The sequence below is a fragment of the Girardinichthys multiradiatus genome, chromosome 3 (assembly GCF_021462225.1).
Source record: "Girardinichthys multiradiatus isolate DD_20200921_A chromosome 3, DD_fGirMul_XY1, whole genome shotgun sequence".
NCBI classification, from domain to species: Eukaryota; Metazoa; Chordata; class Actinopteri; order Cyprinodontiformes; family Goodeidae; genus Girardinichthys; species Girardinichthys multiradiatus.
Window position 1 is genome coordinate 37106793 of NC_061796.1, and position 144179 is coordinate 37250971.

At 38.5% G+C, this 144179-nt stretch overlaps 1 protein-coding gene and 1 long non-coding RNA gene across 2 annotated transcripts; both read right to left on the bottom strand.

Moving 5' to 3' along the window:
* Positions 1-12145: 12145 nt before the first annotated feature.
* On the bottom strand, positions 12146-106965 carry grik3 (glutamate ionotropic receptor kainate type subunit 3). The gene is made up of 16 exons (XM_047361820.1): positions 106953-106965; positions 106401-106574; positions 104013-104270; positions 103719-103900; positions 88032-88085; positions 84208-84378; positions 83383-83526; positions 79078-79185; positions 65033-65146; positions 60081-60284; positions 47214-47437; positions 35578-35696; positions 23840-24057; positions 21184-21409; positions 20672-20922; positions 12146-19337 (listed from the first exon to the last, which is right to left on the bottom strand). The coding sequence occupies exons 1-16, from the start codon at positions 106963-106965 to the stop codon at positions 18972-18974; spliced, it is 2826 nt and encodes a 941-aa protein (XP_047217776.1). The 3' UTR covers positions 12146-18971.
* A 21791-nt stretch (positions 106966-128756) lies between these two features.
* LOC124865669 lies at positions 128757-129638 on the bottom strand. Its single transcript, XR_007037645.1, has 3 exons — positions 129287-129638; positions 129127-129164; positions 128757-129025 (listed from the first exon to the last, which is right to left on the bottom strand). It is a non-coding gene; the product is annotated as an uncharacterized LOC124865669 (long non-coding RNA).
* Between the last annotated feature and the right edge of the window lie 14541 nt (positions 129639-144179).

Here is a 144179-nt window from a genome sequence, read left to right on the forward strand (position 1 = left end):
AGCTGTTGCCATGGCCAATTATTAAAATATGTTCTTCCAGTACTCAGCATGCAAGGGTATGCCCGTTGTAGTCTAGTCAAAATATTCATGTTAAAAACACACTGCTGCAGTCTTGACTTTGTAAATTGTAGCACTTTTGTAGTTAAGTTGAGTCTTAGTGTGCTTGAATTGGCTGTTTCCCACGATGATGGAGTAAAACTTAAGGATACAGCTTGATAAAGAATAGTAAATCAGGTGTTGGTGAACTTCATCGCCCACTGGAACTGAGTATAGTCTGGTGCTGGGCCAGCATCAATCAGGCTTGCTGTTGGCTGTTGGCAATGGAATAAAACACATCAAACACAGTCAGTATATTCTCAGGCAAACATGAACAGAGGGGGTTAATGTTTGATGAGGTGAGAGAGCTACCTTATCCTTAAAATCTTATGAACCAGTTTAGTGACCGAATCTATCCAAGGCTGCATAGATCACTTTTTGTTTGGTTGTGCTGCATAGATGGAAAGCACCTCAATGTGAGATTTTAAAACGTAATGAAGTCCTAACAAATGATTAGTCTGTACCTTCCCAGATCAGAAAAACAAGGAGAGTGTAAAACATTTAACCTGAGTAAATACCTAATGTAAGTTTGAAATAATGTTTTTATTTATTTATTTATTAATGGAAAAAGAAAGCTAACCAATAACAAACCAACATAGCCATTTGTTAAAAAGTAATCGCCCCCTAACTTACTGAATGATTGTACCACCCTTGTCAGCAACAACTGCCAATAAGCCTTAATTGGCAAGCATAAGTGTGCTTAAGCTTAAGGTGGCCAGATCTTCTCCCTCAGGATTTGCTGGGAGAAGCAAAATTCATGGTTCAATTAATTAAAGAAAATCAGCCAGGTCTTAAAGCAGCACATCAGCCCCAAATCATTACACTTGTTGGTATGATGTTATTTTTCTAAAAGGTTTCAGGTTTTCTCCATTTGGCTTCTACTGTGTTTGTTGGAGTCGCACAGCCTTAGAAATAGTATAGTTTAATCTGCTTCATGTTTTCAGGCAATGATACCAGTTAAAATATGATTTTACAAGGGGGCGATTCATTTTTACATAGGGATAGGTTGGTTAGGATCACATTTTTAATAATATCCATTTTGTATTTATTATGGATACATTTATCAATCTAATATCGAAAAGGGTTCGATTATCAGTAAAATTTAAGTGTCATAAAAAACAAAAAATGAGGAAACCTGTTACAGATCAAATATTTTTCACAGCGTGTTTAAATAAAAACAATAGACTTTATATAACATAGATTTTATTTTGTTTGTTTTTTTCATTGCATGCAGAATCAGCCCAATATATTTCAGGCTTTGTTTTGTCACCTTCATTTAACTTATTAAGAAACATTTATTATTTTATGTCATGCCTGGGCTATAACAGTTGGAATGAAGGGCAAATGAGAAGATGAAGCAATAACTATCTTTTACTCACATTATGACCATAACCACTTTTGATCGAAAATCCAGCATTCAATAAAGGCTTAGCCTTGAAGAAAAAAAATATATATTTGCAAGGGGTTTCAGCATGTCAGAAAATGCTTGAGAAAATCACTGAATTGTCCATATTCTCACTATTACAATGATAAAATCCTTTAAAATTTAGTATATATTTTAGCAAATTAAAGGAAAGCTGCACAGTTAAACTGGAAACCCATGACCTGCAAGCCCTCAGGCAACACTGTACCGTAATTTCACTAGCAATCAAGGCAATAGTATTAAAGTTATTAAGGCTCCGAATTTCTAAAGTCAGGTTCTGCTGAGATATCAGCAGTGAGGGCTATACCAGAGTCAATTGAAGTCTGTGTGACCTCAGTTTGGATGGAGGAGAAGGAAGTTATAATGTGAAAATTCAGCTAAGAGCTAATCAAAGTGAAAAAAGCCCTGTCGATGTGTAATTGTGCAGAATTAATCCTTTGGAATAACTAAAGATTGACATAGAATAACTTTTCGTAGATGCTCACTAACGTGCTAAAAACCATTAAAAAAGTCAGGTTGTTTTATTTATTTACTTATTTATTCTTTTCTGCATTTGTCTCACTTCCTGACTGCTTGAAACCTTAAACATTAGACACAGAACTGAATAGCTAATAGCACTGGGGTGAAAGCATCAGTCTGTTTTTAGGAGCTTTTCATCACTGGCAGTGATGCAAAGCTGTCTGTTTCATCAAGAACAGACCGTATTTTTCTGTGTGGACCTAATAAGATACTAGAGTCTTTCAAAGGAATCCAAGCCTTTGATAACTAGAAAATATCCAGTATTTTTGAAAGTGACTCCAGTGAACCATTCATGCAGGTAGTGCTTCATCTCAAAAGTAGTGAGTTTTTGGTTGCATTGTTTGGTTTGATAAGCCTTGTTCTAATAGAAAACACACAATTCCTAAATATCTTGAAACCCACAAATATTATAAGGAAGGATAAAATATAAATGTACATCCTAATTTTATTTGAATGTTCAGCAAGATAAAAACAAAAAAAAACTTGATTGTAAAAAACTGTAATTTATTTGTCATTCCATATAAAGTCTTGTGAATAAATAAGGAAAACTCCACATTTATTCTGACTTAAAATGGTTAAATCTACACACAAGTGCTGAATAGAGTCAAAGGGGAAATCGTTATTCTCTTGAGATGCTGTGGAGCGAACTGAAACTTGTACATGCAAGAAATGCAACATATATCTCAAACATTAATGTGGGGAGTTTTGCGAACTTTCTTCCGACCAATATAAAAGACTACAAGATCTGTCTCATTGAGGTTATTTCAAAGGGGTTTAGATGTCCTAACTGTTTCATCAGCTTAAATACTTTTCAATCCTGTAGAGACTCACAATAAGAAACACAAAATGCGATTAGTGAAGTTACACAGTGGATGTTTATTTGTTTGGCGCTCAGACCCCAGAGGAAGACATGAATGCTGATAATGAATGAACTGAACGTCTTAGGATTAGAATTAGAATTGTCTTCCCCCGGATCTGGTACTGGTGATGGAGAGGAGGCCTGATGGTAATGGAACTGAGAATCCAATGGAGGCGATGGGGTGGAGGAGGGTCGAAGCTCGACTGACAGCTGAGAGATCCATGAATGGGAGACTTTAAATGTGGAGCCTTGAAGGACCATTGGCTGAGGATTATTGCAGACTTGAAGCTGATTGGTTGGCGTGGAGACGCACGGAGAAACCATTGGGTGAAGCTGGAGGAGGGTGAGTCTCCCAGATTGAATTTTCGTCTTCACTCCATTTTTTAAATATTTTTGTTTAATGAGTAAAACAAGGTTATTTTTTGTTTAGAATAATTAGTTCATTTAGATTTTTTTCATCAATAAAAAAAAATAAGATTAGGCATAAATATGTAAACCTTTCTTAGTAAACGTGGCAAGGGTGCAACACATGCCTCTTGGCACCCAACCACGGGAGGACTTGCCTAAAAAATCAGCATGACTCTTCAGCCAGCAATGTCTGTTCTTGGTCCTGCTTTCACTCTCCATGGCAACTGACTGTTATACAGGCAGACGGGTGGTGGTAGTCACACCAGTTTCATGAATGCTTTGGCCTTTAGCTTACATATAGCTGTGCAATACAAGTCACTTCAGTTTCTAGTTTGAACACATTTTATTTTGCCCTCCATAAAAAAGGTTCAGTCAGATCCAGCTCTTAACATCAAACAAAAATTCCAATATAGGTTTTACCACAGCAGTCAGCTAGAATACTGTATATTCAGGAATGTTGCAGGGTTGCATCTTCCCCAAGACGAAGAAGATAATTCAGCTATGGAAATGTGCAACACCACCAAATTCAACATGTAATGTTACTTTGTAGAGTTAGGCAGATCAAAGTCATCTTGATTCATTGCTCTCTCTCATGGGCCTTCACTGAAAGCACCAGTGAGATATCCTTAAACCTGTATTAGTCATCTTTAAGCTGCTATATTCCATCTCCTTGCTCTTTCCCCTCCAGAATCCCTGCGTCCTAAGTCAGTTCAGCCAGCTTTTGCGCTCGTCTCCTCAATAAGTTGTCTATACATTATTCAGGGAAATAGTACTAATATGCATCAAAAAACGAAAAATTACTCCTGCAATTCAAAATAAGGTAAATGTTTCGCTTTCACAAAAAAGGCTGCTGAAACGTGCTTGCAGCTTTTCTGAAAATAGGAAAAAAAACATTATAAGCAAAGTTTTATTTGAGTGTGTGTTTCACTGGGTCAGTGTAATTAGCAGTGTAGAGCAGTTTTAGTTCCTACTTTGCCTTTATATTGGCATCAGACTGCATTGCCTCTCATTTGTTCTTTGTTGGCCCAGTTTAATTGTAGACAGGATCCTTATACATTATTCTGTCTTTTCGCTCTCCTGCTGTTTTTAATCTATGAGATCTGAGATGCTGGCAAAACACTTATTTTTCAACATTGATAGTATATGTTTATTGCTTCATATACATTCTTATATATTTCCTAATTGTATGCATACTGTAAGCTACAGAGTGTGATTCATTTACATTTGACTCACCTCCAAGTGAAATGAGTGATTTATGTAAATAGAGAGCTGTGCTGGCCACTCTCTGTACAAAGTCAAGTCAAACTGCGAAAGCATAGTACCTTCTTAACAAACACTAAATGTCCAAGAGTGTTATTTTATGTGCACAGGGGAAAATTGCGTTTAATCACGATTTATATTTATATTCATGAAAAGCCTCTATTCCAGTCGTTATCAGGGTCAAAGATAGCAAAAAGAAAGAGCAAGTCACTAAGGCATTTCATAGGCAATGTCTCTATCAGGCTATTTCACCTACACTCAAATGGATAATTTAACATGATGGCACAGAGATAAAGCTCTGATACCAGCAGTGTGACTGATTTTCTATAAAAAGAGATTAAAGCTGGCAAAACACAGCAGATTCCTCATATTATAACACAGTGGTATAATGTCTCTGTACAAATGTGACAAATGAAATTCAGAAATAATTAAGGAAGTTAGATTATGCATAGGTTTCACCATTTTAACAAAGTACCACAGTGTATTGTTAATAAAAAAAGCATCACGTATCTGTAATTGTATCAATAGAATGGAAAGCACATTCAGTCTAGACAAGGCTTTCAAAAAATATTTACACTTCTTGAACTCTGTCACCTTAGTTCTGATTATAACCAAAAATATATTGTATGTGACAGACCAACACAAAGTAGTGCATAATTGTGCAAAAAAGAAAAGCATGACATGCATATGTGCTCATACCCCCTAAATAAAATCCACCTGTGTGTAATTTCACTTCAGTGTGAATACAGCTGTTCTGTGAAGGCATCAAAGGTTTGCTATAGAACACTAGTGAACAAACAGCATAGTATGGATCAAGGAGTACAGCAGACAAGTCAAGGATAAAGTGGTGAAATTTAAAGGAGGAACAGATTTTAAAACAATACTCCAAGCTTTGAAAATCACACAGAGCACTTTAAAATTCATAATTGGAAAATGGAGGAAATATGGGGCAAGCATGAACCTAAGACATGGCCCTCTACTTCCACTGACAGGTCAAGCACACAAAGAATGAACCAGATGCCTACAGCAAGTGGTAGTGCTGAAGCTCAGGGGGGAGAATTTGTCCACAGCGAGGGTATTAGTTATGCACTCCACAAATGTAATGATCAAAATAGGTGAATTGTTGAAAGATAGCCAGTAGAAGTACCTTTGTACCACAAGCTCTGTAGGATACAGAGCAAACATATGGAAGAAGGTGCTCTGGTCAGAGGATACGAAAATTTAATTTTTTTGGACTTCATGCAAAAACAATGTATGTAGTGCAAAACTAAAAAGACTCAACCCTCCATCCCCACCAGGTGCCTTGGTGGTAGCATGAAATAGAGCTCAATGAATTTATACGCAGTTTTCTGTAGCTGTGCATGTGTGTCTGTTCCTGTAGACAGTCACACAAACAATGTCATTAACACTGTAATGAAGGGATGTTCCTTCAATGAACAATCACTAGCCAGAAATATCTTGAATATATTGTACATATATGGAACAATAATAATTTATAACGGACTGGCATTTTTACCTACATTTCCCTATTTCATTTTGTTTTGCTCCTTTGTTGTAAAGAAATATGTTTTTATTTCTACAAACCAATTTCCATTCAAAAACATATTATGTACTTTCTGGAGGGATATTATTTTTCTGATGATGACATTGGCTATAATAATGTTCATCATACACCAGCCCTCCTATCAAGCCATTTCTCTAGTGCAGCCTCAACTGAGATGAATCTCTCACGCAGTGGGTCCACTGAGATGGGCATGGCATTGTCAGGCAGTCATTCACCCCCAAATGGGTTGATGATGCACAGCCATCGGCATCTAACGAATCGCTCCAGATTGAGGAGCTGAATATCATCCAGCGACGTCCCTGTCAAGGTCATCAAAAAGAAAACTTGTCTGGACATGTGCCATCAGTGAAAGCAAACTGGCAACAGCTCAAATGAGCAACAAGCTGAGGCAGTTCCCATTATGGCAAAGAAGCTTGGGGAGAGCTCCGGCTGCAAAAACTCTGTGCAGCAGTTTTGTAAATTATAGTCATGCCCTTTAGAATTTTACATATGTAAGACCTAAAACACTGAGAATCTAACATGTCTATCAATCTAGAATCTCAGTAGGTTAATTTAAATAAAATAAAAAGTTTCTCAGAATATTGTAAATGTTATGTAATGGCATACATAATAATGGGGAAGTCTGCTGACTTGGTCTCAGCAGACAGTCAATGACAACTTCCGCCATAGTAGTGGAAAAAAAAATCTATTGTTCCATGTATTATGATACAGACAAAAATGTTTTTGAATTGATTAACACATGTAAATCTTTGATTATCTTTTAATTTAATTTAATTTAAAATATAATTTTTATGGAACACAAAAGGTGAAACTCAGAAGCCTGTTAGTGCAGTACCTAGAAAGTTTATGGTGAACACATGGCAAAGTCAAATTTATTGTATCCTGCACCCCCTGCATCAAAGGGAAAATAACTTTGAAAAGACTGGTTGTACTGCCACTGTCGGTTAGAGGACTGTTGAGCTAGCAATGCAAAATCTTGCCCACCTGACTTGAAAAAGGTAAAGCTAATTACACAGTTCACATCAGCTTTTACCACAAAGGAGTTACAACCATCAAGAGTCATTGAAAAACATGGATTTTGCACTATGGAGCACTGTTTGAATATATCAAGGATATTACACTGAATGTTGATTCCAAACACTACCACAACATCAAACAGTTAAGGGGTCACAAGCAGTTAAGATAGCTTTTAACATGTGATGCATGGACAGCCATTGCCATGGAATCTTACGTCAGTGTAACCGGTATTTTCAGATGTATGTGTCAAGAGTGTTGTGTGCATCAAACGTGAGCAGTGAATGAGAGTTGCACCGGTCTGAAAAGTGTATGAATGAGTTCTAGCAGAATGTAGCAGAGGAAAAGCAGATTGCTAAGAAGGATTTAGTGTGAGTTACAGATGAAGTGAAAGATATTGGACTAATTATTTACCTCTGAATAAGGTGATACTTTTTTTTATTTGAGAGGCAGTGCCCATTCAAGAGTTTGGTCAGATTCTCAAGACTTAGACTACAATTGGAGTCAGCGCTTGAAGAGCCACCACACATTTAGGACAGGCATATTCCTTGTTTTAAGCCACTACTACACCAGAAAAAATGTCAAAAAGGCTCATATCAAAGCTAAGGACAAAAAAAAACAAAAAAAACTGGACTGTTGCTCAGTGGTCAAATGTTGTTTTCAGATCTTAGTAAATGTACCTTTTCATTCAGAAAGCGAGGTCCCAGAATCTAGAGAAACAATGGAGAGGCACATAATTGAAGTTGCCAGTATGAAGATTCCCCAGTCAGTGAAGACCTGGGAACCCATGGCATCTGATGGTGCTGGTCTATCATATTTTATGAAGTTCAAAGTCAGAGCAGCCGGGAAATGTGTTACTTGATGTTTTCCTAAGCTTATACGCTTTATGAAGATGCTAATTTTCCTGTTTAATGAACATGGTATCACTGTGCTTGGTTGACCACTGAACTCGCCTGAACTGGAGAAAATCCACAAATTAACTGGTAGAACCAATGAAATTCCACACAAAAAGGCTTACTACAATAGCGAACAACCATATAAAGATACAGAAGCAAAAAAATAAATATTAAGCTTTTGACTCCACCACCTCTAAACATGTTTTACCTTTCTCACAACAATATGTTTGCTTGTAGTTTTTAGATGTTGCATGACCCACATTCCTTTTGAGTTTTAGGTCATAAATGTTTAGACATTTTTTCTTTGCTTTCAGTGGTATAACCCATAACTCCGCGTTCCATCTCCATCAACGTTTACCTCTGTTCTGTTCTGTTCGATTCTGAAGTAAAGCATAATTATGGATTGGAAGGAAAATTGTACATGGTTTTCAAAATGATTTAGAAATAAATATCTGAAAGTGTGCTATGCATTTGCATTAACCCCCTTAAATACATACTTTGTATAATAACCTTGTGCTGCAAGTCTTCTGAGTTAGCTTTCTGCCACTTTTGAACCTCTAAAGAGAGTCTCTCTAAATTGCCATTAGGTGTGAATGAGTGTGTGCATGGTTGTTTGTTCTGTATGTCTCTGTGTTGCCCTGTGATGGATGGAGGGTACACCCTTTAGACTGCTAAAGATAGGCACCAGCTCACCCATGACCCACTATGGAAGAAGCAGTATAGAAGATGAATGAATGAATGTTTTGGAGGTGTGGGGGCGCTAAGCTAGAGTGTGGGCTGTATCGAAACCAGAAGAAGGGGCTTGTCCACCACTTTCCCTGATACTTTTGTTGATCTATTATTAAGAAGTATTATGTACTTGGTATTAAGAACTATTGTGTAACGGCGATGTATTGGCGACCTGTCAAGAGTGTATCCTCCCTCTCGCCCATAGACTGCTGGAGATAGGCACCAGCTCACCCACGACCCACTATGGAAGAAGCAGTATAGAAGATGAATGAATTAATGTTTTTTTTTTTTTTTTTTTTTATTAATGAACCTACAGCATTTTAGTCATTTTGGGTGTGAAAAGTGCTCTAAAAAATAAAGGTTGATAAAGCTAGTCTCAAGTCTTTTGCAGCCTCTGACAGGTTTCCTACCAGAATTACTTTAACCCCATCCACATTCCAATCAGCTCTGACTAACTTCCCTGTCCATGCTAAAGAAAAGAATCCCTACAGCATGATTCTAACACCACAGGTTTTCACAATGGGGATAGTGTTTTGAGGGTTATGTGTGCCATTAGCTATCTGTCACACAAAGCATTTTGCTTGTAGAAAGTTCAACATGAATGCCTTCTTTTGCTATCCATAGATATGAAATATTTGCACTTTTTCTTCGCCATCTTCTGCAAATCCCTAGTATATTTTTATTTCATTCAAGAAATTGTATTAAATGTTTGTACACAAAAAAATGGATGCGTGAATATATGATTTTTTTAGATTATCCATGTAAACTGAAAATTCTTATATAATCTTATCAAAATGAAAAATGGACATCACTCTAAATGTGTAAATGTACTGCAAGCTTCTGGTGAATCTGTAGTTTTTGGAATATAGTAAATTTTACTTCTGTTTAGGTTAAACATCTAATCAAAAGCTAATAATTTTGTCAACTATTCAATTGTATTTAATGTTTATTAAACCTGTTTTAATCATTATTGTTATCAACTCATTGTTCTTAAACGTCTGTAGCTGTCACATCTTACTAGCTTTCTTTCTATTCTAACCACATATTTTCTTGTTTTGCCCCAGTGCACCTGATCCTGCCAGCCCGACGTCTTTTCCCATCTCTCTCTTCATTTGGCTGGCTCCCATCTTTCCTCAGTCTGCTTCTTTCTCTTTTACATACTCCAGATGCGCTCCTGCTGGCCCCAGTCTGTCCAAGGGGATTAATTGATAGTGAGAGATAATAAATCTCCCCATTAGGCGAAAGGCCCCTGCCCATCGCTCATTATCCGCCCGCTGCTCCTCAATGCCGTGGCCTGTGGTTCCCTGGCTTTTTTAACATGCCCATCTGCCACTGCAATGCCAGCAAGGTTAATCTCTCCCTATCGCACTTGGATCCCTTACGTTCAGGCTCTGGCACATCCATGAATGAACACCGAATAAGGTGTGTTTAGCCTCTGTCCCTTAAATTTATAATTTTCTATCTTTGTATTTGAGAAACAAACCACAATACAGATGTTTCAAATGAAATCCTTACTTCAGTTTACCTTCAATGCAATTATTTTCTATGCATAACGAGGATAAACACATACAGTACATAGTCACTGGTAATGATAAACAGATATCTGAACATCTTGAAGCAGAAGCAACAGTGTTTCAAAGCTGCAAGATCAAATGGCACAAGGATAACTTTTGATTCCCATTTTGGATTTGCAATACATCATCCTCTATTTTTTTCTGTTTTACTCTTGTTCTCTTTTCAGTACAGTTTGATTTATTTATATAGCGCCAATTTAAAATAAATGTCTCCAGGCGCTTCAGATGACAACACTGACGATGGTTTCAGTATCGGGGCTTCAGTATTTGTAGGTAATGAAGCAGCATAATAACTTTAAAACAGTCCCTTCATGGTTTAGTGGGGTAAGTCTGGGGGAGCTGGGTTTCATTCCTGGTTGCGTCAGGAAGGGCATCCAGTGTAAAAACTCTGCTAAGTCTGTGTGCAAGTCGTACTGACTTGCTGTGGTGACACCTGTATAAGGGAGCAGACGAAAAGACTCCTTCTTGATAAGTTTAAGACACAAAAATTTGCTTAATACCTTAGATGGACTTCATGAGAGATAAATTACATATAAAATCAGCAAATCTTTGACAAAGTTTGCCATGTGTCAGAAACTGACTGGATATAGCAAAGAAGCTGTTCTTTGCTGTTGTATTTTATAGAATTGATATTTAGTTTTCTGATTCATAAAAACCTTAAGATGCCACAGATTGCAACCTTGATCAGGGCATTTTAAACTAATTGGTATGAGAGTACCTGAGTAAAATCAACTCTTGATAATGGGTATTTTTTTATTTTTTATATGGGCCTAGTGCATCAAAGCCTGGTGGGTGGCAGGAATCAAAAACAAAAGAAAAAATTAGTTATGCCCTGATTAAGTTCAAGGCAGTTCAAAATGTTTGCTGGTAGAGTACACCACTAAATTCAGCTTCTGATCAGTGGCAATTTTAGATATTGACAATTTGGCTCACTGCCTTATGGCCTTATGGCTGCATGAACATTTAAAATAAGCAACAAAAATTGTCAAACCCTTTATGACTTTCTCATTTGCAGGAAGACATGACTGTCAATAGGGAACTGTGTTATGCAAAGTATACTGTAAAAATGTTTATGCATATAACCTGGGGTGCAAATGACACTAAAGTTGCTATCCAACTATAACTGAATTGCAGTTTCATTTTTGATGTTTACTTAAAAGGCTATTTCACAACTTCTCAGGGAATCTGGACTGCATTTGATAATATTCAAAATCAAAATTATCTAGACTGATTAAACTTGAAATAGATAAATCAACAATGAACAGAGACTTTTCAAACACTGTTTAGGATTTATGAAACGTTTGAACTATACTGAAAAAAAAAGATTTTAATGCTGTTTTCGAAAAGCTTGGACAACACAATATACAGACACGTCAGACCACATCTTAATTATTCTACTATGATTATGTACTCATAAATAATGTAAAAAACATTTTTTGTTTGTTTTTCTGTTTTTCCACAGACACAACTTTGTTTTGGAGGTGTGGGGGCACTAAGCTAGATTGTGGGCTGTATCGAAACCAGAAGAAGGGGCTTGTTCACCACTTCCCCTGATACTTTTGTTGATCTATTATTAAGAAGTATTATGTACTTGGTAATAGAGACTGTTTTGGCTGCTGCAATTTCCTGTTCATCTGTGTAATATAATCTGCTCTGACAGTTGCTGGGGTAACAGCTGTAACTGCAATACTAGATTCATAAATACAAACACTTCACATTTACCGTATGACGACTATAATATTGGTAATTACCCTATTAAAGTTAGTTTTTTCAGTGCATAACAACAATCAATAGATGAACAGGTAGGTTGTACTTTTTTTATTTAAAACTTCATTTGACCCATACAGCAAACTGTACAATTAAAGTATTCACAGTGTTAAAAAGAAAATATTTCAGTAGGTTTTATATAGTACTTTGCTGATACCCTCCAGTGTAAGATGCTCTTTTTACACATATAGTTACAATGAAAACAAATACAACTGTCCCATTTTTTTTCAATTATTTTTCTAGATTTTCTTAGCAAAATCCTACAAAAAACTATATTCATAGAAAGTCTTAATGTTCACAAAGAAACCCTGGTTGGCACCAACATATTTCTTATATATTTGGGAGGATTTTTGCCAAATGATAAAAGCTTTAGGGCTAAAAAAAGCAAGTGAAAATAAAAAAAAAGCCTGAAAAATAAAAGCTTATATCACACACAGGTAACAGAACAGCGTTTATGTAGATTACATTTTCTGTTACTTTTTTCTCATGTTTCTTACAGTTTTGTGTAAAATGACATTATTCACATTAATTTATATTTTGTAACCAAATGGTCTAAACCATCAATTAGGACCCCTGTGGTAATCTCAACAAATTCTGATTGTGATAATACCCTCAGTTGTTGTCATACATTAGAAAAATGTTGTATAGTGAGTCTCAAGTATTTGAATCACCTGCAAGTGAAGTTACAGTACACATCAGTGTGACGGTACAATTTTATAACCACAGATCAGCAGCAATTATACCTCAGATCAGCTTGTTATTGGGAGTTTATATAGAATTAAGGTCTACTGACACAAAATACGTCCTCTAAACTCTTAGGGGAGCACAATATCTCCTCTTCATGTTCACCATATAGAAATATATTAGCCATCATAAAAGACCATTTACATACAATGTCTTATCTAGATAAAAAAATCCAATATATCATTTTATAATTAATTTCTATTAAATAAACAGAGTTTGGGGGCAGTGGATTTGGGAAAAAGTGGAGATGTGGGGTAAAGTGGCCTGATGAAAGAAATAGCATCTAGAACATATCTGTGAACAGAATGAATATATAACAGTATAAATTTAGTAAAATACATTTTCTCCTGCCAATCTTATCTACATACACTACTTAGCAGAAGAAAATTGATAAACATTTATACAACGAGTCTCTACCAAACCAATGCTAAGTTTTACAGATTAGAGTTTCCTTGAATCATAGATCGATATTTTTTGTTTTTTTGTCTCTGTGTATTGACAATGTAAAACCTCACAGAGGTTCAATGTTCTCTCTGCTTCAGCATAATAGTAGCGTACACACTCCTCTAATATGTTTAGTCTTGCAGAAGATACATACTTATAGGCATTACAGTCAACAAAAACACAGAACTTAGTGTCTGTCCTTTCTCTAACTAGCACGCTGTCTTTCATTGTGCTCCATTTTGGATTTAAACAGACCAATTATGTAGTCTGACATCAGCTTCGAAAGTCTTTCCTTTTACTTTTAAAATTAAGCATCTTGATGTGTTTTAATATTGCAATATATATATAGATATGTATATATATCTCTATATATCTATATATAGAGATATATATATACACAACTCTGTTGTCACAATCAACTACAGAGCAGTTCAGAATTTAGTTAATATAGCCTGATTATAAATGCAATTAAAATTAAAAACTTTACTATTCCCTTTGTATATTCACCTTATTCCCAGTATTGATTGTGGGTGCAACTTCCAGGAAGATAGCAGAAGTTGCAGTAAGGTTTGTGTTACTAGCAGGTCATATAACAAGTCTTATTTCTGATGCAACTGGTTTTCAATAAGTTAAATTTCTTCTTTGTTGTCTTTTTCCATTATCACACACTTCTTGGTAACTGTGACAGACATATGTTTAATTTATCTTGTTAAGTTGTTGTTAAGTTGTTTCTAGCCTTACCTCAAATTGGATGGGGCTGACCTGTTCCCTCAATAATGTTGTGTTGAACATGAACCCAAAGGGAAAGGGGAATGTTCCTGAGGAACAACTGAGGAACAAAGACAAAAGTGACAAAATAATCTACAGCTGCTCTCATCCCTTCCAATCTGGGTATACTGCCTTGTTGGAAAACATATTGTACTTGGGTGTAAATCTAGCTAAATGTAGGAGATTTTGTGAAACATTAGTTCAAGTTACATCTTTAAAGTGTGTGTGTTGCTTTTGATATGCTACTATTCTGAATGGTACATGTGTGTTTGGATCAAGGGTGTGGATCAGCTGAACACATGGTAATGAAATTTCCATGCTTTATGGGTGTCCCTAAGTGGCCATATATATGATCATTAGCCAAATTCTGGAGAAAGTACGTCAAGTCATCAGGTCACTTTCCAGAGTGTGTATGCTGTAGTGTCAAATGTGCAGTAAGTGGGTGCTGGAGCGCTATTTTCTTATGCCATTGTGTCCTGATTCGCAGTGTATTGATTTGAAATGATTAAGAAAAACCTGGTATGTTTGTTAATTTCATATGAAAACGATCATCTCATATAAACAGTCAATACTTTTTCAGTTCTATAGTCTGACTATATCCCTGACTATGTTCTCAAACAGAAACAGAAAAGCGCCACTTAAAATAGACACAAACACAATTAATGTACCTTCAAACGATTTAAAAGCATAGAGAATGCCATATTACAATGAAATATGATTTTATTTTCAGCTTTTGTATTATTGCATTGCTACTCGATGACCCTTTTCCCACCAGACACTAGCAGCCTGCTCTGGGTATTTCTTCTGACGATGATAATAACGACCCAGCTTGGTGATGTGTGGTTTTAAGGCTTTGACATGGCTCTATGTCCATTTTGAGGTACATAGGCCCTATGTCCATCAAAATAAAAAGGTGCTTTGTGACAGTGTAGGTAGAGCATGCCTCTCCCAATTTTTTACTCTCCCTACTTTTCTTTGTGGTAAAGAAGTAAGTAAAGGTCACTTGTGCCTCAACATCCATTAAAAAAAACACAACTAATTTTATTACTGTTTAAGTAATTGTAAGCTTCTGAATTTTTGAAAATGTTCATAGCCTCTCCTTCATAACACCTTCTTTTCTTTTTGTTTTCCCAAAGCTACAAAGATTATCCTCCTCGTCCGATGGTGTGGAAAATGTAAGAATTTGTCACCAGAAATGTAAGAAATTGGTACGCTCTACTATAAAATTTCTAACACCCGTGCACAGTGCATGCACAGTGTGTGCACACTGCGTGCATAGTCCCGCCGCTCACAGTATGCCCAACTCTGTGGGAGTCTTAAGGTGGATAAGCAAAAATTCTGATCTAATGTTCTCTGTCCAGAAAATGCTGGTCATGTTTTCTTGCCCATTGTTTGGCATATTTGTGAGTGCTGTTGAGGGAATGCCACTTGTACAGTAAAAGTGCTTTTAGTGAACAGTTTGACTAAAAAGCTTTACATAAGTACAGTGCATGTACCATTTAAATGGCCAATATTTCTATGAGCAACCTCTTGTTAACTGTACAAAACATTTAGTTTGTAATTTATAAGTTTGTAATTTTTTAAGCGTCCAAACTTCCAAAATGTTTAATTTGTGCAATAAAATTTAGAATCAGTCCCACATAGGATAGAGCATTTTAACCTGCAATTACAAAAAGGTTTCAATGTCATTTAAGGAAAAATGTCAAAGTAAACACAAGTCTTGCTCAAGAAGCCATCATGTTATGGAACATTGTGGGAGGTGAGTTTCTACCGGAGGGCATAAGTTTGTCAAGGATTTCAATGTAAATTTTAAAGTTGTTTGCTAAAAAATGATTAATATAATATTAGGCTTTTAAATTTAATCAAAACTGAGATGCCTGGTGAAGACTGGAGCAACATTCCAGAAAAGAAACCAAAAACAGTGTTCTTAGTGCAGTTTGGACAAGGTGACACTGAAACTGTGGCTCAAGAGGCTGCAAATGGATCAAATTGCTCCTATCTAGGCGTTGTACCTTTTAGATTATTGTGCCCACTGCAACATAACAGCCAGTAAAATAAATCACTCCAAAAGCACATTTTTTTCTGAAGAAAAATGCTGTTCAAGAACTGAAAGAGATCATTCAATATAATTTGGTTTTTGTGCTGACTTGTCATTTGATGAAAGGATGGGAGAACAATGGCATTAAAGGACTATGTTCCAAAAATGCCCCTCGGTTTACATTAGTATCGGTGGTTACATAATAAGGACATAATGCCAGGACTAGGCATGGGCCAGTTACTAGAATCAAGGAATACACCAAGTCAAAAAAAGTTACAGTTGAACCATTCAGTTTGTCCCTATTACCATTCCTACCATTTAATGTCCAGACAGTGCTGAAGTGACCAGTGTTTTTTTTTTTTCGTTTACTCTATAAAACACCGCCGCTCCTGAAATCTGTTTCTGGGCACGGCCAAAAGATGTTCCCTACTTGTTTTTCTTTCTTATAGGAAAGCTGCTTGGAAATATTATTGGTTTGAAAAAACATGGACAGACATTTTGTGTAAAATAAGAAGCACCGCTGATCACTCATGTTAAGGTAACTAGCTTCTAGCAGCATATATGTTCAGCAGCCAACTGCCAGCTGGCAACAAGTGCCAGTAGTCTGGATAATTAACCAGATATCAGATTGTGATACTTGTTTTACTCCGTAAAGAGAAGAATGGACAAAAGATGCATTAAATAAATCCAATAAATCACAACACTATGGCCATTTGCTTCATAATGTGTTGGCCCTTCTTTTGCTGCCAAAACATGCCTGAACAGTTGAGTAAAGGTAGATCTCTAAAGGTCTGCTATGGTAAGTGGTACCAAGATGTTAGCAGCAGATCACTTAGGTCCTGTAAGTTTAGCTTTAATGTCTTCATAGATCAGACTTGTTTGCCCCGCGCATCCCACGGATGCTCAATTAAAATGAGATCTGTGAAATTTGGAAGGCAATTTAACACACCTTTCTGAAGCATTTTTCTGCTTTGTGACATGTAACATTATCCTGAATAAGGCCAATGCTTAGATTACTGGTACATGCCAAATAAATATTGACGGCCTCTGCTGGCTTGCCTTACTGCTGTATTGCATTCTGGTGCCATGTGTTCATCAACGGGCCATCCATGTGACGTAAAAAAAACATGATTTATCGGACCATAACACCTTCTTCGACTATTCTGTAGTCCAGATCTGAGGGAGTGGACAGGCGTCAGCATGGGCACCCTAAGTGATCTGTAGTTATGCAATGCCTTACTCAACAATCCCTGATGCACTGTGTATTCCATATACTTTCTTTCAGAACCAGTATTAACGTCTTTACCATTTTGAACTACAGCACCTCATCTATTGCATTGGACGACACGGGCTAGTCTTTGCTCCCTATGTGCATCATTGAGCATTGACCGCCCTTGACTGCGTTCATTACTTTTTCTTCCTTGGGCAATTAAGATTGATTCTGAACAGGGCCAAGAGCTCCAGTTTTGCAGATGCTGTGGTCCATATTGTCTAGTCATTACAACTTGGCCCTTCTTATACAAACTCATACACAAAATAATACACTTACCCATTTCCCTGCTCGCAATACATCAACTTTGACAATGAAATATATATTTACTGTCAAATACATCCCACCCACTAACAGTTGCCATGATGAAGACATAATCAGTTTTCTTCCCTTTACCGGTCAATGGTCATAATGTTATGTCTTATTGGTGTACATAAGAAGCACATACAAATTAGTACCCAATTTCACAAGTGATAATCATAGTTTTTGTTTTAGTCTACAGACCAAAATCAAAACAAGTAAATAAATACTGTAGATCATCTTATTATCTAATAATCAATATATTATTTTAGTATAAAATGTACATGTTGCTATTTAGTTATTTAAGTAACATCAATAAGATAATATTATCAGTTTTAGTTTTAGATTTTTGTGTAAGTATTGTGATTCAGTGGTGTTTTTTTATTTTATTTAAGGTCATATCATTGGAACACAATGGCGACCCATCCCTAGCCATAACCAAAGAAATACAGTTAGATTTGGATGCATGTTACTGCAAATAAACCGGAGAACGATTCTTTCAAAGTCCCATTCAGCCCCTCCAATTTGATTTTTAATAAACACCTTCTTACCAAACCACGCTGGCCCTTACTGTTCTGAATATAATTCTGTTGAATGGTCTTTGGCAATCAACATGTTCTCTGATAACAATCAAATTATGTACAAATGAACTTAAAACAAAATGAACCTTTTATATAAAAAAAAAAAAAACATTTCAAACATTGTGTCAAGTCTATGTTAGAATCTTATATTTTTAATTTACAGCTGATGTGTCCGCAATCCACTCTGCATGTGTGAGTATGGTTGCTTTTAATGGTATCATTAGGTACACATCACAGCTACATCAGATGTAAATTTACTGCTTCACATCTTGCTGTAGGTTCTACCAGTCACAGTGGTGCCAACATTAAATGACACAGACACCCAGCTGAACCTGTACATATTTGAGGTAACACTTTCTGCTGCCAAAGGTCATTCAGGTTTGTGGAAATCAACAGGATTAACAGGAGAACTTGACATATAACCGTGATTTATAACAAAACTCCTTTGTCCTTCTGGAATTGTGTCAAAGTCATTTATTGCCATTTTTGAAAAAGCCTTTCTTCATTTAATGGGTATTTTTTTACATACATTTTTTAATCTTTTAAGTGACTCAGGATCCACTGATTATTGTGTGTTCTCTTGTGGTACATATGTAAACATCAGACTTGAACTGATTAATATTTGGGTGTACCGTTTCCTTTAGCGGGTCGTTTTTTTGGCCCCTCTCACAACCTTTCCAAGTATTTTTTTTGTAGTTTTGATTACAGTGGTGTCTGTCATACCTGCGTGGCTGATGCTGCCAATTTGAGTTGCCCATGTTTTGTTAGTGTTCCCATCTCACTGTGGTTAATGATATATCTGGTGATCCCGTCCATGCCATTGTCCCTGGGTTCCGGCACTGCCCCTGAAATGTTGCTCACGAGGTTCTTGCCCTGAGGGGAACACATTGTCATGGGAACACAGGAGTCATCCCAGTGCTGCAGCTCATATTGTCCTTTCCTGGGAGTCGTCGGTCGTTGTAGGCGTGCATGTTGATCACTGCATCCGTCTTCACCATGACTGGGGGTTGGGGCTTGTGCTTCACCCGTCTCTCGCAGGTGAACGACAGTCTGATCTCGTCCACCATGGCACTGCACAAAGACCTCTGGGCAAAAAGGGAGGATCCGGGGAGGGGCACACGGAGCAGAGGGGAAAGGGACGGGGGGTAAATGGCTTAGCTTTAAATTGTTCTGACAGCAGAGGGTGTCAACAGTCTAATGAGCAGAAAATGTATGTATGCATGTACAGCACTTATGTTGCCTTAATAGTGGTGCATGCATATGTGCCTGGCTGTCATTAATGTTACACTGCAACATCACCGCCGCATATGGTATGCACATAGCTCATTAATACTGCTGCGTCAGATATGCTGAACAAGTATAATACATGAGAATGCATGCAAACACTCAAATCGAGACTCAAAATGTGTGATTTATACCATAAAGGGCTGATGCTTCTCTGCTCTCTCCAATGACTAATAATGGATTAAATCTCTGTCTTCCAATTTGTAGTTATGCCAGTTAAAATGAGTAAATTTTGTGGTATGACCAAGTACTCCAAGGGATTAGTCAAAAAATGGCATGCAAATCCCTTTATAAAATATTTCAACCAAAAGCTTTGAATAGAGCACAACTTTGATGGTGTGCGGAAAAAGATTCATAACAAAATAGCTATGGTTGCTAGCTTCTGCAAAAGTCCAAGTGCATTTTCAGAAATGAAAACGTAATAAAGTTAATTTATTTTTGCAAGTTTTTTTAAATTTTGAATCCTAAACTTTTGTATCAGTTTTCAGTCTTCTTTGATAGGGGTCAGTCAGCATCCCTCATATTCGTTTTGACAAACAGGGATGGGGTATAATATGTAACACTGAATATTTAGTGTATAATGTTTAATTTTTTTGTAGTTGGGTTGTTAGATCTGTTTCCCTTGCATAAAGTACGTGCTGTGCTGTCAAAAACAGCTTTCTTTTGGCAACAATAAAGTATAGTTTAACGACCACTTTACTTTGAAAACATTGTTGGACACTATAATATTGTAAGGACATCTACATCACAGAGCCATCTTCAGGTGACCCCACAGATTTTCTCTCAGATTTAGTTCCAGACTCTGGCTAATTCATTCAGACTCTGTCTAGTTCATTCCAAAACTTTAATTTTCTACCTTTGAAGCCATTCATTTGTTTACTTTGATGTAAGCTTACTGTGATGAAAAGTAACATCCCTTTTCATCTTCAGTTTTCTAGCAGACACTGGAAGGTTTCAGGTTGAAACTGACTCATATTTGGAAATGTTTATGATTTAATCCACCTTGACAAAATCCCAGTTCCATCTGAAGAAAGGTAGCCCAAGAGCCCTACCTTTTGACCAGCATTCTAAGCCATAGTGTAAGAATCAATTAATGAAAACTCTTTGAATTCGTGATCTATGGAGACATATACCTGTTCACGTTCAGCGGTCTTCCTCAGCTTGTAGATAAATTCAGCAATTGCCACAAAGACAGACAGCACCAGGCCAGATGCCAGCACAATGAATATACCACCCAGGTTTTGGATCCCCATGGGGCCTGTCTCGCGACGCTCCTCATCCAAACAGCTGCTTCCACTCCACCACTTCTCCTTCAGAATGTAGAGAAGCCCGTCTTCCAAGATGCTGAGGATTGCTATGCTGATTTTGTCCCTGTATGGAGAGCCTGCAAGTAACATAAGGCCCATTTAACTTTGGATGGAACGCCAGCTGGAATCTGTGATAATAAGGTTCATAAACATGTTGTGGCACACGGTCTGACTAGTAGCTACATTTTTTTTTTTTTATGTTGGGTTGCTGCTGTATCTAAAAGCAATTCCTTGCCCTCATCTTTCAGGGAAAAAATGCATAACTTATGAAAAGGGCTTGAATTTTTCATAACACTATAGCTCTGGAATGTAGATTTGAGGCTAGTCTTAAGTCTTACCGAGGGGAGTGCCAATGCCGTAGCCTTTGCTGTCAATAATCCCTCCCACTTGTGTAAGGTTACAGTTTCTCCTAGTGATATAATCAATGGTGGTGGACTCTGTAATGAGTGCATAGTCAGACTTCAGCACCCTCTGAACCCCGTCTTCCACAGACTTCACCAGTGACGTTCTTGGCCTGCTGCTCATGAAGGCCCACATCTTCTCAAATGTAGAAACCTTTGATTTCTGAAAGGAAAATAAAAGTTATAAACAATTTACATCTGAACTATATTTTAACATCCTTCAATGCTGGAGGCAAAGAAAAAGTAACTGGAAAAGCACACAATGTTTTTATCACTATAAAGATTTTGAACTCAAACAAGACAACTTTTAAAATGAAATAGCCAAAGGTGCTTCAGGTGGGAAAACTGACAACCCTGAAATGGCTTGCTCTTCAGTAGCTGACATCACACCAATGGAGGTTTTATGAATGTAAAAAAAACTACACAGATGGTATATATGTAATTACGCTACAGCTCTTAGTGGTTTATTTAGTTAAAAACCAAATAAATTTAAATGATTACTCCTTCAGATCTCCATTATCACAGGATTAAAGGACGATGAAATGAAGCTTTACACACATTTATTCTCATAAATGTTACTGAAGCAGCAATAATAGAATGGCGTTCCATTAGTCTTGCATCAGTCTATGAGGTATTTCATGGAATTTTCTGTGAGGTCACATTTATGCCATGTCTAATCCAAGATAATTACTGTCTAATAACTATAAGCCATTTCAAATTGTGTGAGATGCTATTATAAGAACTCTACTCTATGTGTTAAATCCAGTAGCAGCCCAGTTCTAACTATCTTAGACCGGATATTTTAAATACGTTACTTTTTTAACAAACTATAACTCCCACTTTGGAAGAATGTGAGGTTTATATTATATTATTTTATTATTACATTATATTTTTATAAAAAAAAAAGACAGCATAGCAATACTAATGATATTATTGTGGGTTGACTCTTCCTTCATCACTAACATTATTACACATCCAGGAATTTAAAACAATAATCAAAAAGTACAAATCTTTTCTTAGATTGTCTTTGATATTTTCTCGTATTTGTGAAAATTTATTTGGTTATCCCTCCTAGAGTTAAGAATTTTTTGAGGTACCTAAAAGGTTGGGATTAGATATGCACCAGGAAACTGGCTGGTGACCAGAATCCGATTTTTATCTTGTAAAGCCCTAGCCTGGGACCAGCTAGTTTAAAAACTCAAAAATATGATAATTTTTCTAATGACTGAATGCATCATTCATAGGCTCTACCTTGCCACACTGACACCAACATTCTTTGGAAAGTTATCCAGGTTTAATGTCAGTTAGATGTTTAAAATATGATGTTTTCTACTAGATGTTGAGATGTGTCTCCATTTAATTTAGCCTGAAAGAGACCAAGGCTTTCAGCTTACAACAGGAAGACTGAAGTACAACAAAGTTGCTCTATTTTATCCTTTGGAGATTTTGAACTTTGAACGTTGTCATCAGACATGCTGCACTTGCACATGTTACAAATTTGAGAGTTACAACAATGTAAGGATCGACATTTTGTCTGGAATGCAAACAGAGAATGCTTCAGAAATACTAGCAGTATCAACAATGCTAATCCCTAATAAAATATGCAAAAGAAAGTTAAACATTTAACTTTTGTAAACAGTTTTTTTTTTAAATAGTAAACCCTGTTTTACAGGAACCTATTTCACACACTGATTGTTACATAAAATAAGTAATGACCCTTCCTGAAAGGAAGGCTTAAAAAGTATTTGGAATTCTGTTATTTTGTCTTTCTATTTTATAGTTTTTCAACAGAATCTGAATAAGCCAAAACCAGGATGGGCAAATCAAAGCTTTTCAAAAACTGAAGTACAGAAGTCAGCCACAACATTTCTATCAGTAGCACTATTTTTTTCATAGGAGTTATACTCAAGAGTTTTTAAAAAAGTACCAGGAGTTTGTTTGTTCCATCATTGTCTCCATTGGCTCGGTTTTTGAGCTGGAGCAATAAGACAAAAGATATTTTTAAATTTTCTAATCTGCGTTTAGGACAGAAGCCATTAGCATACACCTGCAAAGCCTTTCTGCACATCCGGGTTTCACCAGTATTTATCAGGCTTTTCTTCCTCGTTGAATTAGCATCAGTAAGCCTTTCTGTTGGGGCAGGGGCTGGCAGGAGGGCACTTGAGCCATGTGTAATTAGCCACCTGTTCCTCTTATTAATTACTAAAAAGTATTAAAGACCAGGAATAATCTACCGACCTTTTCTTACACATCTATTCAAAAACCACAGACTGTTTACTTATCCGTTACCAAGACTCTTTGACTTTAGAGCAGAAAATAATGACTTTTATATATTTTTTATGTAATATGAAGAATTAAAAATACTCCAAAGGTAACATTTTAAACATTGAATATGACCCATGACCTGTTTTAACTCTTCGGCATTACTGGAGTCTTTGCAGATGTGCATTAAATATAATGTGCACTTACTTATGCTGGCTTTTGCACTGTGCAAAATTCAGATTCTCTGAGTGCACAGTGCAAAAGCCAGCATAAGTAATTTTACATTTGATATTACTTGCTACGGCTACTCTGTATAGCTTTTGTTCTGTACCTTGAAGAAAGCCATGGTTGCTCCATCTCTGACCACACCATACTCAATCTTGGTCTGCTTGGCGATGTCGTCAGCTGAATCCACTGGTGAGTCCATCCTCTCCACAGTGAGAAAAGCTGCTAAATTAGCTGTATAGGAAGATATGATGATGAGTGTGAAGAACCACCAGATTCCACCTATTATTCTGGTTGACAGTGCTTTGGGCATCAGTTCCGAGCCTGTGTGCAACACAATGAGAGAGAAAAAGAGGAACATACTGTAAACAAGTTAAACGAACCAAGTAACATGGCTGCTTGCATTTTTGTTAATTAGCTTGGAAATGCTTCTGGCAATGCCACTGCTTCTTGTTAAGGTGCTGTCAGTTGGTAAATGGAAATTAAAGCCAGCAGGGCAACTTTGCCAAAGTGCGAGCTAAGAGAAATTTATAATCAAAGCGACATTTATTTTCTATGTTTTAACAGTATTATATAAACAAAATATTCTTCTTAGTTTGTGTATGATGTTACAAATATTAACAAAATGTGTTCAGATAATTGTGAGCCATACACAAAAGCCTACAAAGAACAAACAAATCACTATATCCATAATGATTTTTTTAGAGGTGTATCCTGATAAATTATTTATTTCAGTAAATACAGTATTTCAGTAATTTGATTTAAAAAAGCGATGCTCACATTAAATTTATTTAAAAAGATTGGCATATTTAAGGGTTTGTTCTTATAATTTTGATGAGTTTGGCTTGCAGTAATTGAAACCTAAAATTCAGTTTGTCAGAAAATCAAAGGATTACACAATGTTAATCATGTTATGGTCATTTTATGGTCTAAACAATTATGGGGAAGATTGCTGACTCGATAAATATCCAGAGGACATTTACTGACCCATCCCTAAGAAAGGTAAGCCACAAATAGTCAGTGCTAAAGATGCTAGCTGCTTGCAGAGTGCTGTTCATAAACATATTAACAGAAAATTGGGTGGAAGGAAAAGTGTGGGAAAAAAGGGTTTACAAAGCAGTGCCTTTTGAACCAGCACACACACACACGTTTCTGGAACATGCCACATTCCTCATGTTGAGCCACTCCAGAACCAAAAACATAAACATCTTACCTAGGCAACGGAGACAACTAAATCTGAACTGTTGCTCCCTGGTCCAAAGTCCTCTTTTCAGATTAAATTCAATTTTGCATTTAATTAGGAAATCAAGGTCCCACAGTGGAAAATTTTCCACAGGCGGCGGTGAGCCATGCCATCTGCTGGTGTTGGTCTCACTGGGTTTTTTCAAGTCCAAAGTCAGCGCAGCTGACCTATAAAGGTCAGAGATTATTTTATCATTTCATTTCTTAATGCCATAGTTTTGTATTTGCTTAAATATGCATTTTGACCTTGCTTTCTATTTAAAGTGATACTTGTTTTTTATTTATTTGTATTTTGCATTTTTGATGTATACAGTGTTTTAATTTGTCTTAATTCTATTGCTTTGTTTTCCTTTGAAGCACTTCGAATTACTGTGTGTATAAATTGTGGTGTATAAACTCTGCTTGGGTGTTGAAAAAATGAAGATTAGAGACAATGGATCATAGATTCCAGGGGAGCTGAAGACCACTATTAAAGCAACCTGGGGCTTTCTTAACATCTCATCAGAGCAACAGGCTGAATGCCTCCATGCCATGCTACACTAATGCAGCAATTCATGCGAAAGGAACCCCAACCAAGTATTGAGTGCATAATTTTTACAATACATGGAGATACTTTTCAGTAGGCCAACAGCACTATAACTTTTTTTTTTTTAATCCTAGGTAATATTTAATTTGAATGATTTTCATTAGCTATAAGCCATAATCATCAAAACAAATGCTGGAAACATATAATCACGTGGGTGATGAATCTATTTAATAACTGAATAATACTTTTAAATTTGATTTACTGAAATAAATAACGTTTCAGTTATATTTTAATTAGTTGAGATGCAAACTATAAACTGTTTCTCTACCCATATCATATATATATATATATATATATATATATATATATATATATATATATATATATATATTCATATATCAACGGATCTACACATTACTGGCATTTTAGAACAATCATAGCCTGCATAAAGAAAGACGAAATAAAAGGCAAAAAAAAGTTAAAGAAGACTTAATATGTTGACAGAACACCTCAGCATGTGCCTTGAATTTGAGTCGGCCTCTGCTGAGCAATATCATGTTTACAATGGCTCACTGACTGGTGTTAAAGGTACTTTATATCTCATCTTTGACAACCTTTAAAATACCCTTGTGCTTTGTGCACTCTGTTACTTTACTGAGAAGATTTATGAGGGCAATTCTGAAGAGTAACAAGCCCACAGAAGGCGGAGAGCCTGGTCAGCTCTTTAACCTCTTCCACCAAATTTGATTGGATTTGTCCTTTGTGGTTTGACAAAGACTCTACATGGTTACAAACAAGGGAAGATAGAAGCCTCCCTTAATTCACTATGACTTCAGAGGCGAGATCCAGATACATTCTCTGGTCACACTAAAAATGAAGTGAGGCCACGGGTAACTCAATTGAATTCCACACTATAAAGCCCTGTTGTCAATTGAGAGCAATGCATCAGAACACTCCAATAAATACATGAAGCAGATCAGTCATATAGTGCCAGCAATAAAATGGTGGCAAGATGTAGTAAGATCCTGTTCTTAGAAGAAGGGCGTATTGTTTGTAAACCAAGTCAATGTACATGTTCTCATGCAGAAAACCGTTCACACTATTAGCTGTCAAAACATTATCTGTCTCACTAGCTGATGAACTTTGATGAGATTAGCATGAATGATTTTGAAGTTAAATTCATGTTAGCTTCATTTCCTAAATTTACCTACATTCAGACCTGAAATCACGTTGTTCTCTTTTCACAAAAAAGATTGGAGATGTTACTACTTTTATTCCATTTTTTGTATGTTGCAAATGTTGTTCATATGTGCTATCAGAGTATACAAAGGGGTCAAGCTTTTCAGGTATTATGTGGTACCACTCTTAGTGCAGACACATTTTTATCTGTATTGGGTGTTAGTATGGTGACCCTCTTGCAGCATTTCTTTTTCAGTAGGGATGGTCATTGCTGCTTGAAGAACAATCCACACCATTTTTCCTTTTCCACAAAATAACTCTTCATGTCCCTGTTGTCAGTAGACCACATGTCCCTGTTGTCCACTGACAACATGTCCTTTCGACTCTCGCAGCCCCCCGCGCCTGCTTTAAAACAGCAACTATTGTCCCTGGGCCTAAGACCCCAGCACCATAACCCTTAGAGGAGTACCGGCCAATTGCACCAGTGTTTATGAAATGTTTTGAGAGACTGCTTCTGGAATACATCAAAGCCTGTGTTCCCCCCAGATGTGGATCAACAGCAGTTTCCCTACAAAGTGAACTTACTTCATACAGCCCTAACTCATTTTGAAAGGCCAAATTCCTATGTAAGAATGCTGTGGATGTCAACTCAGCTTTTAACTCCATCAACCCCGACAAGATGGTGAAGACTCGGGGTCCCTGTGAATAGGAGCTCGATTGTGCTGGTGGATCAGGGATTATTTAACCTACAGACCCCACCATGTCCAAATTGGCTCCTTTACCTCTCCCACAGTCACACTCAGCACAGGTACACCCCAAGGCTGTGTGCTCAGCCCTGTCCTTTACTCCCTGTATCCATGATTGCAAGGCTACCCACAACACTAAGGCTTTGTTTAAATAGGCAGATGATACAACTGCTGTGGGCCTCATCAGTAACAATGAAGAGGAAGCCTGTATGGAAGAGGTTGGCAGCATTGTGCAGGGAGAACAACCTCATCCTGAATACCATGAAGGCAAAGGAGATTATCCTCAACTTTAGGAAAAGGAGGACAATCCATCCAGAGCTGAGCATATATCCATATATATATGGTATAAGTGGAGAGGGTCGGCAGCATAAATTTATTTGCGTGTCAACATCTTGGACAATGTTACTTGAAGCCTCAGTACCAAACAACTGATAAAAAAGGCCCAGCACAAACTCTTTTTTTGGGGGGGAACTTGAGAAGGTTTGGACTGCCCAATGAGCTGCTGACCAAATTCTACCGATGTACAAAAAAGTCTATACTGACATGCTGCTGCACAGTGGTAGTCTAATTGCACAACAGCAGAGAAGAAGATCCTGCAGAGGGTTACCAAAACAGCACAGTGCATCATCAAATCCCCTTTGCCCATGATTGAAAACATCTACGTATTCAGCCCGCCTGCTCAAGTGGGCAAAGAGCATACTCTAAGAGCCTTTGCAACCAAGACAATGTAACTTCTCCACCCTTCCATTGGAAGAATGAGGGTACACTAGGGGATGTACCAACTGATTTAGAAATAGCTTCTTCCCTTGGGTTGTGGACAGTCTGCTAAATAACCCCTCTGAAGTGGAGCACATGGGACAGCCAGGCAAAAGGTCCAAAGGGACTGTTAAAGACTGTAATGATGACTGGACACACAAATACCAAAACATATACAGGTCCTTCTCAAAATATTAGCATATTGTGATAAAGTTCATTATTTTCCATAATGTCATGATGAAAATTTAACATTCATATATTTTAGATTCATTGCACACTAACTGAAATATTTCAGGTCTTTTATTGTCTTAATACGGATGATTGTGGCATACAGCTCATGAAAACCCAAAATTCCTATCTCACAAAATTAGCATATTTCATCCGACCAATAAAAGAAAAGTGTTTTTAATACAAAAAACGTCAACCTTCAAATAATCATGTACAGTTATGCACTCAATACTTGGTCAGGAATCCTTTGGCAGAAATGACTGCTTCAATGCGGCGTGGCATGGAGGCAATCAGCCTGTGGCACTGCTGAGGTCTTATGGAGGCCCAGGATGCTTCGATAGCGGCCTTTAGCTCATCCAGAGTGTTGGGTCTTGAGTCTCTCAACGTTCTCTTCACAATATCCCACAGATTCTCTATGGGGTTCAGGTCAGGAGAGTTGGCAGGCCAATTGAGCACAGTGATACCATGGTCAGTAAACCATTTACCAGTGGTTTTGGCACTGTGAGCAGGTGCCAAGTCGTGCTGAAAAATAAAATCTTCATCTCCATAAAGCTTTTCAGCAGATGGAAGCATGAAGTGCTCCAAAATCTCCTGATAGCTAGCTGCACTGACCCTGCCCTTGATAAAACACAGTGGACCAACACCAGCAGCTGACACGGCACCCCAGACCATCACTGACTGTGGGTACTTGACACTGGACTTCTGGCATTTTGGCATTTCCTTCTCCCCAGTCTTCCTCCAGACTCTGGCACCTTGATTTCCGAATGACATGCAGAATTTGCTTTCATCCAAAAAAAGTACTTTGGACCACTGAGCAACAGTCCAGTGCTGCTTCTCTGTAGCCCAGGTCAGGCGCTTCTGCCGCTGTTTCTGGTTCAAAAGTGGCTTGACCTGGGGAATGCGGCACCTGTAGCCCATTTCCTGCACACGCCTGTGCACGGTGGCTCTGGATGTTTCTACTCCAGACTCAGTCCACTGCTTCCGCAGGTCCCCCAAGGTCTGGAATCGGCCCTTCTCCACAATCTTCCTCAGGGTGTTGTCACCTCTTCTCGTTGTGCAGCGTTTTCTGCCACACTTTTTCCTTCCCACAGATTTCCCACTGAGGTGCCTTGATACAGCACTCTGAGAACAGCCTATTCGTTCAGAAATTTCTTTCTGTGTCTTACCCTCTTGCTTGAGGGTGTCAATAGTGGCCTTCTGGACAGCAGTCAGGTCGGCAGTCTTACCCATGGATTGGGGTTTTGAGTGATGAACCAGGCTGGGAGTTTTGAATGCCTCAGGAATCTTTTGCAGGTGTTTAGAGTTAACTCGTTGATTCAGATGATTAGGTTCATAGCTCGTTTAGAGACCCTTTTAATGATATGCTAATTTTGTGAGATAGGAATTTTGGATTTTCATGAGCTGTATGCCAAAATCATCCGTATTAAGACAATAAAAGACCTAAAATATTTCAGTTAGTGTGCAATGAATCTAAAATATATGAATGTTAAATTTTCATCATTACATTATGGAAAATAATGAACTTTATCACAATATGCTAATATTTTGAGAAGGACCTGTACATTCTTATATTTTTCCTTTTTTTTATTTTTATTTGCTAATTTTAACTGTAAAGTTTATATCTTCAAGCCACTTTTGCACTGTGTTTTGTTGTCTGACATACTGCTGCCAAATAAATTTCATTGTATTGCCTTATGTTATCGTTAAAACACCTGCTCAGATCAGACAGACAAGGATCACTTATTGAAATTTTTCTGTCTCTTATCTAAAAAAAACATTATTTGATGTTTTATTATTGGCTATCTAAAGTTACATTCCACTTAGGTTGTCTGAAGTCCGTATTGGATTAACTGTACTGCACCTCGATGGTGAATACTCCCCTGAAAGCAGTCACTACCGCGGACATGTCAGTATCTCTCATTAACTGACTTTAACGATGTCACCTGATTTTAAATTCAAAGGGGGGAATCACCAAGATATCCAAAAGACCTGAGACCAAGCCACCTGCCAGTCTGCAAGTGACCTCTGGGTAGATAGAAACTCTCTGCCAAAGCATAGATTGAGGCAGAGGAACCTTGTGAACTGAAATTTAAGTTGGTTCTGAGAAAGTAAACAGCTGCAACTGACTCACAGTAGGCTCTCTTTTGATTTTCAATTATGTCTGTCCTGAAGCTTTGAATTATTCAAGTTTTTACTTCCCCACTCAAATTAACGTTAGGTGTGAGAAGGCTTGTTTAAAACTCCTGCAAAACCAGTAAACTTTCAAGAAAAGTTACATTTTTCTTTCATCTGCATATACAATATTTCTAATATTCATTTTCTTATTCAAAAAACAATCCCTTTCAAGTTTAGTCGTAGTTGTAGAGTAAAGGAATTTTTAGCAGTGTTTTAATAAATAATGTATTTACTGTATCTTCAGAAATTGGATAAGTCTAAGTGATAATAAAGTAGTATACACGGAAGCCACGAGCTGCAGAGGGGGTTGTTGTTGATGATTCTGTCTTTACATTGTTTGTGGTTAAGTGTGTTTTCATGGCGATTGTGTGTCTTACTTGATTATTTTTTTTGTTTTGTTTGTTTGTTTCTAAGTCAATGTCGTATGTTTGCTCACTGAGCAAAATTGCCTTATTGGGACAATAACGTATCTATTCTATTCCAAATTAGCCGCCTTGTTTATTTGTTTGTGTTTTTTCATTTACCTAATTAAATCAGCAGTAAATAGACTTTATTGTGATTGATAATAAAATGAATTATTGATTACATTATTACCAGTTCCTAGTGTTTTTTTCTGATTCCTGTTGTTTTGTTTTTATTGACACTGAATAAAGCTTAATAAAGATTATATATAAATATTCAGAAATTTTCTTTTTACTTTAGGGGTTGGATTTGTTCAACTGGGAGGAAATAATTAATTGTCCAGACTGATAGATTATGAAACTGATTGTGACACTGACGCATGTATGTACATTAATATCATCTATAATACTGTAGCTTATCAACACTTTTCACCGTCTAATGATCTAAGCCAGATGCCTCAGAGGTCAGAGAAATCCATTCCAATCTCTATAAATAAGCTTTATTATTTTTCTTCTTTTACTCTGTCTTGTAGAAATGCTGCAGTGAGGGCTGCACGGTGGCACAGTTGGTAGCACTGTTGCCTTGCAGCAAGAAGGTCCTGGGTTTGGTTCCTGGCCGGGGGTCTTTCTGCATGGAGTTTGCATGTTCTCCCCGTGCATGCATGGGTTCTCACCAGGTACTCCGGCTTCCTCCCACAGTCCAAAGACATGCCTCTTAGGTTAATTGGTAACTCTAAAATGCCCTTAGGTGTATGAATGTGTGTGCTTGGTTGTTTGTGTGTTGCCCTGCGATGGACTGGCGACCTGTCCAGGGTGTACCCTGCCTCCCGCCCATAGACTGCTGGAGATATACACCAGCTCCCCCGCGACCCACTATGGAATAAGCGGTAGAAAATGACTGACTGACTGACATTTACAGTGCCTCAAAGATCATTAGAGAGTCTTTCATTAATAAATTCAATCAGATGACTAAGCTTTCCATCTCAAGATTGTATTAGCAGTGAAAAAAATCACTGTTGGATTTTTATTTTTCTAATAAGATTTTTCTCTTGCAGAAATATGATTTATATGCAAATGCTGTATGATGTTTTTCACTGTGGCTCTATTCAACTCACTAACCGTCATAAAAAAGATATATTATTGTTGGCAAGAAAACAGATTATTGGTATTTTTGCATTAAGTCAGAAAACGTATAATAAATGAATGTGCTAATTTCTTGTAGTTCAATAAGCAAAATAAACACACATAACAGTGCAAATGGATTAAAGTACAATGCCTTCTGAATTATTATTAAAAACACTTTTCAATGTGATTCAGTTAATATACATATGAAATATGATGTCCTGCTTTGAAGTTTTAAATCTCACAAACAGCATCTCCCATTAATCTGTGCATCTGTGCTTTCCCATGACAATCTGAACCTAAGAATTGGACTAGTAGGTAATTTCTCTAGAATCCCACCCCTGCATTAAATGATGGAGGATTTATTTTACTAATCCTATATCAACAATAAAAAATATGTTAATTATTAATAAAATAATACATAAAAGCATAATTTGATTGTCAATAAATCACCATGGCATGTCAATAAGCAGTAGCACAGGTGTGTTTTCTAATTGAAGGACTCATAAACATGTTTTTTAAAATAAGTTAAAATAAACACAAAATGTCACACACTTAAAATATATTTCTTAACATATCTTAATTGTTTAAAACTAAGCCCTAAATGCATTAAAAATATATGACTTATTAATAAATGTGAAAGTTGGCATTTTATTCTAATTGAAATTGCATGAAACAATTATATATTATTATGTGTCAGAGTGTCTTTTCTGATAAAATGAATCTAAAACCAAGGCATTAAACTTAATAATTCGCATAAATTCTACAGCTCCTTGTCAAGCTAAAACCAGTGGAGTTTTTGTAAAAATCTATGTTGTCCAAGAAATATTGAGCTCATTGTGCCTTTAATTTTAAACAGGTGGAGAACAATAAACAATTTCTAGTTGCTAAAGGCAAAATCTAAAAAGACTCATTAAAACAAACTTATTTAGAATGTTGTGATGTTGTTACTTTCACTTTAACATTTTAGTTTTTAGATCAAACATACTTTCAAGCATTTTACAAAAGGGAACCAATTTATATAAAAAAAAAATCACATATGTGTTTGTTGTGAGAAAAAGCTCACCTAGACCTACGGAAATGCATTTGAAGTAAACAAAGTGGTTCTGCACCTTCTCATATTTTATGTTTTTTTTGTTGTCTCTGACACCTCCCTCCCACGGACAAGCTGGTAGTTTTTTTCTTTTTTTTCGGGTTTCCTCAAACGCATCCATTTGCATTTTAAACATGTCAAGGAAATGGCTTCCACCTCAGCTGCTGTCACCGTGTTTGGCAGACAAGCAAGGGATGTCTGTTAATGTGACACCAACAAAATATACACCTTGCTGCAGATACCGCTGCGCAGCATGTGTTACAAGGCGCTGTTGCAAAAACGGTGTCAGTGAATGCCAGGTTCGGAGTGAGCTTTAAAATTAGATGCATTTATGCAACAATTGGCAAGATATTTTGGAGTAGTTGGATGGTTAGTTAACAGTTTTTAAATGCATTTTTCCAGTATTCATAACCTTGCATGAACTTTTCTGCTTCAATGTAAAAGCAAAAAAAAAAACTGGGAACTATGAATAAGAGTTGATTAGCAACAGGAGCTTCAGTCAATGCCTGAAAATGAGAAACAGTGGAGCTCAGGCATTTTCAGAAAACACTGTGTGCCATGTTATGAATTATAATAGAAAATTCCCCCGTTTAGTTTAATAATATAGGCGACTAACTAGCTCATTTGATTTGATTCTCCCTCTCTTCCCTCACGCAGCATGTCTCTGCTGCTCTCATATTTCTCTGCCAGTACCAGCAAATTGGAAGAGCTGCGGTGCAGTTTCACAAGAGTGCCGCCGAGTTTCTGTGCTTAATGAATTGCTGAATGTGTTTGCAATCCTTGCAGCCAAAGATCCACTGAGCCTAACTAAACCTTCTTGATTTCTCTTGTTACACAGAGGTTAAACATTTTCTTACTTGGGTCCTTTTTGCCACAGTTAACTCCGTTATGTAAATTCTGGCCCTTTGTTTGCTTACGCATGCTTTTAAGGAACACCTTGCGAGTGGAAAATACTTCACTTTCTTATTTCTTTTTTTTTTTTTCACTGTCAGAACGATCACCCCTTTAAGTTAATGTGTAGACCCAAGGGTATTGTATTTTCCTTCAGGTATGCAGTGTGCATTCTATAAGCAAAAGGGATGAGCTCAGATTAACTGAAAAACCTGATCAAAAGATACAATTCTCATAGTATAACATGAAAATAATAGAAATTTTACAAGAAAATTGCAAAACAAAATTGTATAAGTGATAGTTCAGACTGCTAAGATACATGTTCCAAACCTAAGATAAATTTAAACATAAAAACTTTGAACTTTATGACTTTGTTATTTGAAAGTCACACTATGTTAAAGAAGATACATTTCCTTGTTCTATAGATTGCTCTCTCTTTGTTTATGGTGTGGCAGCAGAAAGAATTTGTTAAAAAAAAATGTGGAAGGTAGGAGCTCAGCTAAACTTTACTGTGGGTGATGTCTTAAGCTTTAGGTAAAGAAAAATGTAGTTTGTGACCAAAATCTTTATGAAAAAAACCTTCATTTTATTAAAACAATTATAATAAAAAGCTGAATCATTTAGTAATAGCCCAATGTCATGTGATTGTTTTAAAGTTTGAATGTTTTTTTATAGTTGAATGCAGTGGGAGTAGTTAGCCTTCAAAGAACATGTTTTTTGGATTATTTGAAAGCTTCCACATTCATGTTCCATAGGAATACGTTTTTTATATAAATGTAAATATTTATAGAAGCATCAAACTTATAAACACCAGAAGTGGTGGCACAAATATGATCATTGAGTTAAATGTTGTGAGACCTGAATGGCTGAAATACCACAAAGTATGCAGAATGCATTGGTGACCAAGGAATTGCAACAGGATCACAAGAGTCTGTTGATAGACCAAAAGCCGTGTTTTGCAGGGTCATTGTAATATCAGGTTGTACACTTTTTGTTGCACAGTTATGAGTCGGGCATCCTTTCACTGGGTCACCCTCAGTGCAAGTCCTGCAGTGCTGGAAATATCACACCAGCCAGATTTAGCATAGCTGACAGCTGGCATTTGTCTGACATGTTTCTCAATTTGGCCTTTTTGTCCCAACACTCACAAAGCTCTTAAGCAGGGCCAGCAACTGTGTTACAGGGAGATACATGCAACAATGTTTTGCTTCCCTACCTGCCCATCTTTGACAGGTGCCTGGCACATACTGTTTGCTTTTTTAAACAGCAGCTAGGTGACAACAGCCTTTGTCTGTCATGTGAGACAGAGCCCTGCAGTTGTTCTTGACAGGTAATCGTCTTATGAAACAGTCAAGGGATGGAAATCACAGAGCTTATCAGTTAGACAGACTAAGAGGCAGAAAGTAGGAGCTGATGAGAAAGAAAAGGAAGGGATGCAATAATTACAGTTTTTGAATGGGGAAGGAACCATGTTCACGTTCATACCTTGTTGCATTAAGGAACCAACTCCAAACCAGAAGCTGTTGAGGAGGGTGAAGTTGTTCTCCACCACGTCCGAGCCGGGATTACAGGGGTGGGCGTCGTACCATTCGTATGGGCTAAACCTGGGGTAGAGGAAGAACAGGTTGGAAAATTGTTTTGATCTGACTAAGTTGTTTTAGAATTTTGGAGCACACCAGTTTGTGGATCCATAAAGATAAATCACTAAAGACTATAAAACTGAGCATGCATTATAAAATGATATAAAAATTTCAAGGAAACATATTAGTTTGTAGATAAGATGTTTAATAGTGGTAACTTTTAAAACAAGGCTACTTTGTTTTGGTAGAAAATCTTCCAAAACATCTAATTTGTCATGTATGTCCAGGAGAGAACAGAAAAGCTGATTATTTATTTACTGGACCTTTGTTTATCCAGATAATTTCCCCTTCAAGGGATATTATCTGGATAACCTATTTTTCAAGGGAGACCTGGTCAAGGTAGGCATCAAAACATTAAACAACTTTTGCAAAAAGCTACACAGATTAAGCCTAAAATTACAGTAATGAAAGTCAAAAAAGTGACATCATGAGACTTGTGATTGAGAAAGTTTCTGACTTGGAGCAAGAATTTTAATTTGTATTCAATTTTAACAACTTTAGTGACAGCTCCAAACACTAGCTTACTAGCAATCTGAGATTATCAATCCTGAGGCAGTCGTTGCTAAAGACATATCTTTGTTGTGGTTGTCAGAGAAATGATTTGCATCCTACCTTGTAGGGATGGATCTAAAAAGATTGTTTCAGCTATTAATATATTTCCAACAGAATTTTAATTTAGTGTGCTTGTGCTTTTTATTGGTCACATATAATGTTTCAGAACATTTGAATATCAGACAAAGACAACCCTAATAAACATTTTTTTTTTCAAATTATGATTTGTTTTAAGAAGGGAAAAAAATACATAAAACAGCCTATTACTATGAGGTAAAGTAATTTCCCCTATGTTAAAATAGAAATTAATTGTGATTAACCACATTGTTTGGAAAGTTAATTTCACTGGCCACACCCAGCCCTGATTATTGCCTGACTTTTAGAATTAAGAAAAATCTTGAATAGAACCTATCCAATAATAAGTACTTTAAAAGATCTCAAAATCAACACAATACCCTGATTTTCACAGAAGGAGTTATAGAGCCAGGTCTAAGGCTTTGGAACTTAACAAACCACTGTAAGAGCAATTAACAACATATGAAAAAAAACATGGAACAGTTGGGATCCTTCCCAGGAGTTGCTGATCAACCACATTCATCAATGACTCATACAAAAGGTCATGAAAGAACCCAGAACAAAAAGCTCTGCAGGTCTCATTCGCATCAGTTGAGGTCAATGTTTATGATTCAACAATAAGAACAATGAGAGTCTGGGCAAAAATGGCATCTATGTGAGAGTTCTGAAGAGAAAAATAAAACAAAGGCCCATCTATAATTTCCCCAAAACATCTTGAGGATCCCTAAAACTTTAAAGTAGTATGTGGACTGGGGAAACTAAAACTAACATACCATTTTAGAAAAAGAACATCACACCACCCCTCCTTGAACCACCACCTTAACGTGGTAGAGGGGTTTGAGTGCTCAAATGATCCTAGAGGCTATGTTGTCTGGGGCCTAAATGCCCCTGGTAGGGTCTCCCATGGCAAACAGGCTCTAGGTGATGGGTCAGACAAAGAGCAGTTCAAGAATCCCTCATGAGGACGAAAATATTGAGGCACATGACGTCGCCAGGTACAGTGGAGCCGGGGTCCCACCCTGGAGCCAGGCCTGGGGTCGGGACTCGCGGGAGAGCGCCTGGTGGCCGGGTTGCTCCTCGCGGGACCCGGCCGGGCCAAGCCCGAACGAGAGACGCAAGGCCATCCTCCAGTGGGCCCACCACCTGCAGGGGGAACCATGAGGGACCGGTGCAAAGAGGATTGGGTGGCGGACGAAGGTGGAGATCTCAGCGGCCCGATCCCCGGATGATAAGGCTGGCTCTAGGGACGTGGAATGTCACCTTACTGGGGGGAAAGGAGCCTGAGCTTGAGCGGGAGGTCGAGAGATATCGACTAGAAATAGTCGGGCTCGCCTCCACGCACAGCGTGGGCTCTGGAACCCATCTCCTTGAGAGGGGTTGGACTCTCTTCTACTCTGGAGTGGCCCACGGGGAGAGGCAACGGGCTGGTGTGGGGTTTCTTGTTGCCCCCCAGCTCAGCCGTCTTGTGTTGGGGTTTACCTCAGTGGATGAGAGGGTCATATCCCTGCGCCTTCGGGTTGGGGATAGGTCTCTGACTGTCATCTCGGCCTATGGGCCGAGCGGTAGTGCGGAGTACCCGGCCTTCTTGGTGTCCCTGTCGGGGGTGCTGAATAGTGCCCCTCCCGGGGACTCCATTATTCTGCCGGGGGACTTCAACACCCACGTGGGAAACGACAGTGACACCTGGAGAGGCATGATCGGGAGGAATGGACTCCCCAATCTGAATCCGAGTGGTGTTTTGTTATTGGACTTCTGTGCTAGTCACGGATTGTCCATAATGAACACCATGTTCAAACATAAGGGTGTCCATCAGTGCACTTGGCACAAGGACACCCTAGGCAGGAGGTCGATGATTGACTTTGTTGTTGTATCATCAGACCTTCGGCCGCATGTTTTGGACACTCGGGTGAAGAGAGGGGCTGAGCTGTCCACTGATCACCACCTGGTGGTGAGTTGGATCCGCTGGAGGAGGAGAAAGCCGGACAGACTTGGCAGGCCCAAGCACATAATGAGGGTCTGCTAGGAACGCCTGGCGGAGCCCTCGGATAGGGATGTATTAAACTCCCACCTCCGGGAGACCTTTGACCAGATCCCAGGGGATGTTGGAGACATAGAGTCTGAGAGGACCATGTTCTCCGCATCTATTGTCGATGCGGCTGCCCGTAGCTCTGGTGCCTGTCGCAATCCCAGAACCCGGTGGTGGACACCGGCAGTAAGGGACGCTGTCAAGCTGAAGAAGGAGTCCTATCGGATGTGGTCGGCTTGTGGGACTGAGGCGGCTGACGGGTACCGTGAGGACAAGCATGCTGCAGCCCGGGCTGTGGCAGAGGCAAAAACTCGGGCCTGGGAGGAGTTTGGTGAGGCCATGGAGAAGGACTACCGGTTGGCCTCGAAGCAATTCTGGCAAACCGTCCGGCACCTCAGGAGGGGGAAGCAGTGCTTCGCCAACACTGTTTATAGTGGGGGTTGGAGGCTGCTGACCACGACTGAGGACATCATCGGGCGGTGGAAGGAATACTTCGAGGATCTCGTCAATCCTGCCATCACGCATTCCGTGGTGGAAACAGAGGCTGGGGACTCGGGATTGGACTCTTTCATCGCCCAGGCTGAACTCACCGAGGTGGTTAAAAAGCTCCGCGGTGGCAAGGCTTCGGGGGTGGATGAGATCTGCCCTGAGTATCTCAAATCTCTGGATTTTGTTGGGCTGTCATAGTTGACACACCTCTTCAACATTGCGTGGCGGTCGGGGACAGTGCCTCTGGATTGGCAGACTGGGGTGGTGGTCCCCCTTCATAAGAAAGGGGACCGGAGGGTGTGTTCCAACTACAGGGGGATCACACTCCTCACCCTCCCTGGTAAGGCCTACGCCAGGGTATTGGAGAGGAGAGTCCGGCCGATAGTCGAACCTCGGCTTCAGGAGGAGCAGTGTGGTTTTTGTCCTGGCCGTGGAACACTGGACCAGCTCTATATCCTCTACAGGGTGCTCGAGGGTTCATGGGAGTTTGCCCCACCGGTTCACATGTGTTTTGTGGACCTGGAGAAGGCATTCGACTGTGTCCCTCGTGATGCCCTGTGGGGGGTGCTCCAGGAGTATGGAATTGGAGGCCCTTTACTAGGGGCCATCCGGTCTCTGTACGAGCAGAGCAGGAGTTTGGTCCGCATTGCCGGCACTAAGTCGGACCTGTTCCCGGTGCATGTTGGACTCCGGCAGGGCTGCCCTTTGTCACCGGTCCTGTTTATAACTTTTATGGACAGGATTTCTAGATGCAGCCAAGGGCCGGAGGGGGTCTGGTTTGGGGACCAGTGGATTTCGTCTCTTCTTTTTGCAGATGACGTGGTCCTGCTGGACCCTTCCAGCCAAGACCTACAGCATGCGCTGTGGCGGTTCACAGCTGAGTGTGAAGCGGCTGGGATGAAGATCAGCTCCTCCAAGTCCGAGGCCATGGTACTCGACCGGAAAAGGGTGGCTTGTCCTCTTCAGGTTGGAGGGCAGTTCCTGCCTCAAGTGGAGGAGTTCAAGTATCTTGGGGTCTTGTTCACGAGTGAGGGAAGAATGGAGCGGGAGATAAACAGACGGATTGGTGTGGCTGCCGCAGTAATGGGGGCACTGTGCTGGTCCGTTGTGGTGAAGAGAGAGCTGAGCCGAAAAGCAAAGCTCTCAATTTACCGGTCGGTCTACGTTCCAACCCTCACCTATGGCCATGAACTTTGGGTCATGACCGAAAGAACGAGATCCCGGATACAAGCGGCTAAAATGAGCTAAAATGAAATACTTGTTCACACCACAGCAGCAAAGTCAAACTTATTGCAAGCCAAGCTTCCTAATAATAAGACAGTGTTTGCAAGTGAACAACACAGCTGTGGTTTTTAGGGAAACAGGTATATATTCCACCGTGTTCAAACAGATTAAAAAAGTTAATTGCAACTTTACAGTTTTAATGCCTTAATCAGAAATCTAAAAGGTTGTTTCTCCTAAAAAACAAACCAGATGAACAATCCTCATAATTAGAATTTAACTAATATAAATGAACAACTGCATTTACACAATTTAAATGGAATTTAACACATTTATCCGAGTGTCTTTAAAGCTGTTTAACATCTGTTCTAACAAAACATATTGATTAAAACCTATCCAAATTAAATTATGCTAAATTGCTTCACAATTTGTCTTGGTCAAGGTTTATAAGCTTGATACTCCAATGCAGGCGGTACCTGAACTTTGAATAATTTCATGAGATTTTATTATTGTTATAATCATGTGCCCAACAGAGAACTGCTAGAAGCTCTTTGTTAAATATTACCCAATTAAAACTAACCATATTAGGAAACAGTGTTTGGTTTACACAGACAGCTCGCACTGTGTGATCTTAATATTTCATACCCTTTCCACATTAAAGACTGAATGATTTTCTGCCATTTATTTCAACATTACCTTCAGCTGTTTTGCAGAAGAAGTTTCCATTTTTGTGGTGCCATTGCAAGGCTGTAGATAGAAAATTCAAAGTTTTTCTGGCCACTGTATCACCGTGATCTAATCAAACATGACATCAAAATACTTTGAACCCCCTTTGGTCTGGTTTATAAGCATTAACTCTGTTCATCCTTAAGCTTTTTTCAAAGATGCTTTGTGACCAATGAGCCACTGATACACACATTTTCAGAGGGTATTAAATGTCATGTTTTAGAATGTGAAACCATTTGCCATTTGCTTTGCTATCTGCCTTAAACTGTGCCACACTATTACTGGAAAAGTTCCTTTCTAAGGCAGATGCTGAAATAAATGTCACAACTTACCTTATTAAAAACGTTTTCTTACTACTTGCAAAATCGTGTTGTCTTACTCTTAATTTTGAGCTGCATACCCAATATGGATGCTATCCAATGTACATTAAAAAGGCAGATTGTAGTAATTACAAATAGACTCATTGGACCGTTTCAAATCCTCTTGCAGCTATTTTGTTATAAACATGGAATTGAGTGAGAATATTTGCTCACAGAAAGTTTGATCTAATACTGGAATATTTGGGATATGCCAGGTATTTCTTATTTTTCTGAAGCAATGGTCTGTGGTGGTGTTTCATATTTATTAGGTTGCATTCAATTTACTATTGTTCATCTGGATTGCATTTGCAGCCAGGCTGCATATGGCTGTTGAGACTTGCCACCATTTCGATCAATTCTTTCAGCTTCATTTTGTGTTACTTAAATGGAAAGCTATTGCCAAATAATTATATCATGGTGAAGAAGAGCAGTGGGTTGAAGAGACATTCTGTGCAGCTGAAAGACACATAAATAGGGCTTAAAATGGCCACAAATGATCTGAGTGCATTTCTTCAAATGCAACAGTATGGCAGGATTATTTCAGGCATTTCTGGTCATAGCTTAATGGCAGAGTGCTATCCAGTTAGGATTTTGGGGTTCATTTTGTGCACATTGCCGTGACTACAAGCCAACTTGGGTGAAATCATTCTCAATAAGCTCATGCAACCTGAATATATGCCAAGGGCAAATATTTACTAATAAGTACAGTATGTTATAGGAAATGTTGTCCCTGTAAAAGGTCTAAAAGACCTATGTGAGATCGGAACACTTCTGTTTTCTCTGCTAGTTTCTGAAAGGGTTGTGGTGTCAGTCAGAGCCTTTGGCTTGATCAGAATACATGTTTACAGCCCTACAATCTACTCAATGAGGATAGGAGCTAGAGATAGCTTTGCATGGAAACACAACATAAAAAAACAGTTTTTTTTTTATTTAAAAATGCTATCCTGACCCAGTTTTATAATATATGTTGTATATGAAATGTATTGTCTAGCCCGCTATTGATCTCTACTGCACATAAGAGATTTTACCATTAAACTAAACCATCAATGACATGTTTAATGTGGTTCTATACAGCAGAAAAGCTAATATTGTATCTTTTTTTTTCTTAAACAGTCAAAAATCTTTGAAATAGAAAACAGAATCTTTGTAATCATTTTGAAAATCATGTACCTACATTTCTTTTGCTGAAACCCGGGAATACTACAACTGGAAGGGGCTTTTTAGTTGTTGAAGGCGGGAACTAGCTGGCTATTTGCCAACTGCAGAGATGTTGTAGAGCTGTAAACGGTTGAAAAAGTAACGTGCAACTATTTGCGCATCTACTACCAAGTTACTAACTTGAATTCAAGATGAAATGAGCAAAGATGTGCCTTCACTGCGTGAAATTCTGTCTATTCTGTCGACCAAAGAAGAAAGTTTATTGGATTTGGACAGAGGCATTGAGGATGAGACACTGACTGGATTCTTGTGTACAAGACTTGTCTGAAACTAACAATACAGAAGACGGAGAACCAACAAAACACATGGGTGAACAATGAAAGTAAAACCTCATTTAGATCACTAAATGCACAGACTGTTAAACTGCCTAAGCTTGTGATAGAAAAATATAGTGGAGACATAAGTGGAGACAGTGGCAAGAGTTATGGTCACAATATGAAGCAACAGTGACTACCTGTGTAAAAAAGAACAGCTCACTTACCTGAAGTCCTACCTGACTGGAGCAGCAGCTAGAACTGTGTCAGGTCTCATAACGGCTGATACTAATTATGATGCTGCAATACAACTACTATAGAATCGTTTTTGATGACCAAGCTGCTAAACCTGACTCCAGTAAAAAGATCTTCAGACATTGCGGCTCTCCGCCACCTGAATGATGAATGTGAAATACAGAATCTTTAGGAGTCCATAGTGACACGTATGAATGCCTGCTATGTCCAGTACTGCTGCAGTTACCAGAGGACATTGCACTGGTGCACACCCAAAAATGGGACTCTAGTGGTGAGTGGAAAGTAGATGAGCTTTTCAAGTTCCTGCAAAACGATGTCAAAGGCAGAGAAAGAGCGATCCGGCTGTGCAGATCAGGTAACACTCAAAGTGACCTTCCACTGAAAAACAGATCATGTGGTAAACCATCCCACCTCAGTGAGAACAAGCCAAAGAATTGGAATATGCAGAATTATGTCAAGAACATTCTGTGTCTGCTAGAAAAGAGAAACTTAGAAAACTGGGAATATGCTATGTATGCTTTGGTCAGAAATATATAGCAACGTTCTGCAAAATGAAGGGTGTTTAATGGGCATTGTGTGGTCGCAGACATCATCAATCCGTTTGTGAACAAGGTGAAAGCAAAGCAGATTCTGAACATATCAGTACTGAGGTGGTTGTGTCTCCTGTCTCAAGCACAGCAAAACAGAAGGTGGGCATGCAGAACATCATACTGCCCCTGACAGTCAAAACACAGACAGTTATTGCAGCAGGGGCAAGAATCTTATGTGCTATATTGGATGGTGGCAGCCAGAGAAGTTTCATTCATGAAGAGCTTGTCAGAGCTTTAAAACTGCAAGTAGTAAGGAAAGAAACACTGCATCTACACACATTTGGATCAACTGCTCCGATAACAACATAGTGCAACATTGTAATGGTATCACTTAAAAGTGTGTGGAATGCTTAAAGAATTTAAATAGAAGCAGTTGAGACCCCTCAAGTGTGCAGCGCTGTGTTAAATGTTCCCAGTGAACCCATCCAGAATCAGTTTAAAAAAGTGGGACTGCAACTTGCTGATTTCCAACAAGAGGGAGTTCATACAGAGTTTTCAGTATTAGAACAGATTACTACTGGAAATTAGTGGCTGGGAAGGTCCAGGGACTTACAGAATCACTGGTTGTCATAGAAAGCCTCTTTGGTTGGACCTTACATGGACCAGTATCAACATCCAAGGTAACTGATGCCACTTGTATACACATCAGTGGAGTCACAAGGCATCATCAATGGCAAATCACCGAACTGTATCCAGGAAGAGATGGACTAATACCTTCGTCAATAACAATTGTATTGAAATGCATTCCTTCAAAGTAGCAGGAAGTGATTTTATTTTGAAATAGAAAAAGGCAACTGTGTGATGATTTGCTAGTGAGTGTTTTTTTTTTGGTTCTCATGGCTAAGTCTGCAGTTTTTTATCTAATTAAATGGTCAAAAAGGAAAAAACAGCATCTTTGTGATCATTTTTAAATGTCTGTTTCTACATACAGATTAAGTTAAAAAATAAGCTGATAACAAGAGACACGGAAGTTAAAAACATATGAACAGATGCATTGATTTTGCTAAGGGATGCAAATTGTTCCTCTACTGTTTCCTCATGCACTGTTAATTGTTTCTTTAATTTGTAAATTCCTACAAGCCATCATATACTTCTTGTCTAAGCCTGGATATTTAAAATATGAGTTTTTATAATCTTAAATAGAAAAAACATATTTTCAAAGCCTAGCAACTGTAAATAGAATCACCGTTTTCCAAATGGAGAAATTGTGAATGTTCTGAAAACAATCTCTTGGGCATTAGTAATAAATCACTGAGTCTTTGTTCACTACAATGAACAAAATATCATTCAGATAAGCTACAATTTTTCTTTACCTTTTTGAATCATAAAATTTAGAATCATCTATATTGGGATTGTATTGGGAATATGTACAATGGTAGTTTTAAATAAGTTTAATGTGAGGTTTGTTGAATGTAGAAAATGTACAAATTAAACAGTGAAAAGCTGTTTAATTAACAGAAGTATATTAGCGAAATATGTTCCCCTTCAGAACAAATGTGCTCTATAACACAAAAGCATCCCCCCCAAAAAAAAAAAAAAAATCCAATAGCAGCTGAGTAAAACTAAGTGCACAGGCGTATGTAAATAAGGAGACATTAGGTTCCTGAATTACTATGTAAAATTTCTATGTGATAAATCAGCTATTACGCTGTAACATATAAACAGAGCATACATCAACATCAACATTTACTTTGGAACATATACTATTTCTGTAAAAGCTTTTGGTTATTGGTTGCTTAGCAATGAATATTAGCAGCATGCAACACCCTCAACAAATATTAACAAGATGGGTATAATGTTTTGTTATGCAAACAAGGTGACCCTAAAACAATCAGTTTTTTTAACTTTTCTATTATCCTACTTGTGGGGCATAATGTCGAGATAAACTTATGTTCTCTTCCAACCTGTCATGATCTGTGGGACTTTGGTTTTGTGTTCAGCTTTGTTTTAGTAGTAACATTCTGCTCTCTTGTTCCCTGAGTGTTCTATCAGCCATTTCTCATATCTCCTCAGTTCAACTTCAGTTGCTCGCCTTCCCACAAAGCTTGTAGTTTGCAATCAACCACCTGCTCCTGGTTCAGCAATCAACTCTCCCGCTCAAATGTCTGAGTTAGTTGGATCATCCTGTTACTCACACGAGCATGTTTCCTTGTGTGTCTCTTGTGATGAATTATCTTGGATTCCCCTGGACTTTAATTTTGAATTTCCTTTTTTAAGTAAAATTGTTTATTTTTACCTTCTTGCCATCTGCCTCCTCCCTGCATTTGGGTCATGCTTTACACCATTACATGACATAGCCTTGTTTTTTTTTTACTTATTTGCAATGCACTTATTTATTTTTTCTGTCTTTAGATATAGGCTACAAAATGGGAAAGGCAAGTGTCAGATCTCCCTCATTAAAATTGCTTGTGCTTTTGTCTTTCCCATTTTGTAGAATGGCTAATAGAAATTGTCTCAGCTTTCTAGATACTTTCACTTACTTAAAAAAGAGAAGAATAGATTGAAAAAATGCTTCAATTAGATTTATTCTGCATGAGCTGTTGATTATTTTTCTAAAAACAAATATTTTACAGCAACTAAAAACAGATTGTTTTTAGGCTTGTCACATATTTACTACAGTTGCAAATAATTGTGGGTAAAGCTACATAAAAAAAAGAAGCAGTTCTTCTGTCAAACTTTGTCTTTTGACTTATAATCATTTTGACGTGGTATTTACATATGACTGTAAAACTTTTAAATTTGACCAAAGACATCCTGCAATATAATTATCCCTAGTCAGTTAAGGGTTGATGTTAAGAACACACTGAAGTGTCTTTTATCCCTTTTAAAATTACCCATTTCTGCCTGAAAGAACCCTGTAATTATCCTGCACATTAACTTTATATACATTTAAGGATATTTAAGGTAATTTACGTCTCCCTGGCTCAGACAGCCCTGGAGCTGTCTGGACTATCCCTTAATGAATGATTGCAAAAATTTAAGATTTTAGACTTATTTAAAGCCACTCCAAAATTAGTTTAGTCTCATAGCAGCAAATGAAGATGGAGGAGTGCAGCTGTTTGCTCTCAAGCCCTTGAACTTCCTCCAGCGCCTGTTTTCTAGAACTTCCTCAAGCACCACTTTGCATGAGAAGCAGCAGGAAATGCAGGCAGTGAAACTAAAAGGATATAAATCTTATTCACCACCAAAGAAAAACAAAAAAAGAAAAACACATAATCAACTGAAAAACATAACTGACAACCTGAACTTCATAATTCATAAAATATGTAAATGCTGATGATCAACTATAAATAACCTCCTCAGATGTAATTTCACATCAGGTGTGTAAGTTTTTTTTATTGTTGCTGAATATAATTACACAAGATTTTCTTTTTTTTTTTTTTTTTTTACTTCTTTTTCAAAAGTCTTTTTAAGCCTCCTTGTGACTTCCAAAGACATCATGCAGGAACCAGAAATTACTCACTGAATGGGACTTTACAATTGTACTTGAAGGTTTCTTCTGTAATTGCCTTCACACTGCTGGGCTGTAGAGAGCCCATGCAGACATACCTGCCTTGATCACTACCCAGCAGTTACCACAGTATGACAAACTGGACTCATGCACACAAATCTCAGCCCGTAATGATAACTGAGTAAATTACTGTGACTCCTGAAAACCACAAGGGGAGACAAATTAAGGACTAAAAGGACAAACAACTTAAAGTGTCTCTACTTACCTTGCAATGACAAAAAGAACACAGCTAACACCCAGGTACGCCAGGAGAATGTACACCCAGATGTCTGGAGTCATGGGGTTCAGAAAGGAGAAGAAGCCGCTTTTTGTGGCATTGGGTCTGCGATAAAGGATGCTGACGCCCATGCTCAAGAAGGGCTTTGAGAAGTCAACAACTTTCTCACGCATATAGGTAATGGTGAGAGGGGCCACTGCCAAGTCTGCTCTCTGAAAAAGGAAAATAAAACAGTTATTTGTTGCTTTGTGTTTTCCAGCCTTGCACTGTAATTTTGGCAAACTTGAGCCAACAGTATGTAGGCCAATCTATATGTTTATTTGGTAATCAAACTAAAAAAATTTCAAGTTTTCATTTATAGGATTTTGTACACATATTGATATTACTGTGCAATTTTCGCTTTTTGTCAAATTGCTATAAAAAATCTTAATGTATTGTATTTGGATTAATGTGATGGACCAGAAAAAAATTTACATAATTGTTGGTGGAAAAACAAAAACAACTATTCATTGCTTTAAATATTTTTTGCAAATAAAAGTCTGAAAACTGTGTTGTGCATTTAATTTAAACCCTTTATTCTGATCTCCCTAACTAAAATCCAGTGTATTCCACTGTATTCAACTGTGTCTCATTCAATCTCAGTATAAATCCAGCTATTCTGTGAAGACCTTAAAGTTAGGTTTTCTAACCCCTAACATTAGGAAACAAACAGGATCATGAAGACGAAGGAAATCCCCAGACAGGCCAGGGATAAAGTTGTAGAGAAATTTAAAGTTTAATTCGTTTGTAAAGCAAAACCTGAAGTAACATTTCTTTGGCAGCGAGAGGAAAGCTGGTATGAGATGAAGGAGAGATGGATGGAGTTAAATCCTGGGGTGTGGGTGGCTGTATTTGAGACTGGGGCTATGGTTTCCCTTCTAGTTGGAAAACAAACTTAAACATACAGCTAAAGCCAAAGTGGTTCTACAAAGCATAAACTCAGAGAAGCTAAATAGAAATGCACGTTGCACTTTTTAGATTTTGTTATGTGCAAAAAATCTAAATCAAGGTATCTTCTTCCTTCCCCTTCACCATCATGCACTAGTATGTCAAGGTCTTACAATAGGCTATGAGTAAGTAAATACATAAAACAACACAGAGCTGAGACAAGCATGGCATAACAGGTTAAGTTGCGGTCATCAACAGTCGCCACCCATTATGGAGGTATGCCTGGACTACAAATTTAGACGGTTTTCAATATCCATGCCCCAACCACCCATGTATGCTGTGCAAACCAAGAACCACCACCATTCTCTTCCCATACATGATGGCTGGGCATGAGGTTTATGAAACCAGCTGCTTGCTTCACGGATGGATACTCTTTTCCCTTTCAAGAAACGACACAACTCACAAAGGGAGGCTTTCTTTACGCCCTACATGTTGAGCAGTGTAAGAGTAATAGGGCTTGGAGGTACAACAATTCACCATACTGCATTTTCAACATTTTGGCTATAAAGCAAAACTATAAGACTTATTCCAAATGAGATTTCAATGAATGATATACAGGAACAAAAATATTAAAAAGTACACAATACAAGCTGTGTCTTTTCAATGTATTTTGCTGTGTGTTCTATGTTTTTAGATCGTTGCAGATAAGCATTGCACAGAAAGCCTGTTCTCTTCCTTTATCATGTTGTTTATTCTTCCTCTATATTGACCCTCGGGTTGTCCCCAGATTGAATTAAATTCTCAGTTATTTTAGACAACTCTTGGCCCATATTTATGTGATACCTTCTGTATACCCATAAACGCAGGTCAGAAATAAAACATTTTTACTTCGCATGTGGCACCTTGAATTATGTGCTCCTGTGGTCTGCACCATGGTGGTTAAACACACGGTTGATAGAAAGTCAGAAAAACGAGAGCATCCCGCCCTGCATTCGCTGTTTCTGTTAAGCGAATCGTATTCACATTTCACATCCTGCTCCCTGTATTCTCTGCTGCCGACCGCAGCTTTTAACCAACCTGCCACTCAGCCATAGGATCTGCCAGCATGCCATTCCAGAGATTCCTACTGTGGGTTAATATACATGCTGCATGTCCTTGTTCTGCTTTCTGCTTATGCACACAAACTGGGCCCAGGCAATACACAGACAGTGCCCTAGTATTTGCCACATGGTGCGGTGTTATCTGCGTTTGCAGACGGTAGGCTTAACATCGCTGTCCCTGCAGACCTCCTCACCTGATAACAGCCTTGAGAACATTTATCAACAGTAACATGATCGACATATTCTTATGAGGCACTAATACATAGCACTGTTAGTTAGAGCTGTACATTCTTGCGGCACTGAACATGCACTAATTAAATATTGCCAACAATGCTTTTTATCAGGAGTGCATTTTCTCATGCCAACTGTTATGTTTCTTTCATATATAATTCAGTTTCTATATCAACTGAATTATATATTTTGCTCCCAAGTCTTGTAAGTGCAGATACACAATTAGCTGATCGATACAATTTAACTACATACCATATGACACATCTTGATACAGAAATGCCAAAGGAATGTAAAAAAACAAGCAAAAATATGATTTATAGGCTTGCAAAGGAATTCTTACCCTTTTAATACAATTTACATTTTGCCACGCTAAAACCACAAAGCTCAATGTAGTTTTTGGAATTTCATGTAACAGATCATCACAAACTAACAAAATTGTAGAACTGAAAAAAAAAAAAAAAAACATTAAATGGTTTTCATTTTTATTCAAATAAAAAGAAATACGGTACAGTGCAATGCCTTTAGATGTCACATATTTAGTAACCAGAGTCTAGTCTGTCACCCTGGTGATATATACCAAACCATTCTATGTGATTGTATGTTGTGGGTCTTTGTCCTGCATAAAAGGTAATCCTTTGTACCTTTTGCCTATAGGTTTCCTTCCACAATTGCCTCATATTTAACTGCATCCATCTTCGTATTGGCTCTGATCAGCTTCCCTGTCCATGCTAAGGATAAACGTCCCACAGCATGAGGTTGCCAATATGATGCTTACAATGAGGGAGAGGTGTTCAATGTGATGGCTTTTTGTTACACATTGTATTTTGCAGGCAAGCCAAAAAACCAAGGAGCATAAATAGATTTGCAACGACCTGTAACATAACTAGAAATGGAGTGCAATGTGAAGTCTATGCTCATACACACAATACACAAATTAGAAATTATCTAATCAAGCAACAATTTAAGTGAACATAAAAAAAGACAAATTTGCTTCCTCCCAAATTATGTGAAAAACCGATGAAAAACAAAAAAATGTGCTCCATATAAAGATGTCTGCTGATGTCCAGATAATGGCAAACAGTTTCTAGGGTTTACTAAATAATCTAATGAACCCTCATTTGACATAAATTTGTACAAGAAACATATGCAATAAACATCAACATTTCAGTTGCAGCATATGAGCCAGCAGCAACAGTACAGGTCAGTTAAAATTATCAATAAGTCGCTGTGTCTGATAAAAAATCTCAATCAAACTTGTACATCTACTCGTTAGAATGAGCTCCACGCAATTAAATATTTTTCAGATGAAACAATTTGAAAAACTGTAATTAATGATCAACTTCATGTTTTCAACACAAATCTATCTGACAACCTGCACAGACAAGGAGTAACTGTGCTGGTTAAAACCTTTCAGTGTATCTGTCGGTAAATAGATTAACTGCCTTATAACAAATGATGTGCTAAGAATGCTATTAACATTTGCATCACAGCATGATTAACGTGATCATCTATTTTGACTAAATCCAGTTTAACAAGGCCTGCGGCATCATTTAGCACCTAACAAACAATGCCCTTTGGCACAGCAGTGAGTTTTGTGACTACACTCAAATAAACCTCTGCATGTTGCACATATTAAATTGTGGCACTTGGTAATGTTAACCCTTTATGAGGAATGAATCACATAACTTGATATTCATAAATACAATGCATTTATATTCAATTGTGTCCACAGCATGAAAAGATGTAGTAAGTTACATTATGTGTTCATAATCATCATCAGGTAAACCCTTATTTTATCTGTATTGTCCTGGCTTAAGTCTGTACCATTTCCAAGAAAAAGAAGGGATACAGACTTTCAACGTTTTAAAGCCTATCAACCTTTTAACACTAGAGCTCCCAGGGCTGTCAATTTGACAGTTTTGAAACTTTGACATGTCATAACTCTGGTTTATTAAAACTCTTATCTTCCTGGCATCCTGACTTTTTCTAAAGCTGTGTCTTGTGTATTCCTATGTCTCTATTTAAAACAAAATAACAAAGTAAATAAAAGATATAAGTATTTCTATCTCTAACAACAACAGCCGCTATTTTGACGGCCCTATTATTTACATTGATATTTTTTCCTGCAGCTGAGTATACGCGCCAGCGTTGCCAAGCAACCGCCACTCTAGAACGCAGTCTGAGAAGGAGATTGTTGGCATCCTACAAATGGCTTCCAGAAGGATATTTTCTGCTCAAGAGGCATTGGAAATGCTTCAAAAATTACATGATTGTGATTCTGGGGTCGAGAGGAATTCTGACGGCTCTTGGTCAGCATTCAGTTCCAGTGACAGCGGGTCAGAGGGTGAGCCTCCCCCAGCTAAAAAACACGAGTCGTCCCGTTAGCAGGAGGTTGTGGCGCATTACTTCAAGGTAGTAAAAGACTAGCCTATGTAACGATTTTATCATTTTAGGCTATAGTTTACAGATTAGTAAACTAATAATATATAAACTACAGCAACAGTGCCACAATCAGCGCAGGTTCAGAGATAGGGAGACGAGCCAGGTGTCCAGCGCCCAGCTATAAACCCAGCAATCCAGCACATTGGCAGGAGAGAAACTAAAAAACAAGGTACTGATAATGGAAAAAGAAATAAACAATAAGTTAGATCATAGATATAGTAGCCCAGTAACAACAATCTATTCTGCGCTTTACAGCGTTTTCATGGCAAGACGAGCGCACACCTGGGAAGGAGGAGCAGATAGGAAAGGATGGCACTGTGTGGACAGTAGCAGAGGAGGAAGAAAGTAGAGGGAGGCGTCAGAGCCTGAACGCGCTGACAGAGCGCCAGATCCAAGATGCCCAGACCGCGTTCCTCTGCTTGGTGGATGCCAAAATACCCATCCACATTCAGGGCTGCACCGTGGCTGAGGCCCGCAGAGTTTTAGGAGATGATTCCTCCTCGGACATGAGTGTGGATGAGCTGAAGGCATTTTTAGCACTAGTTTATGTCCGCAAAGTGAAATAATAAGTGAAAATGTACCCACTACTCTGTAGTGTAAAGCATGTATTATTTTTCAATACTATTTAGAAATAATAATGAAACTTAATAAGCTTTGATCAAATACTATTATTAATTCTAGTCAAAACCATAATTTTATAGGGTGCAAGAAAACCTTAAGCATTCTGACCAATTTAATGCGATGACGTCATCACCGCCCTCGCATCCGGAATGCTCGCCGTCAAATTGACGAGCTTGGGAGTTCTAGTAGTGTTAGAATTCTGGGAGTCCTAGTGTTAAAGTTGATATGCTTTTAAAAGCTTATCAACTTTAAAAAGAAGGGACAAGGTGTTTTCAAAGGTTAACACAAAGTAATTACAAACATGAAAGAAAAATGTATATATATACCTCCAACCCCCACCCTGAAGTTCCCCCCCACCAGCCCCCTACCCACGCCGAGGACGGCTCTTTCCATCCAGGAGAGGGACGTCAACAAATTCTTCAGGAGACAGAACCCCCGGAAAGCTGCTGGTCTGGATTCTGTCTCACCAGCCAGCCTGAAGCACTGCGCTGATCAGCTGTCTCCAGTCTTCACAGACATTTTTAACACCTCACTGGAGACATGTCATGTGCCAGCCTGCTTCAAGTCCTCCACCATCGTCCCTGTTCCCAAGAAGCCAAGGACCACAGGGCTTAATGACTTCAGACCCGTCGCCCTGACCTCTGTGGTGATGAAGTCCTTTGAGCGCCTTGTGCTCTCACACCTAAAAGACATCACCGACCCCCTCCTGGACCCCCTGCAGTTTGCCTACAGAGCCAACAGGTCTGTAGATGATGCAGTCAACTTAGCCCTTCACTTCATCTTCCGGCACCTGGACTCCACAGGAACCTACGCCAGGATCCTGTTTGTGGATTTCAGCTCTGCCTTCAACACCATCGTCCCAGTTCTGCTACAGGAGAAGCTCTCCCAGCTGAGTGTGCCCGACTCCACCTGCAGGTGGATCACTGACTTCCTGTCTGACAGGAAGCAGCGCGTGAGGCTGGGGAAGCACGTCTCTGACTCCCTGACCATCAGCACCGGTTCCCCCCAAGGCTGTGTTCTCTCTCCTCTGCTCTTCTCCCTGTACACCAACAGCTGCACCTCCAGTCACCAGTCTGTCAAGCTTCTGAAGTTTGCGGACGACACCACCCTGATCGGACTCATCTCTGATGGTGACGAGTCCGCGTACAGATGGGAGGTGGACCATCTGTTGGACTGGTGCAGCCAGAACAACCTTGAGCTCTAAAGACAGTGGAGATGGTTGTGGACTTCAGGCAGAACCCAGCCCCACCTGCCCCCATCACCCTCTGTGACTCCACAATTGACACTGTGGAATCTTTCCGCTTCCTGGGAACCATCATCTCCCAGGATCTCAAGTGGGAGCCAAACATCAGCTCCCTCATCAAGAAAGCCCTGCGGCAGCTGAAGAAATTCAACCTGCCAAAGGCTATGATGGTGCACTTCTACACAGCCATCATTGAGTCCATCCTCACCTCCTCCATCACCATCTGGTACGCCGCTGCTACAGCCAAGGATAAGGGCAGGCTGCAGCGTGTCATTCGGTCTGCTGAGAAGGTGATTGGCTGCAGTCTACTGTCGCTCCAGGAACTGTACACCTCCAGGAACCTGAAGCGGGCAGGGAAGATTCTGGCTGATCCCTCCCACCCACAGACTCTTTGAGACTCTTCCCTCTGGCAGGAGGCTGCGGTCCATCCAGACCAAAACCTCACGCCACAAGAACAGTTTTTTCCCATCTGCCACCAGCCTGGTTAACAAAGCCCGGAAACCACCCTGACACTCTCCCTTTCCCCCCCCACACCCCCCCCCCCCCCCTTTTTTTTTGCTGACAGGACACTTGTAACCTGTAACTCTATGCGTTACATTAACGCTCAGCATGGACTCCTGCTTTACTTGCACAATGATCACCTGCACTGTTGTATTGCTCTTGCATCTTATACTGCTCTACTTTTACTCTCACTCACTTAAAACTGTGCACATATATTTATATTATATTGTAGATATGTTTATACTGTTTAGTTTGTACGGTATTGCACCAACTACGCCAAAACAAATTCCTTGTATGTCCAAAAACGTACTTGGCAATAAAGCTTTTCTGATTCTGATTCTGATCTGATGTTTTGCATAACAGTTATTACTTTTTTTTCTCCACAGATTCTTAGATATGATGATTCCTTTCAAAGCCAGTGTCTCATGTCATCCCAGGGTCAATTCGACTTAGCTTGCCTTTCAGTCCATGCCTCAGATCTGCCAAATTACAAGCAGCTTACTCTTATCAAAAATGTTTGAAAAGCATTGGACCCAAAAATGGAACTGAAAAGTATTTACAAAGATGCCGATCTTCAAATCTTGCATTGGAAGCAATACATGTATTGATAATTCTTGGACTTTTCATCTAATGTATTTTTTTCTCACTGTGTAGCATGAAATCAGACTAAATATTCCTGTTTAAGTTCAGTTAGAATAACAAAAAAAATTCTATATACTAAATGAGTAAGAGAATATTTTAAATATTGTTTTTTTTTTCAAATTCATAAGTTTACAAACACCAAGAATAATATGCCTTTATGAAATTTTTGAAAGCCCAGATGTCATCACTTTCTACATTAATTCACATTATTTGAGTTAAAAGGATGCACAACAGTAGATGCTGTACAAGTCCAACCCCCAACACATTGCTTTCTTGTGTGATATCATAGGAAAAACATTTGCCAAGACATCAAGAAATGAATGTTTAATGCCCCAAAGTTTGGTTCATCTTTGCCTAAAGCTGCAATTTTCATAATCTCAAACAGTTACATAAACAGCAGTTAAACAGCCTTTAAAAACTGGAATGTCCAGCAATAACACTGTACAGGACATTGAACAGGTTCTGTTTCCCACAGATGAAGGTGTTTTGCGCAAAAGGTGGGTATCAACAACAGAACAGAAGCAAAATACCTTGTAAAGTTGCTGGCTACAGCTGGTAAAACCAAACAATTATCCATAGTAAAACAATTACTTTACCAAAAAGGGCTAAAAAGCTCCTTAGCGAGGAAGATCCCATTCCTTTAAAAGCAGTCTAAAACCCTAATTAGTTCACAATAAAGCCAAGGACAAGGTTCTAATGTTTGGAGACAAGTCCCGTGGTGTGACAAAACTAAAATTGATGTTTGGCCATAAATGACCATTGTTTCATTTGCTGAAAAAGGAGACAGTTAGGAAGCTTGAAAACACTATGCCAATTGTGAAGTACATGAAAGGCAGTATCATAGTATGGGTGTTATGCTGAAGACGGGACTGGTGCACATCAAAATTTAGATGGCATCTTGAAGAGAAAACCCTGTATGTATATATTAAAGCGCCATCTCAAGACACCAGCCAAGTAATACAACACTCTAAAAAAAAACAACTTTCATTCAACTTTCATTATTCTGGCATTTATCAGAAAAATATATATATATATTTTTAAATCCTAACCAACTCAAAACAGGAAACAAAATAACTTCATTTGAAGTCAGGTGAAAAGAAAAACAATTCTGTGTCTTTATTTAGTGAATGTAAATATCTGATTTAAACTCTAAATGCTACTACTTACCAATGCGCTGGCTTATATTTAGGTTTATGCAGTTTATGCACAGCACAGATGTTTCTATCAGCTGATGCTATACCTTTGAAAAACATACTTAAACCTTGTCATAAGCAGCTACAACATTTAATATGGCCACAGCTTTTTTCTTTGCCTTCAAAGTAATGACCTGGCAACTGGGACCTTTTCATTTAAAAACCAAAAAGACGAATATATGTGCTTTTAAGCTATGGAGTCATGCATTTCCAGTTTGTGCCCAACTTGCCTGCCTCTGGTAATCCATTTGTTCCCCTAAAGGTTATAGTTATCAATCTGGATCTGGAAAAAAGCTTGAGTGTAGAAATAAAGTGCTGCAGTGGGAGTCCACCTTTTTACACCCTTTCAGCACCAAGCCATTGACTCCTGCCACCCAATTCCCAGCACTAAATGCCACTTATGCTATTACAAGTTTTCAGCTGAGTACAGCTGTGACCTGATGGGGCTGAGGATAAAGGGAGGGCACCGACAGGGACACTTATGAAATGCCAGCAGAGAATAACCGCCACCAATTAAATGCAAGGTGGTTTCATGGCCGCCAAGGTTTTGAGTTTGACACAGACTCCTAGGATCGCCTGCTGTCCTGTGGAAAGATGATGGCCGTTGTGTTAGCTCAAATTCTTTCAAGATATGCTTCATCGCATGCTTTCTTCTAGATTTCTGGTCATCCAGCTGTGGCAAGTGTTCACCAAGCGACATCAGCACACTCATAACTTTTAGGCAACCTTGACATAATTGTGCCATAAATGTAACTGACAGGCTGGCAGGCTCTTCCTGACTTGTACTCAATCATAACTATATCACTGTACAAATGGAGGACACAACCCGGAGTTCAGCTGAAAGACATGTCTTTGGAATTGTTGTAATGAAAAAGCAATAATGTCAGATAATAAAGGAATAGTGTGACTCTTAATATTATTCTGAGTACTATTTTGTCTTTATTTTTAGACAAAACAGCCCAAATTCAAGTTTATGTGAGGAGTAGAAACAGGTAAAGTTATTAAAAACACTTTTCTAAAGGTAGTAAACATTTGTTTGCGCTCCTGTAAATCTCTCAAAGGTTTTCTTATTGTTTAATACAGCTAAAGAGATAATTACACAGAGCAGTATATAGCCAACCATTTTATAGCATGATACAGTAAAAATAATAGAGGTCATACCTCACAATGGGTAACACTATCACAAACATTTTTCTATCTAAAGCTAATTTTCATTCACAATGTCCAAACAGATCTTCAAACCACTTAACTGTTGCTTGACTTGCATCGTAGAAACTATGCCCCTATTTGATCCTTAATGTCGAATCAAAATTAAGGAATTTTTTACTGATCAGTGTTGTATTCCCTAACTAAACTCAACTCCTGATATCGGTTGTTGGTGTATTTTGTTTTAATTTTTATTTTATGCCAACACACACTTATAGTTATCCAATGAGCCATGTGGACGGATAAGGAAAGTAGCACTTAAAAGTCTGCAAGAGGCTACAGTAACACAGTTACTTTTTTAAATTTTACATCAAAATAGATCAAAACGATTTATTTCAGTACAGTGATTTATTTTTGACAAAGAAAATGTATTTGCATTCCAGTCAAAGGGAAATGGAGGAATATAATGTGTTTTTACAAGTCTCCAAGGGTGTTAAATAAAAGATTTGTTGCTAGTCATTTTTTCTAAGTTGCCAGAGGGGTCTCGAATCTTGCTATACTGTATATATATGTATATACAGCTCGTGTGTATGTGTATATATATACAGTACAGACCAAAAGTTTGGACACACCTTCTCATTCAAAGAGTTTTCTTTATTTTCATGACTATGAATATTGTAGGTTCACACTGAAGGCATCAAAACTATGAATCAACACATGTGGAATTATATACTGAACAAAAAAGTGTGAAACAACTGAAAATATCTTATATTCTAGGTTTTTCAAAGTAGCCACCTTTTGCTTTGATTACTGCTCCGCACACTCTTGGCATTCTGTTGATGAGCTTCAAGAGGTAGTCACCTGAAATGGTTTTCCAACAGTCTTGAAGGAGTTCCCAGAGATGCATAGCACTTGTTGGCCCAGCTCACCCCAAACCATCTCGATTGGGTTCAGGTCTGGTGACTGTGGAGGCCAGGTCATCTGGCGTGGCACCCATCACTCTCCTTCTTGGTCAAATAGCCCTTACACAGCCTGGAGGTGTGTTTGGGGTCATTGTCATGTTGAGAAATAAATGATGGTCCAACTAAACACAAACCGGATGGAATAGCATGCCGCTGCAAGATGCTGTGGTAGCCATGCTGGTTCAGTATGCCTTCAATTTTGAATAAATCCCCAACAGTGTCACCAGCAAAGAACCCCCACACCATCACACCTCCTCCTCCATGCTTCACGGTGGGAACCAGACATGCAGAGTCCATCCGTTCACCTCTTCTGTGCCGCACAAAGACACGGTGGTTGGAACCAAAGATCTCAAACTTGGACTCATCAGACCAAAGCACAGATTTCCACTGGTCTAATGTCCATTCCTTGTGTTCTTTAGCCCAAACAAGTCTCTTCTGCTTGTTGCCTGTCCTCAGCAGTGGTTTCCTAGTAGCTATTTTACCATGAAGGCCTGATTCACACAGTCTCCTCTTAACAGTTGTTCTAGAGATGTGTCTGCTGCTAGAATCTGTGTGGCATTGACCTGTTCTCTAATCTGAACTGCTGTTAACCTGCGATTTCTGAGGCTGGTGACTCGGATGAACTTATTGTCCGCAGCAGAGGCGACTCTTGGTCTTCCTTTCCTGGGGCGGTCCTCATGTGAGCCAGTTTCTTTGTAGCACTTGATGGTTTTTGCGACTGCACTTGGGGACACTTTCAAAGTTTTCCCAATTGTTCGGACTGACTGACCTTCATTTCTTAAAGTAACGATGGCCACTAGTTTTTCTTTACTTAGCTGCTTTTTTCTTGCCATAATACAAATTCTAACAGTCTATTCAGTAGGACTATCAGCTATGTACTGTATCCACCTCCTGCACAACACAACTGATGGTACCAACCCCATTTATAAGGCTTGAAATCCCACTTATTAAACCTAACAGGGCACACCTGTGAAGTTAAAACTATTTCAGGGTACCTTTCAGTAAACCTGCTTAGTAAGACCTTTCAGGTTTAGGGAAGTCCGGACCCGTTGGATGGAGAGCTGGATTGAGCAATCCCTTTAGACATAGGTGAAGTAGGAGGGAGGGGTTAGCTCATCGGACAACGAAACTACCTCTTGAAGCTCATCAACAGAATGCCAAGAGTGCGGAGCAGTAATCAAAGCAAAAGGTGGCTACTTTGAAGAACCTAGAATATTAGACATATTTTCAGTTGTTTCACACTTTTTTGTTCAGTATATAATTCCACATGTGTTAATTCATAGTTTTGATGCCTTCAGTGTGAAGCTACAATATTCATAGTCATGAAAACAAAGACAACCCTTTGAATGAGAAGGTGTGTCCAAACCTTTGGTCTGTACTATATATATATATATATAGTAACAAAGTACAATTAGAAGCTGTTAAATCTTAAACTTGTTTGTCCTTTTATGGAACAGCATGAGATCAGTCAGTCAGTCATTTTCTACCGCTTATTCCATAGTGGGTCGCATGAGATCATAAACTGTCTTTCTTTAGTGCATGCACGATCTGGAAGGGACCTTGGAATAGCAGCGCTTTGTACAACGTATACCTGGGAATAATCATACTGCAGCACCCAAGAGGTTTAAATTGCAAAAACCTCTGATTACTGATATTCACTGCTATAGTGATTGAATGCTTGTGTGAACTTTTCAAACACAGCTACAGTGTGTTAATTAGTGAGGCTTGCAGGTGCTGACATGTTTATTTTATTCCCATTATGCAAATTATATGGTGCTTTATTTAGTCCTTATCTTATCACCTGAAGCAAGAAAAGGAAGCCAAATAGATAAGATGAAGCAACTTACATGTTCTATAAGCTCCCTAATCATGCCGTTCCACTGGCCCTTGTCATCCTGAGAGCCATATTTCCCATCTGGCACCAGGCGAATATCATACGTGAAGCCCAGGATTTTGGCCAGCTCTTTCAGCAAGTCGATGCAGAATCCTTCAAAACGGTCGTTCCCAACCAGTGCCTTGTCAGACTTCTTAAGCATGACATATGGCTCCTCCTGCATGGACCCAAAAGATCAAATGAGAAGAAATGGTGAGGTCAGCTTTTTCAATTCGTTTCAGCACATGGACCTAATTGAAGCAAAGCGATCTGAGCTGACAAGACGGTGTAGCACTTAACAGATAGTGACAGCAGATTCAAGTGTGTGGAGATAGAGACTTAAAATATGAAAGGAGACTGAGGGTTTTTCCTTTACAAAAACATGTACAAACAGAATCCTAAGCTACATTAGGGCTGTATTTTACATAGACATATATATTCTTTTTATATTGTCATCCCAGATAAAATTTGCAAAAGTATTACCAATGCACACAACGAACAGTGTGCAACACCATTAATTTGCCCATAATATTGGGCTAAAAAAACAAATGGTTGCTAACTAAACACATTGATGGACGTTATTTAGCTGCTGCATAGATCGTAGGCAGGGGCCGGCAGCAAGATTGGATGCATTTATTAAGACACATCTATTAAGGTTGTCTTTTAGTTAAAATGAAAAGTTATTATCTATTTATTATTTATTATTTTATTTCTCTCTTATGTGTAATTTTAGCAAATATGATTTATTTGTATTTTAGTTTTTTATTTTATTTCTATTTTAACAATTAATTTAAGACACGTTTTACATTACCTATTTGATGCTCATTATTTATCAATACTGTATCACAAGTACTTTGATCTTTGCAACTATATTTTTACCATTTTATTAGAATCATACAGTATTTTTACATTTGTTTTGAGGGTTTTTAATCATGATTGTGTTGTCTCGGTTCCTCCTCTAAAATTATTCATTTTTTTATCTACTTTTTCTTTTGGTTATTAAACTAGTCTGATCATTTCTAGTGTGTTTTTATGTCTGACAATTCCTTTTTAACCTGTATAAATTACTTTCCTTGCTGCTCATACTTTGAGCTGTGTGAATGTCTGATTAGGGACAGAAAGCAAAAATGAAACGGAACTTGCACACGATGGTGCCTTAATGAATTGTCAACATCCTCCAAGGGAGAGCAACGGTGCTGATGCCTGCGGTGACAATGACTAAATCTGAATTGCTCATAAATGATTTCCTTTATTTGGTGCCTGTTACCATTTCCCTGCCAGATACTTGCAAATCCTGCAGCACATTTCAAAACATGTTGGTTCATTTATGCAAAGGGGTACTACAATTTATTGCACCCAATAGCCAGTTGTATAATTTACTAACTGAGCTCAGAAGCAGAATAATTGATTCTCTTGTGAAGGTGACCCCTTGCATTGTGTGTGCAAGTGAATGAGTGGGAGAGGTTTAAAGAAAAAAGGTAGAGTCAAAGAGAAAAAAAAAGGCTGCCATGGAACTTATTAACATAGGATAATTATTATTTAGCAAAAGCAGTGAAAAACTGTGGGAAACCCCACCCATATTTGTTTATATTTATGTAAATTACACCTGGAGCAGATAGCTTAACATACTCAAAGACAAGAGCTGATTGCACTACGCAAATTGTTTGGGAAAAATACCATTTCCTGAATGCTGAATGGAAACAAAAGTGACCAGCTGAACTACTGGTCTAAAAGAAGGGTTATCACAGAAGGATATTTTTATAAGTGAGCTATGTTTTATGTTTTTGCAAAATGTTTTGCTTACATAAATTGTCTTCACTGTGTTTATAACTGTGCTACATTTGATTTTTGAAATCATAAATTTAGGATTGGGGGACATTAGAGACTTCACATGCACAAGTTAGAATTCCAAAAAATGACCTATGTAAATAAGCCAATTGAGGAATGTTTCATCTGCTTGATTTGATGAGCCTATTTGTTTCTGGACATAGTGACACGAATATGCTATGTGAGCACAGTCATGGGATGAGTCGGGATGTTTTTTGGATAATTAATAACTAATTATCAGTGACTTTAAAACATACAGTAAAATTAAATTGCTCTGACTGTTTCTCTTTAAATCCATTTGGATATTACAGTTGGCCAAAAACTTTGCTATAGTTGTCCAATTAGCTTGATCAAAGAGTTTGTATGTTAAGCGACAAAGCCATTACCATCTGTTTCTAGCCTTCCAGTTCATGCAATTCCCCAAGGTTGGGACTCAAATCAAAGTCTTTATATCAGCTCAGCCCTTCCAGTCGCAGCATGAGCATGCACAACAAAAAGAGGAGGGAGGCAGGCTTGAAAATAGACATTACAGGCAATGGAGTGCAAATAATTATTGTAAGAGAAAAAACACATTAAGTGCCCTAATCTCTTCTGCGAAGTTATCAGTATAAAGCTGTCAGATGTCTTACTCATGCATCACTGAGAATCAGTGTGATGCAATTTCATTACACTACAAGGGGAGATTGATATTAAAGTATAAGCTCTCCTTAACAGTTTGAAAGTTTTATGTTCCCAAACTAATGATTATTGAAGAAACTGCAAATGAAGAAGCCTGTCAGATACAGAAAAAAAAATATTTAAAAAGATAAAAGGAGAAAAAACAATCTACTTAACACCACTCTGGCATAAAATTGGTGACTGGTACTTTCTAGTGTCGTGGTTCAACATTAGACCACTTAAATCCTTGTTCATTTTCTTAATTCTGAGATGGAATTAATACAGATGGCACCTGATAGGCAGTAATTATTGCCTACCACAGTCCTGCTTGTCATAATTATAGCTTTGTGGCTCAATATAGACAAAATAACAGTGTTTATCATTGTAACTTTAAGGGGTGTACAGGGGAATGTCTGTGCCATCACCTCTGTAATAGCTCCTCCACAGACACCAACAGGCGGTGACAGAGTGTAAGGACAAACAACAGCAAGTAAATGGTAATGTGGGTCTGAAACAGGCATTTTCTAGTTCTTTTTGTCTGAACATGTAATTAATGCTTTCATGAGGCCAGCTTATAGTCTCACTCACTCCATTTGTGCTGTTTTTTTTTTTTTGCTGTTCTTTACTTAAAACTTAAATGTCCACCAAGCCTAATTTCAGTTGGTACAAGGCAGGATTCAGCAACATTATTGTCCTATGATGAGAGAAGGCAAGTATTGTCAATCTCAAAAAAAAGAAACTGCTGCAACCACAGTATAAGCCTTCGCAATTTTATTAGGTACACCTGTGCAACTGCTTGTAGACACAAATTGTAAACAACCAATCACATGGCAGAAAACTTGAAACATTTATGTATCTAGAAGTCCTGAAGATATTTGCTAAAATTAAAACAGAGTATCAGAATGGGGTAGAAAGAGGATTTCAGTCACTGAATATGGCGTGAATGTTTGCACCAGTCATGCTGTTCTACACGAATTCTCATGTACAACTATTTCTCATGTTTCCAGCGAATGTGTGTAAAAATAATGTCCATACTGAGGTGCACAGTGTACAGAGGTTCATAACTCTCTGCAGAGGCCCTTCGTGGAGCTCTTAGTTTAGCTAGAGAACAGTGATTAGAGAGCCTCATGGAATGGGTTTTCACAGCCATGCAGCGCCATCCAAACTTTACTTCACCAAGTGCAATTTAAATTGTAGGATGTAATGGTAGAAAAGCTATGCACCAATTGACTCTGGAGAAGGGGAGACATGTTCTCAGGAATAAAAAATCACTCTTTGACTGGTAATTCAACAGAGAAGTCAGGGTTGGGAGGTTGCCAGACTACCTACTGTAAATGTTGGTTGACAGGGAGATTGTGTTGGGGGACTCTTTTTCCACATACCTGGCCACTTAGTTTATTTCACTGGAACTAAGGGGCCTAAAACATTTTTATACAAAAACATTTTTAATGATTTCATGCTCTCAAAAATGGGGGAACATAATTGGGATTACCCTATTATAGTTCCAAGATGATTTTGCACCAGTACACAAAGTAAGGTCTATAAGCACTTGGATGAATGAGTTTGTTTAGTAAACTTGACAGGCCTGTACAAATTTTTCAAATATAACACATTACATATGACCTGAGCCCAACAAAGCACAATTGGGATGAATTAGAGCGGAGACTGTGATCTAGGCCATCTTGTCCAATGTCAGCGCTCAATCAAGTGCTCCCTTTAAAGAGAGAATTCCAAAACCATGTGAAAGGCATTGCCAGAGGATTATATATTTTATTTGATTGGTAGAGTTTTTATATACAAAGCCATTTTAGGTAAATTGCCATCATATAACTACTCCAAGTTCACTGTACTCCAGAACACCCACAGTCTATGAGCCAGTAGTTGGTTGCGTTTTAGGTGTCCTTTGTGCACACAAAGTAAGGAAAGATGAGTCTGTCCAATTTTCGCCCATGGTGTTGGAATGATCTGCAGCTCAGGTTTAGGTTGGAGCCTCTCATTTCTGTATCTAGTTGTCAACAAAAACTGTCAGAGATTTTAAACATATCTTGTACCAGTAATGTCTAAGTGTTGTTACTGTAAATAATACTGGTAGTGTCTTTGTAAATGTAAGGGCTTGTTTGCACTTTGTACATTATGCTGCTTTTTATCTTGGCCAGGACATCCCTGCAAAAGAAAATAATAACCTTAAAGGATTTCTTTCATGGAAACATAAAGGTTATTACAGTTGTCATAGCCTTTGCATTTCAAATATTAATCATAAAAGTTCACGTGTCTGTAGAGGTGATTATTATTTTAATTGTGGCAATACTGTATATTTGAAGTAATATGCACTTGAACCTTTCTTGAGTGGACTAAATCTGACAACTATATTAAACCTAAATTCTAGCATATTATCAGTAAGAATAGTGGAAAGACATGATGATAGCACATCATGTGACCTACCAGAATAGTGGTGATAACAAGGGAACGGTTAGCCAGGGAATCAGTGATGTTCATCCCTTTTCGCTTCGGCACTTCTGTGATGTTAAGACCTCCTGACGCACTCCACTTCCCCACCTGTAGAAAATAAAAAGTGTGCAAGCTAAGTGTTCTGTGTTTGTCGGCGAGCTATGACCTCCACAAACTCCCCCGCCAAGCGTTTCCTGCCTTAGTGCCAGGTTGAACACATCCCCAGCAGCATTAGATGATTGGCTGAGTCACCTTTTATCAGCAGGCTAAGGTGCTCTGCAAAGTATGGGGTAGTTAAGTATATACACTTAAAGACAAAAAAGCATGTTGGGTAAATAACACCAACCATGCTTACTGATTAGTGTTTTATTAGAACAATAGATTTTAATTTGATTGGGCTGATCACCAAAAAGGCTGACAAACTACTTAAATACAACCTGATATGTAATGTATGTAATATTAGTGCTCTGAGTTTTTAACAATGTTAAAAATGGTTGCATAAATAATAATAAAAAAATATGAGTATGACTCTAACAAACACAATGCATATTTTAAATCTTTTACAGCTTATTTGAATAGAATGCAGAAGGAGAAATAATTGCTTTGGATTGCATTTTGAGAGTTAATTTTCTCTACAGTCTTACTGAGATAAACGAAGCGATTTGGGCAAATAAAAATAAATTACACACGCAAGGAGCCTTAAGGCAAATATCTCTGCACATTGCAGAAACACACTCTGGAACATATCATTGGCACAAATAGTCCTGTGGCGGTCTATAACAATCTGTGTTTGCAAGTCAAGCTTCTACCAAACTCTCCTCTCTGTCCTCTATTACAATACTCTTTTAGTATTCACTGGGTTTATGCTTATGGTGAATCCAATGAAAGAAGCTCGCCACCCAACACACACAGACACAAGCACCCACAAAAGCATTAAAAATGCCTGTTAAATTCCTCCCTGCCTAATCCAGAGCGAGGCATATGCTCTAATTTGAAAAGCACATTAGTTACAGCTTGTCACACAACCGAAGAGGACTCCAGGAGAGAATTTAAAAATATCAGGATGCTTTCCACTTTGCATAACTCCTTTTAATTGTACCCAATTACAATTAGCTCATTTCATTTAACGTGATTAGCATGAATTAGTTGATTCAAAAGTTATTTGCTCATGCAAAAATACAAAGAGCATTAAACTTAATTCACCATAGTGGGCATGCTCTCGTCTACTCAGAGTGACACACTGAGAACCTGTTCATAAACTTAGGCTAATATTCAATTACAGGGGATTAGTTGAGAAAAAAAAAGTCCACATTCTAACAGGCTCACCCGGTTAAAGCAAATTGCACGGATGTACAAGAAAGGAAAAAAATCCAGCAATTTGCGACAAGCTGTGATTCATCGCCAACATGCCTGAGCATAGGATTTGTCAAAAGTGCAATAATAATATAGCATCAATATTTGTTTTGCAATTCTTCGGTTTGTATGGCTGCATGCAGGACAAGATGCCTGTAAAAAGGAGAAGAATTATTTCTAAACTTCATTCTAGACGGTTACAAGCTGAAAAGCCTCTGATATTATACTGTAGTCCTACGCCTTTAGGGAGTTTTTTAAAGAAGTAATAATGGGACTTATCCTTATCTCTTTCATTCATACTGTATGAAAGCCACTTAGCAGATAATAGATGTTCCAGTTGCCCTCCAGTATAATAAAATAAGTATTACAATTTCTAACTTGTGGATATTATTTTTATCTTTTTTTGTAAAATGTGCTTGTTGGTTCCATTACCACCAAACACCATTTTTAAGAATGACCTCACATTATCACAGAGAAAGAATGAAATGAACACCCAGTTGTGTACCCCAAACCAATTTACTTTCAAATTGATATCTGTGACAAATCACAAAACATTTGAAATAAAATCTGTAGCCTAGGAATTTAGAAACACTACAGGGATTGTTACAGGCGCTATTTTATGACTCATGTATCCTGGCATCTCAAAATTGTGCATCAGGCTTTTTGCTTTCAGTCAAAGAGTTCCCAGTATTAAAAAGGAAAGTGGGACATAAATATAATAAAGGGCCCTCTATGAGGTAGGTGATGAAAATATTTTAAATGTATTTACTTTACATGACAATATAAAACAAAGTATTTTTCGACAAACATGTTATGACCAAGTTTAGTCTACGTCATGGTCACTGGCCGATGTGTCATATTCTCCTGTTCTGTGTTACCTTAACAAGCTGATTAAACAAGCAGAACTTCACCAATCAGTAAACATAATAGTCATCAAATTTGAACACATTCTGAAACAATGTTCTTCTGAAACAATGTTCAGAAGAAAAAGGAAAAGAAGAAAAGTAAGTGAACTGAGAGAAAAGAGAGAAAAATAAAGAAATAAAAACATTTGAGAAAGAATATAGAAAGCATTTATTTACTTTTAATATATAGAATATTATTAATCTTTTTATTTATGAAACACATACTCGTACTCGTCTTCCGCTTATCCGGGTTGCGGGGGCAGCAGACTCAGCAGAGACACCCAGACGTCCCTCTCCCCAGACACCTCCTCCAGCTCCTCCAGGGGGAGCCCAAGGCGTTCCCAGGCCAGCTGAGAGACATAGTCCCTCCAGCATGTCCTGGGTCGTCCCCTGGGCCTCCTCCCGGTGGGACGTGCTTGGAACACCTCCCGAGGAAGGCGTCCAGGAGGAATCCGGTATAGATGCCCGAGCCACCTCAACTGGCTCCTCTCGATGTGGAGGAGCAGCGGCTATACTCCGAGCCCCTCCCGGATGGTCGAGCCCCTCACCCTATCTCTACGGGAGTGCCCAGCCACCCTACGGAGGAAGCTCATTTTAGCCGCTTGTATCCGTGATCTGGTTCTTTCGGTCATGACCCAAAGTTCATGGCCATAGGTGAGGGTAGGAACGTAGACCCACCAGTAAATCGAGAGCTTCGCTTTTCGGCTCTCTCTTCACCACAACGGACCGGCACAGTGCCCCCATTACTGCGGCAACCACACCGATCCGTCTGTTTATCTCCCACTCCATTCTACCCTCACTCGTGAACAAGACCCCGAGATACTTGAACTCCTCCACTTGAGGCAGGAACTGCCCTCCAACCTTAAGAGGATAAGCCACCCTTGAGCCGGTGCGTCCCTCTTACGAAGTCTTCTGCACCGTGTGGAGGGGGTTGAGGCTGACTTAGGGTCAGGCTGAGGCTGTGGTGTGTCAGGCTGAGGCTGTGGTGTGTCAGGCTGAGGCTGTGGTGTGTCAGGCTGAGGCTGTGGTGTGTCAGGCTGTGGAGCAGCAGCTCCCTGGAGTCCTGACGTGGGCTTCTCTGCAGCAGCGCCCTGGAGACTTGACGTGGGCGATGGAGGATGGCAGTAAAAACAGCCTTACTGCCAAGTAACCACTCCATCTTGATCTGCTTTATCCTCTCCATCAGCTCAGGAGAGGAATACAGGAGACCAGTCGTCCTTAGGATTTTTATTTGGCTTGCAGTGAACCTCAAGCGCTGCAGACGGCATGGGCAGAGTTGCTGCGAGCCTGGGAGATAGTGCTGTGGTAGACGAAGATGTGGGCTTACTTGCTGGAGCCCTCACGTCAGCTGGCAGGGAAACCACCTCCTCGCCAGGCGACCGGCTGGGAATCCCTGCATGACGGTGATTCTTGCGGCGGGAGGAAGATGACGGCTTTGTTGCCGGTACGGAAGCAGGTGGGGAACGTCGGAGCTGAGGCGGAGGGACAGAACAGCCCTCCCGAACTCTCTGGCGCTGGGCCGCCTCACGCTCCATCTGTTCCAGCAGCAGAGGAGACGGCAGAACCTCCAAATCAGTCGGCAGAAGTCTCATCGCCTCCTTCATCTGCTGCTTAACCCAGCGATCCCTGGAGCTCTCCTGCCTACTGTCCGCGATGTCCATGTTTGGCGGAAACATACTGTCATGGTTAATTTGGAATTGGACCCAGAATGCAGACGAGCAGGCAGCGTGATGGTAGGTGAAAAAGATTTAATAACGAAAACTCACTCACTACAGGAGGCAGGAACAAAACAAATAGGCAGGCAAGACAGGCATGGCATGACCAAAAAATAAGACATGAGCATGAGACTGAAAGATGTTTCCGCGAAGACTAAACAGAACAGGTGTGAATATATGGCGTGAAAACCAGGTGGAGTAAGGAGACAGATTAACTTGAAGCAGGTGAACAGAATAAACTTAATTAATAGAACAAAACGTGACTGGAGCAAAACAGAAACTCTTGAACACAAACTAGAATAACATGAAGCAAAAGCATAACCAGATCCGAAAACCAAACTTGACAAAACATGAACATGACAAAACAAAAGCATGACCAGGAAAATAAACAGAAACATGATTCAAAACTTGAACAGTGAAAAACATAAGGAAAAACCCCGAAACCAAAAACCAAACAACCCTACATCATGACAGAAGAGTTTTGTTTTGGAACCAAGGTTAGGATTTTTATAACGGAATAAAGAAAATCCTTCATTTTAGGAAAAGAAAAGAAATAAAGGCTCTCTCAACACTAAAGAGGATGGTTGGCTCAAACTCCAGTCTCCTTGTTTGATTTTTTAGGGTTTAAAGATTAAAAGAATACATGGGAGTACAAAGGTACACAAGGTAATTTCAGATTACTAAATCATAAAATATTGGAACATTTATCTGCATTTGGATTATTAAAGAGGGGTTCTGGTAATAATTTTCTCCCCAACTCTCAAAATTTAAATAGCCAAATTAAGGAAAATTATGTGTCTTCTCTTTGAAACACTATGTGGAAAAAAGTCCAATTTGGAGTCAAGTTGCTTATCTTAATTTCTGATTAAGTCAAACATTGCAGTTTTTGTTTAGTTTGGGTATATCATAAAAATGTCAATGCTGGCTTAAAATACTTCTTTGCATTTAACCTGAGCAGAGAAATTCTTGAATGCAGCTGCGGTCAAATTGAGCCAAACAAAAAGAGAATTATAACAATAACTCTCAGGATTGTAGTTATTATTATTACAGAGTTATAGTACAAAGAATTGGCAAAGGTTTCAGCATCAGTGAATTTGGATTCATTTAAGAGAAAACTGTTGCTGTGCTTCTAAATAGTTTGAGATCTCTTTGGACTATGTGCACTCATCTTAAAAAGGATCCTGAAGATTGTCATAACAAGATTGATCAATTACAGCATTAAAAGATATGGCTGCGAAAACATATTCTGAAAAGAGATTGTTAAAAATTTCTTTGAATTCTTGAAGCTTCAAATTTGGCCATTTGTCTGTCTTTGATGTTTTGTCTTTGTTTTGTTGGAATGAATGTTTCTTTACATGTTGCATGAAACAATAATCCATGTTTAGAATAATGTTTCTAAATCCCAGATTGATTAAAACTTTGAGTTTTCAGGAGAGTTAAGAAGTAGCTTGTTTCTGAGGTAGGTGCATGTTAACAATTTTGCAGTTTAAGGTTCACTAAGATGAGTTTGAATGAAGAAACTGTGGGTCCCGCCCATAGGTTGTCAATCATAGGTTAGTTCTGCCTGACTCTGCCCACCTACCAGGTTGGTTCATACCTTCACTTTCATGGAAATGCTCAGCACCTCCATTCCTGAGTTTTAACACTGTTAAAGAGACAATAGAATCAAAATGCTTGTAGTGATTGTTGCCTTAAAAACATGTTTTTTGTATAATAATTAAAGATGACAATTAGATTTATGTGTTTTACTATTAAAAGGTTAATAAAATAGTTTAAACTATTTTGAAGAATTAGTTTTGCATACAGAATCATTGGTGATTTATTAGATTGAAAGTTTTCCATGGTGCCATTAAGCTAGCTGACAGTTCAAGATATGCCAAAAGTAAGGAATATATTTTTGATAAAGAATCAGAGTTATGATTTCATACTTGACAGGAATTATTCATTAGATTAAATTTGTAGTGTATGCGTCAAAATTACATTGGATTTCCATTAATCTAATACTTATCTTCATACAAGACAAATCAGGATGATATGTGACTTATTTCTAAGTGAAATATTGATGAACTGTACAACGACTGAAGTTTGTATTTTGTTGTTAATGGAACTGAGTTACAGTTAAAAACATCTGGATTTTATTTATGTTGTTTTTGTTAAATTCATAGAGACACATAGTTATGTCAGAATTAATTTCTTTGATTCTATGTAATGTGATCTTGGTTACTAGAACATTCTTGTTTAAACCTTTTGCTGGATTGTCGCATGGGTTGGACCCTGCGCTAGAAGGGGAGAATGTCAGAATAAAGTAACATGGAGTTATTGCCAAGATCAATTTGTTCCACATCTTTCTGTGAAGATAGGATGTTGTTTTACTGTCAAAACCTGTCCACTGTGTTTTCTCAAGTTTCACAGACGGTGAAGGCTGCATTACCAGAAACAGCCACTTCCACCCTCCAGTCCTTCCTGGCGACTGGATTCTGATCAGAGAATCTAGGAGAAAACACTGGAAGTCCAGGCGCTGGAATGGTCCATATCAGATCCTACTAGATACCCAGGAAAGCTCCCCAGCTTCATTTGGCTTCCAGGACACAAGTCATCTTCCAACTGGATCATCCACGGCCCGAAAGGTGTGAGGACAGCGGACCACCACAAGACAAAGAACTGTAAGCTGATCACTGGTGAGTGATTGAAGAGGTGGTTGAAGAACACTGTTTTTACAAGGGCACAATCTCTTGGGCAGTGCAACGTTATTTTAGAATCTACTTAAGGTCATCGCATTGCCTGAAAGTTAGAAATCATAAGGTCATTTGCCTCACTGCACACACACCACAGTGAGAGACACATAGGAAACATACAGGGAAGACCTCTACACATTGCACATAACCTTTCCCTGGATGATGGACTGGCGACGTCTGCAACAGAGAAACAGTCAAACATGCGCCATGATGCTTATTCTCCTTAATTTCTTAACATTTGGTGGCTACTAGGCTCTCCTTTGCCTGGACAGCAAGGGTCAGCCAAATTCTTTTCTCCCACTTTGACAGCGAAACTGACTCTGAGGAGGAAATCTCGGCTGTTTTTATCTAACTTTCATGTTTATTGCTTGATATCTATCATTATGGTACAAATTTGAAATGTGTTCATTTCCACCGTTGTTTAGTTGGACAATGGAAGCCTAACTTCCAGCAGGTTAGAGTTCCTGTTTCTAAACATATTTCTAGAAGAGCTTTCTACGACCGCCTACCTGTACCAGACTGGTAACAGGGCAGCTTGAAGCACAGAAGCCATTCAGGAGAGGCAGCAGGATTTTTGAGTTTTGTTTATAATTTGTTTTCAGTACCAGAAGAAAGGACATTCCACTTCAAGGTCACGATGCAGTTAAATGGAAGATGTTCTGTTCTGATGCTAATGATTGGTATTGCAAGTATTTTATTACCCCTGACCCGAGGAGAGTTTAGGGTCGTAAAGCACAAACTCTTTTCAGTTGAGATAACACCCACATACTCTTTAAATACTGTGTGTAAATGTTGACACCACACTGAACCCAAAGACAGATGACTATGATGACACAGAAAAGGTTTATTTTACCGAGCTACAAAATAAAGACCACTACTCCTATGATGACATGTTGTAAATGAAAATATCTTTGACACCTGAGTGTACTCATAATTGTACCTCATAAAATAACTTTATAGCAGAAAATCAAAAGAAGTTGCTATTTAAGTGAAATGAGACAACGTACACTGATGACAGGAATTAAAACAAGGCTTGTTTTAATTCTTTTACTTTTATTACATTTTGTTTTCTTTAATTTATTATATTGTTTTATTATTGTTGTACTCTACCATGCCCCTTAGGGGGAGGGGTGTGTGAGTATTTTTCCCACAATATACCGTATTTTCCGCACTATAAGGCGCACTTAAAAACCTTTAATTTTTTCAAAAAATGACAGTGCGCCTTGTAATCCGGAGCGCCTTATATATGGATCAATTGGTTAATTGGTTGATCCATACTGGTTGTACACGGCGCTCTGTCAAAATGTTTCATTACGACTGGTAAACTACAAAGCCGCACCGCTTGCAGCATTACGGCTACCACAGTCAGGGGTGTCGCCGAAGTAATAGCGGTAAACACCTGGACTGTGCTTACTCCTAGTCCTACACCACTTGTGTGTGTATAACGTTTGAATGTACTGTTGCAGGAATTGCCTGAACTATATGTGATTAGAAGCTCAGTGTGTGGGGTGTATGTTTTGTGTGTGTGTATGGAAGATGTTGACATTACTCCTCCGGACAGAGGTGGCGCTGTGTGCTGCCGTAGCTGAGAATCAAGAGTGAAGGAGTGACGTTGGTATTATTGTGTGTGTGGGGTGGGTAGAGACGGCGACCGGAGCAGCGGTGTATGAGTCTGTAAGCCCTGTGTTTTTACGTGTTGCAAAGTCATTAAAAAGAACCCCGAATCTCGTCAACAACTCAGTGTTTTGATGCTGTTTCTTCATGCTCAACTCAGCAACGTATGAGTGAGGGAGTTAACCCCGAGGAAACTAGTAACTTCGGCCCTGGAGAAAGCGTCTCCCCTGTGTCATCAGACTATGGTCAGGGGACAGAAACAGGAAAGGTTAACAGTACTAACGTTTGATTTAGTGCATCAAACTGTTTCTTTTACGTGTTTACTGAATCAGGGAAAAGTTCCCTTTCACGTTTTAACTAACGTTTAATTTCAACTTCAACTTCATAGACTCCAATGCATTCCTAACGTGCGGTTGGCTCTATTCAATAGAATTCTATGTAGAGGAGAGCTTACCATCAGAGTGAATGGAGTTATCAGAATGCTGGTTTGTAGTGTATTAATAAAGTTTGACTGACTGATTTATCTGACTGTTTTGTTGACATTCTCTTTAGCACAGCTCCATCTAGTGGATGCATAACGCAACCCCAGTCAAACGTTTGACTGCAGTAGCTTCTATTCTATGCGCCTTATAATCCGGTGCGCCCTATACAGGTCCTTCTCAAAATATTAGCATATTGTGATAAAGTTCATTATTTTCCATAAGGTAATGATGAAAATTTAACATTCATATATTTTAGATTCATTGCACACTAACTGAAATATTTCAGGTCTTTTATTGTCTTAATACGGATGATTTTGGCATACAGCTCATGAAAACCCAAAATTCCTATCTCACAAAATTAGCATATTTCATCCGACCAATAAAAGAAAAGTGTTTTTAATACAAAAAACGTCAACCTTCAAATAATCATGTAGTTATGCATTCAATACTTGGTCGGGAATCCTTTTGCAGAAATGACTGCTTCAATGCGGCGTGGCATGGAGGCAATCAGCCTGTGGCACTGCTGAGGTCTTGTGGAGGCCCAGGATGCTTCGATAGCGGCCTTTAGCTCATCCAGAGTGTTGGGTCTTGAGTCTCTCAACGTTCTCTTCACAATATCCCACAGATTCTTTATGGGGTTCAGGTCAGGAGAGTTGGCAGGCCAATTGAGCACAGTGATACCATGGTCAGTAAACCATTTACCAGTGGTTTTGGCACTGTGAGCAGGTGCCAGGTCGTGCTGAAAAATGAAATCTTCATCTCCATAAAGCTTTTCAGCAGATGGAAGCATAAAGTGCTCCAAAATCTCCTGATAGCTAGCTGCATTGACCCTGCCCTTGATAAAACACAGTGGACCAACACCAGCAGCTGACACGGCACCCCAGACCATCACTGACTGTGGGTACTTGACACTGGACTTCTGGCATTTTGGCATTTCCTTCTCCCCAGTCTTCCTCCAGACTCTGGCACCTTGATTTCCGAATGACATGCTGAATTTTCTTTCATCCGAAAAAAGTACTTTGGACCACTGAGCAACAGTCCAGTGCTGCTTCTCTGTAGCCCAGGTCAGGCGCTTCTGCCGCTGTTTCTGGTTCAAAAGTGGCTTGACCTGGGGAATGCGACACCTGTAGCCCATTTCCTGCACACGCCTGTGCACGGTGGCTCTGGATATTTCTACTCCAGACTCAGTCCACTGCTTCCGCAGGTCCCCCAAGGTCTGGAATCGGCCCTTCTCCACAATGTTCCTCAGGGTCCGGTCACCTCTTCTCGTTGTGCAGCGTTTTCTGCCACACTTTTTCCTTCCCACAGACTTCCCACTGAGGTGCCTTGATACAGCACTCTGGGAACAGCCTATTCGTTCAGAAATTTCTTTCTGTGTCTTACCCTCTTGCTTGAGGGTGTCAATCGTGGCCTTCTGGACAGCAGTCAGGTCGGCAGTCTTACCCATGATTGGGGTTTTGAGTGATGAACCAGGCTGGGAGTTTTAAAGGCCTCAGGAATCTTTTGCAGGTGTTTAGAGTTAACTCATTGATTCAGATGATTAGGTTCATAGCTTGTTTAGAGACCCTTTTAATGATATGCTAATTTTGTGAGATAGGAAGTTTGGGTTTTCATGAGCTGTATGCCACAATCATCCGTATTAAGACAATAAAAGACCTGAAATATTTCAGTTAGTGTGCAATGAATCTAAAATATATGAATGTTAAATTTTCATCATGACATTATGGAAAATAATGAACTTTATCACAATATGCTAATATTTTGAGAAGGACCTGTATATAAAAACAGTTCTAAAATAGGCCATTCATTGAAGGTGCGCCTTATAATCCGGTGCGCCTTATAGTGCGGAAAATACGTTAATCTGCTTTCCGTCCGTGGGTTTATCGCTCACACAGTGTTTTCTTTTATATGTATCTAAAGCATGACTTTCTTTGTGATAAAAAAGGGGGACTGTTAGGGTTTGAAAACTTTTGTATTGTTTATCACTCATGTCTGCTCTAAATGCTTTTCCCTCCTACATGCCACAGAAAAGGAATATGTGAGGGACGAATGAGTTATGATTACCAAGTCCTCACTCCCTCTCTGTTTAAAATCAAGACACATGAACTCTAACCTTTCTGACCCCACACACACACACACACACACACACACACACACCCTGAATGTTTGTTGAACTGTGTGTGAACCAGCATGTATAAATAAAGAGACAGGGGTGCCAACACTTTGTAGTCTGTACTGCAGAGCTACCCTTGCAAGTAAATTGACTGTATAGTTCTTGCCTCTGAGTTGACTAAATAATACCTAACAGAATGCGTGATGTCAGGATTGAGGAGATCCTCGATGTACTCCTTCCATCACTCGATAATGTCCTCAGTCGAGGTCAGCAGCCTCCCACCCCACTATAAACAGTGTTGGCGAAGCACTGCGGATCCAACTCACTTCCAGGTGGTGATCAGTGGACAGCTCAGCCCCTCTCTTTATCCAAGTGTCCAAAACATGCGGCCGAAGGTCTGATGACACGACAGCAAAGTCGATCATTGACCACCTGCCTAGGGTGTCCTGGTGCCAAGTGCACTGATGGACACCCTTATGTTTGAACATGGTGTTCATTATGGACAATCCGTGACTAGCACAGAAGTCCAACAACAAAACAACACTTGGATTCAGATCGGGGAGGCCATTCCTCCCAATCACGCCTCTCCAGGTGTCACTGTCATTTCCCACGTTGGCGTTGAAGTCCCCCAGCAGAATAATGGAGTCCCCGGGAGTGGCACTATCCAGCACCCTCGACAGGGACACCAAGAAGGCCGGATAATCCGCACTACTGCTCGGCCCGTAGGCCGAAACGACAGTCAGAGACCTATCCCCAACCTGAAGGCGCAGGGAAGCGACCCTCTCATCCACTGGGGTAAACCCCAACACGAGACGGCTGAGCTTGGGGGCAACAAGCAAACCCACAACAGCCTGCCGCCTCTCCCCGTGGGCCACTCCAGAGTAGAAGAGAGTCCAAACCCTCTCAAGGAGATGGGTTCCAGAGCCCACGCTGTGCGTGGAGGCGAGCTCGACTATTTCTAGTCGATATCTCTCGACCTCCCACACAAGCTCAGGCTCCTTTCCCCCCAGCGAGATTTTTTTATTCATTCCAGTTGACTAATGAACCACATCTATACATTAAATACACAGAGACTGATGTTTTCAATCATGTATTTCTGTTAAATTATGACGATTATTTTCCTTACATCTTGTCTGTCTGTCTGTCTGCCCTCCCTCTCTCTCTCTCTGTCTGTCTATCTGTCTGTCTGTCTGTCTGTCTGTCTGTCTGTCTGTCTGTCTGTCTGTCTCTGGGAACACCTTCAAGACTGTTGGAAGACAATTTTAAGTGTCTGCCTCATGAAGTTTATAGAGAGAATGCCCACACTGTGCAAAGCAGTAAACAGAGCAAAGGGGGACTATTTTGCAGAATCTAAAATCTAAAATATGTTTTGGCTTATTTCACAATATTTTGTGTTTATATTTGCTAAATTATTCAATACATTTTGCTTCATAGTTTGAATGTCTTCAGTATCTATCTACAATGTACAGGGGTTGGACAATCAAACTGAAACACCTGTCATTTTAGTGTGGGAGATTTCATGGCTAAATTGGACCAGCCTGGTAGCCAGTCTTCAATGATTGCACATGGCACCAGTAAGAGCCGAGTGTGAAGGTTCAATTAGCAGGGTAAGAGCACAGTTTTGTCAAAATATTGAAATGCACACAACATTATGGGTGACATACCAGAGTTCAAAAGAGGACAAATTGTTGGTGCACGTCTTGCTGGCGCATCTGTGACCAAGACAGCAAGTCTTTGTGATGTATCAAGAGCCACGGTAATGTCAGCATACCACCAAGAAGGACGAACCTCATCCAAAAGGATTAACTGTGGACGCAAGAGGAAGCTGTCTGAAAGGGATGTTCGGGTGCTAACCCAGATTGTATCCAAAAAATATAAAACCACAGCTGTCCAAATCCCGACAGAATTAAATGTGCACCTCAACTCTCCTGTTTTCACCAGAACTGTCCGTCGGGAGCTCCACAGTGTCAATATACATGGCCGGGCTGCTATAGCCAAACCTTTGGTCACTCATGCCAATGCCAAACGTCGGTTTCAATGGTGCAAGGAGCTCAAATCCTGGGCTGTGGACAATGTGAAACATGTATTGTTCTCTGATGAGTCCACCTTTACTGTTTTCCCCACAGTTATGTTGTGGAGAAGCCCCAAAGAAGCGTACCACCCAGACTGTTCCATGCCCAAAGTGAAGCATGGGGGTGGATCAGTGATGGTTTGGGCTGCCATATCATGGCATTCCCTTGGCCCAATACTTGTGCTAGATGGGCGTGTCACTGCCAAGGACTACCGAACCATTCTTGCATCCAATGGTTCAAACATTGTATCCTGAAGGTGGTGCGGTGTATTAGGATGACAATGCACCAATACACACAGCAAGACTGGTGAAAGATAGGTTTGATGAACATGAAAGTGAAGTTGAACATCTCCCATGGCCTGCACAGTCACCAGATCTAAATATTATTGAGCCACTTTGTGGTGTTTTGGAGGAGCGAATCAGGAAACGTTTTCCTCCACCAGTATCACGTAGTGACCTGGCCACTATCCTGCAAGAAGAATGCCCTAAAATCCCTCTGACCACTGTGCAGGACTTGTATATGTCATTCCCAAGACGAATTGACGCTGTATTGGCCGCAAAAGGAGGCCCTACACCATACTAATAAATTATTGTGGTCTAAAACCAGGTGTTTAGGTTTCATTGTCCAACCCCTGTAGGAAGTAATAGAAATAAAGATAAGTCATTGAATGACAAAGATATGTCCAAACCCTTGACTCTTATATATATATAGACAGATTCAAATTTGAGTACATCCATTCTAATTTGCTTCAGATTATGAAATATAATCCACTGTTATATATACAAAAAATAAAAATACAAAATCTCACTGAGACGGAGTCAAATTCCTTGTTTGTCTGTACAAAACTTGGCAATAAAGCTGATTCTGATATAGTTTGTAAAGGCAATTGGTAAAAAGCTGATTGCATTCAGTAAGCATGTCAGTGTAAGCATGTGGTGTCATTGGAAAGGAACGGTTTTCCTTTAACAAGAAGAAATGTTCAGCAGAGTCCAGTTTGGTAACTTAGCAAAGAATTATTACATTACAATCAACATTTTAAAACATATTTACCTTTTCAAGTCCATCCTCCTTTAGACTGACAATATCCAGGTCGAAGTCTGTGCGTAACCCAGTTGTCTTGTTGAAGGACAATCTTCCAGTCAAACCATCCCAGTGAGACTGAAACATAACAATGCTGCATATTGATAACTACATTTCAATATATCAACAATATAGCAGCTTTATTCCTTTAATATGTAAGCTTCAATGATACATCTATTCATCCAACAACCCATTTCCCATACCGATCTCTCCGTGCATGGTGGGTCTCTGTGTGTGTGTGTGTGTGTGTGTATGCATGCAATGGGAGAACATGCAAACTCTATGTAGAAATAGCCTGGGCCAGGATTTGAACCAGGGCCCTTCTTGTTGCAAAGCTTTTGAATGATGCAATACCTGCACAAATGATAGTACTGTATTATTTTTTTCATATTATTTTTATGGTCTTATATTTAGCAAATGCTTTGATAAATGAAATACACAAAGAGAAATATATGTCCTTCCAAAAAACAAAACTGCACTAAACTAGTCTATCTTTCTGCTGAAAATAAATTCACTCCCACACATACACAGACCAAAACCACAAACACAAACTGTACAAGCCGCATTTCCTTTTTTTAATTACATTTTACATCTCAACGCCTCCAACGCATTTCCCCTCCAGGCTGCAGAGTTAATTAACAGCCATCTTCTTTTGCTTGATTCCCCACAAAGGGGAAAAACACAACTGTCCCCTTTCATGATTCCCTAATACCTGCACTCGCTAGAAACAACTGCAGGTGCAAACACAACAGTATATGCTACTTACCTGTTCCTCTCAAGCTGTAAGCTGTAGTATCATACAAGCTGTAAGCTTGTATGATACTAACAGCTGATTGCGTTTCCGGGTCTTCATGCAATAAAGCAATCATTATCTGCGTGTCAACCCATTGTACTTTACTAATATTTAAAACCCATGCAGTGACAACCTCACAACCAGCTATCTGTCCAGCCTGTGGCTTGCAAGAACTTGTGCAGAGATCGAATCTTCAAGGAGAAATCGGTGACACTCTATTTTTCAAAATACTCCAATACCTCATTCCCTCTGGCCTATTGCCATCAAGGTGGGAGGCATGTTCAAACAGCTTTAATTCAGAGAATGACATATACTATGCCTCAGCCGTATCACACCCGGAGGGCCAATTCAACCTTCAGAACATGTTAGACTCTGATCCTGAAGCAAACGTAAATCAGCGCTGAGTTCATGTTTTATTACCAAACACTAGACTTTTAGGATTTTTCTTTCACCTGTATCAGGATTTGCTACAGTTTTCTAATATAACTTCTAAAGATAGATTGGCAAAGAATGGCCAACAATAGTTTGATGTTAGTTTAGTCTGAACAGATAAATACCAGACATTGTTTGTTGTTCAATCATATAAATATTATGTAAATAATGCATTTCGGTTTTATGTTTTAGCTAAAAAAGTAGGATTGCTTCTATAGCTCTGAAATATATATATATTCCTAAATAGAAAGCAAGCAGTAGGAATCCTCAAACTTTATTGCCAGCCATAGCATACTGTTGTCAGTGCACCCAGACAGTCAAATACATTTATTTGGGCCATCAGTAATGTCTAAATGTGAGGCACATCTTATGGATTGTTCGACAATTACAAGATTTTGAATTCAGACTGATGAAGGCTTAAACACACATTTTGACAATTGATTTATAGATTAGCAAAATAATTTACAACAATTTCAGGCTCACCTTTTACTGAACATAGGAAAAAATTGTTCCTTTTGTGACATGACTGCTTTTTTTCTGTGAAGTAAAATGTAAAGCATAGTGCTCGTTTGCCTTTAACTTTTCTCCTAAACAGTATTTGTTACCAGCTTTTAGAAGACGTTAAATAAATTGCAGTTACTGTGTATCACAAAAGAGAGCAGTCTTTGGGAATGTGACGCTTTCTTTTTTACCATGGCAGTAATTTGCATAAATATACATAAGTTTGTGCAGCTATTTAACTAAATACTTGCAGCATGCCTCATTTAAATGTGAGCAAACAGCAGTATTGTGGAGACAGTTTATTTGCTTGGTTGTCGGTTTGAAACACATATCTACTTTTTGCAAGAGCTTTGTGATTCGGATGTAAAATATCAATTTATAACAGTTTTGCAGGTGTAAAATTTATGTTATTCTTTATGTTGTTCACACATACTTTCTTTTTACATGTTGTTCAAGAAGAAAAAAACACTCAATATTGGAAGTGTATAATATGCCTCATGAAGAGTCATGAACTGAAGAACTGAACTTAATATTTTATATTACCAAAGGTCCGATTAGTGTGTCTCTCTGAATCAGCAAAGGTATGCTCCTTTAGCACACAAATATGAGATATCAGTTTGCACACTTGCAAATACCTCAAAGGCTGTAGTGAAGTATACCAAAAGCACAACTATCCTTCTAAAATCCTGACAGGTTACTTTTCTTTACTCATAGACCTGCAGAAAATCTTGAATATGTGTGCAAAGGGGCTGTTATCTTTGCCTGAGAACAGAAGGTGGATGAAAAGCAGAAATGACTTGAATCATCCCACCTTAGGTATCTCTGCAGGTCAGACACAAATGGTACTTTGCTTCATATTCATTGGAGTGAGCAGAGGATTTGGGCTATGCCAATTTCAAGCACTGTATTACTTGAATGTATGTGAAGATTTTGAGCCAGAGGTACCATATAGAAAGATCAAGCTTATCTCTGTCAAAGATATCTGCTGGTAAAAGGAAATTCTTGGAAAAGTCACAAGCTGAATCCATTCAAAATATCTACCTCACCTACACTTTCTGTAAAAGCTAAGCGTTATAGCCAGAAAAAGTTAACCATGTTTTAGCCTTGATCCTGATCCTGATTACCACTGTGCAAAACATCAGTCCATGCTATTATTTACCTTTTTTTACAAATTATTCATCAATATAATAATTAAGATTGGAAGCAATGTAGTTTCTAAGTCTGGATTCATGCAGCATTACTTTTAGAAAAGTTAGGGGAAGAACTACACAAATACTGATCTGCATTAGAGATGCACCAACAGTGCAGAGTTGTCTGTTTTTCTGCTTGTTCTGATCTCACTGGTGACTGGCCAGTCAAAAATTCAAACAATTCAAACAATCAAACGATCTTTTTCCAATCACGGAAAGCACCAATCTAAGCAACAACTGAAAACAACCCTCTTCAGTGTAGATGCTGTTACTGAGTAAAGACCTGTAGTTAGTTATTTTCAATATAAGTAAGGTATTTAAAATACTATACCGATATTAATAATAACATAGTTGTAAGCAGCTACAGAAAAGGAAATTGTATATTTTACAACAGGCTGAGAAATCTCTGTGATTCATTTAAGCTATAGGACAGCGAAAAAGACCTTCAGCAGTTAACAGAAAGGATGAATGGAGAACAGCCATAAACACTCTTTTTTATTCTTTTTAACCTCTGTATGTCATGGAAATACTGGATTTGGAAATATTGGCAGACTTTTGGAAATAATATCAAAAATAGCATTAATTTATGACCACTCATACCAGTAAAGATTGAATAAAATATTTTGAATGCTGGTATAGTTCAAGATAAATCAGAATTGACTTAAAGCAGATGTCAGGATATCTACAGAGCCACTCTCAATAATGTCTGACGGGGGAACCCTACAGGAATTAGCACCTGCAATTCTGGTTACAAATTCTGATAGCATGTGTTGCACTAAAACCTAAAAAAAAAACTACAGAAAAAAAGAATTGTCAGTCATTTTCCAAAAATAAAAATGTTTAGCTTTGCTCTGTGACAAATAAAGAATCCAATACAAAAATTGCATTGTGTCTAAAAGGTTAATGATGACATCTGAATACAAATAAACAGAATACCTAGTATTTACAAAATCTGTAAACCACACACAAAAAACTAAATATGTTATTGTTTAAACCTCCAGATACAAATTGTAGCAAATCTGAAGCACATGTCTAAGTTGTTTTTTTTGGGGGTTTTTTTTGTCAGGCACTGTCAGACGCTCATGTTGAATGTTGTAAAAGGTGTGCCTCCACAAGGTTATAGTTTTTTCTCTGAAAAAAAATGAATACAGAGAAATGATAAAGCTGACAAAAAACTGCTTTGATGTTTGAGTCAGGCTTAGTTTTTCCTGCGTATGTTGGTTTGAATTATTTAGCTAAAATATCTAAATAGGACATAGCTACAAGGCTTCCACTTCTTTTCTCTGGTTCACCAGTCAGTGTGTTTCAACATAAATGACTGCAAAGTAAAACAGCAGCAGGCCAAAGGTGACCCATCACCTCTTTGATGAAACTCATGAAGCGTCCCCCGAATCTCCAGGGTTTGTGGCGGTGGCACTGCAGAGAGTTTACGGTCATCTGTGGGGCGTGCTGGTAGGACACGGAAACAATGTGGACCGCGTCATAGGTCAGAGCTGCGTCTGTCTGGAATAAGGGGTGAACATTATTTCAGCTGGTGGCTATAGAAATATATAGTTTTACACAGATAATACATTTAAAATTTCATTTCAACACTGTTACTTTCAGGGGTGGAGATTCACACATGCCTAATGCAGGTAAATTTATCTGCCTGGTAAATTTGGCCGGGTTACAATTTAAACAGGAGGATGGCATTTAATTGCTTCAGCTATACTGTTGGGGGCAGCAATGCATAAGAGCTGCTGCAGTTTTCCAATTGTTTCTTTAGCGTAACTGATTCTCCGCATCGGTTTTAGTATTGGCAAGTTTCCTTTCTCCAGTAAGTTGTTCTGTAGTTATCTCATATAATTTGTATCTCATTTTGAGTCTCTTTCTACACCAAATCAAATTAAAAACAAGTTAAATTAAATTTCAGTGTAACAGTGACTGCACTACTTTTAAAACAGTCAAAAATATGATTCTTGCCCATTCAGCTTTTTAAGGGTGGAATAAAGTTCAAAATAGTTTATGAAAAATGTATACTTCCACAGCAAAAGCCTGAAGAGGTATACACTATGGTGCACTGGCTAACTACTGAAACAACAGTATTTACGTGGTAAAAAATTAACTAGATATAGAAGACAAACAGAATACATTTCCGACAACAGACTTCTCTATTTATAGATTTATAGAAATCTCTATTTGTACCGTCATGACGCCCTCCAGCAGGCCTGAATCTGGTTTAGGTGGGATCTGCCTTTCCATTGACCATTTCTCCACAATAGACGCAACCTGGGGATTGTCCACATTGAGGATGCGAAAGCCAGTCATGTTGACACCACAAAAGCGATATGGCTCAAGGTCAATGGCCATCAGGTCCTTTTGAGAGGAGGAACAAATTTAAGATCTTTATTTATTCAGGAACCACTGAATGTCTTGGGTTTGATGTAAATATTCTGTGTCATTTGTCCTCATATAAAGAGAGATTTGGGCAGAGTCAGGTTAAAATAAAGAAATAACAATTTAAGACAGGACAAAAAATACTTTGGATTATAAATCAAATTTAAAGAGCAGTGGATTTAGAAATCAAGTTCAACACAGTTACATTGTTATGAGCAACAGCTCAAGCAATAAGCACCTCATCCATTTTGCCTTTTTTAATCAAAGTAAAAAAAAAAAAATACAGGTGCATTTTTTTAAGGGTGGCAGATTATTAATTATTCTCTTGTAGCTTGAAAAATTAAAGAAAAAGAGCAAAACAAACCCATTTTGTTGGATCAAAGTAATACTCAGCTCTCATGTTGCTGTGGCATCTTCTACAAAAACAAAAAGGAATTCAGTCTGAGCCACTTCTATTTCTGGGGCAGCGATTGTAGCTAATGTGCTAAGTCACATGTTGACACATGTCGTGTGAAATTGGGCCGAGGGGCTTAGAAAAAACATTTGGATGAACATGGATATTTCATTAGCACCCCCTGGGGATAGTGCTGCGGGACTGAGAGCATGTAAGACATTCACTGAAGAATGGTCATTATTACCCTCTGATAAAGCTCTCTTTTTTCTTCCTTTAGAATGAAGTACAATTCCTTCTTACTAAATAATACATATAGAAGACAAACATGGGCTGCACGGTGGCGCAGTTGGTAGCACTGTTGCCTTGCAGCAAGAAGGTCCTGGGTTTGATTCCCGGCCGGGGGTCTTTCTGCATGGAGTTTGCATGTTCTCCCCGTGCATGCGTGGTTCTCACCGGGTACTCTGGCTTCCTCCCGCAGTCCAAAGACATGCCTGTTAGGTTCATTGGTCACTAAATTGCCCTTAGGTGTATGAATGAGTGTGTGCATGGTTGTTTGTGTGTTGCCCTGCGATGGACTGGCAATCTGTACCCTGCCTCTCGCCCATAGACTGATGGAGATAGGCACCAGCTCCCCGCGACCCACTATGGAATAAGCGGTAGAAAATGACTGACTAAATAATACATTGCTACAGCTGAAAACATCAGAGATATAAATTTGGTGTCAGGAATATAAACTAACTGACAGCATTTTTTGTGCATTAGGATTTATTTTTTTATTTTTGCAAGTGTTGAAACTAACATACTAAGATACAGTGGAAAAAAATAAGTATTGAATATATTTATGATTTTTTTCTGTAGTCTAAATAGTCAAAACAAATTAGACAACAAATGATGTGTAACAAAATTTACTAACAGCAAATACATATTAACAAGTTATTTGAATAAACAATTTATATGTTTTTTGATTGATATAAATGATGTTTGGGTATGTCTCTTCTTGTAAAAGAAAAAGTGTTTTAATAGATTTTTTTATTACCATTATGTTTTTCTTTAAATTAATAATAATGTCTAAAGTAAGTTAAAGATGAAATGAAGGGGGTAAAGTCAAATAAGTTTATATTTTTGCCTGCCTCCTTTGCAAACCGATGGTCATGTAAATATGTATCATGGTGTATAAATGTGAAAGCATGTGTTTTAGTGTATGCAAAAGTGTTACGGTAGAGAAAAAAAATAACTAAGTTCTTAGTTTAAAGCTCTTTAAGATTGCTGTGGCAAGGCAGGAGCTATGACAGTCTCATTTCAAAGGACAACGAAGTTATTACCCCGTAGCTCTGTGCTTTTGCCTTTTCACGCTCTAATAAGTCGGCACTTCCCTCACCTCTAAAGATAAAACATAGACATCAGTGAACTCCATGGAGAGGAAATTGTATTGCCATGTACACCATGCAAGTATTCATTACTTTGGATCAAATACAGTTGCCAGGTATAATCTTGCTAATGAGATATCTATCAGTAAGACAGCATATTATAGTTTTAGATAGGTACAACACAGATTCAATCAAGATACCCATGTCTCTCATGAAAAATATTGTTGCAAGAAAAGATAAACCAAATGCATAAAAATTTTACTGAAAACACAAAAAGGCACTTTAAAAATATAAATGATTTTCTGATTTCCATATGAAAGCAAAATAGATGCAACATGAACATGACACACAGCATAACAATGTCATTGCTACACTGTAAACTGTAAAAAATGACACACATCGTATCTGCACCCCTGTGTCATAACGTATTATCACAGCAGACTGGCCGTGCCTGCAGAGACAGTTAGTGTTAGCCCTGAAGAGAGTCAGGAGACAAAGATGGTAACAGAGGGTGAAAGGAACAGCACAGACCATGCTGGTATGTATTCCAGTTCAATCTGCCTCTTCCCATATAGGCAAGGGTAACACTGAAAAGCAACATACTACGGACACTTGTATTGAGGTTGTATTAATTATAAATTACACAGCTTTCAGAAGGTTCATGTTACCAGTTACATTAAGTAGATAACAATAAAATAGATTAAGGATAAAGCAATGAGTAAAAAAAAAAAAACACTGAAATTTTGGTTTGGTTTTTAGTCATTTTTATGTTTAGAATCTGTTCCTAGTTGTCAAGTGTTTGTCCACACAACACAACTTGGTAAATGTGTTTTGTGCATCTAAAACATGTTTTTGTTTTTGTTGTTGTTTTGTTTTATTGGATCTCAGTGCAGCATTTTAAATAGTTTTAACATGACATTGTGATAAATAGTCTGGAAAGGTTTGTGGGACGGTTTGGTACTGTGCTAAATTGGTTCAGACCTTATTGTGGGCGACAAGTACTACTTTCTGTCATTTGGCAATTATAAAACAGAGCAAACAAAGTTTCTATGTGTGGTTCCTCAAGGTTCCATTCTCGCGCAACTGTTTTTAAAAAAATCTATATGCCCCCCTCGATCAGATTATGTGGTGTTACAGCTTCCCGTACCATGTGTTTGCTAATGACACAACTTTTTATTGCTCCCTACTGTGGTCACCACTGCTCATGTTATTGTATTAACAGCATTTAAATAAAAATCTTTTTTGTTTGCATTAGCTGCCATATATTTATATATATTTTGAGTCCCGGGTGTGCATTGGTAAACACTGCTTCCTGGGACCATAAACAGAAGTCTTTGATGTATTTTGATGAAACTTGTATTTTGATGAAACATGTATTTTGATGAAGCTTGTAAAAAGATGAATATGCCAGTAACACTTTTGACTGATATGCAAAAATGAAAAAAAAAAAAAAAAAAAAAAAAAAAAATAAAAATACTTAGGGAATAGGTATTTATTTGCAACGAAAAATCTTGTCATTCTAAAAAGAACAGTACAGGTTTTATTTATTCATGTTGACTTTATTCACATTTTTAGGGCCTCAGTTTAGAGAGAAGGTCTAATCTGCATCTCTTTACTTTGAAGTCACATTCAATTCTTAATTTCAATATGGTGTTTTGTGTTATTTCAAAGACTTCTGTTTATGGTCCCAGGAAGCAGTGTTTACCACTGCACACCCGGGACTCCATTATGCCTCCGGATTGTCAAACAAAATTGATGTTATGGACTCGATCCAAACTCCATTGGCAATTAGCCACTATTCATCACAAACTCGAGCAGAGAAGAGATGGGAACAAATGAGACTATTTTCATTAACAAGCATGGTACATTACCAGAGTGGTGAAGATATAGTGGTAATACTCTGTCATCATCCCCATGGTCTGGGCCTGGAAGGACACAGAGAGAAAAATGGGAATTAAAGGTGTGAATGAAAAGATCTGGGTTGTAGAAAATTATCAATTTGTCATTTGAGTGTGTTAAAGACTCCAAACAGCATCCTTAGAACAAGCAGTCCCACATAGAGCTATAAAAAGAGTCGTAAGTAATGGAAAAAAATACTTAGGTTTTAATAAGCTTATTGATTCACATGATGATAATTTTTCTAAGTAAGATTCTGCTACCACTTGCTGATGTTTCTAAACCATATGCAGTCTGCAGTTTACCAAATACTAACAGGTCCTTAATGTTTTTTGTGTTTTTTGCATTTAAACAGTTTACAAATGACTTAGGGCATTTGATGGCATCCCAGCTAAGAAAAGAGCCTTCAATCAAAAGAGCTCAGTGATCTTTGCATCATATCCAAACACTCCATCACTGCCACTTATTTCCCTCCATCTACATTCAAAAGGACTGCATTCCCATGGCGGCTGCACTTTCCATTTAACTGTACCATCTGTCATGAAAAAAATCGAAATCCAAGGTTATTTAAATAAGATGATAAGCCTCTGTGGAAAACATTTATCTCTACAGCTAAAGTCAAATATCTGACATTGAAACTCGGATTCATATTCTTAGTTCATTAACAGATATTTTCCATTCTGGCTCATAAAACATAGAATGCAATTATAATAATTGTTTGTTAAATTTAGATAAGCCTTTAAATGTTCTCATCAATAGCAAGGTAAGGTCATGGGACAAAGGCAGTTTTTTTTTTTTTAATAAGATGCAGACAAGTTTTTAATTTACATCTCCATAATCGGAATAAATAATATAATTTGACAGATCCATGTTGAGTCATTATGAGATTTTTAAGAAAATAAATTGTCTTTCAATTTGTTTAGTGTCATGGTAAATGGTAAACGAACAACAGAATAAATTGTTTAATTGTGGGATTCATGTTGTTATACGTGAAAGAGTTGCATCTGTAAACTGATGTACTAAAGATTTATCTTGTCTTGGTATCTGCTTGTAAAAATCTGCAATGTGTATGGGATTAAAGCATGCAGAATTTGTGCAAACTAAAAAAATGGAGAAATGCTGGCCCTATGAGCTCACAAAATACCATTCTTTTCAGCTTCTCAAAACTTAAGAAGCACAAACATTGTTTAGAACAAATGTCTTTGAATGAGCATGGTGCAGGTCGCACAGCACATGCTCGCCGACCAGATACTGAGTGTGGAGCGGACCAACCCGGACTCCTTAGTAATCGTCGTTGGCGACTTTAACAAAGGTAATCTGACCCACGAACTCCCCAAATATAGACAGTTTATAAAATGTCCGACCAGAGAGGACAACATTCTGGATCACTGTTACACCACCATCAGAGACGCTTATCACGCCGTCCCACGTGCTGCACTGGGCCAATCCGACCACATCATGGTCCACCTGATTCCTGCATACAGGCAGAAACTAAAGCCCTGCAAACCTGTTGTGAGGACGACAAGGAAGTGGAGCAGTGAGGCTGTGAAGAATCTCCAGGCGTGTTTAGGCTGTACAGACTGGGATGTGTTCAGGACTACTACCAACAGTCTGGACGAGTACACAGAGGCTGTGACTTCTTACATCAGCTTCTGTGAGGACAGCTGTGTACCATCATGCACCAGGGTGAGTTACAACAACGACAAACCCTGGTTCACAGCTAAACTCAGAAGGTTAAGACTGGATAAGGAAAAGGCCTTCAGGAGTGGGGACAAAGACATATACAGAGAGGCAAAGTACAAGTTTGGCAAGGCAGTGAAAGAGGCCAAACGACTGTACTCTGAGAAGCTCCAAAACCAGTTCTCAGCCAACGACTCTGCATCTGTCTGGAAAGGGCTCAAGCAAATCACCAACTACAAGCCGAAAGCCCCCCACTCCATCAACGACCGACGCCTCGCCAACAACCTGAACGAGTTCTACTGCCGCTTTGAAAGACAAAGGGACAGTCCTGCAACCATCCCCCACGACGCCCCCAACAGCTGCAGCCACAATCCACCACCCCCATCTCTCCAACCTCAAGAGGGGCCTTGGCACCTCCAACCCCCACCCTGAAGTTCCCCCCAACCAGCCCCCTACCCACGCCGAGGACGGCTCTTTCCATCCAGGAGAGGGACGTAAACAAACTCTTCAGGAGACAGAACCCCCGGAAAGCTGCTGGTCCGGATTCTGTCTCACCAGCCAGCCTGAAGCACTGCGCTGATCAGCTGTCTCCAGTCTTCACAGACATTTGTAACACCTCACTGGAGACATGTCATGTGCCAGCCTGCTTCAAGTCCTCCACCATCGTCCCTGTTCCCAAGAAGCCAAGGACCACAGGGCTAAATGACTTCAGACCCGTCGCCCTGACCTCTGTGGTGATGAAGTCCTTTGAGCGCCTTGTGCTCTCACACCTAAAAGACATCACCGACCCCCTCCTGGACCCCCTGCAGTTTGCCTACAGAGCCAACAGGTCTGTAGATTATGCAGTCAACCTAGCCCTTCACTTCATCCTCCGGCACCTGGACTCCACAGGAACCTATGCCAGGATCCTGTTTGTGGATTTCAGCTCTGCCTTCAACACCATCGTCCCAGCTCTGCTCCAGGAGAAACTCTCCCAGCTGAGTGTGCCCGACTCCACCTGTAGGTGGATAACTGACTTCCTGTCTGACAGGAAGCAGCGCGTGAGGCTGGGGAAGCACGTTTCTGACTCCCTGACCATCAGCACCGGTTCCCCCCAAGGCTGTGTTCTCTCTCCTCTGCTCTTCTCCCTGTACACCAACAGCTGCACCTCCAGTCACCAGTCTGTCAAGCTTCTGAAGTTTGTGGACGACACCACCCTGATCGGACTCATCTCTGATGGTGACGAGTCCGCGTACAGATGGGAGGTGGACCATCTGTTGGACTGGTGCAGCCAGAACAACCTTGAGCTCAACGCTCTAAAGACAGTGGAGATGGTTGTGGACTTCAGGCAGAACCCAGCCCCACCTGCCCCCATCACCCTCTGTGACTCCACAATTGACACTGTGGAATCTTTCCGCTTCCTGGGAACCATCATCTCCCAGGATCTCAAGTGGGAGCCAAACATCAGTTCCCTCATCAAGAAAGCCCAGCAGAGGATGTTCTTCCTGCAGCAGCTGAAAAAATTCAACCTGCCAAAGACTATGATGGTGCACTTCTACACAGCCATCATTGAGTCCATCCTCACCTCCTCCATCACCATCTGGTACGCCGCTGCTACAGATAAGGATAAGGGCAGGCTGCAGCGTGTCATTCGGTCTGCTGAGAAGGTGATTGGCTGCAGTCTACTGTCGCTCCAGGAACTGTACACCTCCAGGACCCTGAAGCGGGCAGGGAAGATTCTGGCTGATCCCTCCCACCCCGGTCACAGACTCTTTGAAACTCTCCCCTCTGGCAGGAGGCTGCGGTCCATCCGGACCAAAACCTCACGCCACAAGAACAGTTTTTTCCCATCTGCCACCAGCCTTGTTAACAAAGCCCGGAAACCACACTGACACTCCCCCCCCCCCCCCCTTTTTTTTTTGCTGACAGGACACTTGTAAACTGTAACTCTATGCGTGACATTAACGCTCAGCTTGGACTCCTGCTTTACTTGCACTGCCATACTTGCACAATGATCACCTGCACTGTTGTATTGCTCTTGCATCTTATACTGCTCTATACTTACTCTCACTCACTTAAAACTGTGCACATATATTTATATTATATTGTAGATATGTTTATACTGTTTAATTTGTATTGTATTGCACATAACAAATTCCTTGTATGTCCAAAAACGTACTTGGCAATAAAGCTTTTCTGATTCTGATTCGGCGTAATAATAAACTCACTGGCAGCTTTATTATGTCCACCTGCTTTGTTGCTTTTTAACAAAAATAGTGAACCAGCCAATCCGAATGCCAACACTCATTGCATTTAGGCATCTAGATGTGGTGTACTTGACTTGCTGAAGTTAAAACCAAGAAGTAGAATAGATTTTAGAGACTTTGAATGAGGCGCCAGATGGGTTGGTCTGAATTACTCGGATTTTTACACACAATCTCTGAGTTTAACAGAGAATGATCTGTAGGAGATAAGCATTCCAGTGAGTGGCGTAGGTGTGGATGAAAATGCTTTATTGATGTTAGAGGTCAGAAGAGAATGGGCAGACTATTTTATAGAAGGTTATATATAAAGATAGATTATAGAAAAGCAACAGTAGGTCAAATAACTGCCTATTACAACCACGGTACTTGGAATACCATCTCCGAAGGCACATGTAAAACCTTGAAGCAGATTGTCCACAGCCACAGAGGACCACAATGGATGTTACTCTTGTCAGTAAAGAGCATTACATTGGGGATACGATTTGCAGAGACTAGACAAAGTTTGCCTGTTCTAAATAGTTTCAATTGCAGCTGTAACATTCAGATGGTGGTGTCAGAATTTGCTGTGAACAACATGAAAGTATGGATCCATCCTGCCCTTGTATCTATAGATCAGACTGGTAGTGGTGGTGTAATGGAGATATTTCCTTGGGACATTTTGAACCCCTCAATCCCAATCGAGCATTGTTTAAACTAAGCAGTCTATCAAAGTATTGTTACAGAGCATGTCAATTTATTTATAACCACATTGTACTCACTTTCTAGTGCAGGGTTTCCCAAACATTTCAGTGGGTGACTCCCAAAATTAGAGTGCCATAGACTGGTGATCCCATCTATCCCTATGGTCTGATGTCTAAACATGGCAGCTTCTGCCACACAGGTCCTCAGTGACCTCTCTTGTTAAGTGGTTAGATATATTTTAGACCAAGCCACGGATTTAGAAGCTGGACATGCTCATCCATGAAGACACTGAACTTAGAGTCATAGGAAACTTAGAAGAAGTTGTCTTGACTTGCTGTATGAAGCAGCCAATCAGATGTCAGGGTCTGTTGAGGAGCTGCCCTAATCCCATCCACTGAGTTTGATGGGTCAAGTTGACAGTTCAATAATTTCATGATAACACACTGCACTGAGGCATGTAATAAATAAAAATAGAGAAAAATAATGCTATCTATTTTTAAATAGATTTATTTTTTAAACATTACATATAATTATTTAATTGTGCATTTTCTAATGTAATTAGATTTTATTTATTGCACTGGACATTTATTTATTTATTAATATATTTATTAATTTAATTTTGTCCTATTTGGCCCTTCATACACATTGGGATTATTCTGAAAATCATCTCGCAACTCCCCACATGATCTCTTGCGACCTCGCCGAGGGGTGCTGACACCCACTTTGGGAACTATTGTTCCAGTGTCTACTTATAACAGGATAATGCACCATGTCACAAAGCTGCTCAAACCGGTTTCTTGAAAATAACCTAACTGTACTCTAATGACCTCTACTGTCACCACAGCTCAATCCAACAGCTTTGGGACGTGGCAGAACAAGACGTTTTATATCATGGATGTGGATGAGAAATATTCAAGAACTCTGTGATGATATCATGTCAGTATAAAACAAAATCTTGCTAAACCTGAACGTCATGACAGTTTTAAAAGCCAAAGGGGGTCCAAAGGGGGTCCAACCAGGTGCAAGGTATACCCTGTAATCTCCAAAAATCAGACTTTCTGAAATGGAAAAAAGTGTCATGCTTCCTAAGGTTGCTTTATTTTATAGACCAATGCCCTTTATAATACTTTTTATTGGATAGTTTTTCCTATTTTAACCCTTTAAACAACAATTTCAGAAACAATATGTTACGTTTGATGCTACTACTATCACAGGTACAGCATTTAATTGTAAATCGGGAAATAGTTTTTATTCTACAACTATTTAATTGCTGTAATAACTGGTAAACCTATTGTTACAAAGCACACAAACAACCTCTGGCCTTACTGATTTAAATGTATAGATTGAAACTGAAACTTGATGGTTCAACCTTTTTTGCCTCACAGCCTTACATCACTACTTCTCCAAACAAGACATTAGATGTGCACTCTGGCCAGGAGCAATCAAATGTCATCTTCCATCATGACAACAATAGAGGACTGAGCTATTTAAATAACCTTTTTGGCACTTGTGCCTTTGGTAAGCATGTTAATAGATGTTGACAGAAGTCTGTACAAAGGAGGGGGATTCACCAGCCTATTCTTGACATCTATGAAACATCAAACCACCTACACATTCATCACTTGGTGCACAGCTCCCTGTTGACTGACATTTATATCAAATCACATTTATGTTCTGTTTCAGTAAGCAAGCATAACATGGTTTAGAATATGCAAAAATGCTTTAGGATAAAACCAGCATCACTGTGCATGCAACAAAATGTAAATAAACTCTACAGTACAACATGTTGAGATTCATCTGACTCTTAGGATATAAGGCAGGCAAACATAAACATGCAGTGGTTAATATGGATGTACTTGGCATTGGTTCTCAATTATCTACAAAGGAGAATGTCAAAGGTATAGTGCATTGCAAAAGTATACTGATACCTATTTGAGGTTTTTTATGAATTTTGTTGCAACACACAAATATCGATATATGATAATGGGTTTGTATGTAGAAGGACACTGCACAACTGTAAAGTGGAACAAAAAGGATATGTGGATTTCCAAATAATAATTAAAAAAATATTTTAAAAAGTGTGGTGTGCATTCAGCCCTCAGTCAATACATTGTACATCCATCTTTGCTGCAAGTGTTTTGGGGAATGTCTCTAATTGGTTTGCACATAGTCAATAATTGGAGAGTGGTGAAAGAAAGTAGCAGAGGAAAGATGGTCAGTATGTCCTCCAGCAGCCTAAACCTATAGCGACATATATATAGATATCTCTATATCTATATCTATATCTATATCTATATATATATATATATATATAGATATATATAGATATAGATATCTCTCTCTATGTATATACAGTACATATTCTCTTTGTGGTTTTTTTTGGTTTCAAGTTTTTCCAATTTTTTCCAAATGTATTTTTTTAAGGCATTTTATAGTCTGTAAATATTTGAATAATTCTGTACATATTGTTTGTAATTTGTTCCCTTTTTATTCATGGATTTTTATTATTGTTTCTATTATTTATTTATCCTTCCAAATATTACCTTACTAGAGGTGCACCTTTAATCTGTCCTGCTGCTGAAACAATTTAATTTCCCCCAGGGGGATGATAAAGTTTATCTCATATAATAATTGTATGATTGTTATAAGTTTATGTGCTCATTTATTCGACTATTTCGAGGGTGGATCCCTGCACGATCAAGCAGGTAGCATTTTATTAATTCACTGTTCTTTATTGTTCAGAGAATATCTCTCCGTTCTCTCTGTCTTTCCACTATCATGCCTGCTTAAGACACTCTTGAGCTCACTAAAAGTCCTCCTGACTACTCTTAACATTTCCTCATGTTAGGAGCACGCTTTAGGTCTAAAATGCTTCATGAATAACTTTTATCTAACAGAGGGAAAATTCTAAGAAAATTTGAAAATTCAAAGAAATTCTAAGATTTGTCTTAGAATGACATCACTAGGAGTTACTTTTAGTCTTAGGATTGTTGGGACCCACAGCCATGGAAACAACATTAAAACTCTGGTACAAACTTGCATTTAACTGACTTCCAGCAACTGAAGACGGGGGTGGGGGGGGTAGCAGCGGACTTCCCATGATGCCACTGGCTCCGCTGACAGACTGGCCGGAGAGGCAGCACGCTAATGTGTCTTTGCTGGCAAACAGACATAAACTCTTCAAACTGGATCCAAGGGTGTCATACGATCATCGATCATATGCACGGAGTTAAGTAGTGATGAATTACTGTTGAAAGAATCCAGTATTCATTCATAAAAAGGGGTAAATTAATGTATAAGCATTGCTTACGCAAACTGTCCCAGAGAAGTCCCCAGTAGAGACGTTGTCTCTACAAGCCGAGTGAAGAGGTTTTCCCTGCCTGAGAGAAGGACAACAAGTAGCCGCATCATCGTGGTAACGTGCAGTTTGGTCGGCCCGATAGAGCGGCCGCCAGCCACTGCCCCGGAGGTCAGCTGGAAGCTAATCCATTGTTCACAGACCTCTCTTCAAACTTCATCGTCGCCCGGACAACTCCTCAGCATGGTTCATGAGGTTAGGTTTTGGGCAGAGAGTAATAGAGAGATATTTAGGATGAAATGATCTGAACGTTTTTCACTTTATGAACTTTGGGTTTTTTTTTGTGTGAAACTGCTATCTTGGTGCTAGCAGGCTATCTGCTCAGCACATGTGTTCAGGTTGTGTTCTGTGTTTGTGGGTTTTTAAAGTTAAGACAAACTTTATTTAAAGGGTGATATTAAACACAGAAGATCAGCCATAACGCGCCGTCCGCGCTTATGCATTTTAACCCTTTTATTGATGTGTTTTTCAAAGGTGTGTGTTTGATTCTGGTGCTAAGCTATCAGCCTCCTTTGTTAGCTTCAACGGCTAACCGGTAAGGACAGTGCTTGCTGCCAAATAATATTTACCCAGAAAGGTTTAGTTTTCAATCCAGTAAATAATGTGTCCCTAACATCATTTTACTAAACTTGATAACTAAGTAAACACAATTAAGCCCTATTTCTCCAGAAAGATTTGGCTCTTTTCCCAAATATTCCCTTAATAATATTTCTTGAAATATTATTTTAATAAATAAAGGCAGCTAATGAGACCCCGTTGAGAATTAGTCATCCAGAAGGTTGGCTTTATTTAGCAGATCATTCTTAAAAAAATATTTTATTAAAATATTATTTTATCTGATCTTGCATGGTGAATGGATGTCTAAGATAGGTCCAAGACTAACTTCACGTCATTTCCAGATTCTTCAAGATAATCCTTGGATCTCAAACATAAATAACATTACGGGGTAATGTTGCATCACTCTTTTGGTCATGGTTTTCAATCATCTGTAATCAGCTTGTTTATATTGTACATAGCCCATGAGTCTTCGTTATTCTTTAATTCTGCTTGGTAGTTTAGTTGGATTGTTTTAGCATAGTAATGAGTTTGTTGATTGAAATATGTTTGACTTCGAGTTGACTTATTTTTGTTAATAAATTCTTGTATTTTAAGAAATTGTGTGAATTCATTCCATATGTGTGCAGAGTTTGCTGTTCAATAATGTCAGATCTCGTCTCACACCTTTCTATTTTGTCCTAATACCATCGCCTTACTGGGCTGGTATTCACAGGACAACCCTTAACGGACCGAAATATTATTTGATAAAATATTAAAATATTAATATTAAATATTAAATAATATTCTCAGATTCACAATCTTAACAGGATTCTTTGTGTATACGGGTCCAGATCTGTGGAGTGCACGACCAATACTTGTCAACAGATTGTCCCATGAGAGCTGCAGATCTCTGAGGCTCCTCCAAACTTATCAACGGGGATCTTGGCTGCTTTTATGACTAATGAGCAGCCCAAATCAATCATGTGAGCATTTCCAAAGAAATAACTTGTTAAAAGAGTTTCACTCAGGATTTCAGAGTTTATCAACACTAATGATAATCTCAGTCTCAGATAATCGACTTGGGTCTTTGCTTGACCTGTTAGATCTTGGTGCTGCATTTGATACAGTCGTTCACACTATTCTCTTGCAAACACTTGAACATGCCGGCAAATGGAATATCACTGGGCTAATTTCATATATGTCTGACCGATTGCAGTTTGCTCATGTTAATGATACATCTTCATGTTACTTGTGGAATGGTTTTGCCAGTCATCTATGCACACACATACACACACACATATACAGGGGTTGGACAATGAAACCTAAACACCTGGTATTAGACCACAATAATTTATTAGTATGGTGTAGGGCCTCCTTTTGCAGCCAATACAGCGTCAATTCGTCTTGGGAATGACATATACAAGTCCTGCACAGTGGTCAGAGGGATTTTAAGCCATTCTTCTTGCAGGATAGTGGCCAGGTCACTACGTGATACTGGTGGAGGAAAACGTTTCCTGACTCGCTCCTCCAAAACACACCAAAGTGGCTCAATAATATTTAGATCTGGTGACTGTGCAGGCCATGGGAGATGTTCAACTTCACTTTCATGTTCATCAAACCAATCTTTCACCAGTCTTGCTGTGTGTATTGGTGCATTGTCATCCTGATACACGGCACCGCCTTCATGATACAATGTTTGAACCATAGGATGCACATGGTCCTCAAGAATGGTTCAGTAGTCCATGGCAGTGACACACCCATCTAGCACAAGTATTGGGCCAAGGCAGCCCAAACCATCACTTATCCACCCCCATGCTTCACTCTGGGCATGCAACAGTCTGGGTGGTACGCTTCTTTGGGGCTTATCCACACCGTAACTCTCCCGGATGTGGGGAAAACAGTAAAGGTGGACTCATCAGAGAACAATACATACATTTGCGCTCCTTGCACCATTGAAACCGACGTTTGGCATTGGCATGAGTGACCAAAGGTTTGACTATAGCAGCCCGGCCGTGTATATTGACCCTGTGGAGCTCCCGACGGACAGTTCTGTTGGAAACAGGAGAGTTGAGGTGCACATTTAATTCTTGGGCAGCTGTGGTTTTATGTTTTTTGGATACAATCCGGGTTAGCACCAGAACATCCCTTTCAGACAGCTTCCTCTTGCGTCCACAGTTAATCCTGTTGGATGTGGTTCGTCCTTCTTGGTGGTATGCAGACATTACCCTGGATACCATGGCTCTTAATACATCACAAAGACTTGCTGTCTTGGTCACAGATGCGCCAGCAAGACGTGCACCAACAATTTGTCCTCTTTTGAACTCTGGTATGTCACCCATAATGTGTGCATTTCAATATTTTAAGCAAAACTGTGCTCTTGCCCTGCTAATTGAACCTTCACACTCTGCTCTTACTGGTGCAATGTGCAATCAATGAAGACTGGCTAACAGGCTACTCTAATTTAGCCATGAAACCTCCCACACTAAATGACAGGTGTTTCCGTTTCATTGTCCAACCCCTGTATATATATATATATATATATACACTGCTCAAACAAATAAACGGAACACTCAAATAACACATCCTAGATCTGAATGAATGAAATATTCTCATTGAACACTTTGTTCTGTACAAAGTTGAATGTGCTGACAACAAAATCACACAAAAATCATCAATGGAAATCAAATGTATTAACCAATGGAGACCTGGATTTGGAGTCACACACAAAATTAAAGTGGAAAAACACACTGCAGGCTGATCCAACTTTGATGTAATGTCCTTAAAACAAGTCAAAATGAGGCTCAGTATTGTGTGTGGCCTCCACGTGCCTGTATGACCTCCCTACAATGCCTGGGCATGCTCCTGATGTGACAGCGGATGGTCTCTTGAGGGACCTCCTACCGGACCTGGACTGAAACATCCGCCAACTCCTGGACAGTCTGTGGTGCAACGTAACGTTGGTGGATGAAGTGAGACATGATGTCCCAGATGTGCTCAGTCAGATTCAGGTCTGGGGCACGGGCAGGCCAGTCCATAGCTTCAATGTCTTCATCTTGCGTGAACTGCTGACACACTCCAGCCACATGAGGTTTAGCCGTGCGGCCCTCCAAAGAAATGCCACCCCACACCATTACTGATCCACTGCCAAACCGGTCATGCTGAAGGATGTTACAGGCAGCAGATCGCTCTCCACGGTGTCTCCAGACTCTGTCACGTCTGTCACATGTGCTCAGTGTGAACCTGCTTTCATCTGTGAAGAGCACAGGGCACCAGTGGCAAATTTGCCAATCCTGGTGTTCTCTGGCAAATGCCAAGCGTCCTGCGCTGTGTTGGGCTGTGAGCACAACCCCTCATACCATCCTCATGGAGTCGGTTTCTAACCATTTGTGCAGACACATGCACATTTGTGGCCTGCTGGAGGTCATTTTGCATGGCTCTAGCAGTGCTCCTCCTGTTCCTCCTTGCACAAAGGCAGAGGTAGCGGTCCTGCTGCTGGGTTGTTGCCCTCCTACGGCCTCTTCCACGTCTCCTGGTGTACTGGCCTGTCTCCTGGTAGCGCCTCCAGGCTCTGGACACTACGCTGACAGACACAGCAAACCTTGCCACAACTCACATTGATGTGCAATTCTGGATGAGCTGCACTACCTGAGCCATTTGTGTGGGTTGTAGAGTCCGTCTCCTGCTACCATAAGTATGAAAGCACCACCAACATTCAAAAGTGACCAAAGCATCAGCCAGAAAGCATAGGTACTGAGAAGTGGTCTGTGGTCCCCACCTGAAGAACCACTGCTCTGTTGAGTGTGTCTTGCTAATTGCAAAAGATTTCCTCCTGTTGTCTATTCCATTTGCACAACAGCATGTGAAATTGATTGTCAATCAGTGTTGCTTCCTAAGTGGACAGTTTGATTTCACAGAAGTTTGATTTACATGGAGTTATATTGTGTTGTTTAAGTGCTCCCTTTATTTTTTTGAGCAGTGTATATATATATACAGTACCGACCAAACGTTTGGACACACCTTCTCATTCAAAGAGTTTTCTTTATTTTCATGACTATGAATATTGTAGCTTCACACTGAAGGCATCAAAACTATGAATCAACACATGTGGAATTATATACTGAACAAAAAAGTGTGAAACAACTGAAGATATGTCTTATATTCTAGGTTCTTCAAAGTAGCCACCATTTGCTTTGATTACTGCTACGCACACTCTTGGGATTCTGTTGATGAGCTTCAAGAGGTAGTCACCTGAAATGGTTTTCCAACAGTCTTGAAGGAGTTCCCAGAGATGCTTAGCACTTGTTGGCCCTTTTGCCTTCACTCTGTGGTCCAGCTCACCCCAAACCATCTCGATTGGGTTCAGGTCCAGTGACTGTGGAGGCCAGGTCATCTGGCGCAGCACCCCATCACTCTCCTTCTTGGTCAAATAGCCCTTACACAGCCTGGAGGTGTGTTTGGGGTCATTGTCCTGTTGAAAAATAAATGATGGTCCAACTAAACGCAAACCAGATGGAATAGCATGCCGTTGCAAGATGCTGTGGTAGCCATGCTGGTTCAGTATGCCTTCAATTTTGAATAAATCCCCAACAGTGTCACCAGCAAAGCACTCCCACACCATCACACCTCCTCCTCCATGCGTCACTGTGGGAACCAGACTCCCCTTGGGGACACTTTAAAAGTTTTCCCAATTGTTCGGACTGACTGACCTTCATTTCTTAAAGTAACGATGGCCACCGGTTTTGCTTTACTTAGCTGCTTTTTTCTTGCCATAATACAAATTCTAACAGTCTATTCAGTAGGACTATCAGCTGTTTACTGTATCCACCTCCTGCACAACACAACTGATGGTCCCAACCCCATTTATAAGGCTTGAAATCCCACTTATTAAACCTGACAGGGCACTCCTGTGAAGTGAAAACTATTTCAGGTGACTACCTCTTGAAGCTCATCAACAGAATGCCAAGAGTGTGTGTAGCAGTAATCAAAACAAAAGGTGGCTACTTTGAAGAACCTAGAATATAAGACATATTTTCAGTTGTTTCACACTTCTTTGTTCAGTATATAATTCCACATGTGTTAATTCATAGTTTTGATGCCTTCAGTGTGAAGCTACAATATTCATAGTCATGAAAATAAAGACAACTCTTTGAATGAGAAGGTGTCCAAACTTTTGGTCTGTACTTTACATACATACATACACACACAGTATAAATATAAATATATATTCATATATTCATAAATTCTGATTAATACAGTTTTTTAGATAAACTACAGGCATATTTTGAAGGATTACAAATCTGTATGACTTTTACTTTTTTTTGTTAAATTCTGAAAAGACAAAAGGTTGTAATCTTTAAACCAGAGCCTCTGGAAAACAAACTGCTTGGTCAGCCACCCTCAATGGCATTAAATTGGTCTCCGGTCAGAAAAACTAGTTCTTGTTACTTTAAGGTTAGGTATATTGTAATTCTTTACGATTAGAAAGTCCAAATTTTGGTTAAAAGAGAGCAAACAGAGATCTTATTTACCCATATGTTTCCAATAGAGCACGTCGCAATCAGACTACTGGTGGTTTCTAAAGATTCTAAAAGTAGAATGGAAGGCAGATCCTTCCTTATCACGCTTTTCTCCTCTGTAACCAGCTTCCAGTTTTGTGTTTTGTTCTGCAAGACAGAAACCCTGCCTACTTTTAGAGACTAGGCTTAAAACTTTCACTTTTGATAAAGCTTGTAGTTAGAGTGGCTCAGATTAGCCTCAGCTATCTCTATACTTATGTTGCTATAGCTTTAGGCTGCTGGAGGACATACTGACCACATTTCCTCTCTCTGCTACTTTCTCCCACCACTCTCCAATTATAGACTATCTGCAGTTTTTGCTGACACTTTATCTTGTCTCTGTGTATTTTCTTTTTCTATAATAGTTACACCTGGCCTGGCCTTCTGTTTGGGTGACACTTCCATGGAGGAGACTGTCAATTGAGCCTCATGTTCTCCAACAAGTTTAATCCTGTCTTTTTACACGATAAAGTAATTGGAAGAGCCATTTCTGTGACTGGTATGTAATCTGTTTTTAATGGCCTATATTTTACTACTGGTTTAGAGCATATATGTTTAGTTGTGTTTCTCTCCTAGATGAAGCCACTTAAGAAACTACTGTTGCCATTAACATATTAGTTTTTTCTTTAACATGAAAAGTTCTCCTGGACCAGCATGTATGTATTTTGTTTCTTTGTAGATGTCTGCTTCTCAAATTCCAGTCCATCATGTCAGGTGGCCAATAATGCTGTGCCAGGTTCTGCTGCTGATTTCTTTGTTTTTAAAGGGGAGTGTTCCTTTCCATTCTCACCACTTGTTTGCTCACTATGAGACGTTAACTACACCATGCAATTGACCATAAATTAATGCTACCTGGTCATTCAGGAGGAGAGATTGCTGCAAAGTAAATAGGTTGATGTAATCAAATAAATCTCTTTAGAAAAAAAACAATTTTTTTACTAATTTGAATGATAAACTGAACCTGGCTGTACTGTTTACTGCATTAATTGACTTTATATGTCTGTATATAAATTGGATTTGTTTTGTAAAAGACCTTGAGACAGCATTTGTTGTGAATTAGTGTCATATAAAAGACTGAACAGAATTCAATTAATATTCCCCTAACATAACAGATGCATTTACACTGATATTGAATTACACAATGGTTGACTTTTTTTGAAACAAATGACCTGTGAAAGCAATGTTTGGCACTGAATTTAATTTGGGGATATTAGACTTAATTGCAGTCGAATACATAAGTATGTCACTTGTCCAAATTTAATTACATTTTTTATTTTAAAACCATGTATCCTTTTGCTTTCACTCCATAATACTGCACTGCTTTATGTTGGTCTATCACATGAAGTACATTGAAGGGTTTGATAAAATATGAAAACGTTACTTTTAGCAAGGTAACGTATGAGTGCATCAAATCTTGTTTTTACACAATGAAGTACAATACCTTCGACGGTGTATCTAGAATTGTACAGCAGACTAATGTGTAACAGATCCCAGAGCTTTTGAATCACTGCTTAAAGGAATACAACAGGAACTGGGTAGATGTAAATCTATTGTTGGCTTATTTTCTAGTTTGATATTACATTTTGTCTATAAGAGTTTAGATCTCACCTGTTTGAGAATCTGTGCAGCCATGTGGTGACTGCAGTCAAAGATGATGCGGAACTCCCGACTTCTCTTCATTTCTTTTAGAAGTGGCCTCGTATCCTCTGTATCGAGGGGAAGCTGGCGGATCTTTAATCGGATATTGTACCTTGATGGGGCCATTATCAGCTCCTGCAACCTTATTAGACCTTGTAGATAACAGTACACATGAAAGCATGGATTTTCCTATAATATGCTGGAAAACAACTGTTTTTAGTTGCATTTCTGTTTAAATCAAACAGTAATTTGAAGTCTCCTCACCTGTGCTGTCATCATAAACAACAGTGGCTGTTTTCCATTTGAGATACTGCACCAAGTCCAGGATGGCATAGCTTAATGAAGAGTAATCCGGGTATAAATTGGCATAAAAAGTGTCCCTGTTGTCCATTGGGTGATGTTTCCACCGAACCTGGATGTGTGGCACTTCCAGAGCATTGCAGATGGACTGCACAGCATTTGAAGATGAGCTATGTGAAGGCCCAAATATTGCAACCACTCCTAACGACAGCTGGTCACAGGCTAAAGAAAAAAAAGAGACGAGAGCTTGAGAAAGGGTGTGTGTGTTCTGCAGCAGTTGGAACAAGAAAAATAATATTTGAATACAAAATGTTCAATGCCACAGAGTATTTTTAAGCGTTCTGTCATTTTAATTATTATGGCTTTCTTTAATGAAAACCCATGTTTTAGCCTATACCATGGATTCTCGAAGTGTTGGGCTGGGCGTGGGCTCTTATATGGTTCCACGAAATGGGGGTTGGCATAAAAAATTCCGGAATACACAACAATAGGAAAAAAAACCACTGACATGACAGTTGTTAAGATTTTTGTTTATGCATTTGGCAGATGCTTTTATCCAAATTAAAAATTAGGATATAATATTGCAGGTAATAATAGGGTAAAAAATATTGTTCAGCAGACAGTCCTTTAGACAAAGGGTCATTGTTAAAGAAGTTGGTTGTTCACAGACTGTTGTTTCCAAGGATATTCATGAAACGTTTAGTGAAAGGAAAAAGTGAGTACAAGCAACAGGCTATAACAACAGCATATTACTGAAAAGATGAGTGGAAAGAAGACGTTTGGTCAAAAAAGGTGCACCAACAACTAGAATAACCCCAGCCCGAGCAGGATTCTGAAGCAAAGTCACCTTATTACTTTCAGAGAGATACAGTTGTTGGACCATATTGGACCATGTGTACGTTGCTGGAGCTGCTATGCTGTTCATCATCATCGGCCATTTTGTACCCCAGGATAGTCCTCTACTACAAATCCTAGCGGGCACTGCGGCTGATAGGATGGGGGTGTTGCAGCTCTGACGTCACAGTGGACTATATAGTAAAATAAGCTCCCTTTAATCCTGGCTTTCACGCTGGAAACTGAGACGCGGTTACCACGCAACTGGAGCATCATTCTGGAGAAGAAAATCTCTCATGAACTTTCATTCATTCTACCCCGTTGGCCAACGAGAAGGAAAATTCATGAAAGACATTTTTGGAATAGGAAGGCCAGAAATTTCACTTTACCGATCGAAGACGTGAGTTTAACATGCAACAAAGGAAAAAAAACCCACGGAGGTTTCAAGGAGACGGAATTGCCACCCTTGTTTTTGATCCAGTCAACTGTTGACGGTCCGTCATATTGTTCCTTGTCGCCAAGGAACAATATGACTGCTCTCCTGAGTTATCCATGGATGTGTGGAAACTTTTCCCCTCCTTCTCTCCATCAAGTAATCCCATTGTATTTTATTTTATTTTTTTTATTAGAAATACATTAGGCAGGATAGAGTGGTATTTTAGTGGCGATTTAGAATCGCCACTTATAGTCCAATGAGTTTTAAATTGTATGTGCATGCTACATTTTATTGAAACTTTATTGCTGTTGATTCCTGAGGCCGCAGAGTCTCGCAAGTGTGTTTTACTGTGTGAAAATCTGAACGCAGTTGCCCTGCGGGGGGGGTATATGATACCTGGCGCTTGGTGTGGGGGCCACACCCCAAAGCTTCGTCAGCACCATTTTTTTTCCACCATTTCATACACACTCAATGCTGTTTTATTTGGTTTAGTTAGATATTTTACCCATTTATGTAGAACTTTACATGTTTGATTAGGTGAAGATTACTGAATCGGAATAGCGAGGTGTATCAGGCTGTTGATTTAATAAATATTCACGTAGATAAAGAGAAAGCGTTTGTGTTTATTTTGAGCAAGAGTGATTTGTCAGTCAAAATAAAGTCAAAGTTCCCCACGTTTTGGTGAAAGAGTTGATTAAACATCGACATCTATTAATAGTTATCAATTATTACTGGAATTTAATAATTATAATTATCAAGGGCCTTGAGCCACAATTACAACACCAGAGGACATCTCTGACTTCAATTCATAAATAAGGATTATTGGTTAAGAAATTAATTTTTCTCAAATTATGATTTTAACTTATAATTCTTGATAAATATTAATTAATCTATAATCATAATCCTAACAAAGTAATTAATTGAAAAGGATCCCAACCAAATGTAAACTGGACTTACTTTACAATACATAAACAACATCTCAATGATATTTGTATTTACTAAGATGCACCTGTGGGTGCAAGAGTAAGCTCATTTCTGTACTCATTCAGTGTATTAAGAAAATAATAAATACAGTCACTCACCTTTTCTTGATGCTTCAAAGCTGTCATAGATATTTATCCTCTGTATGTCGTATGTTAATGTTGTGTTTGGCAATAAAGTCCTGTTTCTGTTTATATTATTCACTGCAAATTTAAAGGCAAGTTCTTCTGCACTAACAAGCGAAACAGGTCCATCTGTTTGTTCGAATATCCCACCTGAAAAACAAAAGACAAAGACACACAAGGGGCCCATGAGAGCTGCTCTCCAACAAACAGAGGCGAAAAAAAACATACAGGCATAGTTTTGGATACTCCTAGAGAGAAAAATATTGAGAGACATTTGCACTTAGGAATAGCAGTAAAGTGTGCAGTGCACATGACACGAGGTATTGAATTTGCTCTCCAAACATTCAGCAGCCCTCTCCATTTTCAGGGAATACTGAAAAAAACAATATGAGCTTTGAAGTCTGAAGCTGTAATGGATTTAGGAAGTGTATGTGTGTGGAGGTGTGTTTGTGCTTGTATGTCCACTCCATCAGAGCAGCAGAATATCTTAAGCTCTTGTCTCTCCATTAGGATATCCTTTCATTTTACCTGAATACCACATTGGTAGAGCAGATAACTGGACTTCAGTACTGTTCTTTTACATAAAATTCAAAGACAAGCCCTTTTTCTTCCTTTTTAAGATGGCATGGACTACTGCTCAAAACTTACAAAACACATCTATATCAACATCAAAGTAAAGTGTTGCTTCAGATGGTGGTGAGCGTCAGGCCAGCTCCACACCCTACAGTGCAGAAAGAGAAAATAAATGTTTTTTTTATTTATATTTCACGTATTTCTCAGGTTTTCTTGAGCTGATCCACAAAATAAGGACAAATAAAAATAACACAGATATTGAAGAAAATCTATTCATACACCACTTGGTTAGCTACCTCTTTATATGTACAGTCAAGATTCAGAAGCTTGTATACAGTCATCATCAGCAGGGTAATTTGGGACTCTTATAGAACTGTAATGACTTTATGTTTATGGAACACAACTTTTAGATAAACCACAGAGAAACCACATTTTTTGTAACCATCAACAAGGTTCTGGCAGAATTCTGTCTGGATATTTGACCACCTGTCCTAGTTCAGATTTATTTCCTGGCACAAAACTAACTTTTAAACATAGTCCACCAATTTTCAGTAGGGTTGAGGTCAGGGTCAATCAAAAAGGTTAATATTACTCTACTTTCGAAATTCCCAAACCAGTTTTGAGGTTTGTTAGCTGTGTGCCTAGGGTTAAGAAGAAGGATTTTCGGGTAGTCCACTATTTTCATTTGTCTACACTCTTTCTTCAATGAGCAAAATTCTCAGCGTCAAGCTACCACCACGTTACTTAACAGTTGAAACTCCACCCCCACCCCCAACTTATTTCAAATCACTTATTATTTTATTCAAAACGTAACCATCCAGACTGCTATACCAAATATCATTTCCTTCTAGATAGGCTATACAATTATAAACAATATACACACCTTTAGTTTTATAAAGATTTTTTAAAGCAAATCTAACATATTTTGAGACAATGCCTGCTCTGTTTAAAACTAAAATATTTGAAGAACCACAACTGATGTGTAATTGGTAAGATAACAAATGTAACATCTTCTGTCAAATTGAAGACAGCAAAGTCCCCCTGTGGTTGGCAACAGACTATGAAGACAGCTTAGACAGCTTCTTAAAAGATGTTTGCAGCTACATCAGTTTACGGAGAGAGTCTCACTCCTCAACCTCCACTCTCATCAAATTACCCCTCTCTGTCAAAAAGCAAAATGTCTCTGCTCCTCTTCTGTCAACAAAGTTAAGGAAGACAATTTCCACTTTTATCAACAACTGAATGTCTGTACTTCGTGTTTACTTTTATTTATCATTTGAGTCACAGAGACAACCTTTCAAACTTTTCCACATTTCAAAGCATCAGACTATATATAACTAAAGTGAAGTTATTAGTTTGATTCTGGTCTCTCTTGACAATAAAAAAAAATCTCTGTGAGGATTCAAGTTTATTTAGCAAATTGAAAACAATTAAAAGGCTTATTTTAAGTTGTTGTGTGGTGATCTTTTTCACAACATTTTAAGTGTCACTGACACACCAAACTAATTAAAAAATGCAGCTTTGGAAATGGAAAAAGGCTTGTTAGAATCTAAAAGGGAGTGACTAGAGATTACTATAATCAGTCTAACAGGTAACTGTTAACCTAATGTACCCGATAGGGGAAAATCCTTAAGATGTCCACTTTACAGAAAATGAACTTAGAAGCTGGATCAATTAGAGTGCAACTGTGTTTTGTATAATTGCACTTTTTTATTGAAGTCAAATATTCTGATGATCAGAAAATTCTGAAAATGTAAGAGTTCTAATGGGAATTTGTAAAAATGTAATTTCTCAAGTTTTAGCTTAATATAGAATCTAAAGTTATTTTCTTCACATACAAAACCTTCAAATGAGCAGTTTCCCCCATAAAGAAAATAAAGACCTCTAAGCAAGAGACTAAACATAGAAGCTTCCTTTCCTACTAAGGCTTACATTGGAGGCTGTCTCGAGTAATCCTGAGGTCAAAAGATTTGTTCTTGCCATTTAATTTTTATTATAATCTTCTGCTCCTTTAATTCATATATTATTTACTTTTTAAAAATTTTTGTAGAATATGATCTTTATGTAAGAATTTGGAACATTTCTTCCCACAGTGAGAGACTGAAAATACCATGCACACTGATAAAGGAGCATTGTTTTGACCATCTGGTGGTTCCAGACAGTAACCAACTAAAAATCTTGAGTGCCACCTTTACTTTTCTCAAGCATGGAGGAAGTAATGCTGGCTAAAAAAATATGTATATACTGCTTTGGAACCAGTGTTTTGTGTGCCTGTTAAGCTTTACAAACATGGTGCAGCACGGCAGGCTTAGGGGAAGAGAATAAAGGCAGCCAGAGCAGCATGACAGGGTTGTTATGATTTTTCTGAGATTATACACAAATAAAAACACAATTATTAGTACTGATAAATAACACTGGAAATTTCATACTGCAACAAAGATTTATCAGTATTTATCAAAAGTGATCCAAGGCAGAACCAGTGGCGCCAAGATCAAGAGTCAAGGTTCTCTGATTGTGTGGGTAGCAAAGTATGGCCGGTGTGGTCCAATTTGCTGCAGCTCAATATGCAGAAGAAGTAAATGCTGGTTCAGATAGAAAGGTGTCAAAATACAAGGGAAATACATAGGGCTACATAGTCACAGGCCAATCAAGGTACCTGTGCTAGTCATGATGTTATGTTTATGTAATATATTCCAATATTATTTCTTTCTTAGGTAAAAGTTTGTGAATACTGGCTTTAATCCTCAACTGCAGGTGAGTCCACCTCCAGTCCTCCAGGGCCAGTGTCCTGCAGATTTTAGATGGGGTCCCTATTCCAACAGTGCTGATTCAGCTCCTCAGCATGTCATCAAGTAATGCATGGGGCCTGATAATGAAATAGCATTTGCTTCAGGTGCATTGAAGCAGGGACAGATATAAAACATGCAAGACACCAGCTCTAGAGGACTTTGGATACGTTAATAGCTTTAATAGTGAGAGCTCCTTTGCTAACAATAAGTGTAACTAAATATTTTTTTCTTCCCTATTAGTCATGCTTATTAGTCTGAAAGACTCTTAGCTCATTACTTCATAAGAGACAGCTTCTATTATGGGGTTTTGATTACTCTACTAAGAAATGCTTATTTTAAGTTGTATAACATTTTTACTGGAATATATATATAGGTGAAATTCTGTCTATTGACATACAGTGGAAAGTAGAGCCACAGCAGAATATACAGTTGTTAGTAAATTATCTGTTGATCTACTGTAATTTGAATTTATAATCCGGAATCCCCTGCTCCGACCATCTGCAACGCACTGCTAGTCAGCTGGCTGATAGAAGGCTTTTACTGCTTTGTCTCAATTATACGAAGACATATTTGGGTGTTTGGAAACATTACTGGTAGTGAAAAACATTGACAGCGATAGTGTGGATCTTACTAAGAGCGCCGCTTGTCACTCTTACTAAGATCAAGCTGTATTGAAATTACAGTTTTCAAGCACATGACTACCACACTTGTTAAGCAGCTGACTGCAGGCTCTCTACTGGAGCAGTTAGCCCAACTAATCAGCTTTTTATACTGCCACTGTTATTTTAAAAAGAGCAGAATGGAAACAAGATATATTATTCTGCATAAAATGGACTAAAAAATCTCTGCTACTCCATGTATCGCAATCAAAATAACAATAAACAAATGTTATTATAACTGCAATAATTAATTAAATATTTATTTTTAGCAGCAGTGGGAATATTTGTTTTTTTTTCTATTCAAATAAAAGCAATTAGATCATCTAACATATTTTGCCTTTAAAACATTTGTATAAATATCATCATGTCATAAAACTGTCACATTTTAACTTCAGATTATTATACAATGACAAGCTCAGTGTGGTCCATGCTGTATAAAACAGGGTACAACTGTTATTTGCTTGCCTGAGTGTACTCCTGTTCTATAATTAGTTTAACTGAGTTCGTGTTGGATGCTTTACGACTTAAAAAATTGAATCATGTTTATTTTGCAGAGGGAATCAATAGATTTACTTCATCTTTGTGTTTTAGTTGTGTGGGGGATTTTGTGCTTCCATTGTCCATGATATAACACTGCCTGTCAGCGTGGTATTATTTCACTAATCTTAGCAAATACCTGGTTGCAGAGAGCTAAGCTTGAAAATGGTGGCAGTGACCTGGTGATGCCCCTGAACAGATCCTCTGTGCCCGGAGCACAGAATCATACACCTCTGTTGCTGTGCGGGAAATGGCAAACCTGGAAGCCAAGCTCATCTCACTATTTATGACTCAAAGCCTCCTCTGGATCACGAGGAGAACGTGATGCATAAACCTGCCCAGTGGAATGCGTCACATTAAAATAAATGAATCCTTCCATTTCATGGGGAAATCTCATTAGAGTACATTAAGTAATTGCTGGAGTATATAGTAATTTGACTGTTAAGAGGATAAAATGTGCATTGCTCAGAAGCACTCTAAAAAATTTAATAAACACTAGGAAACCCGCTTCTTGGGAGGAAAATTCTGCAGATAATTTGCACTGCCTTTCTCCAGAAATCTGCCATAAGCACAATAGCAAGACTTTATGCAACAGACCTTCTGCAACTCCATCAAATAAAGGACAAGCTGTTCCTCTTAGCATCAGAGGAGATTGTGGTCTAATGATGCAGAGATTGGATGTTTACTAGGTCCCGTTTAAACGACTACGCTGAGCGTTCGTTATTGTAGTAGGCGTGCACAAATTGAGATGCATGAATTTCAAATGTTGTTCCTCATGAATCACAGTCAAAAGGCTTTAAATTAGCATGTCTCCAATAGACAGGAACACAAAGGCCTTTAATTAGTCTCTAAGGTCCTACCACAATATATAAATCAGACACTAATTGCAGCTGTTTCCATAATTTATCCTTTGAGGACTTTGTGGATCATCTGCTTTCCAAAGCCACAGGATATATGTGAATAGCAGATGATTAAAACGTTAAGAGCATAGTTCACCTAAACTTAGTACAACGTAGCAGTCTATTAATCCTGTTTTTAATCGCTGCCACTCAGATTTATATATTAAGGCCAATGTTAAGTAAGTAGTTTAAACTAAGTGGACCAATAATCTGTTACCATCAACCCTATGACACATATAGATTTTTGATCCACAGACTTCTGTAACCTGTAGTTTTTTACAGTCATATTTACTAGAGTATGGGTTAAGACGAGGCTCATTTATCAGAATTAAGGCACCCTTTGAAGAAAACAACCATTAAGCAGGTATATATTCTTCATTAACCCCATGCATCTGTATTCAAAATGTATTTTTATTGGTCTGATGTAATATTCTAATCTTAAATGCCATGTTTTTATTAGCTGCAAAGAGAAAATCATAATTAACAGAAATAAAGGCTTAAAAACATCAGTGAGTGTGTAATTAATTTATATAATGTATAATTTCATTTGGAGAACTGAGTTACTGAAATAATGAAATGTTCACTAATATTCTAATTTATTGAATATGACTGTAGTTGGCACCTTCCTTAAAAACCTGCTGTGCTGAATGCCATACTTGTCTCCTGCATGCCTGCAGGTGAAAGATCTACAGCATTCTGAAAATGTATTTGACCCCTTTTTCTCCCCCTTGGCCCCTCTTTTTGCTGTTTTTAAATCACATTTAAATGTATTAGATAAACAAACAAATCTGATTGTTAGACAAAGATAACCTGAGTAAACACATAAGCAGCTTTACAATGATGATTTCATTTTTAAGGGAAAAACATTGGTTTAAGTCTTGACTTTGACTAAGCCAAGCTGGAACCTTTATTTTGTTTTTCTGAGCCATTTTGAGTTAGACTTGCTCAAATGCTTGAAATCATTGTCTTGCTGTACAGGACAAGAATGTTGAATGCTGATGTCCTGACATTCTACTTAAGGATTTTATGCCAGATACCAGAATTCATTATTATTTCAACTACAGCAGGTCGTCCAAGTCCTGAAGCAGCGAAACAGCCCCAGACCTTCAAACTACCGACTTAGTTGGCCTGTTGGTACCATGTCCTTTTTCTAAAATGCTGTGTTAGTTTTACACCAGACGTAAATAGAAACACACTTTCCAGAAATGTTCACTTTTGTTTTGTCTGTCTACACAAAATTGAATTGTTTTTATTAGGCTAGCCACTCCAAGGAAGGTTTACCATGGTTCTAAGTTTCTCTATTTGTGGAGAAAGGCGCTCACTGTGGTGCACTGAATTTCCAGAGCCCTAGAAATGGCTGTGTTACCTTTTTTGGACTAATTAATGTCAATGACTTTGTTTCTTATCTGTGTTGGAATATCTAGGACATGATGCTTCATTAGATCTTTTAGCTGATTTCATGTTCTTAGAAATGTTATAAATGTTAAATGTCTGGCAATAATCAGGCCTGGATCTGGCTGGTCAAATTAAAATAGACATTCCAAAAAATGTGGTGATCACAATTAATTTGTGATTCAACAAAGGGTCCAGTTTACTTTTTCACATAGAGCCAGCTTGAATAGAATTAAATATGATTATTACCTGACCATAAATGCCCAATTATACTCAGGTATTAATCATATTTAATAGAATTAAATATGATTAATACCTGACCATAAATGCCCAATTATTAACTACGATGCAAAATACTAGAAATCCAGATGATATTTTACAAAAGGTCCTTCATTAAAATCATCTAATAAAGAGTTCAAAGTTTAAAACATAGAATTTTCTGAAAATAATTATTGCATCAGGTTTCAAAGGGTTAACGGTTAAATGGTTTGAATGGCTGGTGACATAAATTTGTGCAAACACTCACATAATAGTTTATTCTAATTTGCAGAATGATACACATAAGGAAGATAAGGAAGTCATAGAATGAAATACATATCTAGATTTACAGCAGTTTCTTTGGCACTACTGGCCTTTATTAACATTCACTAGACAGGAAATAGGCAGACATAGAAGGGAGGAAGACAAAGGTCTCAAGGTCGGGAATCAAATCCAGGATGGCTGCGTTGAGGACGCCTCTGTATATGGGTCGCTTGCTCTACCTCTACACCACAAAATGCCCTATTTACTGCAGTTTTAAAACAATTTAACTCAAATATGTGACCAAAGCCTCTCTTTTATGTTGATAAAACATTATTATTATTATAGGGAATAAATTATACATTAAAACATGTAGTCTGTGTGAAAATGAAAGCCCTCGGTTACTTGTGATATGAATAAAAATGAGACAGAATTTTAATCTTAAACAGAACCTGTGGGTGCTGCAAGGTCTGTTAGGCCTGAAGGAACTGACACAGACACGCTGAACCAAGTCAGAATCAGATTTTAGATGCACATGTACAAAAATTGATGTAGCAGCATGAAAGTCCCACATGTCATATACCCACAAACAACACGGGCTTACACTTAAGCACAAACCCCCACCCGCTGCTGTCATGTAGCAGCAGGCTGCTGTAAGACAGGTTAGTTGGTTTGGTTGAAATAATGTGGATTCCACTGAAAATATGGACTACATTTATATGAACTTTAGGAATGTGATCTTATGTGGTAGGAAAACAGTATATAGAAATCTATAGCATATAACAAAATTATATCACTATCTCCAATCTGACTAGTGTTTCTTTTTTGATGACTGCACCAATGAAAGTTGCTCCAAAACAAGTTTTGGATTGACTTTTTTCTATTTTCTAAAAAACAGCATATATGAGTGCATCTCAAAAAATTAAAATGTCATCAAAAACTTCATCCAGTCATCCAATTCAAAAACACATAGATTGATTATGTAATGAAAATTATTTTATTAAGTGTTCCTTTAGGTTACCTCACTCCTCAGAACATCTGTGTTAGAGGAGGAAGCTGTAAAAGCCATTATCAGAAGTTTAATGGTTAAAACCCATGCTTTAGGGTGATGCCTCAGGAAGAGCAGATGGGTCTGTTCCTAGATAACTTTGTTACCTCTGACCCGAGGAGGGTCTAGGGCCATAAAACACACACTCTTTGAAGTTGAGATAACACTGTCATGTTTGGTATAAATACTGTATGTAAATGTTGATCGGGGCTCTGCTTAACTGACTTGCTCAGTAAGAGTCATTCAAACGCTGAATGCCTTTGAATAAAACTTATAAAGACAAAGCCTGGTTTTGATCTTTATATGAGTAAATTTCTCTCCCACTTTGATAAGAAAATTCCACTACAATTACAAATAAAGTTATATATCAAGTGTTTATTTTTGTTAGTTTTTGATTATTATGAAAACCCCAAATTTAGCTTCTCTGAAGTTTATATACCTCATTTAAAAAAGTATGTCCATGTACTGTTACAGTCTATGCATTCAATACCTGGTCAGAGCATGGAGGTGATCAGGTTGATTTATTAGCGTCTGCTCTTATTCATTGTAGGATCTCATGGGACCTCAAGCAACTTGGATTCTGTCCCTCTCCACTTTTCCTTCGGAATTTGAGTCTGGAGGAATTTTAAATGGAAATAAAATGGAAATAAAATGGATAGTTTCTTTTTCATCTAAAAAGATGACGTTGAGACACTAAGCAATAGTCCAGCCCTAATTTTCCTTATAGATGCTTCTAATGTTGTATCTGGGGAAAGGCTTAATTCAAAGAATGCAACAGTTGTAGTCCATGTTCTAGATATATCTGTGTGTTGAGCCTCTTGAAGCTTTGACTCTTACATGAACTTTACTTCACAAACATCTGTGGTTATGCCGGTTTCTTGAAAACCTATTTCTGGCACAACTGTCCTTTCAAAGAACTTGTCATTATTGTGCTTGGACACATCAATCTGAATTGCCAACTTTTCAGCAAAACCTTTAGCTTTTCCCTTTGTGGAGGGTGTCAATGACTGGACAACTGTCAAGTCAGCAGTGTAACATCATCGGTCAGTGATCCGTATCATAGGTCATAACATGGCCATAACAAAATATTTATGTATTAAAGATATATTTTTTAGCTATTCTGTAGAATGAACTGAATTTTGGGTTTTCATCACCTATAATGTAGAATCATGAAATTAACCAAATTAAACACTTGAAATATATCCCTCTGCATACACTAAGTCTATATGATTTTATACTTTGAATGCAATTACCAAAATACATTCACTTTAAGTAAGCTTAAAAGCCCTATTGGTATATCTGCATAACTACATGGCAGTTCACACTCAACCAAATAACTTTTACTGTAGATAGCATCATCTTGAGCATTTAGAAAGCTTTTATGTGAAATATTCCCAGCATGTTCTAGCTTTAAATAGCACACTACAGTTTTCTCTCTTCCTCTTTTTATTCATTCCGCCAAACAATACACATACTCAAAGTAAATGCATTAACCACAATTTTTACCTCTAGTAAATGTTGACTTTGCTAGCTGCACGTTTTTGCTACTGAGGTAGAAAAAAACAAACAAAAAAGAAATCACAACACCATTGTCCTTGCCCAACATAAAATTTTTGCTGGGGTGAGGCAAGAGCAATAACCTTTCCTGTAATTTTCTTGCCAGTAGGAATCTTGCCATACTGTATCTGCAGCTACTGCCAGCTATTTTTAGAAGAGTTCTAAAAGGGAAATGTTGGGTCCACTTTAGCTGAATGAAAGACATGTGCTTTATTTATTTATTTATTTTAACTGGGAGTTAAAATGAGAGGTGGCTGTGGCTCAGGTGGTAGGAGTCCATCCTGTAACCGGTGGGTTGCCGGTTGAAACCCCATTCTTTCCGTCTCAGTTGTTGTGTCCTTGGGCAAGACAGTTCAACAGAATTTATTGTGGGGTTGAGACTGTTTCATCCTGTGGCGGGCTAGTTTGAACCATGTAGGCCCCTCTTTGGTTCATGGCCCCCTCTCCGAATGAGGATGGGGTCGTTGGGGACTGTGGTGGGGGCAATATCCGGGCTGGCGTCACTCAGGTTCAGGCAACAGCCCAGGCTATCCCGGCCCAAGTTCAGGTGCTGGGGCAGTCTGCCTGTCTCCACCCCCGGAGGGAAGGGGACCACCTCCTGGTCCGGGGGCTGGTTGCCTCTATGGGGTATTGGAACCTGGACCTGGGAGTATAGCGTATGTATTGGAAGTGTGAGTGTACAACATCCATTGTTGTTTGTCTTTACGTTGGGTGCGTTGGTGTGAGTGTTTTTATGTGCACCCTTGAGGGTGGGAATGTGTGATTCTGACTGTGTTTTTTTTGGGGGGTTTTTTGTGTTAGGTTGGGTCTTGGACTGCTCTCTCTTCTGGATCAGTTTAGGCAAATCCAACAAATGTGGGGGCTATTTCCTCATCGCCACACTATCCGTTGGTGGTCGGTGTCTCTGCCCGCTGGTGTAATTGTGGTTCTCAATGTCCGGGGCTGGGTGCTTTGGTGTCTGTCGGGCCTTTGCTCGAGGAGTGATATGTCCCAGGGTCTCGGGTTCCATGGCTGGATCTGCTCGGGCATAGACGGCTGCCACCGAGGTCTGTGGGCTAGTCGCTGCAGCTCCCTGGAGCTTCTGCACTATGGATGCTGGGTGGTTCCCCTGGGACTCTCCCCTGCTCTTCCCTGGGGTGGTTGTGGTAGTTCTGGCAATGGTTCTCCTGGGGTTCTTGTGCTCTGGGAGGCCTTTGGATGTTTATGGATCATATCTCCTCTGTATCTGTCCCAGATCCAGGGGGGCAGGTCTGTAGCTCCTTACACTCGCTATTGCATATTTTTTATGGAGAAACCCTGTATACACAAGCGCGCTCACACTCTTCATCCTTCTTTCTCTCCTCCATTCTTTTGTCCTTCTCTCCTCTTTTCCTTTTTACCCCACCTCTCTCTCTTTCAAGCTTCTTATTTATTTCCTTTTCGTTTCTGTCTCCATGTCCGTAACAATTGAAATAATCCCAAAGCAATTTCTAATAAAGTTTATTTTATAAATATCAAGCAGAGCTTTAAAGCGTTAGCTGTAATGCTCCACTTGAGAAACTAAATCTGTTGGGCTTTTTCTTGGCACTCAGTCAACAATTCTGAGCTCTACTCTGCCGTATAGGACGCAGTAAAAAAAAAAATTGTGTATATATATATATATATATATGTACATACATATTATTGTGCATAGGTATTATGGATTCAATTTAAATCAGAGAAACACCATGCATGCATCATAAGTTCAGAAAAAAAGTTTTGTAAATACATAGAACCTACATTTTTCATTCATTGCACGATGCATCCAGCTGGTTAGAACAAATTCCTTGCTTCCAGATAAACCAATTCAACAGACCAAACAATGCAACTTACTCATTATGCTCTTGGATGCATGTGTGCTCGCCCACTGCATTTCTGAGTGTTGCTCTTTTGTAATTGTCCTCACTGGTGGGATTACCAATCTCCTTCTGAATAGCTTCCCGTCTCCCAGGATGTGCAACAACACAATGATGGCAGCAAACAATGACCAGCGCAAAGCGCATACACAAATCACCACGAACATTCGGAAACGCAGCCAATTTCAGAAAAAAATACGTTCCTTCGTAATTATGGATAACAACACAACACTGGGGACCAACTGTTATAAAATACTGAGAGCAGTGCTAGACTTAGCCAGTGCTGTATTTTTCACCAGACAAAGCAAAAACAGGCCAGGAATCTGTTTCATTTAATCAATGATGAGTATCATGAGAGGAAATTAAGGTTGTTGGTTAATTAATGGTGTCTGGCAGCAAGCTCCCTCATTAGTTAGCAAAGTCACCTCACAGAAAGGCAGCTCAGAGTTTGATCGTAGCTATGGTATATCTGCTCATGTTTCCTCCCCTCTCACCCTGTGGCTCTGGTTACTTTTTGGAGTGTTCAAGTTCAGGTTAGGCGAATGCAAGACTTCAAATTGCCTTTAGACAGAAGATAAGTGACCTGTGCAGGATGTTTACAGTTTTTTAGTTGTGAGTTTTTGTATAAGCCTTGTCAACAAAAAACATTGGTGAAGTAAAGATTAATGGGTGAATTATAATGCAGAAGTGTTCATTGATTTGCAGTCTAAACAAATAAATGCTTAGACCTTAGTATAATAAGAAACAACCTCAGAAGTGGATGTTTTACATCTTGAATTATATCTATAGCACAGTTTTTGTACATTACAGTTTGGTGAACATTATAAAATAAATAACAGTTTTTGCAATTTAAAGTAATACCAATTTATTAAGAATAATTTCAATTTTGAGCAGTGTCAACATTTACCTAACAGCCTTAAAAGTAAAACATTTTGTTCTTTGAAATTTGCCAATGGCCGGAATAAAACACATTTAAGACTGGCTGGCTCTGACCAGTGAGCTGCTGGAGAGAAACTCAAAACTCTGATCTGACATTTTCAGTATCACTGAGGTGTTTTAAAATGAAAGGAAACTAAATAGAAGTGGAAGAGTGGAAGCAAACAAGAGAGGGAAGCAAAGTGTAAGAAGCTTTTTAAAGGAAAACTGTATTTTCTATAGAGCCATGTTATCTGTTCATCCAGGCTCTTGCTTTTAAACACTCAATTCAATTCAAAAATACTTTTTTAATCCCAAAGGGAAAATAAATGTTGTTATGGCTCATATTATAAAGGTTTGTTCAAAGAGCTGTTGTAGATGCTGATGGCTGTGGGCAGGAAGGATCTCCTCTAGAGGTCTGTCTTACAGCAGATCTGAAGAAGCCTCTGACTGAAGACAGTATTGTTGTACAACAGTCTCATGAAGAGGATGCTCAGGGTTCTCCATAATGTTCTTCATTTTATAAATAATCTTTCTTTGCTCAATGATCTTCAGAGGTTCTAGAGAAGTCAGAACAGAGCCAGCCTTCTTTATCAGCTTGTTGAGTTTTTTTTAGGTCCCTGGCTCTGATGCTGCTACCCAGCAGATGATGGCAGAAGAGATCACACTCTCCACAACAGACTTTTAGAAGATAGCAGCATCTTGCTGCAAACACCAAAGAACCTAAGCTTCCTCAAGAAGTACAGTCTGCTCTGTCCTTTCTTGTAGATGGCTTCACAGTTTCATCCCCACTCCAGTCTGTTGTCCAGGTGAACACCGAGGTATTTATACTCCTCCACCACCTCCACTTCTTCTCCCATGATGGAAATGGTGTTTGACCTATTCCCGTTTCTCTTAAAATCTACAATCATCTCCTTTGTTTTATTCACGGTCAAGATGAGATGATTATTTCCACACAATGCCACAAAGAAGTCCACCGGCTCCCTGTACTCATCTTCTTGTCCGTCTCTGATCCACTCAATGACTGCAGAATCATCCGAGTATTTCTGCAGATGACAGGAATCTGTCTTGTACTGGAAGTCTGAGGTGTACAGAGTAAAAAGGTATGAGGGCACAGTCCCCTGTGGTGCTCCTGTGCTGCTGACTAAGCAGTTAGACACACAACCATTCAGTCTCACAAACTGTGGTCTGTTTGTTAGGCAGTCATTGATCCAGGAGATTGTTGAGGCCTCCACCTCAGTCTTCTGGAGTTTCTGACAAAGCAAATCAGATTGAATTGTATTACATGCACTACAGAAACCAAAGAACATGATCCTCACAATGTTGTTGGCTTTCTCCAGGTGACAGTGGATTTGACATGGAGTGAGACTTAAGTACACAACAGGATAGCTAAAGATAGTACAGCAAAGTAGCTCTGTTTCATCATTTTGCACTTCCAATGCCTGTCAAAAAGCATGCTGTATTTGAAATTGTTGACAGGTTCTACATTTTGCAGGTAATGCAAATACATTCCACTGTTTACAGTTACGCAATTCTAACTGCAATACTCAAGGCTGATATAAAATGCTTATATAAATATGCATACGCAGTGGTGAGAAGAAGTGTTTGTACCCTTCACTATTTCTTCTTTGTTTTGTATATTTGTCAAATATAAATATTTTTGATCATCAATATCAGACAATGATAACACATGTAAACACAATATGCAGTGTTTAAACAAATGTATTTATCATGAAGGGGGAAAAAGATCAAAACCTAAATGACCCAGTGTAAAAAGGTGCCACAAAATTGAAATTGGTTGTGCCACCCTTAGCAGCAACAACTGCAGTCAAGCCTTAACTGGCAATTAGTATTGTATAGTGCTGTGAAAATATTTTGACCCAATGAGGGAATCAAGGTCATGAACCATCATTTACGGTCATGTCACAGCATCTCAATTGGTTTAAATCCAGAAATTTGACTAGGCCCACTCCAAAGTCTTAATGTTGTTTGTCTTAAGCCATTAATAGGTGGACTTGCTTGTGTGTTCTAGATTATTGGTTTGCTGCAAAACCCAGGTGCACTTCAGTTTGGGGTCACAGCAGAATTAATGGTCCTATTTACCACAGCAAGTCTTCCAGGTCCTGAGGCAGCAAAATAGCCCCAGACCGAGACCCAGATTGAGGCAGGTGAAGCCTGCAGTTCTTTGGATGTTGTTCTGGGACGTTGTTCACCCCTGGGAAGTTTCACCACTTTTCCATATTTTCCCTATTTGTGGATATTGACTCTCACCGTGGTTCACTGGAGTGCCACAGCTTTAAAAATGGCTTTATAACCTTTTCCAGACTGACAGATCTCAATTTCTTTGTTTCCCATTCATTCCTGAATTTCTTTGGATTTCAGCATGATGTCTGGCATTTGAAAATCGTTTGGTCTATTTCACAAAGGATAGGATATAGGTTGGATTTTTCTCCTTCATGATTATCACCTTGTTTTGAACACTGCATTTTCTGTTTACTTGTGCTGTCTTTGTCTAATTATTTAATTTGTTTGATGATCTTAAACATTTACTTGTGACAAACATACAAACAAATAAATCACCAAGGGGGCAAATTTGTTTTTTTAACCACATTGTATTTTTGTCTGATTTCTTGGATGTCCTTTGGACCAAGATAGAAGTCATTTCACAACATTCAGCTAACAGCAGTTTTGAGAACCAGAAGCTGCCACCTTTCTGTATTAACTGCTTTGCCTCGGGGAATGATGAAGCGTCTGGCTCTCATCTAATCAAACAGCTGATTGGTTTAGACGTTAGCTCAAAAATACACTTCAAAAGGTTGGTTAAATAGAAGAGTTTTTCGAGTGAGGACATTTAAATGTTCTGTGTTCTCACTGACTAAATGTGCAGGTGATGTTTATTTAGACAAATATATTAAGCAAGAAGCAATACATATAATTATTATTATTATTATTTTTCTTTATTTTTTTTTTTGTACATACTTAAATGCAGAGATGGATCTTATGATTCAGTATCGGCACTGGACAAAATAGTGATGTTATTTTAGGATCAGATATTATTTTAGGATCAGATATTGGACTGAAGATCAAGACTCCATGATACTGTGCAGCTGCAGGTCACATTTTAGCTGAATAGACTATGTAATTATATGCCAATTAAATCCTAAAATATACATATGAGTGTACATAAAGAGATGTTTTAGATGTATGTTCAGATTTGTGGGAACCTTTAAGATTTAATGATACCAGCAGAGCTTTTATGTCCACCTGTCAGTGGACATAATTATATCTGCTCAGCAGGATCTTCTTTGAAAATATGTTAAGCGTTGAGAGTGATGACATAAGATGGGTGTTTGTGTATTGTTTAAATCTCAATAAAGTTGTAATAATACTAATACAGTAATAATTACTAAGGTGATAGTTTGAGACACTGCTCTACAGAGCAGCAACAATGCACGTCAAGAGACAACAGAAAGGCTAACTGGACTGCAGATGGTTAGTTACGTTTATTATTTTGAGCTTTCAACCTCTATTTGCCATGGGATATGCAGGATCAAGAAATATTTGCATCTATTGGAAAACTCTCATGAAAGGTATGAACACTTACTATCTAGAATATACACATCCTGTTGTTACAGATAATACTATCTGGTTATCGGTGCTGATTACTATTAGTATTTAAAAACCGCTTTAACATTTCTCTCAATCTCTGGCAAATATACATGGTTAATAACCAGTTTGCAAGTAATTTGGTTGCTGAATTTAGTGGCATTTTTATAATATTAATCACTGTTTTAATGTCATTAACACCATAAAGATGACAGGAACCTTTTTTTTTTAACTATCATTGTGTCCAGAAGTCCATAGTAGTTCAGTGTTAGCAGCTCTGCAGCTGACGACAAAATGAATAAAAGCACAAAAGATAATTTTGATGTATTTTATATTATCAATGATCTTGTAAATACAAATAGTTTTCTGACAGTTCATGTGTGGATACTAATAGCCTATTCAACACGAGGAGTAAAAACAACACTGAATGTTTAGGTTAAGCACTCTGAATTGGAAAATATCAATATCTTTAGATATTTAAATTGAAATATCAAAATCTGATCAGACAAAACTGAACTAAACTGATTTAGAGCATTTCTACTATTGTTGTTACTGAAAAGAACCATGTTAGATAGGGGCCATATAACAAACACAATGATCACAGACCCCCTGGGTCGACTTTTATTTGGCTACACTGTTATAAAACCATCACCATCAACTCTATTGATTGCTCAGGAGGCCAAGGAGCCACAGTGTTGAGCAGGTGATAATAATGTATTGAAAATGTGTTATTAGACTGTCAATTATTATTAATGGTAACATATTTGTAATCAAAGATGAGACAATTTCTAATATTATCACTTTTCAAGATCAAACCATAAACAATAGGAAAAAAATTTTACTATGTAGGTATTTAAACCTTTATGCATTCACTTTAGTGTGAATGATTTACACTAAGGAGCTCATTTTCCTTTTAGAAAAATACAGATAAAACATGCATTTCCAACTTGTCTTTCACACTCTCTCTTCTAAGCCGACTCGACTTAGAGCTTTCATTTGTCATTCAGACGGATTTGTTCAGTCCTCATTGTTGTCATAATGATGTATTTAACTTACTATTGTAACTCCTAGCAACGAATAATTGTTTCCTCTAAACCATTATCGCCATTCATTACAAAGCATTACTGTTTATATATCTTACTTTGACGGGCTGTGCAAACAGTGAAATGTATGTTTTGTTATATTACTTTAAACACAGAAACTGCTAAGTTCCACCCAATAGAGTGTTCTCATCAGGTTTAATGTATTATAGTCTAATACTACCAATCTTTCTGTTTAAAAATCTCCATCCATCTGTAGTTTTCCAAGTATAAAAAAAAAGAAACAACTGAGTCATGCTGTGTGTTTTCATAGCATATGTTAAAAGAAAATATTAAATGTTAGCAAAATCACAAGTAATAAATGTAATTAAGGTTAAAATCTGATTCCTAAATTATAAAAACCTCATCTTCAAAGTGTAAAATATATACGCATAGAGCATATATATGCATAGAGCATTAATGCTGTATTATTTATATTTTTTATTGGTTTAAATTGGGATTTTAGTCCACAATAAGAAACACGGTTTTAATTACTTCTTTTAACAATTCGCTGTCTGACGGTACTGAATCTCATTCAGCTCCATCACAACTTAAAGGCGTCCTTATTTATTTGATACGATTAGTAGCACTCATGCAGGGCTATAATGTTGTGATATCTCCACTGTCATAGAACTGTCAGGTAACAACACAATTGTAAAATCTAATTTTATGCTCAAGTGGTTCTGCTTCTGCAATTTATCGCAGCTATCGCTCACCTTCTCCTTCTGCCTGTTCCCGTTAACTTTTCTCTCACTCCCTTTTCTTCTCCAGTCTGTACCCTCTCTGCCCAGCTGTGAGTGAGGTATTTTGAACTCATTATCATTTCCAAACATGATTAGGGAGTAGGGGCGTGCTTGCAATAAAAATACTCTATTTTTCACTTAAACTAGAAGTAATGGAAATGTCCTTCCTACCCTACACATTTTAAAATTTGACCAAGTTAATTTGATCTTCAGTAAAGAAAAGCTAATGTATACTGTATAACAACAGCAGGACAAACCAGAGTACACAGATTGATTGGCAGCCGACCTCAGTTTCCCTTTTGCAAAGCACAAATCCCTTTCCAGAAAGCTAAAACAATGCATAGTAAATCTACATTGCACAATACTGCTCCACAATGCATGACACAAACAACCACCCCCAATTCTGTAGATCCATTGTTGTCATGGAGGCAAAATACTTCCTTTGCCAAATTCCCATCTCAGCGCCAGTTCAATCAAAGGCTTTGCCAGGAAAACAGGGGATGAGACAATAGTAAGTAACGCCAGGTGGACGGCAGCTCTGAGATCTGCCAAGCTACCTGTGTCTGCCACCATCCCTTACCCCATCCATCTCCTCACTTGCAGTCACCTTTCTTTGTCCACATGTGGTGGGAGGAATTTGCAGACCTGTAGCCTTGGCACTTTGTCACAGTGGGACTCAAAGCAGGCCAACAGTACAAAAAAGCTTCACACTGTGCATGGAAAAAAAAACATTTGGAAGGTGCACCTGCTAATAGTGTATGCGAGTATGTGTTTCTTTATGTGTGTGTGTGTTTAGGGAGCGAGCTAACATAAAGACATTTGTAGGAAAAAGTAACCTATAGTTTTCTTAATTTGTAACATTTGTTAATAAATGTGGTAAGGCCCCGGGGGTGGATGAGATCCGCCTGGAGTACTGTACCTTAAGGCTCTGGATGTTGTTGACTTGTGTTGGTTAACGCGACTCGGCAGCATCGTGTGGACATTGGGGGCAGTTCCACTGGATTGGCAGATGGGGGTGGTGGTCCCCCTATTCAAAAAGGGGAACCGTAGAGTGTGTTCCAACTATAGGGGAGTCACACTCTTAAGCCTCCCTGGTAAGGTCTATTCCAGGGTTCTGGAGAGGAGGGTCCGTCGGATGGTCGAACCTCGAATTCAGGAAGAGCAGTGTGGTTTTGGCCCTTGGCGTGGAACACTGGACCAGCTCTACACCCTCAGCAGGGTCCTGGAGGGTTCATGGAAGTTCGCCCAACATGTGCTTTGTGGACTTGGAGAAGGCGTTCGACAGTTCTTAGGAGAAACATGCTGATGAATGCCAGTGCACATCAGACAAAAAATGCTGACCAGAACTCGAGCAGAAATAACATTGTGAGTCTAAATAGAGAATTTTACTTGATTCAGAATTTCTTTACAAGCAGTCTTTAAATCATTTCATAGCGTGCCAGTTTTGTTGGGTCTTCAAGATATAGCCCTGACATTTCTCCTGACTTCTTCCTTCTCACAGGATAAATCATTATAGATATCTCCACTTTATGAACTCAAATTTAAGATGGAGACTTTATTGCCACTACTTTTATTTTAGGTAGACATTGTGTTATGCATTCATGGTGTTCCAAATGTAATGTCATCATTATTCGGGAACTCTTCAATGCATTCTCAACTCCCTGGTGCTAGCTTTCTTTTTTTTGTTCTTTTCCATATTGCTTTATTTTCGGTCATTAAAATGAAAAGAACTACTCTAAGCTATAGGGCTAAACACAAGCTGAACAATGTATGGTATGTGCTCTTTAAAGTAATATTTTAACCTCTGTAACATGATATTGTCTCCAAGAGATGCAATTTAGCACACAATAAAACTATAAAAGCTCAAATTTATTCTGTCATTGGTCTAAAATATCCTCTATTTTTTTAACACGTCCCTGTAATGTCAGCAGTATTTACGCAACTGTGAATTACTCTTGAAACATTAATGCAAAGAGGCTGCATGTAACTTTTGACTTGTTCACTTTTAAATGGTAATTCTTTGCCAACTAGCAGATAGGTTATTGTTCTACATGTGCAGTAGCTCCCCCTTTATATTCAAAGTAAGTGGTCACAATAGGTGTTTTCCACCAGAGATGCAAAATGACTATCAATGTAAAATATTTAACATTGTGTGGTAGCAATCTGCAAATAAAAACATACAGAATAGTATTAGAGACAGGATTATTAACATTATTTTATGAAGTTGTATGATTTTAATGTGTTAAGTCTTCTTTAACAATAGCAACCTATATATTTTATTTTATATTTTAAGAAAACAATTAACATTAACAGCCCTTTACATGTAAAGATTTAAATCCTCACACAGGCAAGCGGCCATCATACGTAATGTACAGGACAACTGCATTTCACTTTCACAGATATGTAAGCACAAGTTTTCCCAGCCTGTACTTCATTAAATTAACACTCTACACACCTGAGTAGACCACATGCTCGTAAGGTTCTGTCTTCCAAACAAGATAGAGTGATTTAGTCAAGCATATCTGCAGTAGCATAAGACCATGTTCAAACAGACAAAACGCATGTGAAAAAAGTCTTCTTCGTAAAATGGCTCAGCATCTGTCAGATTGTATTTGTATCAAGTTACATATCGTGTCACAGATTCTCAATTGAAATTAGATCTGGAAGCCGAAATGTCTAAACTATTCCACTATAGTTTTGCTTGTATGTTTAGGTTATTGTACTGCAAGAAGGTGAACCTCTATCATTTTCTTATGTCTTTCAACCCCACAGCATGACTCTTCCACCACCATGTTAAACTGTGGGGATGGTATATTCAGTGTAATGTGCAGTGTTAGTTTACCAACTGTTGGGCCATCGTCCAGTTTGTGAGGTAAATGAACTGTTACTACACCTACAAGTATGCGTTGCAGCTCTGACGTCACCGGAAGATATGAAAAATAGCTAGCTCGAGGTAATGCTAGCTGCTATTACAGTGTGGACCACCACCAGTCAACACTCTTGGAGAAGTAAAAGCTTGTGGGTGGGTTTATTTTCCTTCTCCATACCGGTCAATTCCACAAAAAGCTTAACAAAACTGGAAATCTTTCTGGGATAAGAAGATCAAAAAATTTATATTGCGATTGGAGGCCTCACTGTAGCAAACTACCCAAGTAATATAAAAACCTACAGAGGCTTTTCCCAAGGAGACAAATTTTCTTCTCTCAGTTGACTGCCAACAGTTCATCATATTTTCCCCCATTTTGGACAAAGAAGGAGTAGTTGATCGTTTTGGGTTGTTCATGGAAGTGTGACTACCCCACCCCCTTTCCTTCTTACCGACGCCACTGAAAAGAGAGAAGTCCAAAGTAAATTTGTTCTTTTCGTTTATTAATTTGAGATTTTTCTCTAATCTGGGCAGCGTAAAGTGTAGGGAATTATGGTGATCTAGGATCGCCCAAGTATATCCAATGTATTAAAATGTTTACGGAATGTTTTGTTGAGCTGTTTTACTACTGCTGGACTGTGAAGTATGGCTGCACACAGCAAAGTTTGAATGTCAGTGTGATCACTGTGTTTTGATCAACTGAGGTCTGAATCAGTTGGAGTTAAAGTGGATTTTGAAGCTGTCTGCGGCTGCGACCTACGCTCCCTGCTGCAACCCTAAAACTATCCCAGTGTCTCAGCGGTTTACTGTCCTTTGTTCTTACACTGTTTCCTGCTTAGAAGTTGACCCTTTGCCTCAGATAATTTTGCTAACAGCTGTATAAGTGGGCTCAGAACCAAGCTGCTCTGCGCTGTACAGTGTCTAAGTTGGCCTGGTTTTACCGTTCTGTCAGCTGACCGCTGCTAGTCGATGCGCATCACCAGACAAGAGAAAACTTGACCATTGTTTATTAATTTTGTTTCATATTCCAAGTCAATCCAAAGCTTTGATTAATTCCCACTCAGTCCATAAACTGCTGGTTTGATCTCAATCTATACTCAGTGTATAAGTTTGTAATAATAGTGTACAAATTAATAATCATAAATTCCCACACAGCATATAATTTTGATTCATATTAATACTTTATTGTCCACCAAGGGGACATTTAAAAAAAATACAGTAAACAAAAACATACAGTTCCGGTTAAAGGGTTAAAGGGGAGGACATAAGTATTTTAACAAGACATAGATAGATTGGTAGCTAATACGATAAATACCAAGAAATTGTTATTAACGTCAACTGAGAGTATTTAGAGCTGAGATGGTGGAGGAGACAAAGCTTTTTCCAAGGAGAGATATTTTACGGATATCTGCCTGTACCTTTGACTGGAGGGGAGGAGTGTAAAATATGAATGTACAGAAGGATGGCAGTTCTGACTGATCAACAAGGCTTTGCAGGTGATTCCAGTCTGAACGAGGCAGACTGGGAGTAGGAAGGACGGTTATTCTGAAACATGTATGAGTGATTTTCAATATTTTGTTCTTATTGTTGAGAGAAAACAATGTGAAATAGCAAAAAACACAAGATCGACTTTATGTCCAACTTACAGAGAAGGCAGGAGGGGTGGCTTGAAGGAGAGGGATCACTGTTTGTGGATGACATGAGTAGATGGCCATGTATTAGTAGGTGTACAGTTGTGACTGATGCTTTTGATTTTCCAATGATGGACTGATCAATGTAAAATATAAATATGTAGACTCAACTTACCAATTAGGTTACTTTTGGATTTAATTTAAAAGTATCACTATAAAGGCGGCTGGATACTGTTGGCCTTTGGTTTGATGCAACTTAAAAAGAGAGCGAGATATCATACCAGCAGAATCATTCCAATTTTTTGGGTTTTATAACAGCCCCTTTGGAGCAAATGAATGAAAATCATATACATGGTTTTCAGATAGTTTAGATGTACCATGTTTCACATTCAGCAATTTGTGCAAGCAATAAACTAAAATAAAGAAAACTTCATTGCTCGTACCCAGGTACATCTCAGTAAATTAGAATATTCATTGCAATGAGACTCAATTGTCAGATTAAAAGTACTTTTTTAAAATAACACTGTCAAACATACTTTTTATCAAGCCCACATTCCTGTATTAAAAATGTTTTTTTTATTTTTTTTTATATTGGTCTGATGTAACATTTAAACCTTTTAGGAAAATAAATGCCCTTTTTTATTAGCTTTAAGCAGAAACTAATCATAATTAACAGAAAAAGAAACAACAGTCTGTGTGTTATTAATCTATATAATGTTTCTCAGTGAATTGAGTTAATGACATACATTTTTTAATAATATTGTAATTTATTGAGATGCACCCGTAATTGGATAGCATGACAATCTGGCAAAAAAATATCAGTTTACAGTTGTTTTTGGCACATCTGAACAACAATCATATTTTTCCAAGAATACTTTGAGAAAACAACTTTTCCATTCAAAACAGTTCATGTCATTTAAAAACCCTATTAATCAAAAATGGGGATGTTTACAGTTTTTTATAATTGCAAACAAACATTTACATAAACTTAAGTTACTTTTTATGAACTCTTAACACAGCAGAACACCAATATGACACTACCGAATTAATTGTTTACTTTCGTCTCAAAAACATGTTGTTAGTTAAATACTAAGCATTTGTTTCTAAATACAATACATGTTATATATATATATATATATATATATATATATATATATATATATATATATATATAGTGTTTTGACTGGTGTCATTAAATCTGACTGAGACAATAGCATGTTATAAATCTGAGAGGATTATGTTTATCAATTTTCTATAATGTTTACTACAAAGTCAGGATTAGGAAAAATAAAGAAAAACACAAGAAACAAGTAATTTTATGGAATCCCTGGGAATTTATAGGGCAAACAGTTTTAAAGGGACATTTAAACACATTGATTTTACAATCATGTCTGAACATAATAGCAAGTCCTAGGCCTATCCCTTTATGTGTCTTAAGAGTCCATGATAATATAGAAAGGTGTTGTTTAGTTCAGGCGACATCATTACGGTTCGTTTTAGACAGCCACTTAGTTGTTTTAATGTTTTACATAATTAGAACATGATTTTCAGCAACACATTTAAGCCTTTGACAGTGCTATTATGGTCAACCACCCTCAGAAATGTGTGTCGTTTGCCAGAGGGTTAAGGAAAATAGGATGTTAAGTGTGTTTTATGATCTCTTGCTCTAGTTTAGTAAAAGACAATAAACATCTCTGGCAAGCTTTGTAACATTTTCAGCTATGATGCAGAAAAACACCATGCAGTTTGGCAGCATCCCAAATATCGACAAAGACAAAGAGATATCAATATTTTTAATAAACTCAAATATTAAAACTTAGTTCCAGTTTACAGACTATAACTGAACAGAGGCATTGAAATGTTGATTGAGGACAAGGCAGAAATAACCTGTGTTCAAAGTCCTTGCAGGTGCTGCTAAATATAAACCCTGCCCTACTTATTATTGGACGGACCACACATGCAAAGTTAATGTAGACAAATGAGAGGGGAAAACGTTGGTCAGATCATATGGGGCAACCCTGGCTGGTTTGTGGGACAAACGAGGTTGAAATTAAAATTAACTTTGCAGTGGAGATGAATGAGTGTGTGCAACTCTGATCTTAAAACATCTGGACCGAAGCCCAAGGCAACTATGTTTTATCCACATTCTTCAATTTTTCTGGTTGTGCTTGGAGGGAGATTACTTCCCCTCAGAGCATGTGTAGAGGACCATGCACTCGAGAGGATTAGTAGAGAGCAAGGAGCAATGAATGTGAAGGACCAGTCAACCAAGCAACATTAAATTATGGTTTTGAGCCAAAATCTCCACCCATACAAATCAATACTCAGGATATTAGAAAAACACTCAGTTGATTTAAGAAAAAGTTATTAATTTATTCCACTCTATGACACATTACATAATTTTCACACAAATTTGTTTTTATTTCTTTGTGTGGATTTCATTGGTTGCTAGGAACTACATTGCAAAGTTTATGTCAGAGTACCAATTAAAAATATATTTACTTGGAATAAAGTTATGGTAAAGACTTATTTCCCCCACCTCTTTTGTAAACATTAACCAAAAGGTGGATGCTTTCGTCTTATTGAACAGCTAAAGAAAAAAATGTAGTTCTGAATGGCACAAGGATTTTTTTTTATTCTTTCATGGTCTTATTTCAAAACATTCTTGTTAAAGAAATTTAGCAGTCTACAGATACCAGGCACATCAGTGTCGTTCTGGCTCTGATGAGACAAAACAAAATGATAAAGCATCAAGGGCACTTTGCATTGTGTGATAAAACTCTTTATGTCCTGAATTAGAGCCATTTATACTCAGTGTAGAGAACAAAATGCACAAAGCTCACTTTTTTTAAAAACATGGTTTGCCTATTGTAGCTTTATAATAAAGGCTGCGTGTTTTATCTCAGCGCACAAGCATTATTCCTCAGCACTTTGCACTGTCTTTTCAAAGCTGATTAGAGGCAAGGAAAAGAAGGCCAGCTCATCCTTGCGAAGGCTGGATATTTACATTTCAGTGTCATGTGCAGAGAATTTTAATTTGGCCACCACAGTTTAACGCAACGGCTTCTCAGCGGTTTCACACTTGAATGCTTAATGGCTTCGTTAACATCTTGAGGGATGCTCTTCATTACCTGATCTGGTCAGCTCTGACAGGTGCTAGGAGTCCCCTCGCTCGACTGTGTTCGTAGTGCCAAGTTTCTCGCACCACCAAGAGCAGTGAAGTCAAAATCAAAGAACATTTGTAAGTCAAAAAGCCAAAAAGCAAAAAAAAAAAAAAAGTTATTTGGTAGCACTGGGGAATATTTCTAATAAGATCAGTGCCCTTGACAAAAACATAAGGCCAGAAATTAAATGTCTAAATTATTCCTGCATTGCCTCTCTGAGTATTTTGGACAGAGACCAAGAACACCATTAGGCCATTTTAAACAAACCCCATTAAGTGTGTTTTATTGCACCACAGATAAAGTCCCAAGGCAATACAGATTTCTTTCCTTTGGACTTTCCTACAATAAATACAACAAAACCACAAAAATCTGCTTGATTTTCTTCTTTAAATAAAGAAGCTATGTTGTACAGTTTACCTCTCCATATTTTTTATCCTAACCTACAGAGGAAATTATTTTACTGTAGCTACAGCAAAATTATTTAGCACATTGTATTATGTTGATAACTATAAGATCACTAAAATTAAGAGCAACTTGTCTATCTGCAGGAATAATATAAAATCTCAATGTCTGACATGTTAAACCAATTGAATAAACATCATTGTGTTTATTCAATTGTCCTATAATTTTCAGCATTTAATAACTAAAAACTGAGTAAATACCTAAAAACAACTTGAGGAAAAGTTGGAGAGTCATAACATCAAAGTGTCCATGCCAACATCTAAAGAGTGTAGCTTGTTTTTTTTTTCCCCCATATAGCTTCTGTCTCACTCACCTAATGTTTGATAGTCAAACTTGCTGCAAAGTATGAACTGTTTTCACAGTTTGCTTTGATCCTTGATGTGAACATGGCATTCTGCTTAAGCATCATCATTAAGCATCATGTGGACTCAATCATTCAACACTGTTGTTCAAAGAGCACAAGATGTGTGCACCTTTTGAATAGCCCATAGAGCAGGTGTATAGTTATCCTGTTAGATTGTTTAGCTGAAAAACAGCAGCAGAAAGTTTGACCTGTCTGGACCTGGTCTATAAACTGTAAGTCATTATGTGGAATATAACTGCTTCAAAAATATAAAGTAGTTATTTAAGGTTGATGGCATGTTTAAAATGTAACTGAGCTTCCCAGAATCAAGTTTACTGACTAGTTATGACTAGTCAGTATGACTAGTTATAGGTAAGCGCTGCTATGTCAGTATTTATTTGCATATCATCTTTGGAAAAAGCTATTACTGATAAGGCTGATAGGTTGTGCATTGCATTGTTTTAGTTTTTGGTTGTCAAACAATGTGATTTTTGCTAAATAATGTGATAGAGACATTAAAGTTTACATCAGGATCACTATAAGTGATTGCATACACCATTCGATCTCATAAGCTTCCAGGCAGCAAGTTTTGCTGATTTAGAAAAGGCATAAACAGTTACAAAGAAGTGTGAAACTAGTCTCTGGATATAATGTATTTCATTGTTGTAGGACTGTGAACACCAACAACTCACTCAATCATTAAGAAATGGTCTCAACAGAATCTTCCAATGGTAAAATAAGGTGTCAGCAGTGCTATATTTGTCTTACTAAGGATTTTAATAACCAAATGTTTTTGTGTCCATGCACATTATTTATTTGATCCAGAAAATTTATGATTTTCCTTACATGTGATTTTCACTCTCCATAATACTGTTCATTAGGAAAGAGAGACTGTAGTGGCTGCCGCAATTTCCTGTTTGTCTGTGACATGACTTGCTCTGCACTGTGCTCCAGAGAGTTCTCAATGTAGGACGGAGAGCTGGACAGAGAGCAGCTGCAACACAAAATGTTAAATTTTTAGAATGCTCAAAGTAGACAACAAAGCATGTCAACCAGTTAACACTGTGTGTAAACATGTTCATTTTAGCCTTCCTCTTCAGCTAACTGCTTGTGCACAAAAACAATGTTGGCAGCAGTAAGATGTGAGTATACTGAAGACTGTAGCTGTATGGTCCACTGACAGTTGTTTTGCAGAAATACGGCATGGTACATAATATCTGTTGCTGTGCAACGCTGATGAATTGTGGTACTTTTTTCAGTTTTTTAGTTTTCAAGCATACATTCTTTTTTTTGTACTTGTGTGATGCATCAGACTGCTGTTTTAGATTGCGGATAAACATTTGTACAAGAAATTACCAAAATATTAGTTAAAGTGGTTGGTGTGTTACAACCTTTGACATAAAGCTAATTTATACTGAGGTAAATTAGCATTTTTGTGTAATTTTGTCAAGATATCATGTAATTCATTAAATAAGATGATGGCTATAGTTTATGCCAAAGTTTACTGTTCTTAACTTTAGTTTGAGTATCATTTACATGTGTTTCTAAGTATATACTGTATGCCCCCTTAACATACGAAAAAAAACAGTCTAACCTGTTGTGATGGCTTCAATTCAATGTTTGTTTCTTTTTCCTAACTTTTTTTCTGCCTCACTTGTTACTCTTTCCTGTTCACATGAAAAGTGGACAGTCTATTGATAAATTACTTTTTATTAGTTTGAGAATTAAATAACTTTTATTTATTTTACTTTTACTGAAGTAAGTTATGAATTAAAATCAACACAAGTTTGGTTATCGTCCCCTAGCCTTAAATTGCACTCCACACTGCTCACTCAACCACAGGCCTTAATGAAAAAGCCACCAGTCTGTTATCCTTATGGCAAAATGTGTTCAGCAAAAATTGCTTCCTTCTTGACATCTGCCAAATGCTGTCTTTTATAATTATTCAGCTGACATTATCAGCTGATTGCAAAGGTTCTCATCCAAGATTAAAATTCTCACTTAAGGGGAAGTTCCTGTTATGCAAAATACAGTATTCTCTAATCAAACACCTTTATTTACACATTTCCATGCATACACATGTATTGGGACAGGAAAATCCTAATTCCACAATAAGTCATGGATGATTCAGGTGGCAGACAATGGAAAGACACAAATGCTTACTCTGTTGGTAATGTAAATCTTTGTTTCAACTTGTACCAAGCAGGTAGGAATCATTTACTAGTACCAAGGTATTCAAAGATGTTAAAAAGTTATAGTTTCAAAACCATGTGACATTTTTTATTTTAATGAGATGCCAGAGAAAGAGCCAGAGTCACTACCGTTTTCTCCAGCTGTTTCTCCATCATACTTACAAACACCCATTAGCAAGCTATGAGCAAATATATCTGTTGGCTGTCTTCCCAAGTGATTAGCTTCAATAATTACCCCGTTGCTCTATATAGAACATAATGACAAAAACAGATAATATTGTTTGCAACAAGTATGTTTACTTCAAAACAGAAACAATTTTTGTAATCCTAATTTGTCTAAAACAGGAAAGGTTTAATTCGACAGTGGGAAGTGTGATTTTCTGATTTTGTGTGCTCTTTAAACTCAGGTGGCTGTGATCAAGCAGTATAACTAAAAAGTAATCTTAAACTAAAATAAATTACATACCTAATGCCAGTATAATGTCTCCGCTTTTATCTAGCACGTTTGATACTCTAGCTAAGGGGTATTTTGGTAATATACCATTGGAACATGACCAAAGCAGATCATTTATTTTAAAAGGTAGACAGTAAAACACATATGGTTCATCAGGGAGAGCTAAAATGTGTTAAAGAGGGAGTCAGTAGAGGGAGAACAGTGAGAGAGGTGGTGAACTGAATAATCACAGGAAAGGAATGAAGCCAACAAACCCACAGATGACAAGTTCATTACCAACTGAAATCACCAAGCTAACAAGTTTTTTTTATGTACCTTCAACTAAAAAAGCTACAAAAATAACTACTGATGTTGTGTTTTCTATAGGGCTTCTACTAGTTTGGTGATAACACATGATTTTAATCATATGGTTTCCCATTTCTCTCACACACATTTTCTGCAGCTACTGTTGCATATCACACCCAACATTTATGTGTTCCATTGTTCAAAATAGGAGACAGCAGACTGTCTGGGTGCAATTAGACAAACTTAGAACATACATTTACAAGCACTAACATGCAAAATATTTTGTCAGAAATCTATTTTTATCCAGCAAGCATTTGAATAAAAAAATGTATGTCTCTGTTACAAAATGCTGATACTGAATATGAAACCAAGGTCAATGTACAGCAAACCATCTTTCACAAAATGTATTCTTGTAAATTCAAAACCATCAATATAGGCTGAAGCATCTTAGGGTAGGCGGTGAGGCACGTCAGACTAAAAAAGAGATACCTGAAATTGTTTAAAAGTGAAATTATGTGGTGAAGTTATGAGTCTTTGCTATCTTACCTGTTAAAAACAGTTCTCTTAAATACTTTAGTCTGAAAAAAACTTGATTAGTTTTGGCCACACAATTGCACGGGAGCCCATGGTAACTGTTTTCAGTCATAACAACTATGATTAAAGAATACAGTAGAGTAATAACTCATATTATAACATTTATTTTAACTGCTATAAAACATGGTTTTTGTGGTGCTTAAAATTTCAAAGCTACACCTCAAAGTCAGATTGTGGCCCCATCAAACCATACATACATAATGAGAATAAAAATAAAATATTTGTCTTTCAAATTTAACAATTACCATCTATCTAAACATAACCTAAGAAGGAAATCTTATTTCATTTGTATTGCTGGATGTATTTACTTTAATAATGTAAATGTTTTGTATACTGTGTTGGTTCTTAAAGTCATGTGTTAATGTAGTTTTTTTAAAATGTGTTTTGGAAGATTCTTTGTTAGTTCTTTTATGATCAAATGGGAGAACGTCAGTTGTCAACTGGGGAGGTGCTGGGTATTTGTTTGCTCCCCATTTCAAATGATGCACCAATGCAGGCAGAGATATAAGTTACCAGATCTCAAAGAGATCTGGTAACTTATATTTCATCTTTATTCGTTTATGTTGTCAGTGGTTAATGACATAATAAACTCAGATCAACCTGACAGGTCATGTTTAACCTCCTTCCATTGGCAAATGCTTTTTTTCCCCCTCCATTTAGGAGGAAAACTCCTTCCACTCCACCTTGTCATCACTTCTATCAGGTTCAGACCTGAGTTGTCTATTAAGGAATGGACTCACCTTTCCTCAACACTCCAGCTTCCTGCTGCCTCACAGCTGGTTTGCATCAGGCAATTTAGCACCAGAGGCAGGATTAATGCTTTACGGATGTAACCTTTGGTTCATTTTAAGATTTTCAGGATCATGAACTTGGTTCTCTTTTTATCTGATTAAATTGCCAAGTTATGTTAGGCTGAAAATCTAACCATTAAGTAATACTTCCACCAGAAAATCTCTGCAAGAGATATCTTAGCATAAACTGATCCTAAAACAATTACTTATTATCAGTTTGTTCCTGTTAGAAGCCGAAGAAATTGTTTCCTGATTAAAGTGCCTAATTCTGAAAAACTCTCCTCATCATGTAACAACAGTGTCTGAGTGCAGAATCCATCAAACTCTCCAAACTGCAACATATTAAGTTTGTACGCTTATGTTCACACTCAGAAGTCTCAAAATTACAAACCAACCAACCATTTCAAACAGTAAGGCAAAGAGATTATGATAGAAATGTCCTCTCATGTTCAACTTGCTCTTGCATCAATAAGATTTACATTGTTGAATACATTCATGTTTTAATGATTTGGCTGTGATACTGAGGCATGTATTAATTTTTGGATACAGATGTTTTTTTTGTTTGTTTATTTTTGTCATGTTTTTGCCATCTTTTTCCTGCTCTTTCACTTTGATTTGTCTTCTTATTCCAAGTCCCCGTTTTACATTTGCACAAAAATATCCAGAGTCAGTAACTCTGAGTTGACTTACTAAGTTAATAACCAGCTTCAAAGTAACACTGCACTGATGAAGAGTCGCTCATCTTTGTATGTCAAATGCTTGAATCTGAAAGTGAAAAATTACCTAATTTGTGATTTATTTGGCTAATAATTATCTGAACACTCTAAGGGAACGTATAGAGCCTTAAAAGAAAAATCTTAGATCAGCTCAACCCTAAATATGATTTTTTGTCTGTGATGCAGAAGTAATGTACATCATCATGACATGACAGGAAACTAAATATCAGATGTCTGAACCCAATACACAATCATAATGGTAGCACATGAAAAAAAAACGCACATACTTCAGGTCCATTGTGGCAAGAGAAAGAGCTGAGCCGAAAGGCAATGCTCTCATTTTATCAGTCGTTCTAGATTCCTACCCTCACCTATGGGTATGAACGTTAGGTCATGACCGAAAGAACCAGATCCCGGATACAAGCATCTAAAAGGAGCTTCCTCCGCAGGGTGTCTAGAAACTCCCCTAGAAATATGGTGAGGAGCTCAGCCATCCTGGAGGAGCTCGGAGCTGAGCCGCTGGTCCTCTACATCGAGAGGAGTCAGTTGAGGTGGCTTGGGTATCTGTTTTGGATGCCCCATGGACTCTTCCCTCAGGTTCGTGTTTCAGGCACATCCCACTGGGAGGCCCAGGAGACACAGGAGCCACTATGTGTCTTGGCTGGCCTGGGAATGCCTCGGGCTTCCCAAGAGGAGCTGGAAGAGGTGTCTGGGGAGAGGGAAGTCTGGGCATCTCTGCTTATCCTGCTGCTTATCCTGCTGCGCCGGCAACCCGGTCCCGAATAAGTGAAAGACAACGATTTTGAGCAAAAAAAGAAAGCTTTCATGAAAAAGCTTTCTTTTTTTGCACCCCCTGCCTCTCAGACTTCCTGCTACCACTACTGACATTGACAAAATATAAGCAATTCAAGTTTCCTAAAAGTAGGCATACCTTGCAGTGTTAAAAGTTGCCAAGAACTGTTATGTCATGTTGCTAATTCCTTTGACCCTTGGAGTTTTTGCTCTAACAGTAAAATGAAGGCCATATAAAGGAGACAGCTACTAAATTCTACCTGGCAAATCTCTAGGCCGCTTCTATGATCAACAGCCTTAAGCAAGAATGACACCTGACCTAAAGAGAGCCAGTGGTTTGGCTGTATAAAAAGGTCAGCACACAGAAAAACAGATATGATGCACTACATTCCTTTAGGCCTTTTACACAGCACAGTTTTAGTTACAGTTGTTTTAATTTACACAGCAGAATTCTTCCAGTATGCATGTGAAGTCAACAATCTATTTTATGTCATTCAAATATGATTTTTAAAGAAACCAAAACACGACCTGGTCTACCTTGTCCATTACATTATGTCATGATTTTCTGAGAAAGAATGGCAGACTGCTGAAAATAAAGATGTAGAGCAGCACAACTGATGCATGATGCTGATTTCCAAACCCAAGCAGCAAGGGAGCCTCACTCAGCTTTTAAAGGACACTCCAATAAATCATTTTGTGTGTCTGCTGGAATCAGGATGAGATGCTTCATGAGCCATTACATGTGATCCACAATGTTTCAGTAACTGTCATAATCCGTAAATGAACTTAATTAAAAAGCTGACTTACTAAGCAATCACCATCCGGTCTGCTGCCCAACCAATGTCTCCTGTTGGCTTATATAACCTAGATTCCAAATCAGCACAATCACAATCATCATTTAGTAATACCCCTGTGAATGCAAAGTGCACCAACCAATGGCACATGAAATATGTTCCTCAGATCACGGGTTACATGCCCACCATCAATCCTCAAGATTAATTTGGCTTGGGAGATGAGTTGTTCAATAATTCACTTTGTAATATGTGCCTGCAAATTAATCCTTATTCATTGTGACAAGGAAAATTAAATAATTGTTTACTAATCTGGACATAATTATTCTTCTTTTAAGCTATAGTCAGTAGAATGATTCTACAGGGCTGTTCTTTGTGAAAAACCTAAAAAACAGTCTGTATGCATCTGTCAAAAGGTGGAACGAAGCTAGACTAAGACTTGTCAAATGATGCATCTGAATGTTCTGAATGTTCAACTCCCTGGAAGAGAATTATGATTGTAATGAGACTCGGGATAATAAGTTATGATGTTTGTGTATATCAATTCTTATTTTGGGTAGTTTAACTTCAGTTTAACTTCAGTAGAAGACATTAATTTTCTTTCCTCTCAAACCTTAGGAACCAGGAAGCAATTAAGCTTGCTCAGCTTCCACCTGTCTCCCTTTGGTGGCCCACATTTACCCTCTAAAGATAATCTATTGCAGGAAATCTGACACAAACAGCAGATTTTATTTGCCTTTGAGAGAATTCACACAAAACAAAACTAAGATACAGCAATGTAAATAAAAACAAAAAGACATAAGTGGTCAATCTTATAAAGTGAATAAACTTAATTCTGTAAACTGAGGCCTTCTATTATTGGTCTGAGTAAGATACTCCTTAATACGGATTTTCATCGAGCTTAGAAATTACTTGCAGCTAAATAGCAAAACAAACTGAAAACCCAGTGTGGCATTTTTTTTTTTTTTTGTGTTATAGGGTGAAGTACACTCACCATCCAGATATTAAGATTCATCTGTTATGATCCTTTGATGTTTTGCAATTTGGTTTTCAAATTTTAATGTTTAGTTATGTTATTTAGTTCTTGCCATTTTCAGTTAATTTTCCTGTTTTCATTATTGTTATGAGGTCGTCATAATATTGTCAGCTCCCATTGCACAACAACTTAATAACTGAGCGACCACGACATCCATTATTACTTCCATAAACAACGTAAAGGTGAGTGACGTCTACATACTCCTGCGCATGTAGGCCGCTTGGGGTCCTGAACCATTCAGATTAAAGTCTGATGGCAGCTGCATTTAATTAGTAGTTTGAACAACCACACACAAAAGAAATCTGAATTCAGCAAAAAATCGGAATCAACCATCTATACCTGCAATGTGAACGTGGCATTTGTCTCCCTTCCTTGGTCTTTCTGTTTTCCTTCTGCCTCAGCTGTTCCACATAATCCCCTGATTAACTCACCTGCTTTCCTTGTTATTCTCTACACTGGTTCCCTGCTCGTCTCTGCCAAGCCAGTCCTATGTCCTGTTTGCTTTGTGTCGAAAATCTTTTTGTTTTATTATTAAATATTCTTCACTACACCTCTCTGTCTTTGGTTGAACTCATTGTCACATTCAAGAAATGGCACGGTGAATTATCCTGCTGGAAGCAGCCATCAGAAGATGACTACACTGTGGTTAAAACATGATTGACAGAGACAATCATGCCACATTCAAAGTCAGTTAAATTCCCTTTCTTACCCATTGTGATGCTTTGTTTGGACTTCAGCAAGTCCATTCAACACGTCTAGATCCCTGAATGCATTAAGTTGTTGCCATGTGATTGGCGATAGAATATTTGTGTCAAGCAACTGAAAAGGTGTGTGGCCAGTGATTTTATGGACAAACTCACCTCATTATATATAAATATATATATATATATATATATATATATATATAGTCAAGATGACAAATATCTTGTGGTTTTACATTCATTTAGCAGATTCATTTAGAAACTGAAGGTCAGCTTCATTAAGAATGGGGATTGGGCAGGAATTAATTCATACAGTCCTGTTGACTTCAGAGTAAAGTCTAATTACACAAAATGGAAACAGTAGCACTTCAAAAGGTTGACCTCAAAGGCAGTTTTCCCAGTGACTGTTTTTTTTTCAGAATTGTCGAAAGAGTGATTACTGCTCAACGAGAAGCCATTTCTTTGACATTTTTAAAAGAGCAACTGAAAATCTACAAAACACATCAGTAGAATGGAGAGAGCAGATAGTTTTATGGCCTTTTAAAATGAGTGGAGAATAAGCTAACCACTCACTCCATACACCTGAAATTCATATAAATATCTTACCATATAGATTTTTTAAAAGAATGATATCAAAGACACAAAGATTGATGTAGCCCCTTTACGCAGGTAGAAGCATATCCTTTTTACACACTCCTGCTGTCTACCTGTCAACAGCCTTCAATTTCTGGCTTCCCTCCTTTACTGCCAGCCCCCCCACATTACCTCAGCCTTTTTCACAATTTACAGGCCCCCTACTGCTGTCTGTCAGATAGCAGCCTCAGACATGTTGCACCACTGTGCAGGAGTCTCTGGAGTTAACTGTCACTTATTTTTTTCCCGTGCTTTTCACAGGGCGGGGAAGCAAAAAGCGCTGAAACATACTCAGGGAAGGAAGATACGGCCAAAACTGTCAGCCAAAGATGGGAATCATTAGGCTGCACACATGTTGTGAGGCATGTAGCATTAGTGTAGCCAGTGATGGTGTTACAATATGCTAGGGTACAAGGCAGATATCAGATTTGTTTTCCCTTTATACCTTATGTTGCATTTATGTGCCGTCAGTATAAGGATCAGCAGATTTTGGTGTCAGATTTCAACATCTTTATTGTATAATTTAGGGCCACGGGGAAGTGGACATATAAAATAGAGGACTTATATCATTGGGACCTGTTTGTGACAATGGTAATAAAGCTATCTTATAGGCTTAATTATCTAATTCATTTTGCAACATTAACTTCATTAAATTTTAATCCCTTACACTCCAGTGGCTTGCGGTCATGCAGAACTTTTGTGAACTATGAGTGTGTAAGTACTGGATAATTTGATTTACATAATTGTAACCATTTTAAGATACAGTTTCCACAGGTACAATCAACACTTGCAACTATTAACTTCAAATTATTTTGTCATTAGCTGATATTTGGCGCCAAATAAAGCCCCAAATAAATGGCAAAATGGTGGATTTCCTAATCTAGAAAATTAAATATAATTTCAACAGACTTTTGCTTAACATTAATAGCACAAAAAAACAATTTCTTCTCTATTTTAATTATCTCTCATTTCTACTTGGTCCCTTTGTTGACATCTTGCTTGTGTTTTATGTTTTTAGAAGCTAACCAGAGAAGATAATGAACATTGATGTCTGCTTTTCTTCCTTTGTGCACAGACTGAGCAAACCTCAAATGACAAATTTTTTGTTTTAGATTCTTTAAACATAGAATGTCTTTCTCACATAGTAAACACACTTGAATATATTGTTTAATAATATTAGTATGTTAATAAATATGATTCAATAAATATAATTTATTCATCCACTTGCTCAACCAGCTCAAGTAATTAGAATTAATGCAAACATAAGCTTTTATCAAGAAAAACCTTTACAGACAGGATCTTAAGGTGCATGAAAATAGAAACACATGAGATTGCAGTATTGTAGCTGAATATTGAGAATTCAGTAGCAGTTACATTTAAGCCAAATTTGCCTCACTCTTCTGTTTTTTTCATAATCGTGATATTCTCCACCTCTCTTTGTGAACTTTGCTTCTCTGTCGCAAAAATGTGTATCGGGTGTTGGCATCAAAGGCAGTGAAAATCCACCTAACTAGGCAATGGAAAGTATCACATGGGATTTAGAACAAAGTAGGCCATCAAATATTGCATCCAAGCACTCCTTTGTTTTTCTGATTTTGCATTTTGCAACTTTACCATGATCCCAAGATGGTGCACTGACAGATTGAAAACTTTGATGGTTTTGACCCAATAAATTAGGGTTAATCTTTTTTCTGAAATATAAAGTGGACTTGATGAAAACTTTCTTTGAGCCTAGCACAGGATAATATGATATACAGGGGTTGGACAATGAAACTGAAACACCTGTCTTTTTAGTGTGGGAGGTTTCATGGCTAAATTGGACCAGCCTGGTAGCCAGTCTTCATTGATTGCACATTGCACCAGTAAGAGCAGAGTGTGAAGGTTCAATTAGCAGGGTAAGAGCATAGTTTTGCTCAAAATATTGAAATGCACACAACATTATGGGTGACATTCCAGAGTTCAAAGGAGGACGAATTGTTGGTGCACGTCTTGCTGGCGCATCTGTGACCAAGACAGCAATCCTTTGTGAAGTATCAAGAGCCAAGGTATCCAGGGTAATGTCAGCATACCACCAAGAAGGACGAACCACATCCAACAGGATTAACTGTGGATGC

Excerpts from the sequence above, each read along its gene's own strand:
- grik3 (XM_047361820.1), bottom strand. Across the intron at positions 60,285-65,032 it reads TTGTTATCACCACTATTCTG|GAGGAGCCATATGTCATGCT; the intron begins GTAGGTCACATG and ends GGGTCCATGCAG. Across the intron at positions 47,438-60,080 it reads TTAGGGAGCTTATAGAACAT|AGAGCAGACTTGGCAGTGGC; the intron begins GTAAGTTGCTTC and ends TTCCTTTTTCAG.